The 144,179-nt window shown below is 41.6% G+C and overlaps 1 long non-coding RNA gene across 1 annotated transcript; it reads left to right on the top strand.

The window, feature by feature from the left end:
- Positions 1-53,771: 53,771 nt before the first annotated feature.
- On the top strand, positions 53,772-116,723 carry LOC142014424 (uncharacterized). The gene is made up of 3 exons (XR_012645937.1): positions 53,772-53,837; positions 59,785-59,824; positions 116,467-116,723. It is a non-coding gene; the product is annotated as an uncharacterized LOC142014424 (long non-coding RNA).
- The last annotated feature ends 27,456 nt before the right edge of the window (positions 116,724-144,179 follow it).

Here is a 144,179-nt window from a genome sequence, read left to right as displayed (position 1 = left end):
AAAAACCCAGAGAGAAGAGGTACTCGAGTAATACTGGTAAGGGTTTCTGTAGAGTCCAACAAGGATGTAAGAACTGATAGCTGAATGTTTAATTTTGGGCTTAGTCTGACTATTTCCCCTTCACAGAAAGTGGTTCATTGTAAGGCTACATCTACACTACAGCGATCTTTCAAAAGAAGCCCTTCCGGAAGATCTTGTCCGAAAGAATCTCTTTCAAAAGAGTTTATCCACACACAAAAGAGTGGCTCTGAAGAGTGATCTGCTCTTTTGAAAGAGAATGTCCACATAGCCTCTGCTTTTTTGTAAGAACGGCCCCGTATCGAAAAATCAGGCCCCTTGAGGACTGCTCTTTTGGGAAAGAAAAAAAAATAAATAAAGGCCCTGTGGAGCAATCTACACGTTTTCTTTCAAAGGAAGGCGCTCTTCTTGAAATGGGAGTGGAAGTGCACTTTTGAAAGAAGCACCACATTATATTGAAAATAATTTCAAAAGAACGCTTTTTGTGTGTAGATGCTCCGCTGGATAGTTCGAAAGAACCCCTTGTTTTTGAAAAATATTTAGAAAGAACTTGCTAGTGTAGACACGGCCTAAATGCCTTGGCCAGAGGGCTAAGTCACAGAATGCAAAGGACTAGCAGATGCAGCCAGAGAAAGCAACTGAGAGGTACCAGAGATGCTAATCTGTGTAGTACTAACTCCTGATAAAACAAAACGCTGAAACTGTGATAGTGTCTAGATATAGGCACCTGAATTTAGGAACATGTTTACTGATCAAGATATTTTTAAAATCTGAAACAACATGACCTTAAAATGGATTTTCTACACATAAAAATGTCTTACAGGAATTTAGAGAGAGTGTTTTTGGTCCTTCTAAAGTTACGAGGAAGTATTTTTCTGTCCCCTTTCAGTCATGTGGATCTCCTGTTTCTGGAGTTACAAAATAGTGAACCATAATCTGCCACTGGTGCAGGATATGGGCATCTGGCCAGTGTAACATTTTGGAGGGAAATTTCATATTTTGGGAAAGAAAGAAAACATTTTTGGCAGGCTGATTTTTCTGGGTGTATTTTTTTTCTTTTCCTTTTTTTTAAAGTCCCCAAAGCAGTGGTGGTTTGAAAGTGCTCAGAGGGTTGGAATGTTAGTAGTCCCAGGGGAAATGGGTTTGTTTCCAGAAAGAAGATGAAGTTCTCAAAGCCATATAAGTATAGTGCATCACATGGTTTTGCAATTCGCCACATGCCTAGCACTACTACATATGTAGAGTGTGTGCAAGAGTATATAAATGTTATGGAATTTAAAAGTGTGTGTACATTGTCATAGCTAGCAAGTGATGGAATCCTATTGGGACTATCCATATATCTAGAAAGGTATCAAAAAACTTTGTGGCTAACTGAAAATGTAAATTGCCAGTAAACTTCATTTGCTGAATCCCTTTTCAACAGGTTGTTCAAATTTCGTGCTCATGATGAAGAGTTGTGGTTTCTGAAATGAGCAATAAATGATGATATTTCTTACCATTGTGCAGTCCAGCAGGGCAGTGTCCTTGGCAGGCCTTCAGTGAATATTATTGGAAATACATTATTTCCATAAGCCTTAATTTGGAAATAGCTACAATAATACTAAGTACAAGCAGATTGAGAAAACACAATCTAACTGAAGCAATAGCAGGTCTGGACTGGACCTACGTCATCCTAGTTGTTTTTCATTTATGAATCTAAGCTGATGACCAACAGGTTTAGAAAAAGCTCTTGAACTTCCAAGCTAGGAGGATCTAGGAAAGGGAGGTTGCATGGACGGTTTGCAGTCTGCTGGTACATTCAGTTGGCCCACGCATACTATTTCAGTGAGAGTAGAGAAACAACATTCTGCATAAAGAAAAAATTCTTGCATCTGAGAGTCTCTTCATGGTGTCAGATGTGACGAATAGTCACAATGGGCACCTGAAACCAAATGGAATTCAGCAGGGTTCACATTTTATTACAAGTTGAAAACTCCTTTCTGGTTTGCTGAAAGTCTTGGGAAAGCTCAAAACTATTTTGAGCGAACTATGGCCAACTTATAATTTCACACTGGAACAGTATAAATCTGAAAAAAAAAAAAGTACAGGTTTGCCTGAGTTTCACCCTTATCATCTTTGGAATTCATCGGAACCTTGGACTCAAAGTGGGATGCAGCACATGTAATGTTATCTTGAGGGAAACAAAAAAGAGTATTTCTCCCAAAAACCAAAAATGCTTGAGTCTCTCACATTTCAGCACAATAGCCTGTCGTGCAAGTGGAATCCACTTCCTGTTGATAAACAGGGAGTGGGGAGAGGGTGACCATATTTCCCTGTGTTGAAAATAGGACATCTGGTAAAATTGGTTGTATTCAAGAGAGTTCAATGGCAATCTATCAGAACTATGCAAAGAGGAAGACTGCATAGCTGAAGTCTTTTTGTTTACTTTTTTTATTTTTAAGGTTTGCATGGTGAAAGGTCTCTCTCTCTCACTCACACACACATGCCTGTGCATCTTTCTCATGTGAGGATGGGGGTGTCCTACTGACTCCTCCCTGTACAGTACTTTCAATCCTGTATGCCTGGCTGAACCTCTGAGATGTGCACACCTCTCCTGGTACCTGGTGCCATGTCTTCTCAAGGCAGAATATTGGGGGTATACAGGGTCACAGGTCTCCCAATTTCTGTGAGGGTTGACACCAAAGCATGGTCAGCAGCAGCCTTTGGCACTGTGCAAGAAGGGTGCAGTGGGGTGGTTGGTGGGGACGACTTAACCTGTGTCTTTGCAGAGATCATCTCTTCCCTCCTCCCGCTGTGGCTAGAAGCTCATAGAAAGGCAGCTAACAGCTCTAAGTTGCTGCTGGCCACTAACGTATCCCAGCCATCTCCTGTCCCCAGACTACAGCATGGGCAGGAAGGCTATGGTTAGACTGCAGGTGCTGTTTCAGGATACAGAGGTATTCTGAAATAACAACCCCATGGCTTGTCTCTGCGTGTGAAATAGCAGCACTATTTTGAGCACAGTATTCTAGTTCTGCTACCCCTTGTTGTGAGATGGTGCCAAGTTCAGTATATGGACTTTTTAAATAAATTTTCACAATTTGTATTGCACAAAAGGCGTAAGTAATTTTGGAAAAAAGATGCAGTCTAAATGTAGCCAAAGGAGTTAAGCCCAAAGGATGTATTAAGCGCCACACCATTTTTAGAGGGGCTATTTCATTTTATTTGTGCTGCTATTCTACTAGTCATATATGAAAGACAGCTTAGAATAGAGGGGTTTCCTCCACGCTGTTCTCAAAATCTCTGTTAGAGGGGTGAGGAGTGGATTGGGAACAGTGCTTTTTCTGTGCTGGCACTTGCTGGTACCTTGGCAGCCCCACCCATGGCATGGGCTGGAGTTGGGGAGCAGGGAGCCAGCTGAGTCCCTGCTCCTCTTTTAACAAAAAGAAAAGAAAACAAAACAAAACCAAACACTGATAGGGAGAAAAATCTCTCTCAACTCAGTACAATTAATCATCTTATCTACATGGCTTGTCTACATGAGGGTTTAACCTGGATGAATTTGACATACATTATTTAATATATAAAATGCAAGCTGCATTAATACTGTGCACGTGCTATAGCTGCACCCCGTTTCAATTTGCATTGTAGTGTATGAATATTATTGGCTTGCTGGGTACCGAGAAAGGGGTTTCTTGGCACTACTGTAACACCAATAGCAAATAGTAAGGAATCAATTCACTGAATTAAAAATATAGCAATGAAATAAAGTGTACTTTCAGAGTGCATTAAGATCAGAAGAAGGACAAGCATCTGTGTCTTGCTAAAGGAGGATACTGATTGTCTTAAATGTGTTGAGTAGACATCAAGGAGTTGAAGATTATATTCATCAAGTGGGAAGTAAGAGAAATGCTAGGATGTTTTCCATGTGACAATCCATCCATCAGTAAATATTGGAGGGGTGAAGGTTCTTCAGATCTGGCACCAGGTGTCAAGGCTTTCCATCTCATTTTAAGAAAATTCTATAAGTAGAAATAACACTGTTTCTAATCAAATAGCAAATATCTGGTGTTGGCTACATAACTACTGCTTGTTAGCAACAAAGGATGAAGAGCATACACTAATCTTGCACATAAAAAAGGGTAGACACAAATGCATATTAAGATATACATCAGAAAATTCTATTGCAAGCTATCTAACCTAAGTAGAAAACCAATAATGTAAGAGCTAATGGGCATGGTCTAGAATAACATGGAAGCACAAACAAAATGAAACACTATCCGAGAAGCACCACTGAAAAAAACCCCTCATCCTCTACGACTAGCTTCATAAACTTTCCATAAATTCTATAAGCCCAACAAAAGCAGCTGACCGCTGTGGGCCCTATTAACAATACTAGTCACAGTGTGACCCATTCATCATTCTCCTGGCAGAAATCTGCTTACCCATGTGTTTTTATTGGTTACTTATTTGCTAGATATAATTCAGGTAGCAGCCGCATGTAGAATGCTTTAATGAGTTTTCCTGAAACATTTTTTAATCTGCTGTATCCAGCTGAGGTTGTTATTTTTATAAAGTTTTACTCAAGTTTCTTGAATCCCAAGAGGTGTCTCTCGGGCTTTGGATACATGAAGTTTTCCAAAGGAGAGTTCATGAGAGAGGAATTTGCAGCTCTTCAAAGAGGGTGCTCTAGAGAAGCAAATGCCTTGATTTGTATCCTCTCTCTCTCCCTCACACCCAGAAGTCCTTGAGATCTAAGTCACAGGGTGCTGTTTTCAGGGTTTGGCTGAATTTATAGAAGGCTGTGAAGCCTTTGCAGTAACTAGGGCAATCTGAGTAACTCCCTAGGGACTCAATGCTGCACTCAGTAGCAGCTTTTAGAACTCGCCTAATGGTAAGATTGTTATTTCTGATTTACATGTCATATGAAATCAGAGCCAGGGTCTGAGATTTTTGGATTCAAGGATGTTTCCTGCCTCAGAAATTGCACAATTCTTGAAGAGGGTGGGAAGGTGATGGATTAGGAAGCGGTGTTATTTGTTTATGCATGAGTGAATCACCAAGAATTACTATGTCTATTAGGAACTTGTCTCTGTTATGGTGAAATCTTGGTACTTACAGTTCAGATTTAGTTGGGGGCTGGCACATTTACAGAATACTGTGATGCTTTCTGACTAGCTACAGGTAACAGTTCCTGTAAGAGTTAGTAAATATGTCTGGCATTGCTGTTTTTTAAAACTATAAATTACTTTTTTAGAAAATGAAAGATTGGCCTCATGCTAAAAGTGCCTTGAAAGCTCTAGAAGTGCACCTTTTATTCAGTCATATTGCTCTTAGGGTGCGAATGCCTTTCTTTGCTTCCTGAGGCTCAGCCTCCCCACACCCACCTCCCTGGACAACACAAGCATTTCCTGCTAGGTCTATGCTGTCTTTCTACAGATGAGCAATAGTCACACTTCAGCCTCTGAGCATCCCTCTTAAGTGTCCGACACCCGATACACTGAACACAGATTATTTGCAAATTCATTGTTCCCAAAGGAGCAGTGCACACTGCCCACCTGTTCTACCTCAGGTCATTGCTTCACTGAATACTCAGCACTTAGATATGCAGGCCTGTCAACAAGGAGGAGGGGGAGTTGCCCCTGGCCCTGGCATTTCTAAGGGGCCCACGCTCCAGCTGTTGCCACTGCTGAAGCAGTAGCATTGGTGGCCAGAGCATGTGTATGTGTGGGCCCAGGACAGACTGACCTAAGCCCTACCCTTTCCACCATTGGCCCTGCCCCTTCGGGGGTGGGGAGCCAGCCCCCCTCCTACCTTGCTTTGCATCCACAGTGGCTGTCGGCGCCACAGTAAATACATTTATAGTGAAATCAAACCCAAGTTTATTTAATAAAGCTCGGCAATCAAGTAATAATAAGTAGAATCATTGGAAACAAATGATCACTTATGAAATAAAATCATAACACCCATTCTAGAGCCTCAGCTTAGTTGTCAAGGTACTTTCTTGTCCAGAATATTGCTCATCAGCGCTTTACAGCCAGGCCGGCTGTGACCCTCTTTACATGAGTCAATCATGCTGCCCGCTTGTCTCCTCAGGTTTTTATGCAATTACAGAGTATTGTTTCTTTCCTTCAGAGATCCCCTATTTAGGCACTCATCTGGGGGTTTCTTTGTCTTGGTAAATCCTTAGGCATACACTTGGCCCATGCAGTAAAAAATAGGCCGTCTGTCTAGACGTCTGTTGTTATAGATATACACTGCTTTGAGTTACTCCTGAGGCACACTTTGACTTAGGTGACAAGCTTTATTGCCACAGTTTTAGAACTAATATGGGATTTGTAGTTTGCGCTCCTCATGTCCCCATTTTCCTCTGTGGGCTCATGTTCAATAACCAGACTTCATCATGTCTGTAATATACTGTCACAGCAAAAGGGAAACCAATGTGCATCATAGGAGATGTGTTCTTGGCTTATCGGGCACCTAAATGACAACTGCCACCCAACCCAGTGGCAACATTTCCAAATAGAAATGTTTGTTCTTTAAAATGAAATTTTTCATCCAAGGTTAATTGGCTTTTTGATCCTTCATCAAAAGTACCCATGGCAAATGTCAGTGAAAAATGTTGGTTTCACTGAAATTTTCAATGAAGGGGAAAGTCTATTATCCAACCAACTCTAAAAAACACTAGAGAGGAGCTATAGCGTATAGCTATTTTAATTATTTCACCTTCTAGTAGCTAAAGCACAGGACTGGGACCTGTGGGCTGCAATTACACCTCTCTTGCTGTGACTAGGTGAGAATCAATTAAACTTTCTGTGCCTTATTTTCTTCCTCTGTAAATGGGTATAGCAATAATTCCTACTTCAGAAGAGTATTGGAAGGCTTATGTAAGTAATGAACTTAAAACACTTGATATTCTTGAATGAAAAGTGCTGTAAAAGTCCAAATGTGTAAATATCAGATCATATTTTAGCTCTAGCATGATCAAAAAAGTCAATTGCATATCAGTTTAAAATTCAGTATATCTTTTACAAAAATAACTCATTTATGGACATGTAAATACCAGTAGAATGTTCTCTAAAATATAGAATGTTGGCTGAGGTGGTTTCTACAAAATATTCTCAGGCAATAATGCTGCAATTTACTACAAGATAAAGGATGAAGTCAATTAAATACTTTGAGAATGTCTTGAACAGATTTTTTTGCTCTGTCCACAGAGAGAATGTTGAAGTCCTCACTTTCTCTCTGTCTAAAGTTGATGACCTTAATACCAAGTGATGCCTGATAAAACTATTTCCCAGGATTATTGTGATTTCTAAACATAGTAACTTGTGCTCTGCCACCATTTTCACATCAGGCCTACAACCCTTGTCCATATTTTTTCTCAGGGTGCGTGTGAAAACCCACTCCATTTATTGCTCTTATCAATGCCCATTTGATTAGGCTTGCCAAAAATGAATTATTTCCAGTGTGAAAAAGCCAGTCCTTGTCTTATCGTCTTTACAGGTAATTTCCTTACGTGGTATTGAGTAATATTTTTGTGTGAAATACATCCTTATGCTCAAGATCGTATTTTTTCCAGCTCACTGTGGATCATTTTGATATGCTAAAACCACGGATTCTTTCCAAGGCCAACATCAGTGTGTGTGGTTAATGGTTAATTTATGTTTGAGGAAATGGATGTCTCTTGGTTCCTATTAATATTATAAACACATTCTTCACTGGTGATTACACCCACAACCTTTTCTTTGACAACTTTTTACCCATCACTATTAACTATTCTTTTATTAAAATTTATTTCCTGAAAATGTAAAAGTGATACAGCTTCTCATTCATAAAGCCTAGAAAGGTTAATATTGAGGCTTTATATTGGGCTTGTCTACACTAGCCCCCTCATTTGAAGGGGGCATGTAAACAAGCCCAAGTTGTGAATAACAATGAGGTGCTGCACTGCATATGGGAGTAAGGAAACTTTGAAGTAGCGTGGGTACTTCGAAGTGCCAGCGGCTAGACTGCTTGCCGCTGCTTCAAAGTTAGCAACTATGAAGTTCGCGTGGCAAGAATTATGCTAACGATGTTCTGCATATGCAGTGCTGCACCTCATTGCTATTCACTGCTTGGGTTCGTTTACATGCCCCCTTCGAAGGAGGGGGCTAATGTAGACAAGCCTATTGTGTATTACATTAGGAATAGTACAGTAAGAGAATATGATCAAAGTTCAAGGACAAGCACTCAAAAAGGTAGGAAATGCCAACATTGTTTGCCTCTGCAGTCTCGTACATATCCAGTATGATACAGCCTTTAATTACATGGTCACATACAACTTTTTCTCCATAGAACCAGGGCTTCATTTGTGCGCACATAATGAAAAGCTAGTCAATATTACAGCTGGTCAGGAATTTTTGGACAGATTTTTTTGCAGACACTGGGCAGGGCAGGGAGACTAAACACAGAAATGCTTGAGAAACACTCATACTGACATGAATAATAAAATTGAGCTCTTGTAATGGTGAGCACATGAAGACTTCAGTAACTACCCTCGCAGGGAGACTTAAACAATGCTTAATAAATGGGGCATAGGACCATGCTGTGAATGAGGACCAGGAGAAACAAAATATTGACTGAGCGTGGGATCAAAACTTTTAGCAGTTATGTATTGGCTTTGACAAAAATGTTCATGCAGAAAGGTACTCAGGTTCAGGATGAAATGCCTGGTCAAAACTGGGATGTGAGAGAGGCGAGGGGAGAGAGTGGGACACTCACTTTGGGTGTGGAAATTCAGGTTTAGTCTACACTATAGCTTCTATTGGCAGAGGTTATGTTACTCAGGGGTGTGAATAAACCACCCTCAAATGACATCATATACATCAGCATAAGTGCCAGTGTGGACAGTGCTGTTAGTGAGAAAGCTTCTTCTGCTGATGTAGTTTCTCCCACTCAGAGGGCTGGTTTCACTATCTGCTGGGAGAGCATCAGATGCACTGCTGTGGCGCAGCTGCCCCTTTGCAGCATGTACATTTAGACTGTCCCACTGTTCAAAGCCTTGCATTACTTGGAGCTGAGCTCAGTCACAAACCTGGCTCTCCTACATCCTGAGCGAGGACCCTGATCACTGGGCCAGCGACTGTTCTGCGTGTTTGTCTCTAATATTTTTTTCACAAAGAGGGCTCTGAATTTCATGAAGAATGAAAATTAATGTCAAAACCTACTTTTTCCTCAAAATGCAATTCCAGTTTTCAAGCCACCTTTAGTCAATATTTTATTTCTTCTTGTCCTTGTTCACAGCGTGGTCCTATGCCGCCTTTATTAAACATTGTTTCAGTCTTGCTGTGAGGGTAGCTATTAAGGTCTTCATGTGCTCACCATTATAAGAGCTCACTTTTATTACTCATTTCAGTGTGAGTGCTTCACAAGCATTTCCATGTTTAGAGTCTTCCTCCCCTGCCCAGTGAGCTAAGTGGCATTATCCTCAAGTTACGGCTGAGAAACTGAGACACACAGCAATAAAGCATCCACGAGCAATGGTCACTCATTCTGAGACACATAGGATCTTATTTTTCAGAGTGCCTTCTTCAGAATTTCTTAGGAATTCTTCAGCTGAAGCAGGACTAAGATCCAACAATTTACAGCAGCATTCTAACCCTAACCCTAACCACAAACCTACTCTTTGTTTTCCTGTAATCCCTGCTTTGTTTATCATCCACCTCCCAGTTTTTGTAACTAATGTCACAACCATCCTACAAATGACTGTATTCCTTTATCATCCTGCTCTGGCCATAGTGCGGGTCCGGACTATGCACTCAGTGAGGCAGAGGGCCTGTGGGAAAAGTAGTGTGTGACTATGTAATCACAGACTGTATCATCATGCGTACAGATGGGCAATGTTAGTTCTGTCATTTAGGAACTTTTGAGTGCTAGATTTAGAAAAGATAAGCAAGTTGTTTTTCTCTTCTTTTTTTTAAAGAAACTTTAAAAATAAACTAGGAAATTACATGCAAACACACATGCAATGAAAAATGCCATTATATAGCCTCATATTGAAGAACCGTGTGGGTGTCAGGAGGACTGGTACCTTTACATGCACTGCACATTCCTCTGTCAATTGACTTCAGCTAACGGAAGAGTTGTGGCGGTCGAATCATAGAAGGTTAGGACTGAATGCCAGTGCCAGTAGTGGCTTTTCTGAGGTGGGTCCTTATGCCCTGAGTGAACTTTATGCACCTGTTAATTTCTCCTGTTTATTGCAACCCCCCATCACATAACTGCTGGTCATTACTGATGCAATCTGAAGATGCGCAAGTTAATTTAGAAGTGAAAGTCAAAGTATCACATTGTTTAAACCAGCAGCTTCCCACATCTTGAAGTACCTTCTTGTGTTTAGTTTTAGGCAGCGTGAGGTGCAGCCTCGCTCAAACCCAACAAAATTAAAATACCCCCTTTTTTAAATCCTATACCATTCATGGTTGTGTAAAATTGCTTGCTTTTATCTGATACTACATCTTTCTTTAAGTAGTTGCTCTTGTGTTAAGATGTTGTGTAACCTGATCTTTCAGCAGGTGATAAGACAATTGCTAAGTTACCATACTTTTGCATGAGTATAGACTTTTCTGGCAACCATAACTCCCAGAACCTATTGAAACAGCAAGAAAATAGCATTTTCTGCCTGGTTCCAACAATCACGTAAATAAATTTTTGATGTATAGCCTGTTCAGAGTAAAAGTCACATTAGCTGACATTCCTTTGCCTATGAGGTCTCCATAATTGCACATTTATACTTATTGATGACCCAGTAAACTGAGCCTTGGGAAATGGTGGTTTATTTGAGAAAAGGCCCCTGAATGCATGTGTATGTTGTTCTTTTTGAATAAGCCAGATTTAGAAGCTAAATTGCCTTTCTAAGTGGCTTGAGTTTCAAACATTTCTAGATTAGGCCTCAGTTAGTGAAACAAACTGTGTGGACTGTGCAACCTCCATGATTTTTTCAATCATTATTGTATCCCAGGATGTAGCATTCGCATGAAGGAGGAATACAGATACACTTCAGCATTGATAAAAATCAGCACATTTTAGGTAGTGGCATATGAAGTGAATAGGGTCTTTGCCCCATATAAGACACATGCTTCAGATACAGATGAACACCACTGACGGCTCAACAACTTTGCTAACACTTGGTTCTAACTTGATACAATGTAGACCAGTTGCTCAGAAATCATACTGGTTTAAATGAATTTTATCTTAGTTCAACGCAAAGTGAATCCAATGCTAAAATCTGTGTATTGTTATGGTGTATAATTGCATCATCACTTTATCTCCAACGTCATTACACAGAAAGAAGCGGGTAGGAGAATGGAAACAGGAATATTGACCAGTCACCGTTAGCAAGATTATTTCATTCCATGATGTTTGTATTTGGAACTCAAATCTAGACGGTGGGGTTTCTCTGTGCTGGTGGCCACATGGGACATGGCAGCAGTTATTTAAAGAAAATAACCGTTGATCATGACCACAGTCGTTTTAATATTTGCCCCTTTCTACTATACACTTTGGTCTCTGAGACCCTGCAGTTATTCCTTACTCTGTCTATACAGAAATAGGCTGTGTCTACACTACAAGATAAATTAGAATTTAATTCAGTTAGCGCGATTTTACTGCATGACTGTCTTCACTGTAAAGACCATTAGCTCAATTTTGGGTGCACTAATCTTGAGATTACAAAATCGCAGGTACTTGATGGGTATAGTGTCAAGCTCGAATTCAGAAGTTTGATTAAAGGCAAATGTAGAAGCGCCACGTTTTAAAATCAAATTTATTAGCCTCCAAAGGTGTCCCGTATGTAACCCACAATGCCCCTCTCACTGCTATGCTCTGGCTGCTGCTCTCCACTAACAGGAAGAGCCTGATTTTCCAAGTGGGAGCAGCGAGCCTTTAGCTGTGGCCTCATGTTAGCGTATGACAGCCTGAGAAATGGCTTCTTTCTTTCTATGATGTTAGTGGGGTGAATGCATCTGCTTGTTCAAATAGCCACGGAAGGGAGCTCGCAACTGTCTTTACACTTGCTATTATTTTCTGTGCTGCCTGACACCAGCTCCTACCCCACTGTCCCACGTGTCAACAAGGCTGTGCTGTGGATCGTGCTTTCATAATATGCTGAGAAACTTCTCAGTGGTTTACATTTGTGTGCAAAACCCCTTTCCTCCCTCACAGGGTGCCACAAATTCGGGTTTTTCCTGTGATCAGGCACATCATGTGGGTAGCTCCCAACCTGACCCAATAAAAGGATGTGCCTGCCGTTTGGTGCTGGCAATGCTGCCAGTCACATGAGAAAGGGAGGGCTTTGCTGCTGCTGTGGGGAAGTCTCCTCTGGCGGTTATAATACTGGGGGCTTTGCTGCTGCTATGGGGAAGTCGCCCCTAGCGGTTAAGATACCGGGGGGCTTTTCTGCCACCATGGGAAGTCTCGCCTGGTGGTTAAGATGCTGGGGGCTTTGCTGCTGCTGTGAGGGAGGAGCAGCTCAACTGGTCATCCAGCAACACTTCCTCTCCCGCCTTGGCCCATACCTAGGCTTGCTGCTGCTGCTGCTGCTGGGGAGAAGTCTCCCCCATCAGCTAAGGGGCTGGTGATGATGGTGGAGAATACTTCAACTGGTCATCCAGCAATACTGCCTCCCCCACACTTGGCCCATACCTGGGTTTGCTGCTGCTGGGGGAAAACCAACAATTCTTTTTTCTGTGATGATGGGAGGTGGGATGCATGGCCAGTTGAGAATACAGTTGCTGAACCTGTGTTGGCAATATAGTGTAGGGGGAAACCAAAAATTCTTTTCTCCTACATTCTTCTCAATCTAACACTCTGGGCCCCTGCATGATTTTCAGGGATCACATTTCAGCAATGATGGGAGGGGGCATGGATGGCCAGTTGAGAACACAGTCATTGCACAGAAGCCATATAGTGCACTGGAAAGCCAAAACCCCCCTTTCCATTAACAATAATGTGTGGGGAAACAACAAATTATTTCTTTCTTCCTACATTCTTCCCCCTGCACTATTGTCAGGGATCACATTTTGGCAATGATGGGAGGTGGGATGGATGGCCAGTTGAGAATACAATCGCTGCACCCATGTTGGCAGTGTAATGTGTAGGGAAACCAAAAATTCTTTCTTGCATTTTTGAGTGTCTTTTGCATTATTTCTAACAGATTGACATATTTTCAGGGATCAGGAGGGCAATGATGAAAATGCAATGGGAGAAGATGATGTCAAGACCAGTGAGTGTACCCAGAATGCTATGGGGATGAGGGAACTGTGGGATAGCTTCTCACAAGGCACTACTGCAACAGTCGATGTTAGCCAATATGTGTGTGACAGAAATGACTTGACTTTGTGGGGAGCAAGGTGTGAAGTGAGGATGGTCAAAATCACACTTATAAATTCCAAAAATAGAAAATCGATATAAATAAAGTCAAACTTATTTTGTAGTGTAGACACAGCCATAGTGTGGTAACTGGAGATAAATGATGACCAAAGTTTATATTCATTTCAGTTCTGTGTCATTCATAATGGCTCATGTTTTCACCTGTTTAGCTGTGCACAGATAGAATCATAGAATCACAGAACAATAGAGTTGGAAGAGACCTAAAAAAGCCATCGAGTCCAGCCCCCTGCTCTAAGCAGGACCAAACCCATCAGATCAGCCCCGCCAGGGCTTTGTCGAGCTGAGACTCAAACAGCTCCAGGGATGGAGACTCTACTACTTCCCTGGGTAGACCATTCCTATGATTCACCACCCTCCTAGTGAAAAAGTTTTTCCTAATGTTCAACCTGGACTTTTCCAACCGCAACTTGAGACCATTGTTCTGTGTTCTGCCATCCGTGACCACTGTGAACAGCCGCTGTCCAGCCTCCCTTCAGTAAGTTGAAGGCTGTTATCAAGTGCCCCCTCAGTCTCCTCTTCTGCAGACTAAACAGTCCCAATTCCCTCAACCTTTCTTTATAAGTCACATGCTCCAGCCCCCTAATTATTTTGGTCGCCCTCCACTGGACCCCCTCCAGTGTATCCACATCCTTCCTATAATTGGGGGCCCAGAACTGGACACAGTACTCCAGATGTGGTCTCATCAAAGCCGAATAAAGAGGAATAATCACTTCTCTGGATCTACTGGCAACGCTCCTCTTGATGCAACCTAATATGCCATAAGCTTTCTTGGCTACAATGGCACACTGTTGATTCATGTCCATCTTCTCGTCCACTACATCTCCAAGGTCCTCTTCTGCAAAACTACCACCGAGCCAGTCGGACCCCAGCCTGTAACAATGCTTGGGATTCTTCCGGCCCAAGTGCAGGACTCTGCACGTGTCCTATTGAACCTCATCAGATTTCTTGCCGCCCAGTCTTCCAATTTGTCTAAGTCAGTCTGGACCCTGTCCTTACCCTCCAGCGTATCTACCTCTCCCCCTAGTTTAGTGTCATCCGCAAACTTGCTGAGAGTGCAATCCAACCCCTCATCCAGGTCATGATAAATATGTTGAACAGAACAGGACTCAGAACTGAACCTTGGGGCACTCCACTAGAAACCGACTGCCATCCTTACATCGAGCCGTTGATCACTATGCTCAGGGCCCGACCTTCTAGCCAGCTTTCTATCCATCTTACCGTCCATTTATCCAATCCACATTCCTTTAACTTGCTGACAAGATTATTGTGGGAGACCGTATCAAAAGCTTTGCTAAAGTCAAGATAAATCACATCCATTGATTTTCCCCTATCCACAGATCCAGTTATCTCATCGTAGAAACTAATCAGGTTGGTCAGGCATGACTTGCCCATCATGAATCCATGCTGACTATTCCTGATCACTTTTCCCTCCTCCAAGTGCCTCAAAATGACTTCCTTGAGGAGCCCCTCCATGATTTTTCCAGGGACTGATGTAAGACTGACCGGCCTATAGTTCCCTGGATCATCCTTCTTCCTTTTTTTGTCCAAAGTCAAAGTCATATGGGCAATCTCCGTAGGATGTTTTCAAAGAGCCATCAGTTTTATGAATCCAGAAAGATCATTCTTTAATCTTTTTTATTAGTTCATTTTTCCCATTCAACTCATTCAGCTACCAGGAATCCTCATGTGTAAGCTGTAATGTTAGCTTTTAGTAAGCCAGGGATGAGTCACTGGGCAAATAATTATGTATGGTGAGTTGCACTTCCATAGTACTTTTTCATTTAAATGTCTTAAAATGCTTTAAAATTTATTTGGTTAGTTAAGCCTCAAATTATCCCTGGGAGGCACAGTAAGAGACAAGGTTGGTCTCTTACAGGGGGAAGTTACTGGATGACAAACTGGATCCAGGGTGTGGGACTTTCACTGTGCTATAGCAGTGTCCATGCAACAAGTTACTGCCTGACAAGCTGCTGGTTCACACTCTGGCTTCCCACGCAGTAGCTGACATGTAAACAAGCCCAGAGTGTAAGATATATAGGGATCACATTGCCTCCCTCCCCTCCCTAACACCAAAAAAGAGATTTTTTTTTAATTCCATTGCATGCTACTTGTCCTTGAGTGATGTGAAAAGCTTTATAAAAGTTCCTATTTTACATTCTCTGGGCTGTGAATTATTTTGGATGTCTGTAATACAATGGAGATGAATAAAAGTGAATATAGAAAATGACTTTTCCCAGTTTTTTTCAGCCTTCTCGTCTATGGAAGGAAGGAGTTTAAAGTGAACTCACCTTCCCTGTCTGATCACGCAGGGCAGGAGTATTGGAGTGGTTTCTTGGGAGCCAGAAGACAGAGAATGTCTCTGGAAATGCGAGGCTCTACCCACAGCATGGACGCATGAGAGGGTAAAATCCTTTCTGCCTCTCCGTTGGATCATATGTACTTTGTCATTGGCTCCAGCCTACTTCCTTCTGAAATATCTAAATTTCAGGAAGCTGAAGATAATTGCCCCAATTTATCCTGTAAGCGTAACTCTTGTAAAATTGGAGGTATAATTGGGATAAAGAAATGCCCTGAGTCTCAGTCTTTGCTCAGTAGTCTGAGCAAATTTGGCTTTTTTTGCTGACTCATCCTGCTGTTGCTGTAAAGTGGAGATGACACTGGTGGAAGAAGGGAACATATTAATCTTTACAGAGTAGCTATATACCCTGAGGCTATGGCTACAGTGCAGCCTTATTTTGAACTACAGCTAGGTCTGCACTACAAGATAAATTGGAATTTATTAAAATCCATTTTGTAACACTGGATTTTACAAATTCAGATTTGAGTGTCCTCACCTCTCCACATGCTCCCCACAAAGTCGCCTTACTGTGGCCATATTCAATCAGCATACATCGACTGCTGCAGCAGTGCATTGTGACTGCTATCCCTATCCCATAGTTCCCTCATCCCCGTAGCATTCTGGGTATTTTCGCTGGTATTTGACATCATCTTCCCACATTGCATTGCCCTCATGCCCCGCCTGTGGTAAGCAAATGGCCCTTTTTCCAGGAGGAAGAGAGTAAAAGTAGGGCATCAACAAAGATCGCGAAGTTAACAGAAATCTCTTTCTTTTGTAAGTGAATTGCTTTTTAAAACTGTAGCTGTAACTGAATTTTCAAGGATTTTATAAACATTCGGAAATGTGTGTGTCCACTCAACCGGCCCTCCTCTAACCGTTGCCCCTCCCTTGATTGCATCTGATCCCTGAAAATAATACGGGGACAATGAAAAAGCATGAAGAAAGAGTTGATAATAAAGTTTTTGAAAAAATTAGAGTTGCTGAGGGGAGAGTGTTTGGTTTCCCGGTCCGCTATGCAGCTTCTGTGCACAGTCTGTATTCTCAACTGGCCCTGCACCCACTCTTCCCTGCGTGATGGGGTCCAAAGTTAGAAGAAAGAGGATAGAAAAGGCTAGAGAAAAAAAAAGATTTTTATCTTCCTTCTTCACTACACAGTAAAGCTAGCACAGAGGATGGGGTTTGCCAAATTTCATTGCCATTGTGGGGCCATTTGGAAAGTTCAATGGCCAGTTGACATGGTCCCTGAAAATCATTTTTTGGCTTTGGGGTGTGGTGTCTGTGGCTCCAGGGCCACTGAAATTGTTTCCCCTGGCAGCAGCAACACCCCAAAAATCTTATCCCCTGGGGGAGACTTCCCCTGGTAGCAGCTAGCCCCCTGGGTCCTTGTTGGAGTGAGGGAACTCACTCCAACTCAGTGGCGGGGGGGCAGTTGAAGTGTTCTCCCCAGGTGGCTGAAAGACCCTGTAATTTGTAGCTGCTGGCGGAGACTTCCCCCGCAACAGCTGCAAACCCCCCAAAATCTTTCCTGCCCTTGAAGCCCTAACTGCATGCCAACCAGGTCATGGCAGAATGGCAGGCATGTCTTTTTATCGAGTCGGGGGCTACCCATGTGATTTGTCTGAGTGTTGGAAAGACCCCGACTGCATGGTGCCTGTGGGGGAGGGCAGGTGGGGCGCACATCAATGTAAATTGCTGAGAAGAAGTTTCTTGGCCTCTTACGCAAGCACGACTCCCAAAAGAGCCTTCCTGCTACGTGGTACGGAGTAAGTCTGCTGAATGTAACAACCGACAGTGATGATAGTCACTTTAAAATGACCCTTTCCCCAAAATACGTGTTTTTAATAGACTGTTTTGAAATAATAAATTTACTTTTGATTAAAATATTGTAAAACAAAATTCATTCAGAGAAACTCATCTCCTTTCATCCCACCTCACTGGTTCGACTTTGAAAAATGACTGTGAGAACTGTGCCAGTTTGTTGTGTGCCCGTGATTTCAAATGTGCTCAGTTTTCAAATGTGTTTTTTTCCTAAAAGAGGGTTGATTAATTATCAACTCTGAGGTCACAGCTAGACACGTTCAACTTTATGCACCATCCCCAGTAATAAAATACTCTTCAGCTTAACTTAGGAGTGACTCCTGTGAAAGCTGTGAAGACAGCAACCACAGAGTTTCCTGAAGTCATAGGCATTGGAGGTGGGTCTGAGCTCTCCTTGAAAGCAGCCATGCATGGGATGGACAAGTTGTCACTCACCAGCCCAGACAGAGCTTGGAGCCCCCTTTTGGGGTGCTGCTAGCAGCAGGCAGAGATCAGATTTCAGGTGGAAGGGCTTATTTCAAGGGCCATTGCATGTTGTCACAGCCATGAACCTTGGAAGGATTCTTATCATCCAAAATTCCAGCCTTCCCCTGGCTCAGGAGAAATTTTAGCTATGCTAATGATTAAAGGAAAAAATGTGTGGTTGAAAACTGTGCTCTGGGGCCTCATGCCAGTGGTTTCAAATGCTGCTCTTTTCTGAGGTTCTTAATATATTCAGAAGACTCACCAAGGAATTCTTTCATTTTAAACAATATTTTTCCAAAGGAAATATACATGGCTTATAAAGTCCCCTTGTACAACAGAAAAAAGGTCATTTGAAACCCAGCTTCCAAAGACCAAAGCACCTAAGCCATTGCTTCAGTGATACGGATTTAATAGAACTTAAGCACATGCTTAAGCCCACCTTAACAAGAGCCAAGATCTGAAGGCAGCACTGAAGTGAGGGTGGCAATCATGTGATCCCTCCTCCCCCACAACAAAGAGTTGTGATCCCTCCCAGATTCTCTCACTTAGGAGCAGCTCTGCTCAGCAAACCCTTTACATACCAGCATAAAGTGAAGAATGTGTTTAAGCATCTTCATCAAGACCCAAAAAGCATTTGGCATTTGAATCATCAGTATTGATTTTTCAGTATTATGCAACCACTTGAATTCAGTTCAATGTCCGGCCTAGAGGTTCTCAAGCTTCATTGCACCACAATCCCCTTCTGTCCTGAGCCCCACCACTTGAGGTGGGAGAAGAGCAGATCCCAAGCCCTGTCACCCAGTGTTGAAATCTCTGGTTCAGCTCCAACCAAGGGGCTCAGGCTTAGACTTGCTGGGGCCAGGCCCAAAGACCAGACCTGGCAACCACATTACAGTGGAGTCACGAACCCGCTTTGGGGTGCCGACCCAAGGTTTGAGAACCACTGGCCCAGACACAACCTGCAGTAGTGCTTAGAGTTCAAGGCTGCGACATGCTTTTGCTCTCAGGCAAGAGAGCAGATTTACTGTATCCCCTGGCATTTGTAATCACTTGAGCTGTGGTTCTCTTTAGTCTAGAATCCTTATTTTTAACTACACTTACAAAATAGACCGATCAGCTGCTTCGGAGCTGTGAAAAATTGTGTGCACTGAGCGCTGTAGTTAGTGTGCTCTAACCTTTGGTGTACACATAGGTAGGTCAATGGATGAATTCTTCTATCCACTTAGCTACCTGCTCTTGGAGAGATGAATTTAATGACACTGATGGAGAAAGTATCCACACTGCTATAACAGCAGTGTTGCTCTAGATAGCTATGCCCTTAGTCAGAGTCAGGGGACTGACAGATTTGCTGGTTCCCATCGCATACTGTGTGGAGGGGCACGGTGTCCACAGCAGGGGCAGTGCCTCAGGTGGCTCAGCCCTCAGCAGCACCTGGAACATACTGCATTGCTCTCCCCCACTCCCCTGCCAGTCCTGAGAGCTGCCCAGCGTGTGCTGTACAGCAGTCCAGTGGCAATTTAAAGGTCCAGGTGTTCTGGCTTCTGCCACTTTTGAATTACTGGGCCTAGGGGCCACTGCCCTCTTTGCCACCAACAGCAGACATGGTCATAGCCCTGTGTTCCTTCCTCACTCTTCCTCTATTGCCAAAAGGTGGTTCTTCCTCCTCTGTAAACCATGTGCATTTTACTAGGTGCTTGTGTTTGCTGTTATCCTTTTGTCAAAGGCCACTTTCATCAGAAATTTGCCTAATCTTGTGATTTTTTTCTTAAAGGCAAAATTCTTTTCTCTGTTTTCTCCTACAGAGCTTTGTTGCATGTTATACACTGGTGACATTTCATGGTGCCAGACGAGAGAATTTGCTGGACCATGGGATGTTGATATAGTCTAGTAGCATTACCACCACTTTCACTGCTTACTGGGCTCTTAGAAGACATTTGAGGTAAACAACAGCTAAATAGTACAGAACACTGAGAGCCAGGACTGATGGGTGTAAACAAACTTTATGGGACCATGGGAAACTTGGTCACTCCCATGATAAATTGTTGTCAGGCTAACTAAAATCATGCCAGATTACAGATGTTGCTGGATGAGAGAGTTACAGGTTAGAGAGGTTCAACCTGTACATTACATTACATAAGTGGCATAGAGTATAATGCAATTTAAGCCTTTCATGTAAAAGTACAGTCACACACAGTCCCGAGAACATAACCCAGCAGCTAAGGCTCTTTGTACTAATACCCTTTATGTCCTCCGTTCAGTGGCATTACTGCAGGATTATACCAGTGTAACTCAGAACAGAAAGTAAGACAGTAAACACAGTTATAAAAAAGAATTCCCTTTCAAATTGTGTTTTATTTAGATAAGCAGAACATATTTTAACTATCTGCTGCATAATAGCTGAAACATTAATTACAATGGGGAGATGTTTTCACTTCAATAAAGTGGCGTCGGCACTTTCAGCATATAAAAATGTTTTTAACTTCGTAACATGAATATACTATTCAGCTGAAAAACTGGTTCTGGCTTAAACTTGTCAAACATGATTAAATTTATTCTTCCATATTTCAGAAGAAGATCTGGTAAATAATTTTTAATGAAAATGATAGAAAGAATAATAGAAAGTTTGTGACTTGTGTTATTTTTGAAACAAACATGGGTTAGTGTTTTTATCAGAATAAAATGTTACAGGCAATTTGTGGGCTATTTATTCAGCTGCACAGTCATTACTTATATACTTGGGGAGTTATATCATGTTTTGTGCCTGCAACCTCAGGCGCCAATCTCACAAACTAAGCAGGTTTGGACATAAACTGTTATTTCAAGTCAGAAGATGTCAATTCTTATTTTTTTATAATCATGGATAAAATGATTAATGTGTCTCTGCATATAGTTGAAAAGTTTTTAAAACACCAAAGGGTCCTTAAGGATTACAGGATGCTTGTATTCACATACGTTGTTTTTAGTCATTATTGTTGTCCGTATTATCATGGATGAAGGGTTTATTTTAGAGAATGGCAAGTACTGCAAAAAAATCTGCAAGTGTTTTCTCAAATTTTAATAAGCTCAAGTTTTCAATTGTGCTCACTCTTCTATTTTGTACAGCTGCTCATATTCCTTTTGTATACTTTCTGTAGATATGCACGCTCCACATATGTGAATATTTTATACAATTGGGGTCAGATTGAGATTAAAAGGCAATAACTTTTGTGTTCCAAAATCACCTAGGTGTTTACGACAACCTCAGACTGGGTAATTTCCAGAGCCATATGATCCATGTATTTATCAGGCACTAACCTGTCTCTGCAGGACTTATTTTAATACTCCAACATATTGAGCAATTTCAAAAAACTGTCTTTAAAGAAAGTCCAGGAAGAAAACCATCTTGTTTAAAATTCTCCCCCAGAATAGATATGAGCGGTACCAAGAAAACAATAGAAAAAGTAATTTCATCACCAGATGATTGATCATGTGAACACTGATGATCTCTTTTTATTATACTGTGGTAGGTAGGAAGAAAGAAAGGAAAAACAAAAACAAGATGATGTTGTTAGGATAGTCCCAAATTCATTGTTGTGATATAATGCAGCCCATTCCCCCAGACAATGTATAATTTATTATGTATGCATTGGGAGAAGAGCGTGAAAATAGATAGGCTATTCCTGTCATTTGAACAATGACTCATGAACTTAGCCTGTCTTTTCGAGCCAGTTCCTTAACTGGCAATAGTTCAGGTAGTCATTTCTTGTTGCTTACCACAACTCACCAGCACAATGATTCTTTATACAGTATTGCAAAATTTTTTCTTTCTGAACAATGATCAGAAAGTACAAAAGCATTTTCTTCGGTCTGTTTTTAATAACACTCATAACAAGATATTTTCACTTCTTCTAATAAAAACAAACATGGAACAGCCCCTCCTGGAATCCTAAATCAGTCAGTATTTAATCTAAAATCCTAGTCTGATACTAACAAAATCACGATTTAACGGTAGTGCCGAGTACTGTGCCTACAAGTAACAAGTCACACAATGTCCTTACCTGCAATTGGTGTTCCAATTAGTTTGGCTGATAATCCTCTAAAGTGAAGTCCACTCCACTCACATAAAGATCAAGCAGATGGTGTTTCTGTGAATGGAGTAATGGTGGGTGGGTAGGAACCAAAGTGCTTACCATAACCTGGAGGTGAGGTACTGCTTTGTAGTACAGCTGTTGTGACTAGTATTCTGAATTATCTGAGAGAAGAGTAGCTACAGCTATTTCTCACCAGTGGCACAAGCTAATGAAGTTATGGGTAAACATGGATCTTGCTGCCATTACCTTGTCTTGCCAGCTCAATGTGCCTCAGCAGAGGCTGTAGTTGAGATCCTGTCCACAGAGCGCAAAGAATGAATGGCTGAGTCACCTGTTATTCCTCCTGAATACATGGGGTTTGTGTTGGTCATCTGAAGCCTGGGGGAAATTTACTCCCAAAGCATAAGATGGTTTGGTAAATATAGATTTTCCTAAAGCCTTTTAATGAAGACACAGAAATTTTGACTAGAGGCGACACAACAACTCACTGCAGATGCGTCAGGAGAAAGCAGATTTTTTTCTGCAGCCAAGTTTCGGAATCTTATAAAACTTGTGTTTCTCTTCTGTTGCTTTCAAGGGATCTGGAAAAGTTGGAGCACTGGGTATGACCTCAAATCTATCACCTCATCTGAATAAACTTTCAGAATGTTAATGGCATAGAAGGGGAAGCACAAGATTACTGCAGAATGAGGTAATTGCTCCACAGATAAACATCAAGCAGAGCTGTAAAATTATGGGGTGAATTTCTGGCTCTACTGAAGTCAATGGCAAAATTCCCATTGACTTCAACATAGCCAGGGTTTCATCCAAGGGTGCTTAGAAAAAATAAAAAATTGTTGCAGTTTACTGCTGCAATGCTTTTTCAGTGTATGATATCTTTGAAATGGCTTGTCATAGTGTCCTGTGGTTTAGATTTCTTTCATTCATGCGTGCAGGCACCTCTCAAGTGAAAGGCAGCACTCTCTGTGTGGAACTCCATGATCGTATAATCCCAAGACCTTGCTGACACCTGTAGCCCTGTGTAGGCTACCTGTGTAACCACACACCATGCTGAAAGGCAGTCTGCCCCACACTGCAGTTTGTAGCTGTACATGCCATGGAAAAGATGAGGAAATGAGGAAAAGCCCTGGAGTCTCTCACTGCAGCGAGGACAGGCTGAAGCAGCAGAATGCTACGCTGCTAAAAATAGCAGTGGAGATGAAGGAGTCATTGCTTGGGTATGTAGTGAGCCAAGCAGAATATATACCTGGAGTTCTGGTGTATCTCTATTCTACTCGCCTATGCAGTGCTTCACTGTCTCTGCTGCTATTTATGCCTTGTGTGTACCTGGGTGTGCAGTTGCTCTACTCTATATACCGTAAGCATAAATGTACCCTCTGAAGGGATCTCTGGGCTGTGGACCTCCTCTTAATCAACGCTGTTACCTTAACAGCATTTCTTGAGTTCGGCATCTTGAAGCCCTTTACCTCCAGGGACCTGTGACTGCAGAGGATTACAGTAACTCAAATCCAGTGTCTTCAGAACAAAGTAGCCTTTCTTTGCCCAAAGGGCAAGGAACACCATGTTTAGGAAAAGAGCTTAAAACAAGACATTGAGATATTTATGTCATTCAGATTGACCTATCTAGCCAGAGTGCAGGTAGATCCAGCTTATTGCAGCTCAGGGCTTGGAGGGAAGGCCTGTGCGTGCTGCAGGTCCTTTGTCTCTCTCTTTCTGCTAGCTGCTCATCTCCAGCTGCTGACATCTTGCTTTCTCCCACTCCTTACTCTGATCAACGTATGTAAGGTTTAGGATCCTGTCTGGTCCTTGGCATTCAGCCTTGTGAAGAGTAAAGCATTCAGTCTGGTAGGAGCAAAGCATGGGCAATCACAAATCAATAATTCTGCCTGCATTTTCACCTGAAGAAGCCAGGTTGTTCCCATTGTTTTGTTTCTTATTTGCTTTCCCTTTAACAACTTCCTTTGGTTTAACTCTAGGCCTTCAGGCAGGATAATATCACATAGGTAAATTGAGGTGTGCATTATATTTATAAAAAAGTAACACATAACTCATTCTGTTTACATGGGAATATCATTTATTTTGTGTAATTAGTGCTGCGGAGGGGAATTTACTGTTAGGATCATTGTACAGGTGTACTTGTTTGTTTTTACAAAAATAGTATGGATTGATTTAGTTTGTCATATGCAACACATTCATTATGGGATCATTTTTATTTTATGGGAGTGTAATACGATGCTCATATCGTCTGTTACTCTTGACTGAAAAATGACAATGCAAACGGTTATAGGGGATGGTGCCTTGTTTTGGTGTAAGATTACATAAAGTGTAAACGGTCTACATAATAACATCTATACAAATTATGCTAACAGAACATTAAGATTGCAAAAGAGAGCATGCAAACAGGAGGAAATGCCCTGGCAATCCTAATTTGGCCCCCCCATATGCATATGCTTTTTGCGATTGGAGATGGTCAGGAGATTGACTTCTGCTGGAAAAATGATGCCATTGAATCTGGCTGCTAAAAGGAGCAATTTGGGGGAAAGTCTGGTTCCGCACCCGCAGCCCATGTGTGCAGCATGATGAGACATGCTGTGGTGTTGGTATATACACAGTCTAGTCAAAACTTAGAAGCTGTGCTCAAGAGCTGCAAGAGTCTTCAGATAATTTAGCTGACAAATTTCTACAAATCTCTATGGAACGCATGAGCATGGAGATTTTCCAGAAGGTTATAACTTGGTCTAATTTATGCAGATTTTCACAGGAACTGTAATCCTACCTCCCTCAAACCTTCAACCTGAAGCAAACATCCCCAATGGAAAGCTTCAGCCCAAAGAGTTAAAGTTTTGCAAAGTTATAATCAACTGAAAACTAAGACTCGTAATAAGCATTTCTGGGCAACGTTGATAATTGGTGGCATTAGTGGCTCTGACAAAGCCAGCTACTTCATGTTAGGCCCAGAATGTAAATAACACACCACCACTTGTCATCACCGATAGCCCTCAGCTTAAACCCCACCAGTGCATTATTGGCAAACACAATCCATCACTCCCACAGGCCTTGGGTGACAGACCTATCCTTTGCTACAGCCACCTAACCACAAGGAAATGCTCACTAGCAGCCACACACTAACCCTGGAACTTATCCCTACAACAAACCCCTTTGCCAGCTTTGTCCATGTATCTATACTAGAGACACCATCTTTGACCTGACCATATCAGCCACGCCATTTTATACCAGGTTATACACCTGCACATCCACTAATGTGATAAATGCCATCATGTGCCAGCAATCTCCTTCTGCCACGTAAGAGGACAAACTGGACAGTCTCTGAGCCAAAGGATGAATGGCCATAAATCAGACATCAGGAACTGGAATACATATATACCTGTAGGAGAACACTTTAAACTCCCAGGACGTTCAGTAATGGATCTTAAAGTGGCCATCCTCTTACAAAAGAATTTTACCACAAGATTACAGAGGGAGACATCTGAACTGGAATGGATTTGCAAGTTTGACACATTTTAAGCTGTGGTTTAACAGAGAACTCAATTATCTTACGCATTACAATTTCCCCACCTTTGATATTGGCAGGAATGGCATCCATCCCACTTAACTTACTTCTTTCACATCTCCTATTAATGACAGGTAGCTCCCACCACTGCTACATCTACTTCCTTCCATCTCTGTCTCCTTGCTATATAAGCCCTGGATTCTTAATTTTGCTCCAGAATCTGATGAAGTGGGTCTTACTCATGAAAGCTCATTACCTAATAAATAAAATGTTTAGTCTTTAAGGTGCTACAGGACTGCTTATTTTCCATGATGCTACAGACTAACATGGCTACCTCTCTGAGACTATCTTTAAAAGTTATTCTAAAGTTTGTCTTATAAAAGCTCCAAAATGATTTGACCAAGAACCCCCGGATCTATTTTGTTATGTTGGCTGGGCTGAGAAGTGCCTTTTCCTATAAAGAGTTACTTTACAGTGTCTAAAAGCATAGTTTATAAATATTTATAGATATAAAAATGACCTCATTCTGACTCCAGCTTCTGGTTGAGCAAGAGGTTATGAGAGAGCATTGATTTACTGGTAGACAAACAGGGGAAAATGAAGGATAGCATTCTGAGGTGTGGAGTGGGGGCAAGAGAATGGTGGGAAACCAGGAGGCTCATAAGATAGTGGGCACAAGGAGAGGTTAAATGGAGTCTGGATTCCTGGTCCAAAAAACGAAGGAATGATGGGAGGGATAGAGTACTGGTCTTTTGTAGAGGAGTGCAAGGGATGTGTCTGTAGCCCTGTACTGCTCATTTCTAGCTTTTGAGGGCATGGTTAATATCACTGTAGAGATGATATATTTTCTGGGTGTTAAGTAGGCTTCACTGCTGCAAACTTTAAGTAGGAATCCATTGCTGCAACCCTGTTTCTTAAGAAAGTATTTTTAAATGCTTAAAATTGTAAAGATTGTTCAGGCTTTTCTCATTTCTCTGTCATATACGTATTCCTGGAAATATCGTGCCATTTTCTATCAGTGGATGTATAAACACAACATAATATTCTTACTAGTGGTTTAAAACCTGGTAAACCTGTTGTAAGATAGCGTTTTACTCCGTTATTATAAAATACATAACAAGCAGTTAGGCTTAATGTTAGGCCCAGAAGGTAACTAACACAACACCACTTGTCATCACCGATAGCCCTCAGCTTAAACCCCACCAGTGCATTATTGACAATCTACAACCTATACTGGAACACAAGCCTTGGGTGACAGACCTATCCTTTGCTACAGCCACCTAATGACAAGGAAATAGTTACTAGCAGCCACACACTAAAGCACCTTAAAGACTAACAAGTTTATTAGGTCATAAGCTTTCATGGGTAAGGCACACTTCCTCAGATACATAGGTAATCTCAGTATGGAGGGATTTAACTAATAGGAAAAAAGTTTCTTTAGGAAGGGCATTTTTCTTACTCTAGAACTCAAAATATGTCTTCAGCCAAATTCAAGGTGTATGGTGGGAAGGGGGGCTTAAATTCTGAAATTTGTGCTAAAAGTTTGAAGATATATCTAACCATAGAATTTCCTATTTAAGATTAAGTAACAGCACTGGATACCTGTCAGTATAGATCCATGCCACTCTTTGCAAGAGTAAAGATGTTCTCACCAGATTTCACTTAGGCATATCTGTGACTAAACTTTACATGTCTAAAATCCTTCCTGCTGTTTCAATGACATGCACCATATAAACTTGCTTTCTAAACTCCCTTTGCAATAGTTCTGAGGAAGTTTTTAGTTGTATGTCACATTCCACCTAGAAGTGGCTGCAGTTCGGTAGTGACGAAGTTACTCTTGTGATTGTGTGTGTGGCAGTGGGGATCTGGATCCTGCAGACCTTGTACAGGCAAAGCTGCCATTTGGCTAGATTACTGTCACCGCACTGAATTTACAGACACCTTGAAAATCAATGAGATTCATAACGTTTCCTACACAAGGAATGGAGGGAGATAGGTGGGCTCCACAAAATCCAGAACCCTTGATGGGGAGCCACCTAAATTAGCTAATGAGAAATGCCATAAAGAAAGATGCATTTTAAATCCTGCTTCCCTGAGGGAGTTTGGTACATTAGGTCTGGCCTGGAAGGAGAACCTACTTTCTGCTTGGGATTTTGCCTTTTGAACCCTCTCTTAGCGCTGCACATTTCTTGCAAGGGGGCAGAGAGAAGAGAAAGATAAGGACTTCACTCATAACTCTTAGACTGCTGATTAGGGTACTCACCTGGGATCAAGTTCAAGTTCCCTCACTGCTTCATGGGGTGAATGGATTTGAACAAGTATCTACCACCTCCTAGGAGAGTGCTTGAACCAAGGAGTTAGTCTGGAGCAGGAGGCTGGATCCTGGGTTTTCCACATTCTGAGTTGTACTGCAACCATCACACTACAGGCTCATTCTCATGCTCACACTCTTTTTCTCTGATCCCTTGACTTTTGTGTGGTGGTAGCATGTTCCGAGCACACCCAGCAGATTGGGCCCGGAACATGAGTTAGGTGAGCAGCGCCTATCTTGTTCCTATTTGTGAACTGCATTGAGTCTTTGCCATCCATAAATCTAGAGTGAGGCAGCAGTGCACATGCCCAGAGGCAGAAACATACATGTCTAGGGAACTTTTACAGCAAAAAAGCATAGCTTCTAAGTGAATTTAGGCAGAAGTTGGCCAGGGGGTTGTGAATAACAGAGGCATCTGCATCTGGGACTTAGGTGCCTAAAGGGGCAATTAGACACCAATGTCACTTTGTGACTCTAGTCTCTTGACTTTCATAGTCCTTTGTGCATAAGGACTTAAGAATGGTGTCCTGAGTAGTTCAATTCTTTGGGATGAAAGACTCTGTAGAAAATGTAAGCTAGTATTGTGATTATTCCTGAATCATAGAGCCATGTACTGCTGTGAATTTTTAAGCAGCAGCTTGGGTTGAAATCTACCATTGATTAAAACAAGAGTGCTGCTTTAAAAATTAGCGTGTGACCTGATCAACAAAAATGTAAAATACTTATTCAGAAGAACATTACCCTCTCCTTTCTGCAAGAAGACATTTCTGTACAATAAACCTAGTGTGAAGGAGTATCAGAAACATGGTATTACCTTCAATAATATGATTGCTTCAACTCTAATAATTACTTTGTTAGTAATATTAAAATTATTGTTTTTTTTCCTCCAGGACTCATCAGTAATGCACATAAGTACATGCACTCCTGCATTCACGTATCCAGAGCACTTGCCTCCAAATGCAGCTGTTGAAATGTGAACTATTTAAAAAAAAAAAAGAAATACTGTTTGAAAATGTTCTTGTCCAGATAGCACATTTTCAGACTAGTCTAAATAATTGCTTCTTTCAATCAGGGAAGGAGGGAAGGGGAATCATGGGAGTGTGGAAGAGAAGTTCAAATAAAACCCAAAGCTTTGCTCATCTTGATATTTTTTCCCTTACAAAAAGTTTACATTGGTGTGCCAAGAATTTTTAATGTGCTTTCAAAAGCGCTATGCATCTACTATAGTCTACAAAGTAAAATCAGATTTGTAACAGGATTAGCATTTTCTGGTGGTTTGTTTATTGTAACACAGCTGGGCTTCTAAAACAACAGCTGAAATTAACTGCAAGCACTGGAATAGCAATTGGCTTTTTAAACACATTAAGGTTTTTCACAGCAGCTTTTAAACTGCTTTGTTTACAGATCTTTATCTTGGTGTAGCTATGTCAGACAGGTAAATGTGTAATTATTTGCATGGGTGTCTTTTGGCACTTTCTACCCTTGCAGCTGTGGGCCTGGGTTATGAGGGTGAGTTGAAATGTGCTAGTTGGCCCAGTCAGCTTTAAACTAAACAACTGCCTTTTTTTTAAAAAAAAAGAGCTGTTTGAGTTCAGTTTGCATTCTGATGCAACCACATTTTCCCTCTTGCTGAGAGCAATATAAAATGGACCAAGAGGATAGTTGTTAAAACTGAACAAGTGTTGTATTGGACTTTTCTTTGAGGGTGAAAACAAGGTCAATATGTCTTAACAGTAGGTAGCTAAAATCATAATTAGGTATCTAAGTCAGTAGCCTGATTGCTTCTTTTTTTTCCTTTAAACCAATGCAATCTACAGTGACTTTGCATCTCGGAAAATTAGAATACCTTTTTTTGAATGTAAATGTGGATTTAGAGCCTGTATTTAGGTAGTCAAGTAAAGTCTGAATATTTTGGTCCTGGAATGTGGAAGATGATTGATTTCAGTGTTAGTTCAGCAATGGACTTGTGTTATCGTGGATAAACTCTCTTAACCTTTTTGTGGTTCTGATTTCACATGTTTAAAATACAGTGTGCTACTTACCTAATGCCTAAAATTGAATTAAGCTCCGTGCTTGAATAGTGCTAGATAGATGCTATTAAATACCCTTTTTGCAACAATAGTTTTTTTTACAGAAAGCTTATTTATTGCTTGTAGCAGTGACTTTAAGATGACTTGTTATCCATCTTGAAGCTGAATCAAGGACTATATTAGATTATAATGCTGAAATATGTCATTTTGTAGAGAAAGCAAGATCATAATGGTGTGCAAATGTAGTGGACTTTCTGACCAAGTCATGTGCATGATTCCCTTTATAAAGAATGGAAATTACTAAACTCAGACAACAATAGAAGTAACTGAATCTATGGCCCACATGTTTGGAAGACTTTCTTTAAGTAATGATGAACTAATGATATTTTCAGTATTTCTCAGTTAGCAAACTTTCAGAATACCCTCTAGTCCATGATAAAATCTTGCAAACAAAATCATATATATCAAGATGTTGGACAAAGCATGCTTTAATCCTTCCCCATCATGGTCAATTTATTTTTCAGGGTACACATCTGTTTTTTTTTATACCTGTACCAGACTGCTTGCTCTCTTTTTTCTTTGATTCCATAACGGTAAGCATCTCTGCACAAATTTTATATGTTTTTAAGCCTCCTCAGATATATTATTTTAGATCTTCTCACAGTAAGAAAACTCACTGTGATGGAGATATTAGTTTGTTATGGTTATATACTAATATTCATATAGTAAGACACATATATTGCAAAAGTAGCCCTTTGTTAATCCCGCATCCTTTGCTAATAAACCTCAGTAGAGGCTTGATCCAGAAAAGATGTGAGCTCTTGAGCTAGCAAAGCACTTAAGTACATACATGCTTAAATTTGCACAAGTGAGCAGTTCCAGTGAAGTCCAGAGAGCTACTGATACAAAGGTGAACACATAGTTCAGTACTTGGATGGACTGCAGTCTGAGTGCTAAGCACCCTACAAAATCGAGACCATGATTTTTCAGTCTTAACTGACTGTTTGTCCAGCATGACTTTTATATTGATTAATACAATCTGCTTGTGATCATCTCTTCTGTTTTCCTTGTAAGGTTCGATCGCATACAGACACAAGTGCATCAGTGCCACCTCCAAAGTAAATTAAGGGCCACCCAAGTGTTAAGCAAGTGAATGTGTTGACATGGACTTGGCACACAGATTAAACACACCACTTTTGGGAAAAAAAATTCATGGTGTGCACCATGTTTAAACACGCAAATGTCTGATGCCCAGCATGACTCATATTTACTTATTAATACATATCCAGAGATATTTGACAAGAACACACTTCTGTGCACACTGAAACTAAGAATGTGATATAACACTGGGAGTTTCAACCAGCCTTCTTTAAGTTTCACTGAAATCCTTTGGGGAAGGGAATTGAATGTCGGCTCTATTATAACCTAAAGGAAGCCAAACAATAAGATATTGTAGGCAGGCTGGCTGTGATACAAGACAGAAGGATTTAGTACATCAGGGGCCAGCTAAACTCTTGCAAGCTAAGGGCCTGTCAAATGGAAAATGCATGCTAACAAATATATTATGGATAGTCTATTTTATACTGTAGCTAAAACATGCAAAAGATGAAAAATTTTATAAGGGTAAATACAGGAGACTGGTAAGTGAGCCAGGCTGTCAATCTAATAACTGACACATACTTAGAGCTGGGCAGGAAATTCCTTTTCCATTTGACAGGAAATTCCACAAGTTTTGAATTGTTTTCCCATTTAGAGACAGAACAATACCAAAAAGTTTTAAAATTGCCTACAGAAGAATTTAAAAATTAAATTGCATGTCAATTAAAATGATTTGGTTTTAATAAAATCAAAGGCTTTCATTTTGCTTTTGATCTTTTAAACATTTCATTATAAAGTCTTTTTGAAAGAGAAATATATCATAACATTATTGTCTGAAAATGGTGAAATGGAGATGTTTCCACATTATCAAAAATATTTGGATTAGTGTTTTTCAGGAAAAATGACATCATTATTGGCACACTTGAAAAAATATTTAAGTTGGGTCTACATGACAAAGTTCTGTTGACAGCACTGTCGACAGAGTTTTGCTACCAGACCATCGGTCTACAGAACACATCAACACCTCATAGAGGCCCCCCGTCGACGCCCTCTGTTGATGGAGAGCAACCAGACTGCCCAGCCCTCTGTCAATAGAACATCCAACCGGAAGCTCTGCAAACAGGTGTCAGGTGAACTGGAAACTCTCTCTGTCAACACAACCCCTCCCCCTGGAGCCTCTACACTATTATTTTGTCTACAGAGGTGTTATGCCTCAAACTTTCGAGACATAACTCTGCCAATAAAAAGGTTGTGTTCTGTCAACAAATTCTAGACAGAACACATTTGTAGTGTGAATGCTCCTTAGTAGTGTTGACAGAAGGACTCCTCTGTCAACAAAACTTTGTAGTGTAGACACAGCTTTAGAGTTAAAGAACATCTCTTTTAGTCGAAAAACCGCCTCTAATTGTACTTTTTTATCCATTGAGCTCAAAATACTGAGGCAGCTCAGTGTTCTTATACCCATTTTTCAGAGTAGGAAACAGACAGAGAAATTAATGTGTTCATGGTGATAATACATTTTAGGGTAAGGAATGAGTAGGGTGCAGTGACAGACTGATAGACATATTTCCAGGCTTATGATTGATTTTAAGTTTTTGGAGCAACATTACTGACCAACTCTGGCCTAAATAGCAATTGGTGCAGGATTTTATTAATTAATATACAAGTAAAGGTGACATTTTTAATCTTTTTAATTCTGCTAAGACTTTCCCTGACAGATGAGTTCTATCCCTGAGCAATGTATTGATGATCTGTGACTGCTCACATGGGCCCCTCTTTCCCACTTCTTTGAGCAGAGTTGTAACCATCATTCTTCATTGCTAAGGTAAATTCTTTTACTTTAAATTGCACCATTTCACAGCGTTCTGTAGCCTGTTGCTTTCCGTGCTGTACTACTCTCCTTCCTCCATCCTCATGCATAAAAATGAGACTAGAAGAGCAACAGAAAGAACCTAGAATTATGAAGATAGAGAAACCACTGAGAATCTCTAGTATGGAGGCCTTTCCTTAACCAACAACCTACCTTCTGATTAACCCACTCCCCCACCCCACCTTGAGAGTTGTAGTACCTGTTAAAGAAACAACAAGAGAAATGTTGTATTCGCTAATGAGTATGTGATTGGAATACATTAAGAGCATTCTCATATTAGCCCTGTGCAACTTATTCCGCTGAATAGTTTGAAAGCTTCCCCTCCATTTACATATTGAAGAGAGAGAACTTGCAATTGATGGGGAGGTGTGAATAACAAGAGTGGTCCTTCCTGGACCCTCAGTAACAGATTTGAAAGTAGCCACAAAATCTTATGCCCAAATGAATCTGTTAGACTTTAAGGTGCCACAGGACTCTTCTTCTTTTGTGGATATAATTTTGGGCAAGGAAAAATGTCTGCTGTGTATTTGTTTCTACTGTGTTCAAACAAACAGGTCTTTGTGTGCATTTTGGGTAATAAACAATATTATACCAAGAAGATACCTGACTTGTTTCATCAATTTTTTGCCCTAATGCAGCGTTTCCTAAAGTGTGGTCCATGGCACAGAACTGGTCCTTGGAAAAAAAAATACTCGTCCTGAGATAATATGTACTATTATTATTGTGAGTAAATAATAAACAGTGAAAATGTATTAATTTTTCATTCTTTTTTTTATATACATTTATATTTTTGGGCCGCAAAAAAAGATACTGAAAAAGAAATGGGGCAAAAAAAGATACTGAAAAAAAAATGGGTCCCACCTATATAAAGTTTGGGAAACCCTGCCCTATAATGGAAACAACCCTCCCAACCACTTGGGCCACTGGGACACCAATAATAGTTGCCCTATTGACCTTGTTGTGATTAATGTTCCTTAATAGATAACCAAAGAGTGAAAGTTTTAGTGATTCTCCTCAGTCAGCTACCAGAGCTGGATTTAAAACATAGAACACCAATTCACAAACCTTTTAGATGAAAAACATTTTCTGCAAGTCGCTGCTTTAAGTGTGAAGCAGTGAGTATCCGCCTTGCCAAGAATGAGTCTGAGAGATATTGTGCTACTGGCAGATGCTGCTCTGTGCACATTCAGATTGAGAAATGGCACCTTGATCTGGTTGTTCTTTCACACATGGATTGGGCAATCTGCACCCACTTCCTCCTTTCTCCTCCCTGCTCTCGCTAACTCCCTTTGAATTCCCCTTACAGACAACTGCTCCTCTTAGGAGTAGGAACAAGCAGTCCATGCTTCCTGGCATGCCTGGATCACTTGTTCTTTTGTTTCTGCATGGTTGCTCAGGGATCCGACCGTCTAGCTGTGGGATGGGAAAAAGGAAGAAGAAAGAGATCACTGAATGTAGCAAAACAAGGACATCCTCAAGCACAGGAAGAAAAAGAGGAGGTAAATGGGGCAGGGAGCAGCCAAAAGCCCTGAAAACAGATGATAAGATGGATGAGATCCATAAAATTGAAAAGAAAGGTCAAAGAGAATTGCCAAGGGATGAAACTTTCAGAGATTAGTCCAAAAATGTGTATCATGGAACTCTCAGAGATTAGTCCAAAAATGTGTTGCCCATCTGAGGAAATTTGTTGTTGTTAGACAAATGTAACACGTTGCTCAGTTTTTCATATCTTTGCCATTTGGTTGCAAGCTTGTTCATGTTGATTGTGATCTAGTGTCAGCTGAAGGCTGGTTGGTGACTATGTGAAATTAATTTAATCTCCGCCTGATTCTTAGTGGACAGCTGTACAAACGGAAAAACAAAAAAACACTATTATAATTAGTATGTTTCTCAGCAGAAGAGTCCAGGACCGAATAGGCTCAGCTGTTGAACTAGTCTCTCATCCCTTATAGATCCATCCAGAATGGGGTGCGGGCATGGATGATGTAGCATACATGAAGCTTGCACTGTAATTTCCCATGCCAGAACTATACAGTAAACAGTAAACTATTCAGTAAACAGCATCCATTTCCACAGTTGCCCACTGGGTTACGTCTACACTAGAAACATCTGTCTACAGAAGTTACTGTTGTTAGAAGTGTTTTGTCGACAGATCACGTCTACACATGAAAGAGGATTGATTTTTTTATCCGCTCTGTTGAGAAAAAGGCCCCTGGCATGTTTACATGGCTTTTTTGTTGACAGTTTTTGTCAACAGAATGAATTTTGTGTGTAGACGCCCTGCAAGTTTTGCCTACAAAAACCCCAGTTTTGTCTACAAAGCACTCTAGTGTAGATGTAGCCATGGTGTTTTTTCCAGCCTAAATTTATTCTGATCAAGCATATCTGAAATGCTTAAATAGCTTCCTGAATCATTAACAAAACCCATTATCTTGGGGGAAAAAAGCACCAGGCATAAAACAAAACCTTGTAAAGGTTCATCACATCCGTCCAAACCTTTTAATGCCCAGGTTTGCAGGAATATTTATGTGCAAGTGTATTCCAATGGAGTAGAAATGCTGGGTGGAATACCTGAGTTTGAAAGGACAAAGGAATAGGATAAATGTGGACATAGAGACGTAGAGAGGCTGCTTCTTCAGGATCCAACAAAGAACAGGGCCGGGCTCAGCCACTGCACTCCGCTTGTTTTATCTGTACAATGTATCTGTGGGAAATGCATATGTAAATGACCAGGTAGACATATACTATAACTCAGCATGAAAATTAGGCACGGAGATACCTTCTGTACTTATACACATATTTTGATAAACTAAGGCATGATCTAATCTCATTTACACCAGTTTTGTACCAGTTTACATTCACTGACTTTTACGGAGTTACTCTAGATTTACATTGGCATAAGTGAGATCAGAAGTGGCCTTCTTGGTGTCCGATCTCTAGCTTTGCTTTGCCCTACTGCAGAAGTAGAACTAATCTGATTTGCTCGCTACTTCCTACTCAGTTTCTTTAATGAAAAAAGAGTAACAGATAATGAAAAGAAGTAGACTGCTTCCCCTGCTCTGCTTCTGCTATGAATTCCCTTCCTTGTTGGATTGCATACACGGTTCAGAAAGTCTGGCTCTCAAAATGCAGACTGTACTGTAGGAGAAAGCCAACTGTACCATAGCTTTTGAAATAGAAGAAACATCCGGTGTGTTTTTAAGTAGGCTTATAAAGAATGTGAACCCAAAGACATCCACTACAATTCATAAAGCAAGGTACGTTTAAAAATTATTTGTATTGATATGGGTGAGAAGTGCTGGAGCAATAAGCATCTCTTTAATGCACAATAACTAAAAGTGATGGAATTTTATAAATCCACTTTCTAATCCAACTGTCCTTTCTGAAGGTGATATGAATGTATAGTTTCTTTTAAAGGAAAATTTCCAAGGTCTTATAATACAGACTATATATGTAGTTCAACAGACATTAACAGTGGCATTTAATTAAAAATGCCCAATAGTAACAAAGTAAAATATACCTGTGACATTTTTCTACTTTTAGATACCTATGACCATGTTTTATAAACAGATGTATAGTGTGGGAAGCAGAAATATCTCTTACTTCTAGTATCATGTCTTTCTTCACACCTCTGTTTAAAATTCCACCAGGTGATATTCAACTTTCTTAAAACACACACACACACCCTAGAGACTTGGGAATAACAGAAATCTAGTCACATCCCCACCCAGAGGGACCCATCACTCTTTTGAAAATATACACATACATGCACATATGAAAACCATGGGCATAATTCTATCACTCTCAACACACTCAGTACTGCCAGCTCTCTTACAATTTTTCTCTTATGTCTTGAGATTAAGGCTTGTTAATAATTTTCAATTAAACCATTTTGATGGAAATTTGCCTTTCAGCTGAAAGAAAATTTTCATGAAAAGAGTCTATTTTTTTAAGAAAAATTTCATCAGAAAATGAAGAAACAAATTTCTGATTGCAACCAAATATAATTGCTTCGGGCCAAAAATTTAAGATTTTTGGCTTCAGCTTTGGGACTTTTGATTTTTTTTTTCCAGTGGAAAAATCAAGTTCTCTTTCAGACATTTTTCCCCTTCCCTCGTCCCTCGGTATATCCTGATCATCTCTACTCCTGATACTTGGTATTTTACTTAGAGCCTCAGGTTCTCCAATTCTTTGATTATTTGAGAATCTCCATATTCATAATTATTATAAAATAAGTATCTAGCCCTCAGAGCTTGAGAGACAAGCTTGAACATGACATGATCTATTTTGGCTTCAAAACTATAAGGTACATTTAAAGAAACTAAATTTTATTATTTTTGAAATTCCCATTCTTTTAAGATATAATTTTTGGAGACTCACTCGTGGTTGAATGACTAGAACCTGGGAATAATGCATGCTACATTTACAGTGCTACAGCTTCATTGATTTTTCTGGAGTTACATTTGATTTTACAGAGATAACAAATGAAATCAGACTCAGGGGGCTTGTCTACAATAGCTCCCTCCTTCAAAGGGAGAATGTAAATGAGCCAGATGAGAAAATAGCAATGAGGTGCTGTGCTGCATATGTAGAACCTCATTAGCATAATTCCCGCCATGTGAACTTCGAAGTGGCAGCAAACATTTTGGGATTAAGGGAACATTGAAGTTGTGTGGGTACTTTGAAGAGCCCACAGCTACACTGCTTGCCACCGCTTCCAAGTTAGCAACTTTGAAGTTCGCGGGGTGAGAATTATGCTAATGAGGTGCTGCATATGCAGTGCAACACCTCATTGCTATTCTCCGATCTGGCTCATTTGCACGCCCCCTTTGAAGGAGGGGACTAGTGCAGATGAGCCCATGGTGTAGTATATGGAAGTGAGAAAAAAAATAAAGATTGAAAAATATATAAGTTTTGCACAATTGCTTTTTCAAAAAGGTCAAGACATCCTATTTACTGCGCTGTCCTCAAAGGGCGATAAGCAGAAACATCTGTAAGTATAATCACAGATTATGAAACGCTCTTCTATTGAATCTGTCCAGAAAAAGTAAAATAAAAGGTCATTTGTTACGAAAGTTTTTGACGCATAAACATACGTAATCAAAGGAGGATCTAACAATTTTCCTTTTTTTGATTAGGATTGGCAATATATTTTAATCATGGCCAGTATAATATTTTGTTAATAATTTCCTGTCTTCTCGTCAGTGTCTCCCTCTTGCAAATAATTTTGAATTTCTTTGGCAGTTGTTACATCCCTTTGAAGAACTGAGTGGTGACGTGCACTTTAAGCAAATGTTTCAGAGCTTCTGGCATAAAGGGGCTCTCAAAAAATGGACTATGGTCAGATACTTAAGATAAAAAAGACAGCTGCAACCAATAGTTCCTCTTCTTCCAAACGTGGTAAAAAGATGAGAAGCTTATGAACACTTATGAAAACACTTATGAAAATTTTCTCCAAAAAATTGTTGTCAGACCAAAAAAATCCAAACTGCAACATGTACCACAAAAACAAAATTAAGTAATTTAATCATATATCATAGAAACGAAGAAGTAACCTTGTAGCCGGTTTTAAGAACAGAAAATAGTTACCATCAGTGTATTTTTCCAAACACTCATGGCACACCTGCAAGTTGTTCATGGAACAGAAGTGATCTGCAGAACACTGTTTTAAGAAACACTGATCTAGCATGAATGCCACTTCTTTTGCTGCTCATGAATTATCTGCGAACATACTGTAATTTTCTTGAATTTATTTATTATTCAAGATCAGTCGTTGAACCTTTCCCACCGCTGCCATCACCACCACCACCACTTTTTCTTATTCTACAGCTGGATCATGAACTGTTCTTCATGTACTGTCAATATTTGACGTTTGGGTTGTGTGGCAACAGCGCTGAATTGCTCAAATATCTGAAAACAATGCAGAAGGAATGATATGCATTAAGTTTAAAATTGTAGCTCACGTTCACAATAATATTTCTACACTGTTAGACTCTGACCATTAGCCTTCACTGCAACAACTAAATGAAAAATCATCTTTCTTGCAGTTACTGCATTAGGTTTGACTATTTTACATTTATGCAGTAAAATAACTTTGAATGATAACTTTATATCTTCCATCTTGTGATGCAGTAGTTCTGGGAAGCAAAGACCAAATGCATCACCAAATGCATCACCTGAATATTATTTTTATTCTGGGGTGTCCTTTGTTCATTTCAAAACTGGTATTGTAAAACTGTTTCAAGTGAATCGTGAGTTTTTTTTTTTTATTTGTTGCAGGTAAAACTGGGGTTTCTATGTAAAACAGGTATAAGTGGCCAAACTGAGCAAATTTCTATGTCCTAAATCACGTCAGCTTGGATCCTAAATTTATTGCAAATTTTTGGGTTTTCAGAAGTCTTTCTAATGACAATCATACCAAGTCAGGGAGTGTCCATAGTAAAATGCAGTGTATGGATTTCCTTGCATGAGTGAAAACCAACATACAACATACAAATAGTACGTAGTCTTAACATGAACACTACTTAAGGCATCTGATGCCGTAATAACAATAGTCTCAGTGAGCTGGAATTTCCAGCATAGTGAACACAGAGATCTTGAAATGTTGACGGGTTAAGTAAATTGATAAACCAGAGACTTCCTCTAAACACTTGTGAATGGACCACTTCCATGAGAGAATCTTATCTGGAAAATTAGGCTGTGATGACAGAAGACAACATTCATAGGGTAAGTTAATGGAGTAGGAGCTTCACAACACATTATGTGTTCAAATAAACTGTTTGAATTTGCAAAGCATTTTCCCCAGTGCATTTTCAATGCCTTTTCCCCCATGCATAATGTAACCGTTTCAATAACCCATAGCTAAATTTAACTTTTCATGGCAGGAAGTTGAAAAATTCATATCTGGGTACAAGCTGGGCTCCCTGCTCCAGAAAGGGGTGCGGCCAAGGGCATTCAGCCTTGGGACCCCCACTCACACAGAACCGCATGCGGGAACAGCAGTCCTATGCTTTGCAGCGTTTCAACGGGGCCTGGAGCTCTGGGCCCTTTTGAATACTGGGTCTGGGGGCAACGGCCACCTCTCCCAGCTGCCCCTGTCGGTGGACCTGCATATGCTTCACCAACTTACTTGTGAGAGTAAGGTCAGCTGGTTCAAGTCCTTGGTGTATGCAGAAGGTGGGAATGAGAGTTCTAAGCATAGCCACTAATTAGCAGGAAAAAAAAATCCTCATGTAACCATTCACTCTTATTTTTCAAAGTGTATGTCTGCATTCACAATGTAAAAATCACCTGTAAACTGTTGGATAAAAACAGTTTCCAGCATATGTATGGCAAAGTGTATGCTACAGTGTAACAGGAAATAGATAGGCACTTCATAATGGTCAGTTTATGAAACCAGGCTTGGGAAAGCCCAGCGGCAAAATATTTCAGTGTTTACGACACGGAAAATATACTGAAGTGTAATCAATTTTATTGAAATGAAACTATTTTCAGCAAGAGTTGTTAAAGGTTGTATAATAAAAGTATTTGCTTTGTATAATAACCCATTCCTATCTGAGAGTAACATTCCTGGAGCTGGCATCTCAAAAATCTGCTTTAATGGTGTTAGTTTGCCATAAATGGATACTTTTATTCTATCATAGGATAAACTCAATTATTTTTTATGTCCCAGACAGTGACACATTTTGAATGAGATGTAGCAAAGCCTTTATGTAATGCTATCTTCTGCATTTAAAAGGAGAGGGCTATAAAATTATATGGCATTCAAATGAGTTTGGGGGAAAAAAATCAGTGACACTAAATGCTGGTGCTGAAATCAGGAGATGCAGGGTTAAATTTTCAAAGGTGTGGTGGCTCTGTTTGGAGGTTCATTTTGGACCCCAAAATTCAGCTGTGGGTATAAATCTGAAGAGCTGCATTGTTAATGACTAGACTGCAAGTGAAAATTAAGTAGTGAGAGCTGTGAATATTCAAATTTGTGCATGCAGTCTGGGAGGTTGGGTCTGCATGTTACTGTAAGTACCCCTCACCCATGATGTGCGCTGAGGACACCATGCACAGAGCCCCGATAAAACAAAAAAACACATTGGCAAGCTCAATGAGCACAGTGGAAGAGCAGGAGAATCTTGGTTCCGAGTCAGGATTCATTCAATATAAAAAGCAAGAGAAGCAACAATCTGAGTGACTGCTTGTTCCCTTCTCTCCCTGCTAAAGTTAGAGCGTCTAGTGGTGATAGCCTGTGAGCTCTCAACACTCCCCTCGTGTGAGAGGCAAAAGAGACAGGAAGCTCCTTGTGACATTGCCCTTTACTATACGTCTGGGTGATTATGCTTACCCTCTGGATCCCAATCTGACCTGTAATGCATAGCAGTTGCTACAAAATTGAGACCATCCACCCACACAACCATCCAGAGCACTTCCAATTTAAATAATTCCTAAATTGCAATGAACCATTAGGGTGAGGAATTGTTTTTTTTCTTGTGAAATTTCATAGAGAATAATTGTCTTCTTATAGGATTATTGTTAGAAAAGTCTACAGAGTTCTACGGAAGGGATATACTTTTCTATGAAATTCCATAGGTGGCCAGAGTAATTTTTATAGAACACTATTATATTTCTTTTTAATCATGTTGGTTTTCTTCCTCTTGAATTCTGCCAGACTTTTCCATAAAAACTGAACAGTGCAGCCCTTTGGCCTTCATTTTTGTATTGCATCAGGCCCTTGGTAGTTGAGTGATACCAGTAAGCACTGTTTGTTGGATGATCCCTGCTGAAGTGTTTCTGAAAGCATCATGACAGATGGGACTTGAACAGGCTCTAACTTTAGTATCTTCCTCTACAGAAGCTTTAGGAGTTAAACTACTCCCTTATTTCTTTCACATATTTCCCCACTGAAGGTCAAACACAACTGATGTACAACCAGAGCCTATAGTTTTATTTCAGAATATTTTGTATTTCTTTTGATTTGTTTTTATATTGTAAATAGATTGCATCAAATAATCATATTGCTCTTACCAAATAGGACTCATTCAATTATGTCTGGATTAATATATGGTAGTCCAGCTACTTCCATGACACTGTGAGGAGAGATGGGAATAAGTAAGTTGGGGAGGAGACAGAATGGGATATAGGGTGAAGCATTGCCCCACTTGCTGAGGCTTAGCAGGAAATCTTCAGGAAAGTTGCTGCTCTTGGAGGTAATTTTTCTGTAACCTCCTCTTTTCCCAATACCAGAGAAGGCCTGGTAGTGTGGCTCTGATGAGGCCAGGCTGCCCAGGAGCAGGAGGTGAGATTAGAGGGCTGTCGATATACATTTTCAACTGAAACAATGTCTATAGCAAAGCAGAAGTTCAGACTTCTTCATGTATGTTATTACAGAACTTTACCTAGCTGTTGCCAAGCTTTTTCTAGTGATGTTCTCCTTGAGATGGATGAAAAAGTGGGCACCACTCTTGTATGTGCTCTCACATTATTCCAGGCTCATTTTCTTTCTTTCTTGCTTGCTTGTAGCTAGATCAATGCCGTGGGACCAAACGAAAGGTGTGTGGACTTTTGCTTGATGCTGAACCTCTACAACTGTGTTACCTTACCTTATAGCAAGAAGCAGCAGCCAAGGCTGGGAACCTTCAAGGAGTCACCTGCAGCTTTACCCATAGCTATAGGAGCACTTTTGCATTGAGGAGAGTAGTGGTTGATGTAATTTTGTGCACATCTCTAGTGCTTATTTGATAACCTGCAATCCCCTGGGAAACACCAACTCACCTATACGATCTTGGGCATACACACTCAGTGATGCAGAACTTAGATGAATTCTGCCCCATATGAGCAGCAGACGTGATCGTTAATTATCCTTAGCTAGGTGTGTTTTGAGGAAGACAGCCTAGTACCTTCCAAATGAATGCATCTCAGTTTGGTGGACTGTTCTGTGTGATATGGTGTCAGTATAAAACTTAGTTTGCTTCTGTTCTTTAGTATTTCAAAACTCTCTTGAACTGTTTTTCTGATGCAATCTAATGGCATAATTTCATGCATACTACCCTAAGCACGGCCACCTTGCAAATAAGTAAAATGTCTGTAATATTTCAAATCCAGTAATTGCAATACAGCTGGTCATTTTACATCTTCACATCTTGTTGAGGAAGATGAAATAGTAAGACAGACTATTTGTGTATTGAAAACACAAATACAAAAATGTAAATGATTTGCAGGTTGTATCATCATTAAATAACACACATTTATCAGGATATTAAATACAATTATGCAATTACTCCAGGGAAGAGGATACTATTGATGGTTAAGCTGTTTGTGCTATTCTGACAAACTATTGATTGATATAATGTGCCCAACAGGGTTCTTTTAAATTCTCAAACTCTCTGTCTTACTTTCTAAAATGATCTCTGGGCTGAGGTTTAAACCCTTTACAAAGGAATGAGTGAATGGCAATGCAACAGAAGTCTGTGCTTTTGTAACTAGATTATCCTTGTAGTTACAAGCAACTTGATGTTAAGCCAGCACTTAATAGCCACTCTTCTAGGTAATCCCAAACTATTTATATAAATGCCTCAAACACCAGCACTTTTAAAATGTAATTCAACTTCTAGGCCAGAAAGAATAGAGATAGAAACATAAAGCCAGTTTACCATTTTATAATTGGTTATTGTATGTTATAGACAACCGGTAAATCTTGATCTTAGAGATAGGAGCAGGTATTATTTCACAATAAGAAGTATGTCCAAAGATTGTGGTCAGGTTAGCAGCGTGGAGCCTACTCCAGAGATAGGACGCATAGCTCTGAAGATAAAGGGGAATGTCTTATATCCCTCTGTAATAATCACCTTCTCCAACTAATGGAGAAATAATATAATCAGGTTTGTGAAAGAGTGATGTTAACCATCCCAGCTCACAGATAAAACTGTCAAGTGATCCTTCATCTGTAGCAAAGAGAGAGGAAGAGGTTGAACTGTGAACCTCTATGACTGTGTAAATCACCACATAGGAGAGGCATTAATAGTGCAATGGGCTGATCTTCAATAGAAAGTGTTATGCCTTTCCCAAAAGAAAAGGGTCTTTCCATACCAGATGGGCTATAGTGGGACATTGCAACTGGAATTTCCCAATGTACCATCAACAAGAGGCCTAATGACATTGGCTGTTCTGCTCTCCTTCCCGTGAAGATTGTAAGTGGAATCATCTTGTCAGTTGAATTTGTAGCTCTGTTCACATGGCATGAGGTTAATTAAAACCACACAAAAAATTGGTATCTGTATGCTTCTGGGACTCTGATGGGCAAAGTGTTCCTAGGCATAAGCTAGAGATCCCCTGTTGCTTTTCCTGGATTAGCCCCAAAGATATGTAGAGCTTTCTCATTCTGCGATAGATCAGAGCACTTAAGGGGTGTGTATGATATGTTAATGCTGGTGTAGTGCCTGAAGAATTTATGCGTAATAATTGGTTGACAAAATTGAAGTAGAAAACTTTCAACTGCTTTGGCGTTTGCATCTTGCTTCCTAACAGTTTCCCTGAGGTTGGTACACATGCTCTTGAGCCATTGCAAATAGAATTAGTCATCATTTGATATTTATAGGAAACATTGTGTTTGAGTGAACGTAACAAGAGTGGTATGGCTACTAATGCATGGGATGGAGATCTGTAGATCGAATAATTAACCTCTTTATGAACCAAAATACTTCATGGACAGCAGTGTCAACGTGCAGCATAGTAATGCCAGGGAAATCAATAGAATTGCTGCAGATTTATATTGGTGTAGCTAATAGCAAAGTTTGGTTGTGTGTGATTTCATAAATACCGGAATTTTTCCAAAGACTTTTGCTTATAATAGTTTCAAGACTAATCAGACTTAATGTAGTGATACTGAATGACACAATGCTGAGAAGTTTGACTAAAAGATGTGTGGAATTTAAACTCTACCACTGTCTTGTCTGCTCTAAACTGATTCACTTTTAATGTTCCCTAGATCACACAATGTTTGCAGTGTTATGCTCCTCCGCTAAAAATTCCATACTTTTGAATCAGCCAAATGAATTATAAATTGAAATACAACTTGTATGTTATTGTAATTTATTACTTAAACTCCAGGAATTGCTGCAATAGCTTGAAACATCTAGCCCTGTCACACCATACTCATCACTGAACAAGAAGCATAAATTGAGACGGGTTCACATTAATGGAGTGGGATGTGAAAAGGCCATGAGATCACATTAAGACTCCACTGCACGGAGAACGCTTGCTTCCGTGCCCTAGGCCTTGTCATGAGAAGAATTCATGTTCAGCCATTGTTGGCTCTCAGATTTGACGTAGAATGAAGGTTCATTTAGCATTAGTTGTTTTGCCTAACTAAAGATGTAGGAGTGAAAGCCATCCTTGGGCAGAGGGCCAGTAAAAAGCCCATCTCTGAACTACATATGGCCCAGTTAAACCTTCAAAAGACAATGTAAGAGAGAGACCTTTCAGAGCCCTCTGAACAAAAGCAAAATTTGGTGCTAATGCATAGCTCAGCAGAGGTTGGTCATCTCCATGTATGGGAGGGGTTCAAATCTGTTCATTTCCTAAATCAAAAATATTTAAAATTCAACCAAATTAATACAATATTTTGATCTATTCTACAATTAGTTTTTATGAGAAAAATGTTTTATTTACTGGATTATATTTATATCTTTTATGGGCTCCTTATGTGTTTTGAAATTTATGATTTCTTCCAAATGGCTAACTAGTTTAGTAAGTCCCATATCGAAAAATTTACTTTAAGTAAATTCAGCATAATCAGTTAATAGCAGGTGAAGTATGAATATTTGAAAGTGTAGTGAACTCCATACCTTGGACAATTTAAGTCAGGTTAACAAAGGGAGTTGCTGTATCATCTTTGTTTAACTACATCCTATGCACTGATGATTGGTTTTGGGGAAACCAGCCATTAGTTCATCATTATGAATGAAATTTGCTTCTGGGCAAAGGATACACACAAAGCCAATACACCATTTAAATATCCTTATGTGTTTATTTTTGAGTCTTTAATTGGACTCAAGTCGTAAATAAGTTTTGTATGGGATTTGGCTTGGGATTTCAACAGCACATATGTGACCTGAGATCACAACTTCTATTGACTTTGAGGAACACTAATGTGTTGTTACTTCTCCTACTGTATGTTCTATAACTGCTAATTAACTTTCCTGTTAGCACATGATTTTCCAAGGCATGTGGTTAGGTGCACCAGCTTAGCTGAGCTGTGGGGACGATCAAGATATCAGTCTTAAAAAAAATCTGACTCCCCCCAGGTGTTCGTGTGCTAGGGTTGGAGGCACTAGTGCTTACCTCCCCTCTAGCCAGGGATTACTTGACCTATCCCTCCATTCCAAACCCTGCCCCCATGTTACCTTTCCCCACGGCCTTGCACCATCCCCATCTCTTCCTGCCTCTGCTTCATCCTACCCCACTCTACCTCTTCCCCAAGACCTCACTCCTGTTGCCACACACCTCCCTTCTTTACACCCCTTTTCTACTCTTCTTCTCTTTCCAGTAGCCTCCTGTCGGTTGTAAAATGGCTGTTCACAGTGGGCAGAAGGCTGTGGGAGGGAAGGTAAAGGAGTTGATTGGGGGGTCCCCAGTGGGTGAATGGTGCTGAGGGTAGAGGAGCATGGCTGCTGATGGATGCTGAGCACTCATTTGGCAGTGTAAACCTACCCATTAAGGACAGGTGCAGGAGAAATAGATTGAGATGGCTACTGAGAGTATCCCAAAGGACTTCTTGAAACCAGAGTTCTATTAAAGGCTTTTCAAATCCATCATTTCTTGTTCCTCACCAGTTGAGTCCAAGGACTGTCTGCACCTTGAAAGAATAAGTTAGAATCAATTTCTGTATCTTGACACAGCAATTCTTTTCAGCTAAGCTCAGCTCTCCCTCTTCCTCGTGGAATTCTCTGACAAAGCCAGCAGAGCCGTCAGACACCTATGACAGAAATTCTGCCCTGCCACATATTGGGCACAGTTTATATGCACCCATCAGAAACCACCCTTCATGCCCCAGTTAATAATATTGTTTTCCGTACTTTTCAAAAGCTAGAGGCAATTAACTGCCCTCCAGCAAGAAAAGGAGTAAAGTTAAACTTCCAAATTGCACAGTAGTGCCTACATTCAAAAAAGATATACTGTAGTTAAATTCTGAGGTGGGAATTAAACTCTGCAGAATTCCCTCTGCTCATGGATCTCCTTTCTCCTAGGTGGAATGGGTGAGAACTTCTGTGACACCTTCACCCCTTCTGGGGACTCTAGACAAAAGCCTTCTGGTAAGCCCCTCATTCTCTTCATGATAATGATGGGGTGGAGCGGGCAGGGAATCGAAGCCTAGTGTTATCTGTATTAAACCATAGAACTAATTTGCATGCTGGTGTACACAAGATTTCAAGTTGCAATGGCGTGAATGCAAGTCAGCATGGTTTTGGAATAGGTGTTTCCCAGGCAGCAGTGCAAATAATTTCAGTGTCATTCTATATTTGTGAAAAAAGCAATAGCATTCAGTGTATGGCACTTTTTGAGTTTGCTTGGGAAAGAAGCAGAATATAGAACCTCATGGATATTTTTGCTGCACTCCTCTCACAACACATCTCCTTACTCTGGCACTGAAGTGTGGTTCATAGTCTTTAGGGACCTCTGACCTTTGTTATTTTTATTTCATGTTATTTATCAAGAAATAATTTAGCAATCTAACCAGATCCCCTTCTACTTGCATCTGTATGAATAACACAGAACAGGCATACAGATTAGCTCAGTAGCCTACTGTATATGTATGAAATTCAGCCTGACCATTGATGCATACTTTCAGCTGTTCTGTGGCAGTCTCTTACAAGAAAGTCCAAAGGACTGAAGAGCAAAGGCTTTATTTTAATAAATGAGTATCTGTGCTGTCTCATGGCAGGCCTTATTATTTGTGGCCAAAGCCAGCTAAATCTTTATGTGAATACAGCACCGAGCTGGATTTACTCAAATATTGCATTAATGTAGGATGAACACCTGATGAAAGACTCTTGGCAAGAAATTCTGCTATTTGAAATAATTTTTCTTGCACATGGAATTTTAGGACTCTCTGCCATTATTTCTATCAGCTTTCGGAAGATTGTGTAAGGCAGGGGAGTCAATAGGTGGACTGCCAGACAAATATAGACTGCCAGATGCTTTTGAATGGATCCCAACATCTTTTTATTTACTTACCTTTATAATCGCAGAGGGATAGTTTTGTTAGTCTGTAGCATCACTAATAATAAGCAGCCCTGTAGTGTGTTCCAGACTCACACATTTATTAGATATTGAGCTTCCATGGTTAATAATCTAATCTTGAAAAAGTTGATAAATTTGTTAGTCTTGAAAGTGCTACAGGACTGTGTGTTATTGTCATTATTGTTGTTGTTATTCAGATGATTTTCTCTGTGTATGGACCTTGACTAAATCTTAATAAAAATAAGCGACAACCCCTGGAAGAGGGATCCATGGACTAAAACTTTGATGTGCAGAGCTTGGAAGACCTGACACTCCCAATCACTCCTGCAACGCACACAGTGTTTTCACCAAACAACACTGTCTCAGGAAGGACCACCCAACTTGGACAATCCAGACTGACTGCACCCTCTGGCTTTCTGCTTGATCCATGCTCATTGTGATGGGTTGGGTCACAGAGATTCCCTTGAGATTGTCACTCGATGGGCTGCTCTTACCACTGAGCATGCCCACCCTCTGGAGCACCTCACCACTCTGTCCTCCTGAGCTGGAACTTCTGGTCTCTCTGAGCAAGGCTCAGAACTGGGATAGCAGCCCACAGCAGAGTAACACAGGTGCTGATAACAGCTCAGCTCTGGAAAGGCTTAGTCACAAGGCCTTGACAGCATCCTATGCAAACCCCCAGATAAATGCAACTTACTCCATATAAAAATTTTAAACAGGGAAAGCTCATAAAGTTCACTCCCTTGATCAATGAAAGAGAGATATGCACAGCTGTTGTTCCATCCAGGTAACAAATATTTACACTGGTTTTGATAATAACCAAAAGTGATTTTATTAAGTATAAAAAGTAGGAGTTAAATGATTGCAAGTGATAACAGACAGATCAAAGTAAGTTATTAAACTAAAATAAAACAAAACATGCACTTAGAGAAATTGTTACAAGGCATAAATTCTCACCCTGGTTCTTATTTCAGGAAGAGTTCTTCTCAGGTCAGAGCTGATATTTTTTCTGACCTGGGTCTAGCTGTTTCTCCCACCATTATTAGTGTTCTTTACTTTCCAGATCTTTTCTCGTGTCCTCTTGTGGTGTGGAGCAGTCTGTGAAACCAGATGAAGACAGTCATTGTTTCCGATCTCTTGAACAGAATTTCCCCTGTTCAGGAAATCTTTATTCAATTCTCCCTACTTCTGTGGAAAAATACAAAATTCAAGATGGATTCCAGCACCAGATGGCATGGTCACATGTCTTTGTAGGACCACCCATAGTTTAGAGTTACAGGAAACCCAAGATTAGTTACAGATCATTACTTTGAGCACTGGGCCATTAAGTTCCTTGAATACCACTAATGGTTCATACTAGAAGACCTAGATTAATAAAGAGGTTTACACTTAAAAAGAGGAAGTGTTTGCTTCTGCTGTAAAGTAATTGAACTCTCAGCTGAAATAGCATTTATAACTTTAACTTTAGGCGTTTATCTGATAGAGACTGTAGCGTTGATCTAGTTGGATTTTGCAAGCTTGGCCTACTTTATGCACAGAAGCCTGATGCACTGTCTGATGTTCAAGCGGTGCTTTCAAAGTTCCATATTGTGAATGTGGAATAACTTTGATAACAAGAATCAGGTTTACTTATTTATTTTAAATGTAGAGACCATTTTGACATCTTCTATAGCACAGGCCATAGAACTTACCTATAAGCATTCTTATGGCACATTTTTTTAGAACAACATCTAATCTTGATTTTATAAAATGTTAGTGGTGGAGAGTCCACCACAACCCTCCATAGTTACTCTCGTCATTGAAGATGCCTTACTCCCTGTGTCAATTTTGCTAGCTTTGCTTTCCAGACACTCAGTAACATATCTCTCACTGCTAGACTAAAGAGTCCACTATTAAATATTTATCTCCCTTGTAGGTACTTATAGAATGTAATCAAGTCACCCTTACCCCTTTTGATTTAACTCACATAGATGGTGCTTCTCAATCTATTACTATAAGATGTGTTTCCTAAACTGTTCGTCATTCTCATGGCTCTTTTCTGAACCCAGTTGAATTTATCAACATCTTTCTTGAATTGGACTCAATATTCCATCATCAATCACCACATTGCCAGCTAGGAAGGTAAAATAGAGTTTCAACTCAGCTAGAGATACTTCTGTTTGTGTATCCAAAAATTCCATTTATTAATTTTTATAGCAGCTATTACATTGGTAGCCAGTTACTGTGAAATATTTGAAAAGCTTATAAGTAATAAAATGTTACCCTCTTTGGGCAACAACACAGAAGCTATTTTAAATGCTATAGGAGTAAATTCATCAAATGGCCACAAATGAAAACAAACTGAACAGGCTGATTTATGTTGTGTTCTGAAGATCAATAAAGTTGTGCTCTGGCCCCAAGCCCAGGATTGCAAATTCCAAAATGAGAGCTGCATATTGGGAAAGCTGTCACCCATCCGGCAGTGCTCAATTCTAGGAACGGACAATCAGAAACACCCATAGAGATATTAACTGCTTAATTGACCTTTGGCAATCAGCCCTAGAAAGTAATATACAGGCTCACTGGAGAAGGTTGGAAAAATGATTTTATGGCCCAGTCCAGCAAAAGAAAAAAATATTTACTATTTCTACACCACGTAATCATCCAAATATCTCTGGCCTCATTCTGTGAGAGGTCAATCAATCATAGGAGCTCCCAGTTCCAAACAAAGCCCTTCTCTGGCTAAGAGCTGTAGTGTCATCTGGGATGGGGGAAGCTAGTTTTCCATTTTCTGCAAGGCAACGCAAAGTTCAGATCTGCATTGTGCACCAATTGAGATAGTTCAGTTCATCTGCGAGTAAGGGATGCATGTGGGATGGGTTATCAGTCTGTCCTCCGACCTGTGTTTCAGTTGTTATGTTTGTTGGCTGATTCAACAGAGAGATCAAAGATTAAAGTTAGTCCAGAGACTGAACTACCTAAAGCCAGGTCTACACTAGATCTCAAAGCTGACTGTAAATACACAGCTGCAGCTATGGCAATTGCGTAGGTGGAATCAACTTATCTACAATTGATTTTCCTGGCCTTCCTCACAGAGGGAGGTGGATGGGAGAAACTCTCCTGTCCCCCTCCCTTACTCCTTGTGTTATTGAGGAGTATAGGGCTTGACTCTCGACCCCTGATAGTTTGATTTTGCACGACCCTACTAGGTGCATGAAATTGCACCTAGGAAGATTGATTCTGACTGGGTCGATCTTCAGGCTCGTGAAAACATACTCTAAGAGACTGCAAAGTAAAGAAGCACTGCCATTTCATGTGTATACCTGTTCCAGGGCTAAATAATGGCTGTAATTCTCCAGAACTGTCGCTCTACTAGTCACAAACAGAAACCCCTTTCCATGTCATTATTCTATTGAAAAAACAAAACAAACAGAACAGAGGCCAAAGATGGCAATTTTGAAAGGAGTCCAAGAGCATTGATCCTTTGAGGGACCTTTGCTATTTTTCAAGAACATCAGTGAAGTGTCACCTACTGACAAAAGAGCAAACAAGTTTATTTTGGCAAAATGGGATTCTGGAATAGTTTGTAGCTAAGAGTAACAAATAACAGCACGTTTATTAACTCCTACATTAAGCAGTTCACTTAGAAATACTGCAGATGCCAGCAGGAGTAGAGACAGTAATACAGCTCTTATTTTAAACTGGTTAAAAATAGGGGAAGCAGGAATCAGAACAGCTGAGTTTATGAGGAAGACTCAGTGTCTACCTTCCACGTCTGAATCTGATTTCTGAACAAAAGGAAACAGAAAAATGCTTTGGATAAGCAAGTTTAGCAAATCTCTCTGTTCAGATCTTACAATTCATGGGAAAATATCTCTGTGTCTCTCCAAATCTGTCAACGATAGACTCTACTACTGAAAAGAACCTATCTAAAGTTAACCTATCAGTTTCTCAGGGCAAGATGAGCAACTACATTTCATATGACATGTAGGGCTTGTCTGCATTTGCCCTCAGTTTCGATGGGAGAATGTTAAATCAGGGTGATGGGGCAGTACTAATGAAGTGTTGTGGTGAATACTTTGAAGTGCCTTTACTCCACACATCTTGAGGAGTAAAGGCACTTTGAAGTGCCCCCGGCTACACGCATGCCGGCACTTCGAAGTTTGACACTTCAAAATTGCTGCGGGGGAGAATTACCCTAAGGAAGTGCTGCATATTCACCACAGCACTTCGTTAGTAATCTCCCATCACCCTGATTAACATGCCCACTTCAAAGTTGGGGGCAAGTGTAGACAAGCCCATAGTGTTAACCAATGCTCTGAGAGCTGAGATTTTGCAAGAGAGTTGCTGAGAATGATGAAAGTGAAGTACTGCAGTTATAAATATTGCAAAATAGCTATTGATTTTCTCCATCTACATAAGAGAAATGGTGAAAGACAGTGTACTCCCAGGGTTAAGGCAATGAGCTGAAAGTCAAGAAGTGTGTGTTGTATTTTCATCTTTGCAGTTGGCTAGACAGATTGTGCTCTTCAGAATGTCAACCAGTCTTTCTGTGGGTCAGTTTACCTGTCTGTAAAATTAATGTGATACAAACAGTTGGGTTGACCTGTCACTGTGTAAGCATAGACATTCCTCACCCCTGCTCAAAGAGATCACTCATGCGTGTGAGGCCCCAGTTTCTGTCCCTGCAATTAGCAGGGGCCCTCCAACAGCCCCAGAAATGAGTAGAGGTCTCCTGGCTGTGATGTGCCATGCTCCCATGACAGCTGTGGGGGTGGCGGTGGAAGGAGGCATGAGAGACTGGAGAAGCCATCAAAGGTGGCACTGCCACCCCTTATGACATTTCATGCCTCCTCCCTTTGTGCACCCCTGCATGACGATGTCATGGGCATCACGGTTGCAGGGCTTGCACTGCAGGTAACTCTCCTAGGAGAGGCGGCACCCTGCCTAACTGAAGCAAGGAGTGAACACCTGGCCCTGCCTTTCCAAAGAATGGGCTGGCTGGAGTCCCCCCTATACCTCAACCCTGGGAGCCCAGGTCAGCTGAGCCAGGCCAGCCAAAGGTTTTCCATCCATGTGTAGACATTCACTTAGGGATTCATAGAACAACTTGCCTGAGTAATATGATGCATTTAAGCAGTTGTAGGATTAAAGAGCTATACAAATGCTAAATATTATTTGTTTATTATGAAAATGTGGGCTAATTGTTTAGTATATTTGCTGCCATTGTGACAGATAATGAGAAATGTATATCATTAAAATAACATTTGGGATAGCAATAATAGCTATAGAAATATTCTTATTCAACAATGTGTGAGCAATTAAGATGCCAGTGAAATCTTGAGAAGCCATGTGGTGGTTGCTACAACATATTGTGGCAGACCAGAAACAGCTGCCAGCAACGGTCTAATAGAGGCCAAACATTTTGGGAGCTAGAGGAATGCCTTTTTGTTCCCCTCCTAAATCCCCAGACGATGCAGACCTGCAGGCTGGATAGGCAGCTGGGGCTCGTTAGGAGTCAGCCAGCCACTGCTTGCAATCAAGCACCTGCCACCAGTTAAGGCCTCCAGGCTCCCTATAAAAGGCTGCCCCAGGCAGTAGGGAGAGAGCAGTGCCCAGAGAGAAGGAAGCTGGAGGGCTGAGAGAAGTATGGAGCTCAAGGACAGGCTGAGTGATGCAAATGGATGCCAGGTACCAGAGGGAAGTGGTGGGTGCAGAGGCCCAGGGAAGGGGTGTTGCTGTGGGGTGAAAGCCCTGCTAGCTCCGTTCCCTCCTAGGGCCCCTGGGCTGGAGTCCAGGGCAGTGGGTGGGACTGGACTCTGTCCACCCTTCCCCTGGAGGAGTTCATACTCTGCCCTCACTCAAGACTGGCCTGTGACGAAAATGGGTCGGTAAAGGGAGACCCTTGCCCTTGGGAAGCTCCAGGGCAACAAAAGGGCTTCTCTGAAGCACACATGGAGCTGCCTGGAAGTGCAGGACCACTAAAGGGACAGTTGTGGCTTTATCACAATATGCTTAGAAAATAATACTGAGACAGGATCAAAGATGGGAACAAGGAAAGTGGTGGGGTGGCTGGAGACTGAAATACAGAACTGATGATGGAATGACTAACTTCAGCATATTGTACACCTATGTATAGTCATTTCATGAAAGACTCATATGCTATGCATCCCAGATGTGCACTTCAAGTGTTTGTGGTAGTGGGAGGTGGAGAATAGTCCAGGTGTATCTGCACTTCCCTGTTAGTTTTGCTATGTTGTGCATTGATTGTCATTTTTTGGAGGAAAAAATACTGAACTAAAATAAAAATGCCTAAATATAAAGACATGTAGGAAGGAGAGAGGAAATAAGATTAATATTTGACACATACTAGTTAGCACATGCAAAAGAAATAACTGGAAAAACCAGGACAGTCAATGGGATGGAGAAATCGAGAAAGCAGACTTACATTAACACAGGTATGATAATGGATAACACTAAGTATGAGTTTGCAACTTGATAGAGTAACCAAGCCTTTACCTGCCCAAAATGCACATACAGAAGCATCATGTCTTTTTTGAGACTGCCCCTGAAATACTGCAGTCAACGACAAGGAGAAACTTGAGCAGCCTTGGAGAATAGCAAGAATAATGGGTGATAGATTTATATTGTGACACTCCCTTGACTTCTGCCAGGGCAAGGTCAGGCCCATAAAAAGAAGCAATTAAGGGAACCCAATTCTTTTTCCCTGTTGGATGTGGAAAAGTATTAATCTGTATTATGCTCTTAATCAGAGAAGCCTAAAACACCTCAAAGGGTTATTTTAAAATAATAAACTAACATCTGAAAAAGCAGTCCAGATCTATCTGTTTTTCTTGATTTGCAGCCATAGTTATTTGCATAGTTCAAGTCTGAGTCTGGGCTGACCATAGCAGTGACTTGCTGATGAAAATAGGCCATCACTCCTTTGTTTCAGATAGAATCTCCCCTGAGGCTATTTGGAAGGTTATGAGAAGACATTTGGACTCAATTAAAATTATCTTATTGAAAAGCTTACATATTTTTCTGTGTGATGCCTATATGCCTGAATAAAAGGGGGTTAAACTAGGTCCCTCTGCATTCAAAGGTTTATCTTTCAGATTGGACAGTAGAGAGCTGACACTAGTGTACAATATATTCTTTAGACCATTTATAATGAATGGGGTATATTAAAGAAGAGGCAATCAATGTGTTTATAAACAGATAATTAGTTGTGTTAAGAGAAAATTTAGGGCACACAGTTCTAGTAGTCTTTTTATAAAAGCATTTGTTTTAAGGATATAAAATATCCAAAAGCTAAAATGAAAAGTTTTAAAATTATTCATGAAGTTGTTTTTAGATTCTTAGATGTGGCCTGTCTCTCCATAAACAACTAATCCAATTTGTGGTAAGCATGTTTACAGATATCAGATCGAACGTCTGTAGAGCCCTTTACTAGAAAACTCTGTGAGAAACTTCTAAAGAGTTCCTGATGTAAACCACTCATCAGTTTACTTTGTGTAAGATTTAGAATCTGCTGTTGTGCTCAGGAAACAATGGCACTGCATATTGTTAAAAATAAGGAAGAAAATAGTACAAAATCTCTAACTGGTCTTACAGCTGAAAAAGTATGGATAGATGTTTGACTTCAGCTGCAGGATCTGGACTTATCTATGCTACATTTCTTGTAACATTAGGCCTAAGAATGTAAGAACAGCCATACTGGGTCAGACCAAAGGTCCATCCAGCCCAGTATCCTATCTGCTGACAGTGGCCAAATACCAGGTGCCCCAGAGGCGGTGAACTGAACAGATAATGATCAAGCAATCTCTCTCCTGTCATCCAGCTCCAGCTTCTGACCAACAGAGGCTGGGGACACCATTCCTCACCCATACTGGCTAATAGCTGTTAATGGGTGTAATGTCCACAAATTTATCTAGCTCTTTTAAAAACCCTGTTATAGTACTAGCCTTCACAGCCTCCTCTGGCAAGGAGTTCCACAGGTTGACTGTGTTCTGTGTGAACTTCCTCTTATTTCTTTTAAATATGCTGCCCATTAATTTCATTGGGTGTCCTAGTTCTGATATTATGAGAACAAGTAATTATTTTTCTTTGTTCACTTTTCCATGCCACTCCATTTTGTATACCTCTGTCATATCCCCCAGTAGCCTCCTCTTTTCTAAGATGAAAAGTTGTAGTCTCTCTTCATATGGGACCTTTTTCCAAACCCCTAATCATTTTAATTAACCTCTTTTGAACCTTTTCTAATGCCAATACATCTTTTTAAGAGGAAGTGACCACACCTGTACATGGTATTCAAGATGGGGGCATACCATGGTTTTATGCAAGGGCAATAAGATATTTTCCATCTTATTCTCTATCCTTCTTTTAATGACCCCTAACATCCTGTTTGCTTTTTGGACTGCCTCTGCACACTGCATGGCTGTTTTCAAAGAATTATCCATGATGATGCCAAGACCTTTCCTGATGATCTGTAGCTAAATTTGTCCATCATACTGTATGTACAGTTGGAGTTATTTTTTCCAATGTGCATTATCTTAAATTTATCAACATTAAATTTCACTTGCCATTTTGTTGCCCAATCACTCAGTTTTGTGAGATCCTTTTGAAGTTCTTCAGTCTGCTTTGATCTTAACTATACCGAGCAGTTTAGCATCATCTGCAAACTTTGCCACCTCAGTTTATCCCTTTCTGCAGAACATTTATGAATAAGTTGAATAGGATTGGACCTAGGACTGATTCTTGGGGAACATCACCCTTCTCCATTCTGAAAATTTGCCATTTATTCCTACCCTTTGTTTCCTGCCTTTTAACCAGTTCTCAATCCATGAAAAGATCTTCCTCCTTATCCCATGAAAACTTAATTTATGCAAAAGCCTTTGAGACCTTGACAAAGGCTTTCTGGAAATCCAAGTACACTATATCTACTGGATTGCCCCTTATCCACATGTTTGATCCCTTCAGAAAACAATAGATTAGTAAGACCTGCTTTTTCCCTTAACAGAAGCCATACTGACTTTTGCACTACAAATTATGTTCTTCTATGTGTCTGACAATTTAGCTCTTGACCATGGTTTCAACTAATTTACCAGTACTGATGTTACACTTACTTACCAACATTTGACTTAAAATAGATGGTCAATGGACCCTCAATGTAGAATTGAAGGTGACAATATTTCTCGAAGAAAACGCAAAAATAAGTTGTTGGATAATTACAGAAAGGCAGATGGAAATGATCTTGTCCAGTTCAAACTGTCATATCCTTGGGATTTGCAGGCATGTACACTGAAGTGGAGCATAAAGCCAACAGGAAAGGAAGTGAACATGTTAGATTTAGAGTACAATATTAGATTCAAATAAAGAAAATGTGTGATTTGTGATGTTCTCTGTATCACAATCTTTAGTTGCTTTAATGGCAGAATAGCTACCTAATCATTCCAGAGACTATTTTGGAATCCCTCCATGGACAAGTTAATTTAATGCAAGGAATATGAAAAACATGACAGCTTCAGTGAAAAGCCTTCCTCTCCAACCCAGGACACTGTTTTTATTGGAAAAGGTATTTACTGCTCACAAAATGAGAGTAAAGCAGGACTTTATTTTTCTTCCCAGAACAAATTGCTTTAAGTATGATAATGTGGTAGATAAGAATCAAAACTTCAAACAAATTCTAAAAGTAAAGTGTTTTGATATCCATTTATTTGTTACATCTGTATATTAATAGAAACATTTTAGGTATTTAGTTGACTGACTCACATTAACACTGAGATACATCATAGGCAGTAACAGTAGCAGGCACACACTTGGCATAAAATTGCCAGGATTGCATAATACTTCCTATTTCCTTCAATTTTAGCCTGATTTAAAATACTTTATCAAGCAAAAGCTCTTGCACTTTGTGCAGGAATGCTAAGTACACATCGGTATACCCACTTTCCAGATGCAGAACAGAAGATACAACAGCCTGAATTTTCAGGAGTCCCAAGTTTTCATAGCTACAGTGAAGTCAATGGGAGCTGCAAGTGCTCAGCATGTCTTAAACAGGAGATGAGTGATTGATTGTAAGTTCACACAGCAAGTCACTGTTACATGGGAGAAGAGAACTTAGGGGCACTAATGCTGAGACCTCTGTGCTAAGCACTGGACCACAGTGTACAGTATTGAATCAACAGAGATGCTAACACTCTTCAGAAACAAACATCACATTTACAATGAAATAACATTTCATTAGACTGCAGTCCACAGCTGTGGCACATGCCATTTGCATGGCTTTTCAATATACTGTGGCAGACTGCTGCCTGTAAGCTGCAGGACCCTGCTAGAAGGCAGATAGGCCGGTTCCTATTGAGGTAATCGAGGGAGTGGGTGAGTGTAGCCCACCCACAACTGAAAGGTCCCCCTTAAGAGGGGATCTATTAAAATGACAGTTCCCAAATAATCATGGGTGGTGGGGGGGCGGGCAACAACTAAAGAGAACAGGAATAGGTGTGTCGGTCAAAGGGCCAAAATAAGGGAGGCAGAGAGGGATACCGAGCACAGAGCCACAGACAATGCCCACTGCTCCTCAAAGGTGTCAAGGGAGCCAGTGGACACTGCCCAGAGGAACTCTGCCTGGATTCATGATCTGATGGTGGAACGGCTGTAGGCCCCACTGTTGTAGTCCCTTCTGTCGGCCAGCCTCCTCTCCCTGGTCTTATAGCTGGCCACCTGTGGGGACCTGATATGAGGCAGAGATGCTGGCTGGTGAGCTCATGCTTTTCTGTTCCCTGAGTAAGCCCAATTAGGGCAGGCAGCTGGAGCCTCATTAGGAGTCAGCCACAACTGTCTAATCAGCACCCATGGCCTGCTGAGGCCCCCTGGACTTCCTATTAAACTCCCTGCCTGGTAGCAGTGGGGAAGGAATTGGAAGGTACACAGGGAAGAAAGCTAGAGCAGGGCAGGGAAGTACAAAAAGGTACCATGGGGAAGCAGTGGGCGAAGGGGCCCAGGGTGAGGTTGCTATATTGGAGCAGGGGCAAAGGCCCTGCCAGCTGCCTCTTGTCCTCTTAGGGACCCTGAGCCAGAGTCCAGGGTAAAGAGTGGGCTCTGGACTCCTTCCCCAGAGAGTTACCTTGCTGGAGCAGGCAAAGGCCTGCAAGGGGGCTGGCTTTACCCCCATCCTCCCATTCTGGACTTGCCTATGATGAGAGCCTCACTAAATGGAGGCTCCTGCCTCTGGAAAGACCTGGGCAGTTAAGGGGCCACCATGAGTCCCTGAGGCACAACAGGGAACTGCCAGGGGCTAACAGGGGAAACGTCACAATATTCAATCTGACCCTTTGGAAAACATCCTTAATAAAAGTTTCAGCATCAGCGTTACCTCGAGGGTTTGTGTTAGTAACTGTTATAAGTAAATGACAAACATACAAGAGCAGAATATCTCCTTCCCACAGAAGTGGAATATGTCAGCCAGCAATTTGGCCTTTCTGTATTTAGTAGAATCAAAGTAAAATATAACCACTTAAACCTCATACAAGTTTATCAAATCATATAAGAAGCTCTCATTTATGAGAGGAAACTACATGCTGCCTAAAGGTAAATAGGGAGATTTGGAATTAATCAAGGTTTTTGTTGTCTACAGATTTGGCCTCTTGATCCAGGAATGAGTAATCTGACTAGCAGTAAGTATGGTTACAGATAACAACATATCAATTAAAACTTTGTAGCGTGCACTAGCAAATGGGCCTGGGAAAATCTGAAGATCTCCTAAACCATTTACTGAACAGGTTAAGATGAATCTTGTGTTAATGCTTTAGTGTGTTAATTGTCAGCTGCATTAGAACTGGGTGTTTTGCTTGTTGCTCTAAGATTATCTTTCATTTGTTCACTGAATTGTTTTTACCATCTGTTAGCCTGGCCACCCACTTGATCCATCACCAAAGAATAATGCGGTAAGAGTCTTCTCTAAAATACAGTCATGCTTGTAGTGCATACTCCCCCCCCCCCCCCCCCCCCCCCCCCCCAAAAAAAGCCATCCTTTCATCTTTTGAGGGTTTAATTCCCGCCATTTTTCTACTATAAAACATACTATGTCATACATAACATTCAGGATGAAGTTAATATTCAAAGAACATGGTTAAAGATTCTGGCTTGCTGGCTAGGGAGCCTTCTTCTGAGTACCATAAAAAGGGGTGACCACATTTCTAAACAGGTATCCTCTCGGTGTTTCTCTTGTATAACACTTGGCATGAAACCTTTCCATGGTAAGAACTGTCCATATTTTACTATACCACAGGCACAGAAGAGGAGCAGGGGTGGCATGTTACATTTTTCAGTGATGACGAATAAAGATTCTTGCTGGTAACAGTTGCGGGGGGGGGGGAAATTAAATTGTCATTCTATTTAAAATGTAAGTCCTTTACTGTGTCATTGAGCAAGCGGGCCAAGAGATCACCAGGAAGCTGACATCATGTCATATGATGAATCTCTTCAATAACTTTCTTCCAAACCATCTAGTTCTTGGACAGAACCACCATATGTGGCACATATGTTCCTATTTCCCTGCAACCTCTCAAATAGAAAGCCTCCATAGTTCCAATGATATCATGGATCGTTAATACTTTCTTGAAATCAGCTAAAGTCCAGAGTCTCCCCGCCCCACAAAAATATGTGAAACTAGACACAGCAGTGAGTGTGCTGAGCAAATACATAGATCAAAATGTAGAGTGGTGGGTGACAGATGGTGATAGAAATACAAATAAAAATGAAAAATATTCTTTTAAAATCACAGGAATTTCTAACAACTTTTTCATGATTCAGAGAAAGTGATGGGCTGGCATTAAAGAAAATTAGGAATAATTTGGTCTGAAATCTTGCTCTCCTGTTCCATTAGAGGGCTTGTCTGTCAAGTTAGCTGAAATGGTCCTCAAATAGGGTTCTGTGCAGGACTGGCAAAGGCATGTTCTGGCTACTTAGCTGGGTGGGGAGGGATCATGGTTCAGCCCATTTTTCTGTACATGGATTTTTATTTCAGGTTCCTATTTTTTAATCGCTGTGAAATATAGTAATATTCATCTTGCTTATTTTCTTTCATTTTATCTCGTTTTGTCTGTTCTTAGTTTTTATGTAAAAATGATGAGGAAAAATGCAGCCTGTGTTTTGTACTAGATGGTACCTTTCATTGTCCCATTTGAAGCTATTGCTGGAAGTAGTGTATATAAAGTAGAAACTGAAGGTTTTTGTGTAAATGTTTGGTTTTTTTAATTGGAAAGTGGGCAGATGGATAACGTAAATTATGAATGATTGTGGCTAAGGGAGTTAAATGAATCTTACTAATACATGCTACTAAATCTCCATGTTGTAGTAGTATTGCCATGTTAATCAGTTTTGCTAATGACTTGCAGAAAATTTTTAAAAATGCAGATTGTATTAATAGAAAGATCATGTTGTGGTAACTTGCTTACAATCAGAGTTCCATAACATATCAAGTATGTCATCAGAAATCTACTCCCTGCCTTGAAATACTTAAAATATAGTTCCTTTCACATAATCATTCTGGCTGTGTTTCTACACTGGTTTTCCTCAACTCTCTTTGGAGGGAAAACATTTGTCTCTTCATTTAAAGTGGGTTGACCAAGCATATGGGGACAACCTCTTCGATGACAGGTAACCAATGAAATAAGGGCACAAAAACACTGTTTGCTGTTGCTTCCCTGCAGGAGTGGGAGGAGAAAAGTGTGTACTGTGGGAGTTTGGCAGCATGAAGCCAGGACCACCTGCTGCACAGTTGTCCCATCAGACACTTATCAAGGGAGATGTTGGATAGTTACCAACAGTGAGTTGCTGGCAAAATCAAACATGTTCACCCTAGAGGGGATGCCCTCCATCAATTTCATGATCACAGTGGGGACATACACTTTTGACTCTAAAAAAAAAATGGGTGCTAAAAATAGACCATAATAAATTCAACCTAATCTCCTGATGTAGTCAGACCCTGTCCCATGTATCTAGATTAAGAATTTGGAATCCTGGGCCAAGTTCCAATCCAACAGTGAGTCCTGTGCGCTCCTCGTTCTCTTCTGCACCTACAAAGCTTTGCCCAACAACTTCCCCACTACCCTCTTCTGCTGCCCTCTGTAAATCCACAACCTCCTCATTAAACTAGCTACAACCTCCTGCCTTATTCCCAGTCATGAGCCCCAGTACTCATAGTCCCATACATTTCTGGTGACAACATTACCGAGTGCAGCTCCAGTTTGTCCTCTTGACACTGTACTTCTCCTGCCTCCCATCCTGGGAGACTTCTATTTGGCCACTCTGTCCCCGCTTAGCTTGGAGATGGTCCTCTGCAGCTCTGTTATGCAAGGGCCTCCTGCTTGCTGTGCACCCTCTTCTTTGGAGCTACAAACACACACACCCTGTCACTCACCCTTTCTCATCTCCCCTCCCTAGGGACCACCAGCCAGTCTTCTGCCTCAGAACCACAGAAGATGTGTGTTTAAAAAAAAAAAAGACTTTTTTATATACAATATTAATGGCGTTATCAAGTTACAATAGCACATTCCTGCCTCAGGAAGAGGTTTTAAATGGGCTATGCTCTCTAAACCCCAAGTGGGTTATTCTCTCAAACTCATAACCCTGTTACTCAAGTGGAATTGTCCCCTATTGTAGAGTGTTGGGTTCACCAGACAATGTAATTTTAACTAACTCAGATCATGGGGCTTTTATCTTAGGATATCCTAACTTCCTTTTATCCTGTTATTCCTCTTCTAAGCTAAGAGGAGAGTAACAAAAATGGTTGTCTAGAAAACATGACCTATGCAGCAAGATTGCGGGGGGGGTGGGGGGGGGGGAAATAAGTTTATTTAGCTTGGAAAAGACAAGACTAAGAGGTGACCTGATAACTGTTCTCAAGTACATAAAGTTGTTACAAGTAGGATAGAGACAAACTGTTCTCAACAGCTAAGTATGGGACAAGAAACAATGGACTTCAGTTGCAGCAAAGGAAACTTAGGTTGGCTATCAAGAAAAAAACTTTCTAACTATTCAAAGAATGGTAACTGAGATAGCTGTGTTAGTCTTCTATTGTTTCAAAACAAGAAAAGCAGTCATACAGCACTTTAAAGACTGAAAAATAACTTATTAGGTGATGAGCTTTCATGGGACAGACCCACTTCAGATCTATAGCCATACCAGAACAGACTCAATATATAAAGTACAGAGGTCCAAAAGTTATCAAGGTTGACAAATCAGAATGGTCTCTCTTAGAGACAACCTCCTAACCTTATGGGAATTCTCACTACCAACCACAGGCCATACCACAACACTAATCGTGGAACTTTTGCTTGCCAGAAGCCCTGTTGCCAACTTTGTCCACATCTATTCTGGAGATACCATCACTGGAGCTAACAATGTTAATTACAGAATCATGGGCACATGCTCCTGTTCCTTAGCTAACCTCATATAGGCAATCAGTGCCCACACATTGTATATTGAGCAAACTGCAAGCGCTCTGCTCTATGCCCATTCATTCTTTGGAGATTTTTTTGACATCTTCTCCAAATACACAAACCGTTAGCCAGCACTCTAATGGAGTGGGCCATTCTGTTAAAGACTCGAGTTTGTGTTCTGGAGAAAAGAGACTTTATGAACCATCTACAGAGAATGTTCGTAGCTAACATTCATATTCCAACTCGACACTAACACATGGTTTAAACAGGGACAGGAGTTACCTGACCCATTATAAGGACTCTTTCACATACTTTAACTTTTGACCTAACACGTACTTTCCCATCCTACACCCCTCCCCCATCTCTGCTCTTCTGATTTCCCAACTTCAATAACAATTTTTCTGATTTGTCAACCTTGATGATGATTTTGGATCTCTGTGCTTTATATATATCTTTTTATATATCTGAAGAAACAGGCCTGTTCTGTGAAAGCTCATCAGTAATAAATTATTTTGTTTTTAAAGTGCTATGACTGTTTTACTTTAGTCTATGAATGGAATGCATTGCCTATGGAATGTGTGGAATCTGCATCATTGGAGATTTTTAAGAGTGAGTTAGACAATGCCTGTCGGGATAGTCTAGATAATACTTAGTCCTGCCATAAGTTCAGGGGCCTGGACTAGATGACCTCTTGCGTTCCCTTCCAGTAATTTGATTCTGTGACGTGCAAAGTGCCTCCTTAGAGCTCTGAGTCAATGAAGGAGAGCGACCACTCATACAAAGGGTCAGAATTTTTCTCCCATGGTCAGCTCTGACATAAAGTTTATCCCAATCAAATAGACTCAGTATTTCTTTTAAATGAAAAACAGTCAAGTAGCACTTTAAAGGCTAGCAAAATAGTTTATTAGGTGAGCTTTCGTATGGTCTGAAGTGGGTCTGTCCCATGAAAGCTCACCTAACAAACTATTTTGGTAGCCTTTAAAGTGCTGCTTGACTGCTTTTTGTTTCTATAGTGTATAGACTAGCACAGCTTCCTCTCTGTTACCATTCTTTTAAATGGTTGATTTAATGCACAAAGTTGGCCTATCAAACCTGGGAAATACTCATCTTTGGCTGACCCCAGTATTGACCCAGTGTAATCAGAAGCTTGCCTTTGGAAACTCCCATGGAGTCACAGGGCTTCGCTAATTTACAACAGTGAATGGGTTATTAGATTGGGACTAGTATGGGGAAAAAAAACTTCTTGAGGCAAGAAGCTGATGTATGAGCAGCTCCACCCTATGTCTGTTTCACTCACTTTCCACACAGTCCTATGTGTTGCCAAATTCAGCCTTGAGTTGTTCATTAATCATACTGATTAATGGAAACAAGCCTGAAGGAGAGGGGGTTATGCTTCTGCGCTGACCTGCTACATGGCAATAGCTTACAGGTGCTGTGCTGTATGACTCGAGGCCTTGCGTGAGCTAAGATCAAGTATAATTCTGATTATAACTAGGGCATCATGTCTGCCACAAAGGTTATGGAAGCCACAGATTCCATCATAGCTAGGACTTCAGCAGCAGCCTGTGCAGCTGACCCCAAGGCCACCCAAGCAGCATGGCTGCAGGACCAGCTGCTCGGGTGTCCCCAGGGACAGCCACTCTGGCTGGAGCAGGTCTACAGCCAGCTGCTCAGGAAGCCATGCAACCAGCTATACCAATAGCTGCTGGAGAACAGCCTCAGGACCAGCCACATGAGTTGCTGCTTGGGCAGCCCTTGGCAGATGGCTCTGGGATTGCACTGGCTTCTGGGTTGATTCCCTGAGCAGCCATCCTGGAGGCAGTGGAAGCAACTGCTGCTGGCCCTGCTCCTCCCTCCCCCCTGAGCAGAGACCCTCTGCAGGTGTCTCCCAGCAGCCAGGATTTACCCCAGGGTATTTGTAGCATATGTCACAGACAGGTCACAGGCTGTGAATTTTTGCCTAGTCCCCATGACCTGTCTGACTTTTACTAAAAATACCCAGGACTAAACCAAAGCTTTAACTCTTCTCCAGCAGGCATGAGCACACAACTCATCCTTCAAATGTCTGTGGCAGCTGAGTCCCTTTTGTGTATTTCATGAAGGTCAGAGTTAGTTTAAATAATTCCATCCTCCACTAACTGTCTGTCTCTTGCACTGTGGTGTAGTGAGCAAACATCAGTGCCCGTGTAGAAACGGCCTTAGGGTATATCTACACTTTCATTCCTCCTTTGAAAGAGGCATGCAAATGAGATGCAAATGTCCCCCCACAAAGGAAGAAGGATTCTTTTGAAGATGAGGTTTACTTTTGAAAAAGCAGTGTCTACGCTGGTTTTCTTCTTTCAAAAGAAGATATTTTGAAATAAGAATGTGTAAATGAGTTGTCAGATGTAAATCTGCACCTCATTTGTATTTGATTTCCCTCATTTGCATGCCTCTTTCGAAAGAGGAATGCAAGTGTAGACACACCTTAATGAGTTCCAATGAGTATAACTGAGACAAATAACCTACTGTAATTCCCCTACAATAATCACTACTGTAATTTTAGCTTGATACATGTTTGTTTGGGTATCAATTCTTTGCTGTTTTTCAACTAAAAAAGCTCACACTATTGCATATTAATGACTCTCAATAAGGAGTAATACCTATACAGTCAAAGCTGTATATCCTAGAATGTGTATTAGCTAAAAATACTGATAGTGAATGTCTCCCTGGCTTAATTGTTAATCAGTATATATCATTCTAGCTTTATGAAGCTGAAATTTACAATAATTTCCATTTAGTGGCCAACAGAGCATGGTGCTTGATATACCACAGTATGCTTCTGTGCTTACAGACAGAGAGCTGCAGTCCTTTAGACAATATAGTAAGCGTTAGCAAATGTATAGATTCTCCCCTCAAGCAGCCTCATGCCACCTCCCTACAATCCTGTGGCTAGGTGCAGAGATGGAATTTGCCAGCTCATGTTAATGTGGTACAGGGCTCTACCAACAAAGACCACTAGTTCAGAAAGTGGATTGTGTTGACATGCAAAGGGACATGGCTGTAGGGTGCAGGAGGCACAAGACTTTTTCTGAGCTGTATTTTCTATCATTGCTCCTACATGCGCTTAAAGCCACCAACTCAGAAGTCCTGATGGAAGGTGGCAGTGTAGACACTACTGGTCCTTTAGCAACTCGATCTCACCTGCAGTGCAATCAATTGCCTCTCAATTCCAGCACGGTGGAATTAAGCACATATTGTAAATGTGTACAAATGGAGCTGCTCTGCTTTTAAACTAGAGCTGAATCTACAGTTTCATTTTGCCACAGTGTGTTTTTGTGCTGCTTTGATATAATGTGAACATATGCAATACCTTTTTATAGTCATTGGTGCTCTGTTTGATCAGCTGTTAGGTCCCCTGAATATATACTAGTATTAGGCTTCTCTGAATGAACCAAAATTGTATGATCTGCCACTTTACAGTTCATCTTTGTGATGGATCTGTTTTTTAACTCATAAATCAAATAGCAGCAGGGCCAGTTTTGGGGGGACTGCCTTCTCCTATCTTCCCATACCCACCTTTTCTGGACATCCATGAAAGATGAAATGTTCATCTGGAAAATGACATGTCATGGCAAACTAATTTTTCATTAATGTAGGGTGATTTAAATAAAGACACAGTTCCAGTGTCTGGAAGGTGAAGTGGTAACCGGCTGCCTGAGTATCAGTCTTCTACTTGGAGAACAGCAAGATTGGAGAGATGGGCTTGCTGACAATGACAGCTAGGGTTGCACAAGCTTACTGTAGAGAATACATTGATTAATATTACTGTATTCATTGTCGCTTGTGCCGGTCAGCTGATTGGGGGGGGGGGGGGCGGGGGGGAGTAGTGCAAGGTGGTAACTGTCTCTGGGCCCAGAATTTCAAAAGTTGCCTGGAGGTCCAGCTGCCGCTGCCACCAACATAGCAATGGTGGGAGCTTGGGGTCCCTTTGAAACACTGAGCACTGCGTTGCTGTTCCTCTCGCAGCTCTGAGGGAATGTGAGGTGGTTGGCCAGGCTGAGGCAGTCAGCCCTCCCCTCCACTTTCTCCAGGGTTCACAGCCATTGTTGGTGCCATTGCGCGCGCACGCTTGAGACGTCACTGAAAATTAACTGAATGGGCAGCATGAAAGCATGTATATTTGGCACTACCAAATTCATGGCCATAGAAAATGAATTATGGACCAGGAAATATGTTTGTTTCTCCCCATGAGATTTTTTTGTGTATTTTTACCTTCCATGAAAGCTAAAGAATGTAGGGTATCAGTTTCTCAAATTGCAAGGTTATTTTAAGAGGGTCATGGAGCTTCCATCTGTACTTCTGCACTGCTTTCAGAGCTGGGTGACCACAGAACATCAGCTGTTGCCTGGGCACCCAGCTCTGAAGGTAGCACTGTGCTTAGCAGTGCAGAAGTAAGACTGGCATTACCATACCATGCCACTGTTACTTCTGCAGAGCTGGTAAGTGGCAACTGCTGACTGAGGGTCCAGCTCTGCAGGCAGCAGCACAGAAGTAAGGGTGGCACTGGGCATCCCAAAATCTGAAACTCTTAAACTGCAGGAAAAAGTTTCTCATAATTTCACTTGCAATCTCAAGTACTTTCTGGCTTCAGCTTGGTGTAGTCTATTATGATACACTGTTTTCTTCCTGCTATCTGAGTGTTTCTAATTCTGGTGGAACTCATAGGTGGTCTGGGCATTCAAAGACTTTTTGAAATTGAGCAAACATTTAAAAATAACCCAAGTCTTTGTTCAAGTTTCAATGAAAAGTCAAGATGGTTCCTATTTAAGGACATCCATAGCTATCAGCACGATTCTCAAATGGAGTAAAGTAATATGGTGCTGCATTGATATATACCAACTGAGAATTTGTCCCTTAAACATCATCTTTGGCCCCTGTACACTTACTACACATTCTTCTGATCTACTTTATTTGCAACCATTAATTCTAGTTTCAACCTGTGTTTTGTTTGTGGTGATTCACTGTTTTAAAATAATTCATGTGGTTCAACCTTTCTACCAGAACTGTAAAAATTAATTAAAGAATTCTAAAGCCAGTGGCAGAAAAATACCATAATGAGTAACAATGATTATAATGCTAGATCCTTCCTTGGCAGAAACATATCTATTGAATTTCCAAGTAAATGCCTAAGGTAGAAAAAGCTGCCACAACTAACTGTTGGCAATCTAGTCTTTGCCTCACAGCATGGGAGGAATGCCAGATAGAATTTTTAAAACTTTGGGATTCAGAAGTTTACACTACATGTATATGTAAATCGAACCTATTGGAGCTCTAACAAATATTTTGTTATAGAAAGTTCAGGAAAAGGCAAGATTCTTTTCTCAATTAGGGGTTAAGATGGCAAAACTATCATTTGAAATGAAAACTGTCTAATGAATATTTATCGTTGTTCCCGCCTCAGCACACAAATTACTTTAGCATTCCTTGGCACCAGTCACCTCCCTTATTTTAAGAGATGATCTTACTCTAATGTCAAAACAACTTGAGAAAGAGGGAACAGTACGTCTCAAAGTGTGTCAAGCAGAACTGCAGTCAGCAATTCATTTGTGTTGACTTTATCTTATTGTTCTTAAAATAGGCTAGGGTGACTCCAAGCATGCAGACGAATGAGAAACTTATACCACAAGCAATTGCCTACCACAGATGGCTGGATTCTTTGGAATGTTTATCCACGTTGCTCCAGCCTGACCAAGTACCCCATCACTCATCTCTTACCTGTCCTGAGTTTGCCTAACAGTGGTTTCACCAGAGTGCAGCTAGTCCTGGAGCTTTCTTGAAACACTGTTGGCCATCATTTCAGCTACTGCTGATGATGTGCCTTCATCGTGATCAACTCTCATTGAAGTCAAAGACCAAACTTCCACTGAGTTTCTAAAAGAGCTTAGTCCATCAATCTCTATTGCTTCTTTAGGACTTTTTAACTGTTATGTAGTCTACTGATGATATCAGTCTGGTGGAGGTCAGCAATTAAAGGAGAAAATAGAGGGAGTAGCTCATGATCCCAGACATCACTAAGTGCTTTTAATGACTGTTTTGCTCCATCATATATTTTAACAAACCCCAGTTACTGTACATCTGAAGGGACCATGATCCTATATTTCATGTTGTTCATGTACCTGAGATCACCTCACTTGTGTAAAATGTCTGACGAACTGGAAGGGACCTTCTGAGTACTGACCTATAACAAACCTTGCTTCATGAGTGCCAGTAGGGCCACACTGCAGTCTGAAGCTTTCGTAAGTTATGCTCTAATATGAAAAAATTTGTGTCCATGATATTTCTTCACACTCAGTCAGGTGCATCATTTCAGGAAAATTTGGTGGGGAGACTCAAAGCTGTGTTAGAATCCCCGCTTCTGCCTCCTGAATCAAAATCGTGGGGCAGAGACTTCTGTTCTGTCCTGAGGGCTCTCCCCTACTCTGCCCCTCCCATGAGGCCCCCAACAGTTGCTCATGACTCTCTGCCCGCCTCTAGCTAACTAACATCTGATAGGCAGTGCTAGAGAATAGCCGTGGCTGGTGGGTGCTCAGCACCTGCTATTTTGCCCATGGGTGCTTGAGCCCTGGAGCATGTGTTGGTCAGAACCTATGGGATGGGCAATAGCCCCCTTGTTCCATAGCAAATGACACCCTGGTTTTCAATTATTCAATGTTAGATTTGGTTTATCTGCAAGTTGCACAATGATCTGGCTTTTTTACACCATCACTGGTGTAAAAAGTCTGTCAGTTGAAAGTAGCGGGCAGTGTTGATAGTGCATGAGTCAGCTCACTTTTCCTATAGCTGTATTGGCATTGGAGGGCAAACAAAAGTACACAGCTGCTTTAGGTAGTGAGGTGGGGATTATGCAAAGAGCACACAGGTAGCCTACATATTTTTCATAGCCACTAGCTTGCTCATAATTTTGCTTTAAACAGAGACAGTATTTACTCAAGCAAGTTATGCAATCATGTACATGTATACTGCCTAATTAGGGCTTATCAGACTCATCATCTTAAACCGTGATCCTTTTAACATTTAGGATTAAAAGCATTACCTTTGAGTAGAGATCACAAGTCCAGGATGAATTCTGGGAGAGCTGAAGACAGTTTCAACCAAACTGAACATTTTTGCAGAATTTTCTTGTTTACATTTGGTGTGAAAAATTCCACATTCTTACTTTATTTCCTTCCTATCTCCTTTTTCCAGTGATTAAATGGGGTCAGGGAAGAATTTTTTTAAAAAGTTGACTATTTTCCCATTTTAATTTTTTCACCCAAATTACAAACTATCAAATTATTTATGAATTTAGTTAGAAACATATTTTACAAAAATGTGATGTTTTATGTAATGGAATATAAATGTTTTAGTTTGTTTCAAAATATTACATATACTTGTTTTACAATGCTCACATAGTAGCTCTTGGCTGGTCTGTGTAAAAGAATTCAGTTCGCTTTCTGGAAGAAAATGTCTCCATCATAAAACCCACCATCACACTTGGCATTGACTTGCTAGGTTGCTGGCAGCCTCACCAGAGGGGGACTGAATTGTCCCTGGAAACTGAAATACTCTTTTGCCTTCTTCCATAATCCCATTTCTCCACTTCCTCAAACAAAAAATTCCCTCCCAAAATCCTGCCATCCCTGCCCAGCAACTAACAGTTACCTTTCTTGCCAGATGACTTATTTTCTCAAAATAACACACTTATATTTCACAGAACCAATTTATCAGTGTCCATGATGCAACACAAATAGGGTGAAAAGTTCATATATGTAAACTGCATTTCCCTGATCTTCTGAAAACTTCAGAACATAATGGTTGAAACAACAATGGCAAACTATTGGCAAAGAACAATGGCAGAAACAATACTACTATTTACATGGTGTAAGGTTCTCATCTCTTGTTTTTATAGAAATATAGTTAAACTTGTCCCGACTGCTTAACACTTTTTTTGAAGGCCAAGAACCATAGCAAAGTAAAAGCCAATTTAACCTAGAGGCAGAATGAAGTACAGTAGTATATGTTTTATTAGAAAGCTATGCTAATTATATAGGTGAAGACAGACATGAGCAGGAATTCAGGTGGCACTTTTTGTAAAAGGAATTACTATTACACCATCCCCCTAAAGCACTGAAGCTTTTTCTTTGGTCCTTTGAATGGTAGACTTGAATTGTAGAATGTCCTCACAGAGCTGCTTTACTGAAATATTTTATGTCATTATCCAGTATGCATAAAGAGTTTTTACTAGAGCTGAGCTAATAATGGATAGAAAAATATGGAACCCATTCATTCTCTTTTTCTGCTTGGAAATAGTCAGCAAATGGTTTCCACTTTTCTCAGGCAATTTTGAATAATGAATTTCTACCAGTTAATTTCAGTGAATGACTGACTTTTTTTTTTAGGTATGTCTATCTCATTTTTTCAGTAGAACATTGCAATTATTCAGTATTAAACATTAGAAATGTGGCCATTTATTTTAGTGGCTGCATAGGTCATGTGATAGTCTTGATTGAATGAGACTGGCTGTCTGAATCAGGTTTCTGGTGTGCACGGTCATGATTACGAACTTGAAATGAACTTTCCAGGAATATTCTGCAATAGTCTTTTTACAAACTACCATGTTGGTGAGCATTCCTGCCACTAACCTAGTTTGCTGCAATATTAGCAGCAAGAGGTTAAAAAAAATGTTTGAAGAAAATACGTTCAGTGTAAACCTTAAACAAGGCTTAATGTTACTAGAGATGGGCCTGAGGTTCCAGATTGGGACTGTAATCAACTTTTCCAAAGCTAGATGACTTAGATCTAAGGTTTTGGCTCAACCCATTGCAGAGATAAAAGCTGTTCATATAGGTCAGGCTCCTGATCTGCCTGACTTTCCCAGAAAATAAGGAGATCCCTACTTCCAGTAGGGGTTAGTAAATTACCCTAAGGAGAATACTGGGAATCATTCTGACTGAGAGAAATGGGACTTCCCACTAAAAGGGCAAAATGTGAGATTACAGAAAAACTAGCTACTAAAACAACGCAACAGGTCAGAACCAGTGTGGATTGATTATGCATCTAATTCTTCCTGACAGTTTTGGGATGACTTATATCCCCTACGGATGCTAACATGGACAGTCTCATTACTCACAACATGAGGACTACAGTTGTGGGCAGCCCTAATGCAGGGGAAATAAGGAATGGAAGACTCCATGAGTGCTCAGAAATCGACAAGAGTTTTGACCCATAGAGCATCCTAAAGACTGGGCTGTATTGCGTTTAGCTCTAACAGTGGAATTTAGTGTAGTTTTGCTTTTCAGATGCGTAGGCGATTTTTTGCAGTTGTGCAGCTCATTCCTTTAAATCATCCTTAATTCTTTTGTAAGGCTGTAGCAAAAGGTTTGAGAAAACAGCAACACACAAATGTTTATTCAGTTGCTGTTTATCCTTGCCATTTCTTGCGGAAGAAGAAAAGGACTATGATAGCACTTTGTAGCAGGAATGCATTGATATTTTGAGCTCCTTAGAGTTGTGCTTAGCAAGACCTCTGAGTTTTTTACATGTGTATGAGTTTCACTGGATTTGATCCCATCTTTTATCACTTGAGTTTTGCAGGAATGATACAGCCATAATCTAGTTCAATTGATATAGAAATCCAGGCTGTAAGACCTTATTTTGCTAGCTGAAAAACCCAGATGTGATACAACTGAGAGAGGGGGAAAAAAAATATTTCCACTATTAATGCCTGCTGTGTGTGCACCTTTCTGAAATTTTGAAGGGCCAAAAAGACAATTGATTCCTGAAATCTCAGACCTTGACATGTGGTATTTCTAGACTCATTCAGTGAGTCTCAGCACTGTATGACTCCTCAAATAAACCACTTCAAAAACTCCTTTCAGGTAGTATTTCACAATCACAGGTTGAAACCAGCCGTAGAATGACTCATATTGAACATATGGCACTAGGAGGAATTTGACTACAGTATAAATGTGAGAGTTAGAGCTGAGGTGGAGGACGATGCATGTGAAATTAAAAAATGATCTGCCATGGGCTCGGTAAAATCTGTTTTCTAGGTGGCACATTCTCTTCTTACTGCCAATAGTGACAGATGCAATGTTTGTAGTTAATGGACGTTATATTTACTCCTAAAATGCCCATAGGTACCACTGCTTTTAAAGCTGCAAATTCTAAAGTAGCCATACAGCGGGTAGCAGAAATGTAGCACTTATACAATGATTTATTGGTGATGCGCTTTTGTGGGACAAGCCCACTTCAGATCAATTTCACTTCTGATACAGACTGACATTTGTAAGTACAGAGGACCAAAAAAAAAAAAGTAAAAAAAGAAACTGACAAATCAAATGGGGTGAGAGGTGGGGGGATGTTAATTGTCCTGTCCTGTCCTGTCCTGTCCTGTCTGAGATGATTACAAGCATCTAAGGAAGGGAAGCAGTCCTTGTGATGTGTGAGGTAGTTAATATCTCTGTTCATATATGGGGGTGAAACTCATTCCTGTGTGTGGAGAGAGAGACCAAGGCCTATGCATCACCTAAATTCCATTATGACCTATTTCATGGGGTCACTAACCTTTTGCTCTTGGCCCTATTTTGAGGCCTTAAATAGAACAGCAGTGACACAGGGGCTTTGCACAGGCCTTCAGGCTACAGGCAAATTTCACCCTCAGAAGAGATTGCCTTATATATAGTTGTGTGGAAAATCATACACTGATTTTTATGGTGAAAAGCTGTGTTCCTTGGCTGGAATGAAAATGTTTCTATTTATTTTTCACCTATTTTCATGCTCAAATGAGTGCCGTGAACTCAAGTAAGTGAATGATTGATTGAATTTGAAACATCAGCTAGCTAGTGACACAGGATTTAGCAGAAAATGATGCTGTGACTTTGCCTTTGATGTGCTCTGAGATCTCCATGTTCCCTAGAGATTTATTCTGAGCTGAACATGTTTTAATTCATTTTTTTTCTTAGTCTTTTGAGTTTTCATTTGGTTCACAACTATCACATGCTGGAATTAATACTGTCGTCTTTGAGGAAGACAAAGGGAACTGGACTAATGATACTTTTGAAGCCAGTGGTGGTAATAGGACCTATGGGAAAGGAAGTCTTTAGCTCTCTGGGGAGATGTTTAGTCTTTACAGGAATAATCAGCAATATAGTTGTCCTGATATCCTTCAGGTTTAGATAATAAAGATACTTTCAGCCAGTTTCAATTCAACATTTAACTTTGTTTTGTGGCCAAATCCCAAAGTCTTTACTTGGGTATATGATGCTATATAAGTTTTAGGAAACACTCTCCTCTTTTCCTTCCATTATCAATGTCTCAGGCATGACTGCACCATACTGTAAACCCAGTTTAACATACAGTGCAATTAAAATGAAAATATAAATCAAATTTTTAATTAAAAAATTTCATATTTAAACAATGCATTCAAAAGAGGGAAAATTCTGCACAGAGGCTTGCAGTAATTTAAACTGAAAATACCCTTGAAAAAGTCATGCTTTGAAATTAGATTGAAGATGGGGGGGAGAGGCTGATTCAAGTGTCCCTAGAAAAGAAATCCCCCACCATCACCTTTTGCCTTAGCAGTAGTTGGTGAACCCAAAGTGTTCAAGAAACTCTACCTAAATCCCATTGTAGCTGAGGTCACAAAGCTAAGAAATAGTAGCAAGAACTATATCAGAGCAAATTGTCTCAAGAGGCGTACCACCTACAGATGACAAAATCACTTTTGCTCATGCCAAAGGAAGCAGTTGAATCCCAAAGCACCCCTCTATATGAATCTCTTAGACAAAAGGGGGAAGGGGCAAAGCCCATGTCAAGGGCACCTAGATACTATAACTGCCAGATGTATCTGACGTGGTTAAGTCACCCATTACTGTATTATCTAAATAGGGATGCTTTCCCATCTCTTTATCTTGTCTGGGTCAATCTTCAACAAGTTCATGAATTCTCATTCATGTCCCAATCTCAGGCAGGCATCAGAAGATCAAAGGCAACACATCATCAGGTCTCACTAGGAGAGACAGAGCTCTGTCATCCACAAACTCATAGCATGTCAGCCAAAGTCATCGCTGTCTCCCCTACGGCTATACAATATACATTGAACATGTAGGCTAAAGGAATAAATCTTTGTCGAAATCTACAAGACAACCCTTACAGCAAATTAACAATTGTCCAATAGTGTTGCCCACAACCTCACTAATATGAAGGATTAATTTAAGAATAATCCAGCTATGGTCCACAAGAGAGCCAGACTGTTTGGATCAATAGTATCAAAGAGTGCTGGCATATCTAAGAGCCAGCATGTACATTGCCAGATAGAAATAATCAACCAGTAAGGCTATTGTAGGAAGTCCTAGACCGCCCGGCCCTTGGCCTAGGGCGGTTGGCAACCAAAGAGAGGTTATAACACCGGCCCGCACTCAGTTGGGGGGCGGTCAGCAGTTCCCAGTGCAATACAATACAGGCCTCGGTCCAGGGTGGGGCAGCAGTTCACAATAGCAGTGCAATCCCAGCCCAGCCCTCAGTCCAGGGAGGGGCAGGAGTTCACAATGGCAGTACAAGCCCAGCCCAGCCCGCAGGGCAGGGCAGGGCAGGGCAGGAGTTCACAATAGTAATACAATTCCGGCCCAGCCCTCAGTCCAGGGTGGGCAGCAGTTCACAAGGGGTTAGCCCAGGCCAGCCCTCAGTCCAGGGCGGGGCAGCAGCACAAAGGTTTAAGCACAGGCCCAGCCCTCAGTTTGGGGCAGGGCACCAGCACAAGGGTTCAAGCACAGGCCCAGCCCTCAGTTTGGGGCGGGGCAGCAGTACAAGGAGGTTTAAGCACAGGCCCAGTGGAGGCTGGCCCTGTCAAGGAGGGGGTAGGGGGTCGCAGGCCCTCCCACTCCACTGTGACCTGGCCCGGGGCCCTGGGGGTCGCTCACACACGACCACGGCAGTGGGGATCCAGGCTGCAACACACTGCCATGGGTTTGGGAGTGTCGTTCCCCGGGTCACTTCCTACCTCCACTGGCGGAAGGTCCCAGTCCATCTGGTCAGGTGGTCCCCCTAGGTTGGGCTCCCCCAGGTCGGGCTCCTCCAGGTCATACACCTTTGGGGGCTCTGGCCAGTCACCCATCTCAATGTCATTGGGATAGTCGGGCGGCGGTAGCACAGGGGACCCGATGCAATCCTGGGCCTGAGGGCTGTAGGGGTCCCCCGGGACTCTGGGGCAGACCAGTCCCGGGGCTTCTTCCAAGGCAGGGAGCCTCTGCCGGTGTGAAGGTCCTGGCAGGTCTGGGAAGTCCGGGTAGTCCCCCTGGGGCATCTGGATCCGGGGTTGTTGGGAGCTGCTGGGGGCTTGCTCCTCCGGCCTGGCCAGGCGACGACAGGTCCTCTGCCCTTGGCGCCGGGGAGCTCGGGCAGGCGCGTCCTCCCTGCCTGGAGGCCCAGCCTTTAATGAGCCCTGCGCCCCGCCCTGGGCTCTTCTAGCCCTGGAATCCGCCCTCTGAGGGGCAGGCCTCTGGTATCCTAGCTCCGGGCCCGCCTACCAGGGCCTCTGCGCAGCTTCGTCTGCCTCTGAGTCTGCGGGAGGCCATACTGACTCACTACAGCTATAAAATTGTGTGTAGTCCAGATTCAGGTCAAGAAATCTGAGCACTTTAGCAACAAAGTTGTTTCATTTGAACACCCTTAATCAGAAAAGGAAGATTGGGGAAAAAAGGTGGTAACTACTGTTGCTGAGGGATGACTTTTTAAGGATAGGCTTAACTATCTCTCATTTGAGGATGGCCTGGCACCATAACCCTCCTGTAGAGAAACATGTGTGACAAAGTTTTTTAAATGGATCATTGTCCAGATGCCAACCCTACGAGGACTGTGTTGCTCTGGCTTGCCCAGAAATACGGTGCCTGATTGTCAGTTCTTTCTCTTTGATGATGTTTTCCCTTTCACTTCTCAGGAAAGTGAATGAGTAGCAAACATAATAAAGGTCCATTAATTCCAGATGACCTTTCAAACCAGTCAAAGAAAAATAGTATTTAAACAAAATTTGTAATTCTGAAATGAGTTACACATCCTCCCCTCTGCAGATATCCAGGAGTGCCCATCTGCATTGTTACATGGGCTTTTATAATACCACACTCACTTTTCATGTGTTGTGGGAGAGGTGTGGCCCCTACAGAGTTTTTGTGATTTTTTTTTCGTACATTAAAATCCAACACATTCATCAAGATTTCTTTGATGCCCAGTTCTCATTAGTTGCATCTGTCACCTGTGGAGGGTTGTGATGTCTGAGCTACATAAGTTTGCGATTGTTGAGAGAATCTCAGCATAACATCTATATATTTAGGTACAAAATCATTTTTGAAGTTCGAGATTTCTAAATCTTATCTCTGTTACAGTTGCCATATCTGGAGATGTAGATGTTTGGTATTCTTCCATGTTTGGAGTTCCAGAGCTGAATATTTACACTCTGATAGCTGAAAAGACTTACCGATTTGTGTATTATATTTGAGCCAATTCATTCTATTTTTTGCAATGCAGTTTGTTTATGTATTCCATGCCTACACTTCAAAATTCTTTTGTGCAAAACTTGTCCTTGTAGTGTGAACCAAAAGCACAACCTCTACTGAAATTAAGGCTGTTAAGCACAACCAAAGCAATTGGCTGATTGTGTTACTGCTCTTTCAGGCTACATCTACACAGCAAAGTTATTTTGGAATAACCTTGTGGGAATCAACATTATGCGTGAGCATATTTTTGAGATAAATTTGAAATAGCAGGCACATTATTTTGAGTTCTGTAAACCTTACTGCAGGAGGAATAATGCCTATTTCAAAATAGGTGCTGTTAAGACACTGAATAGCACTATTTTGAAATATGCCATAATGGCTTCCAATGGCACTATTTTGAAATAGGCACTATAGCTGTGTCTATGCTAAGCCTCTCCTTTCGGAAGGGGCGTGGCATTCAGGCAGTTTGGAAGATGCTAATGAGGTGCTGACATACATATGCAGCTTCATTAGCTTAGTGGTGGCTGTGTGTGATTCAACACCAAATAGGAAAAAGGGGTTTTCAATATCCGGAGGCTCCTTTTCAAAGGCTCCTATCTATACGGCCAGTATGCGTTCCAGAAGCAGCAATTTCGAATCATGCGTGGCTACCATTATGCCAATGAGGTGCTGCATATTCGTGTCAGTGCCTTTTTAACATCTTCTGAACTGCCTCATTATCATGCCCCTCCTGAAGGAAGGGGGCTAGTGTAGATGTAGCCTGTGTGTCCAGACATGCTATTGGAAAATAGCTGGGTGCTATTTCAAAATGCATTCTTGTGTGTTGCTGTGTTATTTCAAAATAAGATATTTTGGAATAGCTAAATGGGCTATTTTGAAATGACACTGATGCGTAGACATAGCATCAGTGTCCCAATTTCCAAGTAAACTCTGCAGTTTTCAGGCCTTGCTATTTGCTGTCAGTCAGTGGATCAAGCTCGGAACAGTAAAACTCACTCCTCTTTTCCAACTGTTGTACCAGACAGGAAGACCACAAATGACCTAATTTCCCCTTCTAACTTTTTGAAGTGCTGTGTACCCTTAGGCCAGAGTTGACTGCAGTCTTTGTGACCTTCCTTTTTACGGTCTAATTCAGCAAGGTACTTCAATTGGATTATGAACATGCTTAATATTATAAGCATGTTTAAGTACTCTGAATGCAACAGAAACCGAAATTAATCAAATCGTTTCTTTTCGGAGGACAACTTTGATGAACTGAAAGAAATGAGATTATGTGTATAAGTTCACATTTCATGAGCCTTCTGCTTTGTTCACCTACACCCATCCTGTTTATTATCAGAACTGGAGGAGGTGTTACTAGCTGTCTTAGATGAACCATATTTATTGACTTTGATTAAAATCCCTCCACCCCCTCCTGATCTGGTTGTATTAAGTACACATTTTTGTTTCTGTGTGCACAGTGCTGAAGGTGACATACATAATTTGGAATAAATAGTGACATGTAATTACTTAAATCATTGTCTGGAGATGGCCTCCTGTGGTGTGTTCTCGCTGTGTCACTTGAATTAAGCAAGTAAAGGCTGGACCATTTTTTTGAGTAAAAGCCCTCCAAAGAAAATCAGAGGTACTGGAGGGAGTGAGATGGTGTTTGATGAGGAAACATGCCTCCTTTCATATCATTGTTGAGCCAGCATGATAGCATTGTAAAAGGTGCTGTTTTTAGTATGGAAATTAAAACTGGGATACTTTTTGTTGTAAGCCATTTAAAAGTACACATCTGTTGAGAGGGTAGCAGTATGAATCCCAGATCTTTGGTTAAATATGTACCAAAATATTCGTAATTGGGCTATCTAGAATTTCTTAATTTCACTTTCAGTTGCAAAGTTGGCCATTATGGAACATTCACATTCTCTTATTCATCATCATGATGAATAACTGTGGGCTCAGCACCTGTTGGTGTCTGATGCCTCTCTCACTATTTCCTTCCATCTTTCCCTGTCCAGTGCAGAGTGGCTTAGATTCTGTAGACTAGCTCCACACCAATATACAATATCATCTATCTCTGTGGGGTCTGTCTCTCCTATTTGAACCGTCCATTAGGCTGAATACCAGGGTCTTGATTTTTTTGTTTGTCATTCATTCTGCACATATGCCCAGATTGTTGTAGTTTCCATTTTATGACCTTCTGCAGCAGGCTCTCTTGCGGCTGTAACTTTCTATATAATTCCTCATTGGTGACCTGCATCCATTTTATTCTCAATCTTTCTATAACAACTCCTTTTGAATGCCAATATTCTGCTCAAATCTTTCGTTATCACGCATGTCTCACATCCATGCAACATGCTGATGAACACACGTTTTCAAGATGCTCAGCTTTGTTCCTAAGCTTTGTTTTTACAGATCTTATCCATCACCTTCAAACTCACTTTTGCTTTTGCTATTCTAGTTGCCATTTCCTTAAAGTCCTAGATCATACGTTATGTTGCTCCCCAGATGTGAACTTCTCTACATTTTCTAGTTCAATACCATCGATATTTATCTTCCTTCCTATTTCCTTATCTCCAAATACCGTTTTTGTTTTATCAATGTTCATAATTGGTCCATACAGCTTCCCTTCTTCGTTTAGCACCTGCACCATTTTTGCTACCTTATCGAAACCTTCCTTAAGGATGATTATATCATCCGTGAACCTCAAGTTGTTAATTCTTTTCCCAGGCACAGATATCCCTTCTACCTCTTCTTGTCCGTTGCTCTCTCCAGAGCCGCGTCTACACTAGCCAGCTATTTCGAAGTAGGCGTGCCAACTTCAAAATAGCGCCCGCCATGTCTACACATGCCGAGCGCTATTTCGAAGTTGAAATCGACGTAAGACAGCGAGACATCGAAGTCGCTATCCTCATGAGTAGATGGCAATAGCGCCCTACTTCGACGCTGAACGTCAAAGTAGGGCATGTGTAGATGATCTGCATCCCACAACATTGAAATAGCGGGGTCCTCCATGGCAGCCATCAGCTGAGGGGTTGAGAGACGCTCTCTCCAGCCCCTGAGCTCTATGGTTGCCGCATGCAGCAGCCCCTTAAAGCTCCCCGCCCCCTTATGTCCTGTGCAGGAAGCTGAGAGCTCGTGCAGGCAGCAGCACAGCCATGTGCACAGCCTGAACGGACCTCAGCAGCACCAATCCAACACCCTGAACCCCATGGCATCCAGCCATCCCCCCAAGCACCCATAGGGCACCCCCCCAAGGGGGCCCAGGGCTCCCAGCCTGCCAGCCAACAGGGGAAGAGGCAGCGGGGCCCCTCCTGGACGGAGGCTGAGATCTGGGGCTCTGGGGCGAGGAGGAGGTGCTCCAGATAATGGGGAGCAAGAGGAGGAATGCAGATGCATTTGCTCAGCTGACCGAGGGCCTGGCTGCCTGGGGTCACCCTGCCCGCACTCCTGACCACATTAGGAGTAAGGTGAAGGAGCCGCAGCAGGGTTACTCCCGGGCCCGGGACGCGGCCAGCCGATCTGGGGCCGCCCTCACCACTTGCCCCTTTTACAGGGAGCTCAGGTCCATCCTGGGCCCCCGGCACACCTCCCCGCCCCCAGCCACTCTTGACACATCGGCTGACGAGCCCCAGCAGGCCCTGGAGATAGAGTCCGCCCCGGAGGCAAGCCCTGCACCCCAGGGCCCCCCCCAGGAGCCCACCCCGGGATGCCAGAGGAGGGGGAGTCCTCCAGTGATGGGGGGCTCCACATCACCCTCCCATCCCACAGCTCTAGCAGGGCGTCTGCCCAATGGGTGTCCCCCGAACATGGGAGCGGACCATCAGGTATGTACCCCTCCCCCCCCCCCCCGGTGCACACCCCTGGGGTTAAGGGGTGGGGACAAGAGACATGACCAGGGCCCTCCACACACCCAGATGACCATGGCCTCAAGGACAGCAGTGGCATGTCCCTCAGAGTGCATCAGCCCCTGCCCCCCAGCAGGACAGCGCCATGCCCCATCCCTGGGGATGGGGGGAGCGGAACCTAGGGTGCCCCGGGGCGGGGGCGGGGGGAACACCCATCAGCAGCAGCATCTCCAGGGGACGGGGATGGGGAACCAGCAGCAGAGGGGTGGGGGGACAAGGGCCACGGGTCACCGCCCACACTAACGGCTGTCTCCACTCTTGTTCCCCCCGTGTTCTGCAGCTGCACCATCGGAGGGCCCAGAGAGTGCCAGCGAGGTGTCTGTGGTCCCGGAGAGCCCACAGAGGCCATCCCAGCAGGCCAGCCCCTCGGTGGAGCACAGACCAGTTCCAGGACGAGGCCGACAGAAGGAGCCACCCGCGGATGGCCACGGACCCCCAGCTGCTCGGGACCCTCCGCCGTCAGCTGTGGGTGGAGGAGCGGCGGCTAGAGCTCCAGGAGCGAGCACTGGCCTGGTGCCAGGAGGCTTGGGGGGCCTTCATGCGCACATTCCAACAGATTGTGTAGCACCTGGCCCCCCTCCCCCCGCCACACCACCCGCAGCTCCACCTGCTGTCCCTCCACCGTCTGCCACCCTGGGGCCTACCGCCGAGGGGGACCATAGGCCTGCGGACACTGGCTGGCCCTATTTGCCGGTTCTCCCGGCCCCCACCCAGGCTCAACCAGGGCTCCGGCCGAGATGTGGGTCGCACCCCCCAACACCAGGCGCTGGACAATAGGGTGCAGGGCCGAGGACATTGCCCCCCCCTTTGTACATATTTCCCCCATTTTTGTAAATAGTTTTTGTTCTGCCCTCCCCATGTACGTAGTTCCCCCCTTCCTTCTGTTAATAATATTGCACTGTTTTGTTTCAAAAAACATTTCCATTTATTTCAAAGAAAAGTGTGGGGGGGGGGTGTGTGCTCTCGGGTGCTCTGTGGTGTGGGCATGGGGGCAGGGAGTGTTGTGGAGGATGGAAGGGTGCAGTGGGTGGCCAGCGTTCACCCCGCAGCCTGGTCAAAATGGGCCCGCAGGGCCTCCCGGACCCGGATCCCCTAGGGTCGACCTGGTGACTGGGGGCTGCGGGTGGCTGGGCGTCGGCCCTGCCAGCCTCCACAGCCCAGCCCTGGAAGAAGGCCTCTCCCTTGCTCTCCACCAGGTTGTAGAGTGTGCTGCACGCGCCCACAACCTGGGGGATGTTGGTGAGGCCTGCATCCAGGCGGGTGAGGAGACACCTCCAGCGCCCTTTGAGGTGGCTGAAAATCCGCTCGACCACCTGGTGTGCATCGTTCAGCACTTGCTGAACCGCTCCTGGCTGGCTGTGATGTGGCCCGTGTAGGGGTGCATGAGCCAGGGCCGGAGGGGGTATGCCATGTCTGCAACGACGCAGGGGGGCAGGGTGGTGTCACCCCCAGGGATCTCCCACTGGGGGATGTAGGTCCCTGCCTCCAGCCGGTGGCACAGGCCCGAATTTCTGAACACATGGGTGTCGTGGGTGTTGCCAGGCCAGCCGACACAAATGTACAAGAGGTGGCCCCGGCTGTCCACCAAGGCCTGCAGGACCACGGGATGGTATCCCTTCCTATTGAGGAAGCGTCCTCCGCTGTGCTCCGGGGCACGGATGGGGATATGGGTCCCACCCAGAGCCCCAAAGCAATTTGGGAAGCCCAGGCTGGCAAATTCCACGATGGCGGCATCCGGGTCCCCAAGCCACACGAGCCTGTGGAGGAGCAGGGCATTGATTGCGCGGATGACCTGCAGGGCAAGGACGTGAGAGAGCACCAGTGAGGGGTGTGCAGGGTGTGTCCAGCCCTCCCCTCCTCCCCCTGGGTCCTCTTACCTCCATGAGTACAGCTCTGACGGTGGCCTTGCCCATGCTGAACTGCTGCCCTACAGATCGGTAGCTGTCTGGAGTGGCCAGCTTCCAGACAGTGATGCCGACCCGTTTCCCTACTGTCAGGGCACGTCGCATGGGGGTGTCCTGGTGCCGTAAGGTAGGGGTGAGCCACTGGCAGAGCTCCAGGAATGTCTGCTGGCTCATCTGGAAGTTCCAGAGCCAGCAGTCGTTGTCCCACTCACTGAGCACCAGCCGCTCCCACCAGTCCGTGCTCGTGGGGTATCTCCACAGCCTGTGGCATGTGCGGTGGGGGGCGGGGCTGGGAGGGCAGCAAGTTCTGGGGCTGTTTCCTCATCCCCTGGGGGCAGCTCCTCTTCCACAAATAAAAGATGGTCAGCTGCCTCCTGGATAGCACTGAGCAGGGTAGCCACTGGTCCTCCAGGGGCGGGTGTGGAGGCCTCCAGCTGCTGCTGCTGCTGGGGGTCCATGCTGCTTACGTGGGGTGTGTGGGCTTGTGGCTCTGCAGACCGCGTGCTGTGCAGACTTAGTGTGTCTGGGAGGGGCCCTTTAAGGGAGCGGCTAGCTGTTGCCCTGGAAGTGCTAGTCCGCCCTGTGACCCTGTCTGCGGCTGTTCCTGGCACCCTTATTTCGATTTGGGCTGCTTTGGTGTGTAGACGCTTCCCTGCAGCGCCTACTTCGATGTAGTGCTGCCCAATGTTGACGTTGAATGTTGATGGCACCAGCCCTGGAGGATGTGTAGACGCTATTCATCGAAATAGCTTATTATTCGCTACAATAAGCTATTTCGATGTAGCGTCCCAGTGTAGACGTATCTCAGATGTGCAATGAAGGCACTTGGCAATATTGGATCTCCTTGTCTCATCCCTCAACTTGTTTTAAACCAATTTCCCAACTCCCCGCATGCTCTCACCAGTGCCTCCGCATCATCATTGATATCCTTCAACAACCGTATCTCTTATTACAGCTCTAATATTGAATGAAATAGGGCTACCTGGAACTTCTGCCTGACCAGGTGTGGTAATTGCTATGTACCTGTGTTTCTACTAATAAGTGAATTTTTATTTCCCTCTTCTGTATAGAGTTGTGGGTTTTTGGCAGGCAAACAGTACTGCCATGTCATCCTGACACATCCCCTCCCTCCCACCCACACACCTCTGCTGTAGCTGGCTACACTCTAAGTGATGTCAACGGCAGATTACTTTGTTCAGCCTGTAAAGCAATATGGGATCTCTCGCGTGAAAATCATCATATTAATACATAATTCATCTGTTACAGTATTAAATATGAAACAATGGAATCTCTCAAAGCTGACTGCAAAGTGTAAAAAGTAGTCTTGGATTTCATATTAAGATGACTTACATGCACACATGTAAATTTGCTCTGATCCAACTGACAGAGACCAAAAACTACAAGATCTTTACCAAATATTCATAAACCTGAATTACCCACCAGGAGAAGTAAAAAAACAAATCGACAGGGCCAGACGAATACCCAGAGACCAGCTACTCCAAGATCGGCCCAAAAAAGCCAAGAACAGACCACCACTGGTCATCACATACAGCCCCCAACTCGGACCACTGCAACAAATTATTAAAGACCTACAACCTATCCTTAATCAGGATGCCACACTCCAGAAGGCCCTAGGTGACAGGCCTGTTCTCTCCTACAGACAACCTCCCAACCTTATGAGGATCCTCACTAACAGCCACAGTCTATACCCCAGGAATACCAGTCCTGGAACTTTTCCTGCAACAAAGCCCGCTGCCAGCTTTGTCCACATATCTTCTCTGGAAATACCATCACTGGATCTAACCAGGTTACTCACAGAATCACGGGCACTTTCTCATGCTCCTCTACTAACATCATATATGCCATCATGTGCCAACAATGCCCAGATGCTTTGTATATTGGACAGACTTCTAACTACCTTAGACAAAGGGTTAATGGGCACAAAACAGACATCAAAACACTCCAGATCCACAAACCAGTTAGTCAATATTTTAATGGAATGGGGCATTCTATTAATGACCTAAAGGTATGTGTGTTACTGAAAAAGAACTTTTGCACCGTTCTTCAAAGGGAAGCAGCCGAGCTGGCTTTTATATTCAAATTCGGCACATTAACACATGGTTTAAACTGGGATGGGAACTTTCTGAGTCACTATAGGGGCTCGTCTGCATACTTGGCTTAATCTAATTCTTGACCCACCCACCCCCAACCCCTCCACTCTCTGATTTGCTCACCTTGATTATCTTTTTCTGATTTGTCCTCCTTGCTTACTGTTTTTGGTTCTCTGTGTCTTAAATATTGAGTCTGTTCTGGTCTGGCTATGGTCTGAAGAAGTGGGTCTGTCCCACGAAAGCTCACCTAATAAACTATTTTGCTAGTCTTTAAAGTGCTGCTTGACTGCTTTTTGTTTTGGTAGGTGCTTGTGTAATTTACATGGGCAAACTTGGGTCATTATTGACACACACATTCAATTTCTTTGCAGTGTTAAGAGCGCAGGGAAAAAGCTCCACAAATTTCTCTTGTTTTTTGAGTTCTTTCTCAGAAAAAATGTCCTCTTGAAAAGATTACACATTATTTGAATAGTAAGGCATTTAATTCAAAATTGATATGGAGAGGCTAAGTGCTACTTCACCAACCATATGCACCGTATTGAAATAAGGTTGAATGGAGAACTCCTGACATATGTGTGATGGAATAGAAAAATTTTGCATGGTAAATTGATGTGGAAGGATCATGGATTATTAAGTTAAGGATGTGGAAAATGCCCTGGCTTCTGTTTCCAGAAGTTTCAGCTAATCATATCAGTATGTTCTCTTTCTTATATTTTAAGATACTGCTTTTTCTCTGAATATGTGCTTTAAGACAATTGCACTCAATTCTAGGTACTGGAGAAAACTTTCAATCTGTCTTTAAATCACCTATTTTTGCTGTTGTATTTTTCTGGGTGCAAATACTTAGACACAATATTTTTCCTTCAAATATTTGTAGGTGCAGTCAAGGTCACCGCTGATGTCTAGTCGCCTGTTTTTTAGGCATGATTAGGTCCTTATATTTCAAAATGACATTAATTGCACTCAGATAATTGGGGTTTAAAATTTGGCTGATCATATGCCTCTTAACAGTAGTTGGATATCATGCATATACAAACAACACTATACTGCTAAGAGTAGTGCACATTTACTTCTATGTGAAATATATTTTGGTTTTAAGCACATGAATCTGGGAAAAAAATTGTATGGACACAGGGTATCAACCATTTCTTGATGTTTCTTATGCTGTTGAGAATTGAGAGTGGAGTGTTTCTCAGTCATCAGAGATTTCTCATCCTTTTACAGGCAATTAACTACTTGGCCAAAGATATCAACCGAGAAAAAAAATGTCTTTTGCTCTTACTCAAAATAGACTACATGCTGTAAAAGGCATTTTCAAAAACTCTTAAACTATTTCGTATATAGTGAGCCATCCATAAAGTTGTCTTAAACTATTCTGTATACAATAAGCTTTGAGCCAGGAATGTAATTTATCTCCAGAGTTGGATGTTTTGCATGTCAGCATAGGTTGTTTTCTCTTTGTAAATATTGTGGATACGATTCTATTGCAAAGCTCTGATGATAATAAAAGAATGATTGTGTCTGCTAAAATACTGTATTTATGCCCTGTCCTGTTTCAGGAAGAACACCACCTTTCGAAAAAAAATGTGTGTCGATGCTCCATGGGCCCCTTTTTCAAAAGAGCAGTCCTCATGGCACTGGATTTTTCAATCTTTGGCCCATTCTTTCAAAAGAGTGGAGGCTGTGTGGACACTCTGTTGAAAGAGGAGATTGATCTTTTGCTCTGTTTGGCTGTTTCTACACAGGCCACTTTCTTCGACAGTGGCATGGTAATACACAGCCCAAAATATGCTAATGAGGCGCGGATGCAAATTCCCCATGCCTCATTAGCATACGGTCATGTGATTTGGAGTCCTGGGCCGTGTCTACACGTGCCCCAAACTTCGAAATGGCCATGCAAATGGCCATTTCGAAGTTTACTAATGAAGCGCTGAAATGCATATTCAGCGCTTCATTAGCATGTGGGCGGCAGCGGCGCTTCAAAATTGACGCGACTTGCCGCCACGCGGCGCGTCCCAACGGGGCTCCTTTTCGAAAGGGCCCCACCTACTTCGAAGTCCCCTTATTCCCGGAATAAGGGGACTTCGAAGTAGGTGGCGTCCTTTCGAAAAGGAGCCCCGTCTGGACGCGCTGCGCGGCGGCAAGGTGCGTCAATTTCGAAGTGCCGCTGCCGCCCGCATGCTAATGAAGCGCTGAATATGCATTTCAGCGCTTCATTAGTAAACTTCGAAATGGCCATTTGCATGGCCATTTCGAAGTTTGGGGCACGTGTAGACGTAGCCCAGAAGACCATTCTTCCAGACTCCAAAACACCGTGTAGAAGAACGGTCTTCCGGACTCCAAATCAAATTACTGTATGCTAATGAGGCATGGGGAATTTGCATCCGCACCTCATTAGCATATTTTGGGCCGTGTCTTACCATGCCACTGTTGAAGAAAGTGGCCTGTGTAGAAATGGCCTTTGTGTGTGTGTGTGGATGTGCTCTCCAAAAGAAGATCTTCCTAAAAGCTATGTCCACACTACAGAGTTCTTTAAAAGAAGCTCTTTCAGAAGATCTCTTCCAAAAGAGCTTCTTTCAAAAGGGTGCTTCCACACACAAAAATGCAGATCAAAAGAGTGATCTGCTCTTTCAAAAGAGAGCATCCAAACAGCCCTCATTCTTTCGAAAAACAGGCCAGGGATTGAAAATAAAGACTGTTCTTTTGAGAGAAGGGCCCTGCGGAACATCTACACTTTTTCTTTTTGAAAAAAATTTTGAAAGGAGGTGCAGGAAAGGAAGAATGATTTTGAAAGAAGCACCAAATTCTTTCAATTTATTTTTGAAAGAATGCTTTTTGCATGAAGACACTCCATAGACTCTTTCAAAAGAGACCCCTTCTTTCGAAAAGTCTTTTGAAAGGACTTTGCTAGTGTAGCTGCAGCCATTGAGAGCTTCTTGAAGATCTTTTGAAAGATCGCTGTAGTGTAGACGCGGTCCAGAGTGTGGGGTTGCATTCCCGACTATCTTAACTTATAGCCATTGATAAGCCAAATCACCATTAACCAGTTCTTCTGTCTAATTCAGTTATAGTTTTGGCTTTCACAACATCCACTGGCAATGAGATCTACAGGCTGACTGCATGCTGTGTGAAAAATTACTTCCTTTGGCTTGTTTTAAATCTGCTGCCTGTACATTTAGTTGGATGACTTTTGTTCTGTTATGTGAAGCGGGAAATAGCACTTCCTTACAGTAAAAGTTCTATTATCTGGAACCCCTGAGGAAATGTGTTCATCTATGTATCTGATAACTTTATTTTATTATAGTTTCAATCAAGTTGCCTGGTACTAAAGTAAGGCTTTCCAGCCTGTAATTCCCAGGAATGCTTTTGGAGGGTGATTTTTTTTTAAATTAAAATTACATTCGCTATCCTCCCACCTTCTGGTACAGAACCTGATTTAGGTGGATAGGTTACAGTTAGTAGTTCTGCAATTTCATATTTGGGTTCTTTCAGAACCCTTCAGTAAATATCATCTGGTTCTGATGACTGATTAGTGTTTAAACTATCAGCTTGCCACAAAACCTCCTCTACTGGCAACTCAGTCTAGAACAGTTCCTCAGATTTGTCACTTAAGAGCATGGCTCGAGTGTGGGACTGTTCCCCTCACATCCACTGCATTGAAGATCAAGGCAAAGAATTCTTTTAGCTTCTCTGCTGTGGTCTTGTCTGTCTTGAGTGCTCCTTTGGCACCTTTATTGTCCATTGATCCAACTGATTATTTGGCAGTCCTCCTGCTTCTGACATGCTTACAAAATTTCTGTTCATTTTTGCCTCTCTTAATAATTGCTCTTCAGACTCTTTTTATGGTCTGCTTAATTATACTTGCCACAGTTGATTTTTCTATCTATTTTCTTTCAGAGGATTTGACTTCCAATATTTAAAGAATTTCTCTTGTCTCTAACCATTTCTTTTAGACATATTGGCATTTGTATTGATTTTCATAATTTTTTTTAAAATTCAGGGTCAAGATTTAATTCCAGCTTCTGGTACAGTGGTTTTTAAAAGTTTCTGTGCATCTTTCAGGCACTTCAATCTTGTGACCCCATGTTCACTGTAATACTCTGTGATGAATATAGCTTGCAAACAGGCTTTAAATATGTCAAAGGACATTCTAAATGAGATTGTAATCATTTGCTTTCATGTCCACTGAAGATAGAAATCAGCTTTGTTTGCAGTAAGGTGTCCAACATTAGAAAACTTGTCTAATGATACGAATAACTAAGCACCAGAGCAGGTTACCTAAAAAGACTGTGAAATCTTTATCACTGAAGGTTTTTAAGAACTGGTTAGATATACACCTGTTAGGGATCATCTAGGTTTACTTTAATTCTGAGTCAGTGTCGGAGGGGACTTTGACACTATCATATAAGAAAAAGGTGAAAATGGCTTAAATCTAGTCAACATGGCTAAGAAGGTCAGTGATAAGAAAATATTAGAGAGAAAGTAGACATAATAATCAATGACATGAAAGTAGGCACATACTTAAGAACTCTTCTAGGCTACCATTGGTTTATGCACAAAACTGCAAGAATAAAGGGGAAGTAGAATTATTTTTTATTAATTTTGTATTACATAAAAAAATACTGCTGCAATTTTCCTGAACTTTCTCCCTAATCACTTGCTTTGAATCAGCATAACACAAGAGTAACTGCAGTTTGTGTAAGGAAATACCTGAGCATTCACTCCAAAAATTCTAGATGATGTGCTTGCAGTCAACTTATTCCCCCACTCTCATAAATAGCTGCTGGAGGGTCCATTTTATGTAATATTACTTTTGTCTGATGTCCTACTTTGCCTTCAGTATAGGGGTTCTTTATTTTTATCAGGTACTGTTTTCTTTAGTCATTTTGGTGTGTGGCCACAATCTTTCGTTTTTTTTTCAGAAGAGATCTTCTGGAAGGATTCCTTTTGAAGGATCGCTGTAGTGTAGACATCATCCCAGTGAACAATAAAAGAAAAGCAACCAACAAATAATCTAACAAATATAAAGAAGACGTGTGCATGTTATAAGTGAAACCTCACTGGCTGTATTGGAAAGTTAATGGCAGATATAAATAGATTAGAGAGACCATATTTTGTCAGATTTGTACTCTTTCTATTGATGGATCATTAGGAAGGTAGGCAAGAAACTGACCCACATTAGCTATATTTCAGCGTTCTAGCTACAGCTGTGAGGGACCTTAGAAACAGCAGGTGTTGTATAAATATTGAAAAGCACAATACAGTAAATGACAGGAGATTGTTACCCTCTTACCTTTTTCTCTAAAGAACTTTTTCCCCAAAATGTTTTATCGAGTATGTACACAGGAATAGCTTCAACCACCACTGACATGAAACTTTTGGTGGAATTTCACAGTAGAGATCAGGACTTTGGAGGACCATTCAGAAGATGCTGGGAACAATACCATCAGTAGTTCAAACTGTGAGGAGGTTTTAGATTGGCAAAGTATAATTAACAGCAAAAGGAATAAAATGGTCATAAGGCTGGCCCAACATCTCTATTCCTACTCCCCGCTCAAAAGTGCCATGCAATTGGAATCCCCATTGGCTCTAAGGTGGAAGGAGGGCATCCAAAGTAAACTCACCAGATAAAAAGATTCTGTGAGCACCATGCTAAGACATAGAGGAAGCTCTAACTCTAGGGATGACTGCTATCTATTGCGTAACTCACCATCTCAAGGAGTGAGTATTCCTTAGAGGTCTCCCAATTCAACTGTGCTTAGTCTGAAATTGGACAAGATCAAAACTTGAGTTTATATGGCTTCAGGTTACACGTGAGTACCATATTTCATAGGAACAATCTAATGTCTTTTATTTTTGTCTGGCAGGGTTATACATTATCCAAGAATCTGAAATGGCCCAGGGTTATAAATGTGAATTATTTTTTCTTCAGTGAATGGCATACAACCTTAATTATGTTCGTAGCATATTAATTTTGGTACTGAGTACTAACCAGATTTCAAATGCGTTTTGCCTATGCTGTAAATCACATTGGGTGCATCTACGCTTGCATTCCTCTTTCAAAAGAGGCATGTAAATGAGGTAAACCAAAAATGCAAATGAGGCATACATTTGCACACTTGGTGCCTCATTTGCATATTCTAATTTCGTAAGAGCTTCTTTGGAAAGAAGAAAGCCAGTGTAGATGCTGCTCTTTTGAAAGTAAATCCTTCTTCCCATTAAATAAAGGGAAGAAAATCTTTCAAAGATGGGTTTACTTTTGAAATGCAGCATCTACATAGGCTCTCTTCTTTCCAAAGAAGCATTGTTAAAAGTAGACTAGGCAAATGAGGTGCCAAATATGCAAATTTATGCCTCATGTGCATGTTCGATTTACCTCATTTGCATACCTTTTTTGAAAGAGGGATGCAAGTGTAGACACACCCATTGCGTGTGTCTATATTTGCATTCCTCTTTTGAAAGAGGTATGCAAATGAGGTAAAATGAACATGCAAACTAGGAACATTTGCATAATTTGCACTTCATTTGCATATTCTAATTTCAAAAGAGCTTCTTTTGAAAGAAGAAAACCAGTATAGACGCTGCACTTTCGAAAGTATACTCCATCTTCAGAAGAATCCTCCTTCCAACTGAATAAAGGGAAGCAGGATTCTTTCGAAGATGGGCTTACTTTCGAAAGAGCAGCATCTGCACTGGCTTTCTTCCTTCCAAAGAAGCTCTTTCAGAATTAGAATGTGCAAATTTATACCTAATTTGCATGTTCAATTTACCTCATTTGCATACCTCTTTTGAAAGAGGAATGCAAGTGCAGGTGCAACCATACTAACTCATATGGCTTCTATGGCATGTTATGGAGCTGTTCTACTGATAAAATGCTATTGAATTTTCTAGATTAGCATTGTAATAGCTCTATAACATGAAATTTATGATTTTAAAAGTTAGTATGAAAAATGGCAGTCAACATATTTGAAGCAACCATTGTCTAACAAAAGGTTAGCTAGCTTAACACGATTAGTGTACACTTGAGCTAATGGTTTGAAAGTTCTTGTTAAAATCTATTTATTCAAGTTAAAATGGAATAATTAAAAACATCTAAGCCAGCCAAAACGTCTTTTATTCTTAACTAAAAGCAGCTCAACAACATTTTGTAAATTATATATTAAAAAAAATTCTTTGGAGAGAACTCACATAGTTTGTTTTATTCTAAAACAAATTTTTTTATAGTTAATCTCTCCAAGGGACTTTACATTGGAAACTCTGACTTAGCTTTATGTCAATGTGAATAGTGCCTCTATAAAAAAAGAGGCAACTGAAGATTTTTGTCCGTTCATAGGTACAGATGGCAAACTGATTTAGAAACACAATAGATATTTATTACCTTCAGGGTAGGAGATGAACAGAGGAGGGAATTGACTCAACTATCCTGTTACACTCCATTTCTTTTGTCTAGTATTGGACTCTATTTCTTTTCTTCAGAAAAAAAAAAACTACAGTAATATTAGAGATCTGCTGATCGTGTAAATATCACAGTAGCAAGCCACCTGCATTTACTACTGACATGACCTGCTTCTCACAAGTATCAGATTTACTAATTACTCTAAAAAAATCAGATCAGATATCTTCTACCTGCATTTCTTTCTTTACCAATATATGCAACTGTTGGGGTAGAGTTTTAGCAGGAAATTAACAAAATAATTGACAAATATTAGAAAAAATTAAAAAAAAAAACCTCCTAGCTCTGCTTGTAGAGTGCTTGAGCCTGTCAGTAATTGATAATCATTTTTGTTACAGCAGGATAGGGAGCAAATTAAAACCTGGTGAGAAGAAGAAACCCACAAAATACCATCATGTGAAAATAATTAAAATGTGATGATAAGTAAAACCACACAAATATGTGCAGCATCTCTACCTTCTGCTGTGCTGTTTCTATAGCTCAGATGGAAGACCCAAGTTTTGCATAAAACACATACTTCAGCTAATATATTGTAAGTGACCTAAAAGAAACAAAGAGAAAATAGGGCTACTGCCTTGAATCTAGCCCAGGTTATTTAGCAATCAAATTTATTGCCACTTGACAGCTGTTAGTATGGCCATGTGAAATGACTTGAGACAGAGTCTCCACACATTTCATATTGAACAAGTGCCCAGCATAAAAAAGTTGCCATCATATCTGGCCCTCTGTAGTGCTTTTATTGGGGGAATCTCCAAGGTGAGGAGAAGAAAGGGCATAAAGGTATCAATCCATATCAGGGATAACTAAGGCCTTATTTTGCAGAACTGTTGTTGTTGTTTACCATGCTGTGCCTTTGCTACAGATAAATAGATAAAGGTGCTCTCATAAGAGGATAGATGCCTTCAGCCTGGACATCCGTATTTTGATCTGTAAAATGACAGTAAGTGCAGCTCCCAAGCTCTGGCCACTTTCACATATGCTCTCATACTCAGCCCTCCTTTTGAAGTCACTCTTCCTCTCCTGTTTTAGGAAGAGTGCCCCCTTTTGAAAGCGTCTTTTGACAGAAAACGTGTAGACACTCTGCAGGCCATTTTTTTTCGAAGGAGCAGCCCTCGTGGGGCCTGATTTTTTTGATCCCTGGCTTGTTCTTTCAAAAGAGTGGGGCTGTGTGGATGCGCTCTTCTGAAAGAGCAGATCGCTCTTTTGACGTGCTTTTTCGTGTGTGGACACGCTCTTTTGAAAGCAGGTCTTTCAGAAGAGATCTTCCAGAAGGGCTTCTTTTGAAATATCTCTATAATATAGACATAGCCAAGGACTTCTCAGACTGTTTTTCTACTGACATTACACTTGCCCTGGAGGGAGGTGCAGTTGGGCTGTATGGAGAAATATATTTTCAGTAGAGGCTTTTAGAAATGAAACATGGACTATAGAGTGGTCTCCAAGGCCATGGCTATAGTAGCCCCCACCTTTCGAAAGGGGTATGCTAATGAGGTGCTGCTATGAATATGCAGCACCTCATTAGCATAATGGAGGCTGCACGTTTTGAAAGTGCCACTTTCGAAATGCACGTTGCTTGTGTAGATGGGGACCTTTGGAAAGGACTCCCTGATTTTGAAAGCCCCTTCTTCCCATTTGGTTTTAGGAAGAAGAGGCTTTCAAAATTTGGGTGGGGGGGGGTCCTTTCAAAAGGCCTCTGTCTACACCGGCGGTGCATGATTCAAAAGTGGCACTTTTGAAATGCACATAGCTTCCATTATGCTAATGAGGCACTGCATATTCATGGCAGTGCCTCATTAGCATCACCCTTTGAAAGATGGCGGCTACTGTAGCCGCGGCCTAAGGGTATGTCTACATGGCAGCCTCATTCCGGAATAGTTTATTTGAAATAACGCTGCTACACACAAGACTGCATTTCAAAATAGCAAAAGCAGCACTTTCGAATTGCACATGGCTGCCATTATGCTAATGAGACACTGCATATTCATGTCAGCCCCTCATTAGCACCTTCCAAACTGCCTCATTAAAATGGGAAGCTGTAAGTCTAAGTTGACTGGGCTGGTATGTTATCAGATCCAGTACAAACAAAGGAACCAGTAGGCTAGTTTCTGATAAGGTCCATCCTTGTTATGTTGTGTAGAAAGCCATACTTTGTTCTACATAGTAGGTGGGGCCTTGTTGCCTCTGCTTGTCTGCATACTTGTCATAATTCCCTTTTACCTTCTTAAGGTGACCCTTCACTTTCTCTTGGAGGTGGTGGCTCTGTGTTGTACTAGGCTTGAGGCCAATAGATCAGTGGATTATGTGAGTAGTCATGGGTGAAATCAGGGCTGGTACCACAGTTGATGGAGAAGGGTTTGTGGCCTGTGGATGCATGATCTTTATTACCATATGAGAACTTGGTGTATGGTAACAGCGAAGACTGGTCATTATAGTGATGGATGGTGTGGCATCATAAATATTGCTCTGGGATTTGGTTGAGAATGGGAGGCAGAGAACAGGGGTGTGTGACTGCCTAATAGATATATGACCTAATAGATATATGGTAGTAAATTGAGCCCCAGTTGCAGGTGAAATGATCCAGCATGAAAATGGACTAAGTTGTTTATCTATGGTGGGCTGTTTCCCCTGTGGAGGATAAACCTGTGTAGGGAATGAAGTAGACCTTTTGAAATCACTGGACTTCTTCTTTTGGGTGCATGCAAAGTCACCAGAAGTACCAGACTATTAATTGTCAGGTTTTAGATTGCCTCAAGTGTTGTGCTAATGTGGAGTTGTGGCACAGTTGAAGATCTTCCAGTCTCACAGATCCTGGGGGCACACAGATGTGATCTCTTATGAATGTGATCTACTCAACTGAGTTATCAGGAGGTCAGGAGCCAGGGACAAACTTGAACTCAGAACCATGAGTTGGAAACCAGAATCAGACTGGATCAGTAACAGAGAGAAAGCCATGCTAGTCTACATATTATCAAAACCAAAAAAAGCAGTAAATTAGCACTGTAAAGACTAACAAAATAATTTATTAGGTGAGCTTTCGTGGGACAGACCCACTTCTTCAGACCATAGCCAGACCAGAGCAGACTCAATATTTAAGGCACAGAGATCCAGACTGGATCAGGATGTCAGGAAATCAAATGGCAGATTTTTTAAACTGGGAATGGGCTTCATAAGTCCTAGATAAGCAGTTGTTAGAATGCTGCCAGGCAGAACGTTGGAGTGTGGCTGCTTCAGTGGACCTATGTTCAAGTCATGACATCCTCTGAAAATTCTTAGTATTTAAACTGAATATGAAAGGCCACACACTTAGACTGCTTGCAATTAATAGCTTAGATTAAAAAAAGGTACTTTCTGTTACAGATGGTACTCAGGTGTAACAAAAGCCCCTAACTTGTGTCACAGAGGCCGTGTCTACACTAGCCCCAAACTTCGAAATGGCCACGCAAATGGCCATTTCAAAGTTTACTAATGAAGCGCTGAAATGCATATTCAGCGATTCATTAGCATGCGGGCGGCCACAGCACTTCGAAATTGATGTGCCTCGCCGCCGCACGGCTCGTCCCGACGGGTCTCCTTTTCGAAAGGACCCCGCTTACTTCGAAGTCCCCTTATTCCCATGAGCTGATGGGAATAAGGGGACTTTGAAGTAGGCGGGGCCCTTTCGAAAAGGAGCCCCGTCGGGACGAGCCGCGCGGCGGCAAGACACGTCAATTTCAAAGTGCCGCAGCCACCCGCATGCTAATGAAGCGCTGAATATGCATTTCAGCGCTTCATTAGTAAACTTTGAAATGGCCATTTGCGTGGCCATTTCGAAGTTTGGGGCTAGTGTAGACGTAGCGAGACAGTGGTATTCTGTTTTACAGGGGTGTTGATATAATCATCACTAATTCTTAGTGTCAATTTCTTCTTCTGGAAACATCCTGGTAACGAGCAGCCTGGAAGATGCTAATGAGGCATGGGTGTAAATTTCCTGTGTCTTATTAGCATATGGCCATGTGATTTGGAGTCTGAAAGAAGCTCTTCTGGACCCCAAAATACACATGCAGATGCAGGGCCCATGGTGAACTTCTGGAAGGAAACCCTCCTTCTGGAAGCCCCATCTTCCTCAAAATTTCCTCAACAGAGCTTCCTCTGGACTCTGAATCACATGGCCATATGCTAATGAGGCATGGGAAATTTACATCCACGCCTCATTAGCATCTTCCATGCTGCTCCTTACCATGTGTTTCCTGAAGAAGCAGCATGTGTAGACTCAGCCTTAGTGGCCTCATATACCTATTATGCAGCAAGGCCGATGGAATGGAGAAGAATCATTGAGGACAACAGACAATTGTCCTGTGATTACTCTGTGTCCTCTCAAATGAGAGTAAAGCCAATTCAAAGCATATCCATCCTCTCCTGCTAAGAGCTATTTGTGAATAACACTAAGTGCTCAGTTATATCAAAGGAAAAGCATGCTGACATTACCTATTGTTTGAAGGAAATGATATGAAAACTCAGAGTTTCTTTCCCATGCCTGGGGTAAGAATCAGATTGACTAATGTTAGGAAATGCTGCACTGCAGACTATTTCATCCTCCATCATGTTTCATAAGCACTATGCTTCTCTAATTTTTAAAAATTTTCATAGGTGAAGAGATGAGTTTCTTGATATTTTTCAGAAAATATATGTAATTGACATTTTTAGTTTAGCCTTATCAGACAGCCAGAAGCTAATAATAAGCTTTTCCTTAGCGAGAGACATTTTGAAATCTAGGGTAAGCATTTTTAAACCCTCAACAAATCCATTCAGCAGTAGAATAATTCTCCTGTTATGGGTTTCCTCCATCTAAACCCTCACACACTGCTTTGGAATTTACCCCTTTCCAAACAATCTGACCAACGTCATGAAAATTTACTAGCTTTTTCAAAAGAAACCAAGGGGACAATGTAGCTCCTCACATTATATTCATCTATTAATATATTTTGGGATCAGAGTTCCCTGACTTCTTAACATTTCCTTTTTTGGTATAAATGAACAATCCTATATTTTTCTCTTTTACAATAAAAGCTATAGAAGTTTAGCCAACAAGAAAATATTTCCATGCTGACCTGTTTATGGACATCTTTCCAGCAGCATTTGATTTTAAAACTGCTAAACTCATTACCATTTTTAGGTGGATCAAAACCAAGGTCTCCAAAAATATAACTACTGCTTTCTTAATGCCTGTTTACCATGGAATCAGTGAGTCTGAGACGAACTCCTCCTAGGTCTCATAGCCAGTTTGGAGACACTCTGAGCCCATGTCCTTTGGTACCTTACAAAATGGAGAAGCCAAATTTGGAATTTGCTCTGAAAATATGTCTGGGACCTGAATACTTTCAGAGCTACTTAGAACATGAACTTGTGACATGTTTAAATGCCATATGGGAAACAGAATAATTCCCAAAGTAATAAGATGAGCAATGAATTAGACATGTCCCCTGGGCCATGAAGTGGACTTTAAATATTCTGTTCTTGCTAGACAAGATTGTTGTTTTTGTGATACCACTAGTATAAATCCTTTCATTTTTGTCAGGAGTTCCTTGCTCTTTATACCTTTTTGTCCTTTTGACAGTTCACTGATTTAAGTTTTAAATAGTTTGGTTTAATTCTAAGCCATAATTTAGTAGCAGTAGCCTTACTGTCCTCAATTTTAGCAATTTCCATCACACACTGGGTATAGCTTGAAGCATCCAGGAACAGACTGACTCACAGTCTCGGTATTTGGTAAAGGATCTACATCTTTCCTTTCATTTTTTTTCATTGCTTAGGTATGTGTGACCATTCTTCACATAGCTGTTATTGTGCAATAATACAATTATTCTTTATATATGTAATGTCAAACTAATAAATAAAGGACTAGCAGAAGGGGGAAAAACAATGTTTATATGAAATTTTTATGCATAAGATCAAACGGGTCTTTGTGTTAATGGACAAATTGTCCCTGGCCCTTCAAGGCAAGCAGTAAGATTATGTAGCAGTAATGTCCTATGCACATTTACAGAAAGGCAGTCCCTGCAATTTTTTCACTAACTGCTTTTCTGTTCACAGAAGGCTTTCTCTCTGGCTATGTCTACACTGGCCCCTCCCTTTCAAAAGGGGCATGTAAAAACGGCCAATCGAAATGCAAATGAGATGCCAATTTGCATATTTGGCACCTCATTTGCATAATGGCAGCCACTCACTGTTCTAGAAGTGCTGTTTTCGAAAGCCAGATCAGCCATGCATTTGCACGGCAGTGCCTCATTGATATTCTATGGTCCATGTCATTTCCATGCACCTTTGAAGAAGAGGGCTAGTGTAGACACGGCCATTGTGTGGTATCAAAATTAACACGATCGCATCTCATTTTGATTAAAACATTTTAGTGCCCCCATTTAAAGTCTTCCAAGTTGATCACAAGAGTTTGGATTTTAAAAAAGGCAATGTAATGGAAGCTTTAACATGCTCAGAAAGGGAGACCAAGAACACTTATGACTATTCTATTGTGAATAAACCCAAAGATCGTACTTTCTTATGTGTAGCTTGGCAAGGTATCTTCTCATAGGGTGTGTCTACACTTGCATTCCTCTTTCAAAAGAGGCATGCAAATGAAGAAATTTGAAATGCAAATGAGGTATAAATTTGCATTAAATAAAGGGAAGAAGGATTCTGTCAAAGATGGGTTTACTTTCGAAAGAGAAGCATCTACACTGGTTTTCTTCTTTCAAAAGACGCTCTTTTGAAATCAGAATATGCAAATTAGGTGCCAAATATGCATATTTTAACTAATTTGTGTACCTCTTTCGAAAGAGGAATGCAAGTGTAGATGCACTCATAGTCTGAAGTCGTATGGCTAGTTGTAAGAGTTCATTTGGTACCTAAAGTTAAGTAGAAACAAGGTTCAAGAGCTGAAGAAAGACAATGGGTCCCACAAATAATCAATATTCTTATATCACATAAGAATAGACAACAGGTTTTCAGGAAAAAAAATTAGCTGGCATCTCCAACAGCTGCCAGTGTGCACATTTTTCACTTTGAATACTCTGTCTGGTAAAGTTGGCATTATATTCTGTATCATATACCTTATCATCCCACACTGGTAAGCATCAATAGGATATATGTCCAATTCCAAGGCTCATTTCCTTTTTGACTCAGAATGATGCTTATGGATTGACCCACGTAATTTAATAAAATTTCTTAGCATGTCGGAAAAGTACAGTGGAGTGAACACAGGGGGGGAGGGAGGAATTACAGAAATGCATTCACTATTTTTTTTCTCTCTGGCACTCTCATTATCCACTCCTTATCTTAACAATGATCTGCTCTGTGAGGGCCCAGTGGAACTCTGCTGCCCAGCTCCCATTCAGTTGTGTGAACAGGAACATAATGGCTGGTGGGTACAGTGAAGATTGTTTTACTCTAAACCAAGCCCCAGTGGTGCAATCATAAGGCTGTGGCCTATAATTCCCTCTATTGGATTGAAGAGAGCCACCTGTTCTGTTGATGCTGTCTGGGAGTGTTTGGTGCAGTAAAACTCACAGAAATTAGTGGGGACCACTAACCTAGAAGACCAGTGTTTTAATCACTTCCTTAAGAATCTTTCACTAAATGCATAAGTCTCCACTGAGCTCCATGTGGTAGATTTAATCTCTGTTCTTGCACTTTTTGTACACACACATACCTTCCACTGATGTCAATATGTGATCTGTTCATGTAGAAAGCTCCAAATTTCAGAACAGAAATTTATCACATAGACCGGAAAGCAGACTTCTGTTTTTGGTCACAGATCTGTGAAACCAGGCCAAATGTCTCTGCTCATTTACACAAGAGCCATTCAAGTCTAATTGGTTGCACTGGTATAATTTACAAAAGGATTTGGTCCGTGGAGTGTATTTCTACTATGGAAACCATTTTTTTTCAAATATTCTCTATCTTTCTATCCAGGCATCTATGTCATGCTCATCATTCGCAAAGGGCAGTGCTTTAGAGAAGAGTTTTAGATTATTGTGGTAGTAAAGCTGCCAGATCTCTTTCTAGAGTGGACTTTAGAACTGACCAAAATTAATTTAAAATGGAATATATTCCTTTTGAAGGCAGCTGGATGGCACTTTCAACATCAGTGTAACTAAGGAACTATTTTTTGATTGATATAGAAATTACTCATCAGTTCCCTGGTGGAAAAGACTGTTGTTGATAAATGGTCCAAATTACATGTCATTGTTTTCAATTTAGTTGCATCAGTTGGATTTTCCAACAATTGCATTAACGTGTGTAAGAAAACTCTTCCTCGCTGTCTTGTATAGTAAACAAAGAAGAAAATCATCTGGGAGGCTGACAAAGACAGATACTAAACAGATGATAGGGTCTTGCAACAGAAGACCCTAAATTAGTAAAAATTCTAAATCCAGCTACATCAGATGTCTTATTATTCTACAGAGACAAAGCTGTGCTGCAGGTTAATAGTTCACCGTCAGTTTGAACATAACAAAATTAATTCCTCAATTGTACAGGAAAAATTAGAGGGAACATTGGTGATGAGTAAATGCTGTGCCATGTCTTTAGTACACGTATTATTTGGATTAGCTATCTTAAAGTGAGCATGGACACCTCTCTGTGCTACAAACACATTCACTTATCAGTGAACACATGCACATATCATTGAAAGTCAGCTAGACTTAAGCTTCTGAATACAGAAGCTTTTGCAAGTGGCTTCTCCCCTCTTCTTGCATGGGGCAAGAATGTGGTAGTTAGACCAACACATTTATAAACTGTGAGCTCAACTGGAATGAGTGTCACAATAACCTGAAAAAATGTTGATGGGGAAAAAGTATGAAACACAGAGGCTGTGTCTACACTTGCATTTCTCTTTCAAAAGAGGCAAGCAAATGAGGGAAATCAAAAATGCAAATGAGATGTGGATTTGCCTAGCTGGCACCTCATTTGCATATTCTTATTTTGAAATAGCTTCTTTTGAAAGAAGAAAGCCAGTGTGGACACTGCTCTTTTGAAAGTAAATGCCATCTTCGAAAGAATCCTTCCTCCCTTTTTTTATGGGGAGAAGGATTCTTTTGAAGATGGGGTTTACTTTCAAAAGAGCTGCATCTACTCTGCTTTTCTTTCGAAAGAAGCTATTTTGAAATAATAGGCAAATGAGGTGCCAGATATGTAAATCCACACCTCATTTGCTTTTTCAATTTCCCTCATTTGCATACGTCTTTCAAAAGAGGAATGCAAGTGTAGACACAGACAGAAAAACCAAATAAGGGCTACTGATATAACCTGCACTGAGACTTCATTACATGCACACAAATACACATACACCTTGTTCTTCCCATTCCCCACCTTTCTCTTCTTTATTCTTCCGTCTTACAGGTGTGTTACTTAGCTGGCCAATCTTGCATTTTGCAACATTGCTTATAAGTCTGTGACAACAAAAACAGATAAGAGCACTGCCCTAAACAGCCCAATTCGAAGACATTAGATGTGTCTCAAAGTGACCAATCAGGCAATGTGCTATGTCAGTGGTTCTTCAGCAGTGAGATTGTTTTAATAACATCCATTGTTCTGTTTCCTTTTAGCTGGAGAAAATCTTTAGGGGAAAAAAGGCAATCTTACTTGATAGTCTATTTGACTTTCCCCTTTTTGCAGAAAGAGAAGAAAATAATTGAAATGGGTCTTTGCTGTTGTTAAAATCTCATTCCATTTCCTAGACAAACACATGGGGAAGGAGCGAAAAGACAGTTAGGTTAGAAAATGCACAAACACCTCACTTTATACTTATAATTTCAAATGCTTTCACTGGCTTTTCCATATTCCTCATATCGTTAATAAAAAAAATTAGATGCTTAATCATGTGTTTGCCCTGGTACTATGCAGGCTGGGGTCTCTATAGGAAGCCCTGAACGTTGTTTAATATTGGACAGTAACAGGGTTATGCTCATTGACTCCTGGGCTCATATAGCTCAACTAAATTAGTACAGCAATTCAAGGGTTCTTTTTTCTGGTGACTGAGTTACTCCACCCAACTTTTGACTGTGCCTAAGACACAAGTGATGCTATCCTTTGGGAAAATGAATTATGCTGGTAATGGGCAAATGGTATAAAGTGCAGCACACAAGGGACAATGAAATACAGCAACATAAATGCCACAATGGAATGATACACTGAAAAATAACAGTGTTATAAAGGGGGATTTAAAGAAAACAGGAAAATAGTATTTGGGGAAGGAAAGCGAAAAGGTTAAGTACTAAACAATGACAAAACAATAATATCCCCCACCTCTCAACACTTACAGCTCTTCTCTTTGTTTCTGAGCATGAATTTGCTCCACTGAAGTAAATGAAAAGCTTTTCATCCTACAAGCTATCAGACGTATACTTGCCTTTTTCCCAATGATAAATCAAATTCTGACTGACTAAACTAAAATTTACAATGGCTACATAAACTATTTTAAAATAATCTACATATACAATATTTTGTGATCAGTGATAAACTATTCCTGATAAAAGCTCTCGTGATGTGCAATGCTTAAGAAATTTTGAACAGAACTATGATAAATAGAATGGTTTCTGCAGTCTGAAGCTGTGTCTACACGTGCATGCTACTTCGAAGTAGCGGCACTAACATCGAAATAGCGCCCGTCGTGGCTACACGCGTCGGGCGCTATTTCGAAGTTAACTTCGACGTTAGGTGGCGAGACGTTGAAGTCGCTAACCTCATGAGGGGATCGGAATAGCGCCCTACTTCGACGTTCAACGTCGAAGTAGGGACCGTGTAGACGATCCGCGTCTCGCAACGTCGAAATTGTGGGGTCCTCCATGGCAGCCATCAGCTGGGGGGTTGAGAGACGCTGTCTCTCCAGCCCGTGTGGGGCTCTATGGTCACCGTGTGCAGCAGCCCTTAGCCCAGGGCTTCTGGCTGCTGCTGCTGCAGCGGGGGATTCATGCTGCATGCACAGGGTCTGCAACTCGTTGTCAGCTCTGTGTATCTTGTGCTGTTTAGTGCAAGTGTGTCTGGGAGGGGCCCTTTAAGGGAGCAGCTGGCTGTTGAGTCTGCCCTGTGACCCTGTCTGCAGCTGTGCCTGGCACCCTTATTTTGATGTGTGCTACTGTGGCGTGTAGATGTTCCCTCGCTGCGCCTATTTCGATGTGGTGCTGCGCAACGTCGATGTTGAACATCGACGTTGCCAGCCCTGGAGGACGTGTAGACGTTATTCATCGAAATAGCCTATTTCGATGTCGCCACATCGAAATAGGCTACTTCGATGTAGGCTTCACTTGTAGACGTAGCCTGACTGTGTAATACAGTTTGTATTTCTCTGGAAATCCCATTATGTGCAAATTCATAACCATTCAAATACAATTCATATCAGTAAGTTTTTTTAAAGGCATAGTTTGGTTGTGTTCAAACCATGAATAGTCTGACATTACATTCTATTATTTATGAAAATGTTTATGATATAAATAGTACATAACTAGGATGTACTTTATGAAAGGCAACTCATGTAAGGTATCATTGGAAAGGTTATGATTTACTGAATATGATTATCCTATTTGTATGCATTAATCACTTTTGCTTCTGATGTTAGGAATATTGACTTACTTATCTGTAGTTCAACTGTGCTGCTTTGAGTGGTGCCAACAACAAACATTTCAGGTATTAAAATGGAAAAGCCACACAGGGCTGATGGCCCACCAGTAGTGATAGCCCATTGTCCCATCAGTGGACTGTGCAAAGGCTTTCATTTCCCATGGATGATTCATACTGTCACTGACTCATGGACACAGTGAATCTTCAGAGACAAGTGATCTGTTCACATGATACTAACCACCATTTTGGACTGTTGAACTATACTACTATGAGCTAGGGGAATCAAAGAAATGATTCGTACCTTATGGAAATTCTGTGTAAGGTGGGTGAGGAAAACAATGTCTTCAGTTTGCTTCACTTCTGCCTCCCCATCCAAAGAACTACTTGAAAATTGGCAACAAAAAGACTCACATTGAAAGGGATGGTAGAACTGCTAGATCCAGACTAACAGATATCTGGCCTGTGAAGGACTCTACCTAAACAATATCTAGGGTGAAGAATTATTGTTTGTAACCAATTTCTTTAGTGTACCCAGCTTAGTCTGCATGCTTTGTTTTATTTTTTGTCATCTGTTTTGTTTTGATTGATACTCACTTGACACACAACATTTTGTAGTTAATAAACTTATTTCTGGTTTATAACATAAACCCAATTCAAGTAGTTTCTACCTGCGAGGGGAGTTAGTTGTTGTGCAAAATTTTCTCCACATTGAGGGAGGAAGTGAATTTTACATAATTTTGGCTTTGTACTCCAGGGCAGGTGCTGTGAAAAGTTGTTATGCTGAGCCTTCCCAGCAGCTTCTCAGTGTCTATATAGTTCTGCAGTTGGGGGGCAACCATACTTGTGTGTTGCTGCAGGAGACTTTCAAAGCCAGGCTCAGTAGGACAGGATTAAAGAATACCCAGGCTGTCAGAAAAGATGGGCTCAATTATATCTTCTGCACATCTTCCCTACTCATCTCTAAAGCTGAGCCTCTCACTTTCCCCCTCACAAATCTTTCTACCTCTTTAAAGAAAAGTAAGTAGGATTCTCTGCAAAGATTCTTCACTTCCAACACAGCATTCCAACACCCACCTGGACAAAAAGTATGTTTTATCACAGAGCGTAGAGGTCTCATTCCATTTTCTAATGATACAGAAATAAAACAGCAGATTTTTCCAAAGAACTTGGCACCCACAAGCTTTCATTCAGGTACCTACTTTGAGAGGGCACATTGCAAAAACTGTTCAGCATGCAGCGGCTCCTATTGTGGACAATGGGAGCTTCTCATTGCTTTGTACATTTCAATATCTGGCACCACCATTCTGGAGTTGCATTTCTTACATTTTATGCTTGTTGGAATAGTATATTCCTCACATATCCCAATGGTGATAGCTTTGGCTGCATCATGAACCAACCTCAATATTTGGACCAATTTCCAACTTGCATGATTATTTATTCAGAACCTAAAAAATAGCAAGCAGCTAACTCCTGCAATGAAGTACCTAAACATATTTGTGGATCTTGTCTACTTCTCCTATTTAAAAATTTCCCCTATAGTATCAGCAATGTAAAATATTCATGTCCCTTCCTCCCTATATCACGCACAAAATATGGTGTTTGCTGCTCACTTTCCCCTCAGAAGTAGCAGTCTTTCAGCTGTGAGTAATAGTATGAAGAGTGCTTTAGGAGTCTTCAAGATGAATTATTTATTTTTCATGACTGCTGACTTTAAATTGTTATAAACATCAGATACTATACACATGATTTTACTTGGAAAACAATGAGACTAGATAATCATTCCACTTTGTTAGAGTTCAATATGTGTTTGATTATAAAAATGCTTAAATACTGCCAGGATTTAAGTTTTTATTTTTTATCTCCATGGGGTACATAAACAAGTGAATATTTTTTCCATTGTTCAGTTTGTTAGATCCCAAATGTCCATCTGCTCATACTGACACCTTTCCAGGGGCTAGATAGAAGCAATATAATCATGTCTTTAAAAAGAAACACTGAATTCATTAGAATTCAGTGGCCCAGTGGACCAGTTCCAGATGTTAAAGTGCAGTCGCTGTTGGGGTCACATAAATTATGGCAGTTTCTTGGCTAGTTCTCTATTTACGCTTGCTAAAGTGCTTCAGCAAATGCACCTAACCATGTCTTGGATGCTTGCTTCCACATGGGATTACAAAAGAATGACTCTCTGTGATGGTCTTTGTGTTGGTCTTTAATTCCTGAAAAAGTTCCAATGGCTTTTTCAAATGGCAATTATTCTTCCTCTGTAGAAAAAAGAACCACTTCTAGCTCAATAATCCTATTTGTTCTCTTCCAGTGTCTAACCTGCTTTTCCCAGCTAAAGTTTTTTTTGATGAAGTGAGGGCTTAGTTGTTCTTGGATAGCTTGGTGCAAAAGAAGGTATTGTATGTGACAAATCTCAGTGAGGCTATGAGTACTGAGTTACAGTGGTTCCATTTTGTAGAACCTTTTTTCCTAAAATGGTAGGCTGCGAGTCACCTCTTTGCAGAGTGGCAACGCAAAGTCTATGGCTATGGTTACACTGACACCAACAGCTGGCAGCAGTTTGCAAATGGCCGGTCTTAAAAATGCAAATGGATGCTCATTTGCATATTGGCTCACCAGCAGATACTGCCACCAGCACAAAAAAAGGTGTGTAAATCTGGTTCTCCTGTTGAAACACCCCTTCGACAGCCTTTTTGTCTGATCTTTTCCAGGCATAAGAGGCTGCTGACAAAGTGGGGGGTTTGCTGGTAGAACCACATTTACACAGCCTTTTTTGTGCCAGCGGCAGTGTCTGCCAGTGAGCAAATATGCAAATGAGTGGTCATTTGCATTTTCAAGACTGCCTATTTGCATAGTGCTACCAGCAGTTCGCATTAATGTAACCATAGCTTATAGGCATCACTTCAGTCTCACTAACTCCTCAAAAATAGGACCAAAATACAATGAAAGTAACTCATAAGCTTTGTGCCAGCCTGGTACATAGTTATGAATTTAACAGATAATTGGCAGTGCCTTCACTGGTACAAAGATTTTTGAAATCCATTTAGAACTCATGATTAGTGCAATTTATCAATGAGAAGGCCTACGTTTATTCTTCAGTCTTCGTTCTCTCTGCTGAGGATTGTTGCAGAAATAATATAGAAATTCCATGGGCAATTCAGATCCTGAATTTAGAGACATACTGAAATAGAAGGTTCACTCTATAATCTCTCATAGAGACCATTGTCTGAAAGAAATATGTTCTCTTATCTCACCGTGAGGTATATGTGTTGGTTGATGTTCTAATCATGTGAAAACCTTAGACTATTGTCCTTTACTTTATACTTGGATCACTTGATTACCTGGAACATAAAATTAAAAAAAATTCAAAACTGTTTCCAGACTACTTGCTGGTACTAAATGATCACAGTGCCTCTGACTAAATGTGTGCTCATGTTTGTCAAGGACATTTCATTTCCATTTAGTTTCATGTTTCAAAGTGTGTACAAGGGTGGAGTCATCTATTCTTAATTCTTTGTTTCTTTATAGACAAAAGCACACTTTTAGATTTGAATTCTCTGGCTTCCTGATCAAATCAGTTGGCAATAGCTTTAGTGCATTTCCCCGACATGCAAGTTGGCTTGAGAACTACTGTATAATGTTCCTCCTGATACCTGTGGGGGGCTGAGTCACCAACAAAGTTCAAAGTTTATTTACTCTAAGTGTCCTACTACAGCTAATCAGAGATCATTTGTATAAGACACTTAACGTACCTTTGCCCTAGTCTACATTTAGAAAGTCTTATTGGCATAGCTACTATGTTGGTTAGAGGTGTGATATTTATGCCAGTAAAGCACTAAGCTAAATGCAATTAAACCACTAAAAGGCACTTTATACAAATCTAGCCTATTTTTCTTTCTGAGTCAGAATACATTGTATTGGTATAAGCATTTTAATTGCAGAATTAGTGCATCTACATGAGAGTGGTTTTGCTGCTTTAATTTAACTGGCATAGTCAAAGAAGTAAGACTTCAAATGTGAACAAAGTATAAGTGCAATGTAAGGGAAATGTATATCCATCTTGGAATCGAAGCAAAGCCTTTCAAGCTTACTATAATGGACTAGCAGATTTACTCAGCATTGCTCAGGTCGTTAACGCAATGAATTTATTTTTAAAATGAAGGGAAAATGGACATTCTTTATTTAAATGATTTTTATTTTTGAAGTTAATTTTTAGATTGGATTTTTTAAAAAAGCTGGATTTTAGCCTATTAAATGTATCCCAGTAGGAATTTGATGAGTAATCCAGATCCTGAATTTAGTGACATACCGAAATGTAAGATTCACTTCGTACTATCTGATACAGGTCATTGGGACAGAAACACATTCTCTCATCTCACCATGAGGTGCAGGTGTTTGTTCATGTTTTAATCAAGTGAAAGGGGATGAATTTTTTTCCATTTAATTTTTTGTAGTATTTTAAGTGGTAATTCTATCAAATGTATTTTTTTCTTCATCCTTGTAAAGTCCTACCATGCACTATGTTTTAATAAAAAAGGGCTATAGTCAATTTGGTTTCCAATAACATTTTTGTCTAGTCTTCAAACCTTAAGCATTGAGTTAGCTGTGCCAAAACAAAGCACTACTCCAAATTTCTAAGTTTTCTGTCTTTTCTGTAAGGTTTATTGGGAAGCAATCCTAGTCCAGGTTTGTCCTATTTTTCTGGCTCATCTTGGTTCGGTCTCTTTCAACTCACTCGGTTATGTCAGTTCTGAGGACTGCACTTGGTTTGGTGGTTCTGTCTCTTTTCTCTTTGGTTTTATGAGAAGTAATCCCACGTCAGGCACACTACATTCTCCTGGCATGACTACACCCTTATGTTGCTTTAAGTCATTGCTGTTTTTTATGCCAGTACTAGTACCTCAGCATCACAACCATGGGATTGGCTGAAGAGGAAGGGTACTAGCACCTCTTATTTTTTACTTTATTTTACAAAAAAAGGCACTGCTTTAAGTTATGATAACAGGAAGCTGTATACCAAATTTGGTGGTCTTAGTTCTTACCATTTAGGAGGCATTCTTGACCAAGCAGACAAACTGTCTAAAATACATAGGAGACAGCTGGGCAGAAAGGGTCAATTTTTTCCCTTTTCCTCAACTGATACTGATTGTTGCTGGCAGGGAGCCCAACTTTGAAGTCTCTACTCCGTTCCTGGGAATGTAGTAGTGCCCTACTTCAAAGTTTAACTTTGAATTAGGGTATATGTAGACGCTCAACTTTGAAGTTGCTTATTTTGAAGTTGTACTTTGAAGTAAGCAAGTTCAAAGTTATTTTTGTAGTGTAGACACAGCCCCTGTTTTTTAAATAGTAGTCCAGTTGGAGTAGAAATTACAACTCAGTCATCAAACTGAATGGCAGCAGGATTTTCTCACCTGAAAAAGGTATCACATCATCTCAGAAGAGCTGTGGGAGAGGGAGGACAATGCCTACATCAATCACTCCTCTCCAATCCAGCATTTATCCATGAACAAACCTCCCTATTGACATAAGGGAGGCATTTATATGCAGAATCAAACTAGTAAAGAGTTCAAGTCTTGCAGGATATGCTGCAAAACCCATCTCTTTTTCCAGGCTTTTGTTGGTGGCGGTATGAGGGGGTGGGTGGGATATAGGAACCATTAGGACTGGGTATGGAGAAGAGGTTTGTTACAGGGGATGATGTAATCTGTGCAGTGGATCAGTTATGGTGACTGTAGAGAGCCCAGCACTCTGGATGGGTTCTTAAAACAAAAAAGTGATAATTACATCTCTGCCTTTTCTAAGAGAAGTGGCCAGAGAGATGAGTTGATTGATGCAATATAGGGACATTGAGTGAGAAGAAGTAAAAACTGATGATAAGGCTGGGAGGTTTGTCTTCTCCAGGAAAGCCTGAGGAGTAATTTTGACCTGAACACTACTGACTGTACAGGAGCAATAGCACTCTGATAACCACTCCAATAGAGATGACACATGTGCTGCTCTTCTTCGATCCTTTCAATGTAATTAACAAATGGAGGTTTAACTGAAGTACAGAAGGCGGGCAGTGGTGGTTAGAAATGACAGTCTAGATGTGTTTACATTAGCAGAAGCTATGCAAGGGGAGAGCAAACAGTAGTCTGCCTTCATTCATTAAAACAGACTTTGCAGATGATTTCTTCTTGGCCTCTGAGATTCACTTATTTTTTTTATTCTTGAAACGAACATATGTAATGCTCATTTTGTAATCTACATTGTACAACCATATATGGGACAGCAGAATTAGTCCTTTATTATTAGATTTACACTACTTATCTATAGAACTGGCTGAGACTATTTAAAAAAAACTTTTTATTGGAAAAACCTTTTGGAAGACCAGAAAATAAAGACACAATCAGTTGGGAATGACTTCTGCACCAAATACCATCTGAAAAGCAGCAATATAGGTTGAATTTATCTAGTCTGGCATCCTCTCGTCCAGCAACATCTATTATCTGGCATGATTTTAGTTAGCTTGATGATCACTTATGATGGATGTGTCCAAGTTTCCAGTGGTGCTATGAAGTTTGTTTATAGCTACCATTCCTGACTCTCAGCTGTCCGCGCTCTTATTTAGCTATAATTTACCTGTAAATGTCTTGAATGAGCCCTGTAAGCAGTGGAAATGTTGGTAATGCTGCGAGATAATATGGATCTCCTGTGGTTTGGCAAAGTCTCTCATCTGGCACTGGTCAGGTCCCAAGGGTGCCAGATTAGAGAGATTCAACCTGTACTTACATACTTTTGAGGATTGTTATTTTATGTTTTTTTCATTACTAGAAGAGCATGATTGTCATTTGACATTGGACTTCAAATATGCCACACCACATACACAGATTTTAAAAAAGATCCTGTAAATGTCTATGAATTCCCTTAAGTGGTAAAAAAGTCACGTGTTTTATTTTGAAACATGTATAATGTTTGCTGTAGCTATCTGTTTTATACCACAGCCTTTTAAAAGGTGAAGTAGGACTCTTTCAAAGCAGAAGCATTATCTACTGTGTTGTTCTCAATTTATTTTGGTCATTTTGGCTATCACTGTAACTTTTCTACTTTCATTGTCCTTCATACATCATAGTAATATAGCCTTATTTTCAGCCATATCACAGCTTCTCTACTAGGCCTGCCAATGAAGGTGCAGGGGGTGGGGTGGGGTGGAGGGCAACTGCTGCAGGTGCTGATTTAAAAAGGCCTGGGGCTTCTGATTGCTGCCCCCACTGATGAGAAAGCAGTGGCAGTTGCAGCCCTGGGCCCTTTAAATCACCACCAGAGCCACATATGGCATGTGCCGGGCAGTGCTTAAGGTTGGTTGGGGGCAGGGGGAGGGGTTGTGGCATATTCGAGGTGGCACTGAGGGCTGGTGGTCGCAGCCCAGCCTCCTCCACCTGAGGTCCTGCCCCTTCAGGGAGTGCAAAGCCCACTAGCAGGTGACCGGGGAGTTCCGTGTGGGATTGTCCAGGTGAAGGATGAGTGATTACAGGACCCTTGGGATGAAAGTCTGTTGTGTGTGTTTGTGTTTGGGGGGTAGTTGCTGGTTGCCTGAAAGATAACTGTTGGAAGTCAATGTGCTGAACTTAAAGCTGCCCCCAAACCTCACGCAAGGGCCTGGCAATTGTTGGCCACCCTGTTGTTTACACTCTGTGTGAAGGTTAAGTGGACCTGAGAGGACCCATAAATTGAACTGATACCCAGTTGAAGGCCTCTTTTAAAATGATGCAAAGGGACCTTAGGGAGACACAACAACTTTACACAGCGTTGAGAGTAAGTTAAAATGGCAAAGACAGACAAAATGAAAAAAAATTACATATAAATGGCAACCCCTGTCATCTGAAAAACAGAGGCTCAGGATACTGTTCCTACCCAGAAGCTGAAAATGGTAATGGGAGGGATCACTGGTTAATTACCTGTTCTGTTCATTACCTCTGAGGCGTCTGGCATTGGCCACTGTCAGAAGACAAGATTGTGGGCTACATGGACACTTGGTCTGACCTAGTACGGCTATTCTTATGCTCTTATGAGATGTAAAACTAGGGCCCTGACTTGTGATTGCTGAGAAGCCTATCCATAAGAACTGGTACTATTCACATCCTGACCTGAAAAGGGTCTATTCATGGAGCATCATGGGATCATTAACTTCCAGACAAGCAGACGTTACAGATCAGAGACGTCCAGTCCACAGGATGAAGTGGGGTGACTGCCCCAGGCCCTGTGCTTTTGGGAGCCCTGGCGTAGTTTCCCCAACTGCCCTGGACAGGAGGACCGGGGGATGGCCCTGTTACAGATAGTAGAAGGGAGCTCTGCTTAAAGTCTGATATGCAAAACAGTAGTCTTGGCTCTCCTCTCACTGATACTCGTAAAGATCAGAACTAAATCAGATGAAGTCTATGGGAAAACACTCACAAGTAAAAGGAGAATACAACTCAGCATACCTCACAGTGCAGCGCACACAACAGTGTGCTATCACAAAGGTCTAAACCTAAAGACAAATATAGAATTGGGCCTACAACTTCCTGACACAAAGCTGAGAGCGCTACTAATTCAGCTGCGTAGTAACAGAGGTAGCCATGTTAGTCTGTATTCTAACAAAACAAAAAAGCCAAAAATAATTAAGTGATGAGCTTTCATGGGGCAGAGTGCTATCTCCAGATCTGAAGAAGTGGGTCTGCCCCATGAAAGCTCATCACCTAATAAATTATTTTGTTAGACTTTAAAGTGCTACATGACTGCTTGTTTGTTTAATTCAGTGGTGGTGGTATAAATAGGCAGCCTATGATATACATACAATGCTCATTTTACAATCTGCATTGTACAACTGTGTAAGGGACAGCAGAATTTGTCCTTTAATATTAGATTTGCAATAATTATCTATAGAACTGGCTGGGACATTTTCAACAAGCTTTTTTTTTAACAAAACCAAAACTTTTTGGAGAAACTTATCAGCACTGACACCTTATAGACTAACAGAAATGTATGAGCATAAGCTTTCGTGGGTAAAGACCCACTTCATCAGATGCAGGTCTATAAGGTGCCACAGGACCCCTCATTGCTTTTGCAGATCCAGACTAACACGACTACCCCTCTGATACTTATCAGTACTTATCAGTATTGAGTAAACTTTCATCAGGAAGGTTTCTTGCGTCCAGGACAGGACGGGATAGAATTTCTGTTCAAAATGAGTAAAAGAGAGTGAGAGACAGAACAGGCAACAGCACTCATTGGTCTGTGGGTGGCTAGGTTCAAATTCCTGATCTCTCTTGTCTCACAGTGAAACACTACAGACTTTTAAAACCTTCTTCAATCTGTAGAACTAATTAATAAAATTGCAAAAGATCTATGATAAGTCACTTAATAAGCAGCAGTTAAAAACAATGTTATTCTTAAAAATGAAAAGTATTGATCAAACATCTGCCAGACCAGAGGTCATTCTATAGGGCTGAATCTACAATTCCCATAAAGTCAGCCATGTCTGGCCTCCGTGCTCTTTAGTGAAAAAATATTCCCTGAGCACACCTATTTGGGGAAATGAGTCCTGCAGATCCAGATAAATTACCCATGAGTTAATTCATTCCCTGTTCATATTACCATTCAAGTTTTAACCAAAACTCCATATGAGAATTTTCACAAACTTAGGGGAAATTCATAACTACATCCAAACTTTGCTGGCAGGGCCTGTTTCTTATAGACCTAATTACTGTTGGATAAAGTACCAGACTGGTATGTCAGTAGCTGGAACTGACTTTTTGGCAGCATTTTAGGATTGCCTGGTTTGGACAGTTTCCCCAAGGCATAAACTTCCTTGAGATATATTATCAAATATGAATGGCCATCTTCCACCCACCAATGGCCTAGCCCCTTTATCATCTCAAAGCTTTGCTTTCAGTCCCAGTTTATGAGTAAGCAAAAAAAAAAAAAAAAAGCACTCAACTCATTACTAAAAAGCATGCCTTTACTTTTTGCCAGCTCATAAACTGAGACAGGAGTTTATGAATTCCTATATTTGTTCAGCAGCCATTTTTTTTGTCATAAAGAGGTTCAAATTTAAATCCATATTCAAGCAATTTTTCTCATATTAGCTTCCCTTCAGACTGTCGTTCCTAAAACGACCCCATTTTAATAACTTTTCCATAGTTAAGTTATCCCATAATCTTTCTGTTATCAAGTAAACTTCAGTGCATTTCTGCAGGACTCTTTCAAAGCTTCCTACCTGCTAGGCTATTATGTTGCCATTCAGATTTGGTGACTTACTTTTTACCATTAATAACAGAGGTTGACATTTAAAGTCATAGTCTGGAAAAAATAAAATTTAGTTTTCTTTGTTTCCAGATCCAGTCTGAAACAAAAGATTAAAACCAACATAACTCTGCTCTGATGTCTGTTTCTCATTTTACATCAGACAACAATTTGTTCTGTGTACCAAGCAAATTAGAACATAAAAATACCAAAAACATATTACATTTTACAAAAAATTTGTGCAATAGAAATATGTCTGACCTTTTAATTGGTTATAAAAGTGGTGCAGAATAATTTCAGTTTAAAGAAATAATTTTTTCATTGGTTTAACTTAATTTATTCACTGTACCATACTATTTAACTACTAACTTCACATACTAGCCTTTGTTAATGAGCTTTCTTACTCCCAATTAGAGTAAGATCTCATAGATACAGGAGTGATTTAGTAGAAATCTATGGAACAGCTAATATTTTAGCTTACTTTCTAATTGTCAGATAAACTGATAAGTAATTAAAGTTAATCAAAAATGAGGGTGCAGGGAAGCCAGAACCACTACCACCCACAGCAACCAAACCTTTGAGAAAAGTTTCAAAATTGTTTCCATTTCACAGAGCTAAAACTGACCATTGAAAATTAAATAAATATTTAGTTCTCAAAAATCAGTTTTCCAGTTAATGGGTTAATTAAATAAAGCAGTTTTCAGTAAATTAAAATGTAGATTTTTGTAGCTATAAGATAAAGTACTTAATAACATGTTGATTAAAAAGTTAAGTTTTTCTTTTTAATAGAAATATTTTTATTACTAAAAATGAAATCAAATCTTTTTTTCATGCTAATTTTTTTACATTTGCTGTTTAAATGATATCACACCCTCCTATATGATGAGTGTCAATGGATGGAATAATGACAAAGAAAATTCCATTTCACTGTCCTTTTTTGGTTTTGCCTTAAAATTGTCAGGTCCTCTTGTGATAACTGGGCCTACAAATAGGCCCTAGCGTCAGCTCATCTGTAAAAAGATGTCACCATAAGCTGTAATAACAAATGTTAATGGAAAATGGTATAAAAGGAAGCTAAAGATTGAATTAGTCTCAACTAAAAGGCTTACTGACAGTGCCTTTTTTTTTTTTTTTTTTTGTTAAATAAGGAGTGCCAGTACTTCTGGATCCCTGCTGCAGTGCTGCCTGGGACCTCCTGGTAGAAGTTTGCCAGGTCACAGAGTGGCTGACAAGACCCGGTGCTAGGCTTGTGCTTTTCCATCACTAAAACTACAAATGAGTGTCAACACTAGAGAGAGGCTGCATTGTCTATTTTTCCTGTCTTTTCTCTCTAGCCTCTTGTGTGTATTCAGCCTGCTTTGTTTTTTAGGAAAATGATCAGACTTCTACAGGAACAGTAATAACATCTCCAATACATCTCAACTCACTTTTTCTCTTTCTCCTCTAAAAGGAAAGTTTCTACCAATCAAAGGCTGTCTAAAGAATCTTTCCATCTAAAGGGAACGGATACAAGAAATGTTAAAATGAAGGTCTTTCTTAATAGTCTGCATTTTAATGCTTTACTTGTTTGTCCCTCTTTTTTGTATCTTTAATAACATGTTAAAAGAATTTTGAAGGTGTGTTTGCTGTGATATTAAGTGTACAAGATCTGAAACGTCATTACTTATAAATCTGACATCAGGAATTACAATACACACAAACCTACACGGGAACGTTTTAACTTCCCTGCACATTCTACAAAGGATTTGAAAACAGCTGTTCTTCTACAAAAGGATTTTACCCCAAATTACACACTGTAATTCATTTGCAAGTTTGACACATTTAACGTTGGGCTTAACAGGCATCTCAATTATCTCACACATTACAAGGGCAATTTCCCCACCTTTGATATTCACAGGAATGACACCCATCACACTTAACTTAATTCACTTCTTCCACTAGTCCTGTTAATGACAGGTCACTCCCACCACGTTTTTTTCTTCTCTGCCTCTCTCCCACCTCCTCACTGCTGTGTAAATCCTGGATTCTTATTATCTGCTTCAAGCTGAAGAAGTGGGACTTACCCATAAAAGCTCATTACCTAATAAATAAATCTGTTAGTCTTTAAGGTGCTAAAGGACTTCTTGTTTTTTGCGAAGCTACAGACTAACACAGTTACCTCTCTGAAGGGGCGTTTACACTAGGAACTAACTTTGAAGTTAGGCACTACTTTGAAATAGCCTGCAGAGAGTCTACACACATTTTCCCTCACTTCACAGTCCTTACTCCATTCCTGGGAATGGAGTAGTGCCCTATTTCGAAGTTGAACTTCAAATTAGGGTGTGTGTAGGTGCTCAAACTTTGAAGTTGTACTTCGAACTAAGCAACTTCAAAGTTATTTTTGTGGTGTAGACACAGCCTGAGTTTGTCAATGCTCGTAAAGAGTGATGTCTGTTATATTACCACCTTTGACTCTTTGAGACTATATATATTTCATCTAAATTACTACATTAGGCATGTAAAATTTTCTGGTGGGTCTGTGAACCAGTCTGAGAACTTTCTGTGGTATGTGCTAGTGGATGCCCAGATACTGAAGTGGACTTGAAATGCAGTGACCTAGGACTGGTTGTATTTGGTCTCAAACCTCTAGTTTGAATTTATTCTCTGTTAATAACAAGCAGCACAACTATGACGCAGTCCAATTCAGCAACCTGAATAATGGCTATATGTGCAAGAGGCTTCAGTGTCTTCAGTCAGCCTTTAGAAATTGTGGATTTTTATGAAGTATCATTCAAACCAAGTAAAGCTTGTAATATTAAGCCCTGTGTGTTCTTACCTTACGTGGTCCATAAACCTTACTCCTTCATTAATGTACACCTCTGAGTGCCCAGGATCACAGGGATAAAATGCTATTCAGAGATTTCTTGTTAGATGATTGGTGAAAAGGCTTAGTTGTTTAGAGAATACAAAGCATCCTCATGTGGTTTGTGACGTTTTTGCTGAAATACTGAGTTGGGAAATGAGAAAGTGACATCCAAACTTCCACTCCAAAACTAGGCAGTGATGAAAACGGGTGGGGCGGGGGGAAGATGCCAGTGAATCGGGCATATGCATCCAGGGCCACATGCAATTTTAAAGTAGCTCCACTGGGATTCATGGATTAAATTCTTCAGTGACAAGTGCTACTCATTGGAGCAGGCAACTATGCCTGTAAATAATGTTGCCATGGCAGTAGGCGACATGCTGGGTACCCCACAGAAGAAATATCAGCAAATAATGTTTCATTTTCCAAGATGTGTATGGTAAAGTGGGCCTGGTAGTGAGGATGATAGCAGCACTTCAGAATGTCAAGAAAAAACAGCCCTGCTGACACCAGGGTGCAGTGCTTTTATTTTTCTTCCCTGCTGTTCTCTAGAGTGAATAAAAAATTACTCCCAGTCCAGGAGCAGTTTTTTGTTTGCTCCTGAATGTCTGCAGACTGATTTTAATACAGGTGTAATATGTAGGAGTGTAATAAAAGAAATTGGACGTTATTCCCCAGCCCCGGTTCCAGGACCTGGGTCAGGGTGACAAAGGGAAACATGACAGGAGTTTCAGCTTTACAATTCTCATAATTTCCTCTTTTATAAAATTGCTTAATCTAGGGCGAGAGCCAATCTCACAGAGTTTCTGCTATCCATGCAGGAAAACCCTCGCCATAGAGCCCTGCAAATCCATGCATATCCACTTTGTATTTGTGACTATGCTCATCTGTGCTTGTGGGTGTGGACACCCGCAGCTAATTTTTGGCAGATACAGGTGTGGATACAGATACAAATTTTGCACCTAGAACTCTGCAAATTTGTGGATAGAGCTCTGGAACAGAGCTCTCCCACCACCACTCAGGACCCCAAAGGCATTTTGGGTAGGAGAGGAGGAGTAGTTGGCCCCATTCTCACAAGAGGGTGGGGAGAGGTGGGAACAGAAGAAGCCTAACAATTTAGGGTGATCCTGTTCCATCTTGTGAAAAAGGGATCAGCCTGCTCACAGCTCTCCCCTCCCCGCTCACCCTCACCTTGTAATACCAGGCCCTGGAGCTGCAAGAGGAACAAAGGCAAGGCTGGAGGCCAAACACATGCGGGCTAGTTGCATAGACATTCTTTCGTGTTTGCATAATGAAACTGGTGAGCCGGGGTCTGGACAGATGTTGGAAGTAAGGGTACTCACAGCATGAATGTTAGAATTTTGGGAATTGGGGAGAAACTGGAAGCAGCAGATGATCAGTGAGAGCTCTTACAGTAGGGGGTCAAAATCACTGGAGACAATCGGTCTTGGAGCGCTGGAGACACTAATTGTCATGCACATAATTGGGATGAGCAAGAGAAATTCAAAATTAAGCCTGCTTAAAAAAAAGACAATGCAATCTTTTTTTTTAAAAAAAAGTTAAATTATTTTTGCGCCAATCTGATTACTTGGGTTTGTGTGTGTTTGAGACACTCGTGTTTTTTTAAACTTTGGGTGGGGGCAAAACTTGGCTGTGATATCCACACTAAGCTATTGTTAAATCTTCCTTCTTTGTTTAACAAGCAACATAAAATGCAATTAAAATATAACATGTAACACCAACGCGGCAGGGCAGGCAGGTAGGGGGGCTCTATGCTGCTCCAGAAGGGGTTGGGCCACGCACAGCCAGCTTTCAGACCATGGCCCTGCCCTCCCCCAGCCATTCCCTCACAGCTGTGTGCAGCCAGAGCAGTGCTGCTGCGGAACTTCAAAGGAACCCAGAGCTCTGGCCGCCTCTGCTGCTGCTGGGGCAATGGCAGCGGCCAGAGCTCCAGGCTCCTTTGAAATGCCAGGCCCCTGGGCAACATCCCCCTTTGCCCCCCCCATCAGTGGACCTGCACCAACAATGAACAATACTGTAGCTTGTAACAGAGTCAGGGCAGCAGACCCTGGGTGGAAGGCAGCCCAGAACCCAGGCAGGGCTAGGGAAAAGACAGAAGGAGTTAATTAAGCTCCCAGGTGGAGGCAATAGGGTGTGGCATGGTAATCAGTTAACAAGGTTCAGCTCAGCTGACTGCCGGAAGACTTAAAAGCAGTGAGGCAAACAGAGCACGGGGACAGGAGGCAGAGGAGCATGAGACACACTGTGAGGAAAGTAAAAATTAGCAAGAGTGGATCAGGAGGAGGAGACTGCAGACAGCAGGGCTGGGGAGGAAGAAGTGGGGGGCCTCCCCTCCCCAAGCCAGGGCAACAGATCTGTGAGGGCTAGAGGCCTGAGCCAAGGCAGCCGGGGAGGAGGGGGCATCTTGCCGTAAGCTACAGACCAATACATAATCTGAGTCTGAATCTCCGTGGCTTTCTGCTCAGATGGTTAACTTTCTGTTGTGCTGTTACTGCTGCCCTAGGCTGTTAAGCCACTGTGGTGGGACACTGGAGTACTATCCATGGTTGAGGCTCCCATCATCTCTCATTACCAGTTCACTCTGATCCAAAATCAGAATTCCTAATGCATGGAAAATTCTAAAATTTTAAAGTATTCTTCCATCCTAAATCAAACCAACAATAGAAATCTTGGAATTTTTGTGAAACAAAATATTCTGATATATTTTGCTTTTAAATGGTTCTGTGGGTATATTTATTCCAGGCAACCAAAAACTCCTCTGTTTGAAGTATATGAATACTTGGGGGACCTCACAAAGAGATCCTGCCTGACCAGACTGGTTGCAGAAATGCCTCTAGTGATTGCTTCTGGTGTCACGGTAGAAGACTGATGTCTCATAACATGAAGGACACTGAGACAAAAGGAGGGAAAATGACTTGACTAAGGTCATCCAGCAGGCCAGTGGCTGGGCTAGGACTAGAACCAGCATATTACCTATTCAGCTACTTCATGTCCCACACTAACATTTTTGAAATAATTTAGTTTTGATGAAAGTTACCCAAAAATTGAATTAATGGTCTGAGCTCACTTAAGCAACATTTCCAAATACGGTCATTTGGCTGGGTTGTGCTGTGCAGCTGTATGATAAGATTTCAGCATTATCACTGTTTGACAGTCACTTGGAAGCCAAGACTGCCTGTTGAATCAGTGAGAAGCGGTGGAAATAGCGACAAGTATGGTTAAGAGCTCTTTTGTTCAGAATGCCACTAAATTCAGTCACCTCTGGGATTAGTAGATTCACTGTTGTGGTCCTATTTATAAGATGACAGTCATTTTGACTCTGAGTTACACCTGTGCATGGTATGGGTCTTCAGCTACAGTTAGGCATCTATGCCATTCCCAAAGTCCTAGACCATTGAGATGTCACAGGTAATTCAGCCAATCACCATCCTTAAACTACAGCTAATTTGTATGCAGTAATGTCATTGGTTGTCTGAGGGAGACTACACAGATAATGGATTACTTATCCCAAATTCTGCAGGTTTTTTTTTCTCAAAACATCCAATTTTAGCATAGTTGAATGATCTTCACAGGAATGAAAACTTCTTGATGGGATCTACAGATGCAGCGTAGGAATATTTTCAAGTCCTGATACCGTGTTCACTGAGAGAGAGCAATGGGGAGCTAAACAATGGCTCTTGGAAAACACATGATGAAGAATAACTTCATTGACGCTCTTTGTCATTGACAACGATAAAGTACAATATCATTAAGGTTATATCAGTGTGGTATCGGCACCTGAATGTGACAGATAACAACAGCTTTTGAAGGGGGTTTCTCAGTTAATAGACAATGGACTCATTTTGGATTGATGATGGATCCACTTATTGTTACCAGGCCATGAAAAAACAGAGACAAAAGGCTGGGAATTTCTCTTATTAGGGCGCTATTGGGGCAGAATGTTGGCATTACTGTCTGAGCCTCCCTCAAATTTGCCCACAATTCACATAGGCTACTTATTTGCAGCCGGCATGAATGAAGTGCAAAGGTACTTGCCAAGGTGACCCGAGGTGATATCATCACTAACTCTTCCATTTACCACCCGTCTTCTCCAGCTAATTTAACTGCTGCAGTTCTATTGGTTTAAATAAGCTAGAGAAGTGAGATAGAATGTACATCTGTGTCAAACGGTCTTATCAATTCCATTATGTGGCAACCTGTTCACAAAGAAAGAGAACATTGGAATCACACCACATTTTACTGCTTTAAAAACATCTGTGGCTACATGCCTTGCCAACGACTCCTTCAGAGACACTTGTAATGAACTACTGGAGCTCTCTTCTGGGTAACTACTTCAAATCTGACATCCATCATTTGGGCTACGTCTACACGTGAAGCCTACATCGAAGTAGCCTATTTCGATGAATAACGTCTACACGTCCTCCAGGGCTGCCAATGTCGATGTTCAACATCGACGTTGTGCAGCTCCACATCGAAATAGGCGCAGCGAGGGAACGTCTACACGCCACAGTAGCACACATCGAAATAAGGGTGCCAGGCACAGCTGCAGACAGGGTCACAGGGCGGACTCAACAGCCAGCCGCTCCCTTAAAGGGCCCCTCCCAGACACACTTGCACTAAACAGCACAAGATACACAGAGCCGACAACGAGTTGCAGACCCTGTGCATGCAGCATGAATCCCCCACTGCAGCAGCAGCAGCCAGAAGCCCTGGGCTAAGGGCTGCTGCCCACGGTGACCATAGAGCCCCACACGGGCTGGAGAGACAGCGTCTCTCAACCCCCCAGCTGATGGCTGCCATGGAGGACCCCACAATTTCGACGTTGCGGGACGCGGATCGTCTACACGGGCCCTACTTCGACGTTGAACGTCGAAGTAGGGCGCTATTCTGATCCCCTCATGAGGTTAGCGACTTCGACGTCTTGCCGCCTAACATCGAAGTTAACTTCGAAATAGTGCCTGACGCATGTAGCTGCGACGGGCGCTATTTCGAAGTTAGTGCCGCTACTTTGAAGTAGCGTGCACGTGTAGACACAGCTTTCGTGAGTCAGGTGGTGAGTCAGAGAATGAGCGACAGAGAGGAAGCCCTGCAGGAAGAAGAAAGTGCAAACTGGGAAATGAGTGGTAGATAGAGCAGAGGGGGCTATCAAGGGAAAAAAAACAGTAAAAGAGTGAAGCAGAGATTAGGGGGATAGCTGGGAGGGAGCGTAGGACAGCAAATAGAAGATAAAGGTGCAATGTGGAGTTGGAGAGAATTATGTAGGTGGAAAGGGTGGAGAGAGTTGGAGAAAAAAGAGAAAAATGGGGTCTTATAATGGAAAATTGAAGCCAAAACAGGACAAAGGTTGGGAAAGGTGAAAAAAGGATTTGTGAAGGCATTGCAGATGTGCAGCAGAATAACACAAGGGAAACTGAGAAGAGAAAGAGGAAGCCAAATTATGGATTGAGATAACAGGGAAGGGCAGAGGGTAGAATTTCAGTGTGAGAAGAAGCAGGGGAAGAATTGTGCTCTATTCATATGCGCCTCACCATCTAATACTGCCTCAACAGCTGCAGACATAATCCTCTCCATCTGTTGCACTTGGCAGATGCAGGACCAGCTCATACTAAATCAAGTGTTACTTTCATGGGAATCAAGATTCTATGATGGCTGGAGGCAGAGAAAAACTGGGATGTAGGAAGATACTCCAGATTTGGCTGAGGGGTATAGGTTAGTCTCAGCCGATGCTCATTCTGAGGAAGGTGGTTTTAGAGTGTGTTGGGTTTTTCTCTTTTGCCACTTTGTGACCTGCTGTTTCTGCCTCAAAAGACTAAGGACTTCTGCTGTGGTTGATCATTTGAGAGGCCTGGCGAGGTTCTGTTGCTATAGTCACAGGGCATAGTGAACGGGAATGATTTTATTTGTATGCTAAGGACAATATATTTTGGTTTTGCTTTCCCCAAAAGGAGGTTAATGGTTGAAAGGTGAAAGTTAGTTTTGGTTTTTTTTAAAGACACCTGTGTCCTTTTTGTTTGAATTCAAGGTGTTCTAGCAGTGGGTTTTTTCTTTTTCTTTTTCTTTTTTTTTTTTAAAGGAATCAAGTTATCATGTTGGCATGTTTTGATTAATTACATAGGGTTCGTTGAAAGCAGAAAAGATTTGCTCCAAGTCTGGGACATATATTTTAGTTCACATAATAAATGGTCCAGCAGGATTAGGCATAATAATTTGCACCTCTCATCTGCACTTTTTTATGGTGGCCTCTCATTCTCCCACATCTTGTCTTCTAACCTTGTGTTAGTTCTCTTCACAGGCCTGAATGTACATGTTTGTACAAGTATTTTTCTGTAATTTAAGGCACCGGGAGGCCATTTAATTCCTTTGATCTGTAGGTAGAGTCCCTGAACAGTGCGTAGAAGGTCAGAGATGTAGAATTCACCTTTCTCAGGTTTTATTTAGGAACGGATTCCTATTGCATACACAAGTTACTAGTAACTTTTTGTCAGTAGTCTCTCTCTACCAATTCCTTTCGTTTTTTTTCTCTCAGGAAATACATAATCATGTATTGGCAGCTGCCAGTTTTTCCTTGATTAAGAAGATGGGATGTGGGAGGCTGATAAGGTTTTTCAGATGTGTTAAGGAGTGTTATCGTTTTCCATGCCCGGGGAAGAAAGTAATTGGCTTCATCTACACCCTGAGAGATTTTAAGTGAGATATTAGGAAAAGTTTTCTAACTGTAAGGATAGTGCTGGGATAGGCTTTTGGAGGATGTGGTGGAATCTCCATGACTGGAGGTTTTAAAAGCCAGGTTAGACCAGCATCTGCCAAGTATGACATAGATCCTGCCTCAGCACAGGCGACTAGACTAGGTGACCTCTTAAGGACCCTTCATTTTTAGGATACCATTGTAATGAGCTGGCAATGCCAACCCAAAACACACTACTATGTTAGCTTTCCCCACAAGGGAAATATTAGCGAAGTGTTTTGCTGGATCACAACAGCACTTGTCTTCTTATATCACCTAGAGGTAAGTAAAAATTAAATGAAGAGAGAAAGAGAGTGAATGGGGCAGGAGTGCAGCTCTTCTATCATTGTTTAAAGCAGAGTAAGAGAGCTATTTATCCTCCTTCTGACCTAAGTGAATAAGGATCACTTCCCCATAGCTTCTCTTTTTTCTAGGGGCAGGGGGTTGGCATGGCAAGTGCTCCCCATTCCTGTTGCAATTTGTTTTAACCACTGAGATAAGGAAGATATAACCAAGTGTTTAGAAAAAAGCAGCTGGGTATGGGCTAGTTACTCTGGAGGTAGGAACCCTAGGGGCAGCCAAGCCTGGAAGAAAGGTCTTACCTGAACTTAGTTTACTTCAATTCTACTAAAATCCAGGAAGGTGAAAAATATTTATGCTGGTGTATGTGCTTTGGGAGCAGTTTGAAAAGGCACCTGCTTACAAGGGTAGTATAACAATTCTATTTAAAATGGTAACAACCCTCATGTAACTCTACCCCTTTTAGAGTCTTACATTAAGAATGGGAATACTTTGTGGTGTTATTAATAAGGATATTCATTTTCCATAACAATTTTACACATATCCTGAGGGCAATGAAAAGCCCTTCCTTTTGAAACATTTGACGTTTTAAAAACAAAATTCTTCAAATTCCTGCTTAATTAGCACTTTTTTGAAGTTTATTTTAATCTTTTTGCATCTACTTCTGTCATCTGAGTAAACTGAAAAACATCTAATGGGTTTCCACATAGTCCCTCTAATTTTAACATTTGGTGAAACACTTCCTGTTCTTGGGAACTGTGTTTATTAATACAATGACTCCTTTCCTTTTGGAGAGAGAGAGAGTATTTGGGCAAAAAAGAATTTGAAAATGGATCCAAACACCTGGCCTGTGGAACTTTGCATTGGCTACTTAAAGTATAAAACTCTAAATCTTTTTCAGTCTACAGTAGCAATTGGATACTGCTCAGCAGTGCTTTTTTGTGCTGATACTTGCTGGTATTGAGTACTGGCACCTCAGCAGCTCCAGACATGGGATTGTTGGGGGGGTGGGCGGTGGAGAGGTGGGGAACCAGCTGAGCGCTAGCTGTTCTCTTTTTTTTTTTTTAATACAAAAAAGGCACTGCTGCTCAGACATGATCTTTGTTTATTTATGAGTATTGCATGCTTCTGGATTGGCATTGATCTTCCACTTAGTTCATATGGTTGGTGTGTGTGTTTACGATTGTTATAGAAAATAAAAACAAAAACTCCCCATAAAATATTACACTTCAGTGAGCTAAGAGTATCACTGTATGTTTGTTGTCAAACCGTACTGCAACTTACAGAACAAAGAACACTCGTGTTTATTTCTTTGCTAGAACATGTGTATGCTTTCTGGGAGGTATCAGGAAGATATGCAAAGAGAGACTGCCCAGTTTAGATAGCACAGTTCATATTGTTTATCCGGAGGGAGGATCACTTTTGAATTAGGTAGAGCTGTTAGCTTTGGACCACAAAGGTCTTAATTTGAATCTCCGTAGTAGTTAATATCTAGGAACTGCACAGGCTATAAACTGGCAGATTTGACAGGGCCTTGCGGGCTCAAAGGCAAGTTATATGACCAAGGCTCCCTGCTGGCTCACAATATATTATTTTTATTTTAACAATATATTTTCAGAAATATCAGAGCTGTTATTTTTGCCTTTTTGTTCAATAGTCTTGAAACTCTAGTAAAACCATGGGATGGGGTTCTGGGGTCCCCCAAGCTCTGCACCCTGTCCGCAGGCAGGAGAGTCTCTCACTCAGCAGAAAAACAGCAGGTTTATTAGCCGACAGGACACAGCATCGTACAGAGGAGTCAGTACAGCAGGCAGAGACAGCCAGTCCAATCCATGTTGGGGAAAGGAGGCCCCAAGGGGCCCCCAAAGCTGGGGCCTTGCCCCCTCCTTTGTCTCTCTCTCTTTCCCAGCCCAGACTAACTGCTTCCAACTCCCAGTTCCAATTCAAACCCCTCAGGCTCCACCTCCTCCTTTGTCTGCAGTACAAAGGTGTTACCTGGTTGTCAGGGTTACCCTCAGCAGGAGCCCCCCACCCTCTGTAAGCCACACACACACACACGCAGGTATCCCCCACTCCATCACATCATCACCTGGAGGTATATTCCTTTAAAATTGAATGGCTGCTGTCTTTTTTTCAAGATGTAACTCAACAAAGTCAAGAGGACATCCAAGGAATTTGTATTACTTTAGTCTCCTTTCTGCAGAAAGGATGCACTGTAGTATCATCTTGGCAGACACAGGATACAATGTAAGGCAGGTTAACAATGGTTGTGGGCCAATTTTTATGAAAGGACTTCTATTTCTTTAATAAAAAAACATTTGTCTGTGCACAGCTTGTAGATCTGTGTGCAAGTCTAGTTTCAGAGCTCAGGGTTGTACCCATTCACCAAGATTTTATATAATTTGCCAAGATTTAACTGGAAATTTCAGCACCGCATGCACTATATGTATTCCTCCTAGCTCACCCTGACAGTGACATTTTCTCTGGACACACTCAGCCTGCACAGCCCGCGGTCTGCACAGCCACAGGCACGCACACCCCGTGTAAGCAGCATGAACCCCCAGCAGCAGCAGCAGCCACTGCCAGAGGCCCCCACACCCGCCCCTGGAGCAGTGGCCACCCTGCGCAGTGCCATGGAGGAGGCTAAATCAAAATAATCTATTTCGATGTAGTGTCCCAGTGTAGACGTAGCTTATGTTTGCTAATGGATTTTAGATGAGAATCTGAAAGCAAAGTTTTCAATGTTGTTCCAATAACAGATTCTTTTGGGGGTCATCTAGGCATGCAGAGGCAAGGAGGGTTTAACACTGGAAGCTCAGTGGAACAGTGAGCAGGTTCCCTCCTGTGGTTTGTTTCTTTCAACCAGCCTTAGAAAAAAAAGAAACAACTCCAGCCACTAATACAGTGGAACTTGGCTGTTTCCCCCCGCATATTTCATCTAGTACAATATGAGTACCTTCTGTGAGATGAGACAGAGATGTACTGTACGGCCTGACCTTTTCAATTTCTTATGGCTCATACAGTTTGTGAAAGGGATGGAGTCTCCATTTTGGGCTTCAAAGTTTGGAAAATACATGGCAACACATCAAATGCCTCTTTCACTTAGAAAATGAACGTCTGCGAAAATAGACAGCACTCCCTGCTCTATATTCTGTATTGCTGTGAAGTAGAGCAGTCTCTGCAGATTTTCACAGGCATGCATTTCCCTCCATTACTTCTGCGCTGATTTGCAGATTAATCACTTCTTTTGCAGTACCTGTAAAGAGAATATGCAAATGCACATGCTCTGAAAGACACTATTAGCCAGCCATAAGTCAGAGAATTTCATAATCATGTTATGGTTGTTTCTGAATTATTCTAATGTAAGTATGAAAATTTCTCTAATTGAATGCCTATAAACCTTCTGTGTGCACAATTATCAAGATTTTTCTTCTTGCCAAAAAACAAGATGCTGACTGAGCTTCCCATTTTTTCAATTGAAAAACGTCAATATTTACATAAAGTCCAACAACAAAAGCCATCAGGAACAGAGAAAAAAAAAGGGGGCTATGAAACAGCAGAAAGATAATGTTTTAAAAACAATTGTTAAAAAAAAAGCAAAGTAAAAAGTCTGTCTTTCCTTGCCCCTTCAGTTCTCTTTCATCCTTTTAAGTCAGCAGGGCTCTTGTTCTGACTCGTCTCTCCTTCCCCTGTGCCAGTTATTCAGGTCACTGAACACTTCCCATTATAAGACCCTCTTTGCTTATAGCTTTGCTGGACTTTCAGTGTTTGAGCTGAAAATGTTCATACTGAATGTGCACAGGCAATTTTTATTCTGGCAGTCATGACCAAGCTAGGAAATCCACTACATTTGCCACATTTTCCTTGGAATGAGACCACACACCCATTTTACATTGGACCATTAAGGTCTATTTGACTAAAATAGGCATAGAAGGCACACAGATAAAAAATAAATTCTTTAGACAGATGTTGCATCTAAAATACCCATTTATGAAAAGCTGCACAGAACACCATAGCTACGTCTACACGGGGATGATACATCGAAATAGCTTATTTCGATGTAGCAAAATTGAAATAAGCTATTTTGATGAATAGCATCTACACGTCCTCCAGGGCTGCTGCCGTCGACATTCAACATCGATGTTGGGCAGCACTACATCGAAGTAGGCGCTGCAGGGGAGCGTCTACATGCCAAAGTGGCCCACATCGAAATAAGGGTGCCAGGTACAGCTGCAGACAGGATCACAGGGCGGACTAGCACTTCCTGGGCAACAGCAAGCCTCTCCCTTAAAGGACACCTCCCAGACACACTTGCACTAAACAGCACAAGATCCACAGAGCTGACAACTGGTTGCAGACCCTGTGCATGCAGCATGGATCCCCAGTTGCAGCAGCAGCAGCCAGAAGCCCCGGGCTAAGGGCTGCTGCACACGGTGACCATAGAGCCACGCAGGGGCTGGAGAGAGCGTCTCTCAACCCCTCAGCTGATGGCCGCCATGGCGGACCCCACTATTTCGATGTTGCAGGACGCGGATCGTCTACACGTGCCCTACTTCGACGTTCAACATCGAAGTAGGGCGCTATTCCCATCTCCTGTTGGGGACAGTGACTTCGATGTCTCACCGCCTTATGTCGATTTCAACTTCGAAATAGCGCTCGCCATGTGTAGACGTGGCGGGCGCTATTTCGAAGTTGGCACGGCTACTTTGAAGTAGCTGGCTCGTGTAGATGCGGCTCATATCTCCACTGTGGAAGATTGGAGCATTGGGTCAGTCTTGTCAGAAGTTGAACCAAGGTTCCCTGAACTCTAGCTGACCCTTGTGACTTGGTGGGATAGGAGAGTTATCTGTAGACAATATCAATAAATTACTAAATTAGGCCAGATTTTCAAAAGCAGATCACAAGCAATCAACCCATAAGGATATAGAGAAATGTGTTTTTGTTCATACAAGAACCTCAGACATATATGTAGGAAAATGAATATTTGTGCATGCAAATCTAGTCATGTTCCTATCTGTTTGTATGTGAGTAACGGGTTTGTGGAGGCACAATCCTAAGTACCCTTTATCTTCCAATAATCAGGGTCAAACGAATAAATAGATAATGGTAGACACTTTGTTTTACATGACAACAATTTTAAGGTTCACATCCACATTCTTGTAATAGAAGCCTTCTCTTTATACAGGGTTATTTATTACTCCTTTATTTGGCAAAAGGTTTCCTAAAACTGTTTTATATTTGTTGTAACAGATTTATTTCTTTCATGAGCATTGCCCTTTGTATGCATTTTGTATCTGTTGTAGTTTGCAATGTGAAAAAAACACTAGCTGTGTTTTGATAATTTCACACCATTTCACATTTCATACCTTCTGCAACAGATTAGGAATTTGTATGTTAGAGTCTGTCTTTACCAGTTTGTCTCCCCTTGGCTGACCTTTCAGAAACATTATGAGTATGTTTTCAGGTAGAAGGACACAAAAGTATACCTTTGAGAGTAATGAAGCAGTAGTTACTCGCAAACGTGAATGTTTAGAATGAAAGGAAGTGAAAATAACAGCTTGGTTTTACCTGGGACAGAATCATCCTGGCTATGTCTACACTACAGCGATCTGTCGACAGACGTTACTGTTGGAAGGTATCTTCCATCAAAACTTCTGTCAACAGTGTGTGGCCAGACTGCCTGGCCATTCTCTCAACAGAATGGCCAACCAGAAGAACAGCAGACAGGCTGCCTGGTGACCTGAAAGCCCTGTCTATCAACAGCAGGCCACCCCCGGGGCATCCACACTTGCTTTCTGTCTACAGATTCTGTCAACAAAAGTGGAGCATTCTGCTGATTTACAGAATGCCTTGGGAATGTGGATGCTCTGCACGTTTTGTTGACAAAAAGCCAGTTTTCTTGCCAAAACTCTCAAGGGGAGATGTAGCCTCTGTGATTGTCTCTGTGTTGTGTGGTTATGCAGGTAAGCATATAAGAGAGAGCAGCCAAATAGTTCTGATTATTTTCATTTACTGCATTGAAGCACATGTAATGCCAATTAACAAGCCCTCATGTTGACTGTATTTTATAATACACCTTATTATAAATAGCATTTTTCAGAATTCAGGTTAAACAGCCTGCTGACAAAAAACACCTTTACAGCCATGTGAAACGCCTAGCAATAAATATATAAGAACAAATTGTAACTGTTACGCAGCCAAATAAAAGTTTAGGTTTGCTGAGCTGTTGGCTAAGGATAGGTTTGTCCATTTCCATTATAGCACAACATTTGAAGAACACATAGTAATTGCCTTTCTGCTAAAGGTAGCATTTGGTTTCAAAATAGATTTATAGGTCTAATCTCTATACACAAGCAACTGAATTTTCCCCATAATATGTGCAAACAGATTATCCTCAGATAAATTATCCTCAGATAAGTGCAATGTGATTTTAGTGTACACAGGTAAAATCAAAACTACACAAGTAAGCTCTTAATATTGCACTTTACTTCCCAGACTTCACCCTCAAAGAATTTAAACCGATTGGATTCAAAAGTAGTCTTGCCTGCCTGAATCAAGGTTTGAATTGTGAATTCATTTGGCTTGCCTATATAAGCCACAGGGTGCAGCCGCATTCCCTAGCTACATTATTGTAACTCATAAAAATCTGGTTTCTGATGTGAATATTCAAGGATTACAAACTCAGAATGCATGTTTTCTGAACACTTGCTCTTATCACTTTAAATCCTCTTTTTCTTCACATATTCCTGCCAGTAAAGTGGTTCATGATATTAGCTGTAGAAAGTGGTCACCAGCAGGGAGAAAACACAATGAACACAATTGATTTTAGAGATTTAGTGAGTACTCACAGAATGCTGTACTGGTAAGGACTGTTTGCAGTAGGGGAGGAACCCAGATGCAGGCAGTAGCTAACATCAGATACGCGCCTCACTTTTTATTAAACAACAACAGCAACAAACCAACATAGTATCTGCAAAAATATGTAACTTTTTCAAACACTAGACTATATCTTGAAAACATGGGGTTACCCTGCAACCAAATATCTCATCCTCAGAGAAGAGAGAATTCAGCTCCTTGCCCAAATTTATCTTTCTCTAAGGCTACATGTATACTATGAGATAAATGTGAGTTGATTAAAATTGATTTGGTAGCAGTGGGTTTTATAAATTTGAATTTGAGTATCTTCCCCTCCCCACAGGTTCCCCACAAAGTCGACTCATTGCTGCCACACTCAATCGCCAAACATTGACTGCTGCAGCAGTGCTTTGTGGGAACCTATCCCACAGTTCCCTCATCCCTGAAGCATTCTGGGTATTTTTGCTGGTACAGCATGGGAAAAAATGCCCCGCAAATGATTGTGGGTATCTGATGTCATCTTCCCACATTGCATTGCCCTCATTCCCCTCCCATGGTAAGCAAACAGCCATTTTTCCAGGAGGAAGGAAGGAAAAGTAGGGCATCAACAAAGATCACTAAATTATCTGAATTCTCTTGCTTCTACAACTGAATTGCTTTTTATAACTGTAGCTGTAACTGAATCATCAAAGATTTTACAAGAAGCAGCCAGTGTCAGATTTCTCCAGTGGCCCTCTAGCCACTGTACACCCGGCTCCCTTGATTACATATGATCCCTGAAAATAATACAGGCACAATGCAAAGCTTAAAGGAAGAGTAGGATAATAAAGCTTTTGAAAAGAGATTTTGTGAGGCAGGGTTTTTGGCTTCCCAATTCATTACACAGCTTCTGTGCCCTGGGATCACCCAGCACTCTGTCTTCTCAACTGGCCCTCTGCCCACTCTTCCCTGTGTTAAGGGAGCCATAGCTCGAAGAAGGATGATAGAAAAGGTTAGAGAAAAGATTCTGGGCTTCCAAAATATGATGGGGCTGAAATCTCTTATTTTCATAACTTAAATATCAAAGATTTTACAAAAAGCAGCAGGTGTCTGCAACGGGCCTCTGGTGCAGCAAGGTGTCTGTGTCTGTGTCTTCTCAGCTGGCCCCCTACCTTAATCTTCCCTGTGGTAAGTGGACCAAAGCGTAAATAAAGAGGATAGAAAAGGGTAGGGAAAAGATTTTGGGCTTCCCACTGCACTAAACAGAGCTGTCCAACCTGGGGGATGGGGCTCACCAAATTTTAATAAGCAGTGTTGCACAGGTGCTGGGGGCCAGCATCGACTGACAGTCAGGGTAGTGGACCCTCTTATCCCCTGATGGGGGCTGAGTGCATTGGAGGATGATGGGCCAGGTGAAATTGTTCCATGAAAATCCTTTTGTGGGGGAGGGCTGTGGGGCCCATGGCTGCAAAGTCAGGTGAAATAGCTTCCCCCCAGTGGCAGTGAGCTCTCAAAAATATTTTTGGTGGGGATGGGGGTTCAGCTGAAGCAGTCCCTTCCCTGGTGGCAGCAAGCCCCTGAAAATCTTAGACGCTGGGGGAGACGTCCCCTCCCACCCCCGGCAGCAGCAAGCCCCTGAAAATATTTTGGAGGGGGTGGGAAGCCAGTTAAAGCAGTCCCCCAGGTGTCCTCAAGCCCTGAAAATATTTTTGGCAGGGGAGCAGTGAAAGCTGTGCCCCCCACAGCAGCATCAAGCCCCCCAAAAACTTAGCTGCTGGGCTAGACTTCCCCCTGGAGGCAGCAAGTCCTTGAAAATCTTTCCTGCCCTTGGAGCTCTCACTGAATGCAAGCTAAGACATGGTGCTGCCTGGCAGCATGGTCCACATTGAGCAGCAAGCATGTGCTTTTATTGGGTCAGGCGCTAGCCGTGTGATGTGGTTGGGTGTGGGAAAGACCCCAAAGACATGGCACCTGTGTGTGTGGGGGGGAGGATAAGGGTGCGTGTGTGTGCTCAAATGTATACTGCAGAAAAGAAATTTCTCATCCTCTGTTTTATGCATGACTCTCCCAACAGCCTAGCTCCACTTAGTGCAGCAGGGCAGGTGCTGGCGCCAGCACTGAAAGAAAAATCCAAGCGCTCAGCCTGCAGAGGAAGAGACAGAACCGTGAACTCTCTGTTGGGGCTATTTTGAATGGGTAGATGCGCTCACAGCGCTGATAGCGAAGAGAGAATACAAACATGGCCCCACAGCCACAGGGTTCCTCGCAAATTAAAATTTACGGGCTTCCTGTTACCTAATTCCTGCACACGTGAGCTGTGTCTACACGTGCACGCTACTTCGAAGTAGCGGCACTAACTTCGAAATAGCGCCCGTCGTGGCTACACGTGTCAGGCGCTATTTCGAAGTTAACTTTGACGTTAGGTGGCGAGACGTTGAAGTCGCTAACCTCATGAGGGGATCAGAATAGCGCCCTACTTCGACGTTCAACGTCGAAGTAGGGACCGTGTAGACGATCCGCGTCCCGCAACGTCGAAATTGCCGGGTCCTCCATGGCGGCCATCAGCTGGGGGGTTGAGAGATGCTCTCTCTCCAGCCCCTGCGGGGCTCTATGGTCACCGTGGGCAGCAGCCCTTAGCCCAGGGCTTCTGGCTGCTGCTGCGGCAGCTGGGGATCCATGCTGCAGGCACAGGGTCTGCAACCAGTTGTCAGCTCTGTGTATCTTGTGTTGTTTAGTGCAACTGTGTCTGGGAGGGGCCCTTTAAGGGAGCGGCTTGCTGTTGAGTCCGCCCTGTGACCCTGTCTGCAGCTGTGCCTGGCACCCTTATTTCGATGTGTGCTACTTTGGCGTGTAGACGTACCCTCGCAGCGCCTATTTCGACGTGGTGCCGCGCAACGTCGAAGTTGAACATCGACGTTGCCAGCCCTGGAGGACGTGTAGACGTTATTTATCAAAATAGCCTATTTCGATGTTGGCTTCACGTGTAGACATAGCCCTGGAGAGCCATGGAGATGGAAGTGACCAGAGTGGAGCACTGTAGGGCGTTGGGGGATACATACGGGACACCTCTGCAGGCTAATGAATTCAATTTTAAGGTGTGGCGCTTCCACTCTGGCCTGCATTCAGACTTTTAAATTCGAATTTGACACTACACCCAGCTGGTTTCGATGATGTTAGGATATCAGTATTAGTGCTCCCTTAATCAAGCTAATGGTATTTACAGTGAAGACAATGATTATGTAAAAATCAAGTGTACTGCCGTAAATTTGAATTTATCTCATAGTGTAGATGTAGCCTTAGATTGTTCGCTACTCACTGCAGAAACTTTCATTGCAGAATCACTCTTTTATAGGAGTCTTTCCCAACATGTGTTTCTCAAAGCTGGTTCTTTAAATTTCTCCCAGACAAGTAGTTCCAGCCCCAGTCAGTCATTTGAGGGTCAAATACTACATCACTCTTCCGTCTAGCTGGGAATTTTCCTATAGTATTTCCCTTTTCTTTTAGTACTGAAGTGATAACATATCCTTACAGGAACATGTGCCCACTGAGGACTGGGCTGTGATCTCTGAACTCATTTTACAGAGGCTAACAAATTCTCATATAGTATCAACATTTTTTGGTATCTAATTGATGTACATTTGACATCAATGGTATATTTGATGTACCATTAACATACTGGTGCCAGGCTCACACAATAATACCAATCCCATGAACTAGCCACTTGACGTCAAATTCTTGGAATTCAGATTTGCTCAGTTCTTCTAATTATTATTAATTATAAGGTGAAAATGATTTAACTTCCAGATAGAAGGCCTCTGTGGCAAATTTCACTGTAGAGCAAATTTTTATGACCAAGTTACAAACTTCCCACTGCTCACATGAGGATTTTATCCAGCAGGCATTACTCCAGGGAATTGTCTATGAACAATCATGCCAGACGTTTTGTCCTTTTACTGACAGGCTCTGGTCAAATTTCTAGTAGACATACCAGAAAAAGTAAAGGAAGGTTATTTGAGACAAATGCAGACTGATTTACCTGAAAAGATTTTTTTCTTCTGCAGTAGATAGCACATCTAATATGGAATGACACGACTGCTGAGTCATTTAGCTGATGTATCAGTTCAGTACAGTCTCTTATTGATGCTGTAACACCATTTCTACTAAACTGATCTTTTTGGATACCTTGAGAATTTAACACACTTGTAAGCTGCATTTTTTACATTCCATGTGTATTCAGAACTGTTCTGATTCACAATGTGCTTTACACATTAGCTTTTGGCTGCAGACACAAACTCACTATTGCATTCTTTTGAACTGAATAGATGCTTTTATTCAGGTACATTTTAAATGTGCCCTTATCTAGTTCATTGGGGTTACTTGTACACAGCCAAAAAACTGCATTTAGCAGTAAGAGGTGATTTTATTTCACCTTGAATGACATTTCTTTTTATTTTGAATTTTCTCTCTCATTAGTAGAGAGCTGAAGGATACAGTAGAGGGCGAGGAATAAATTGCCTTTTCACCATGAATACTCACGTATATTCATTTTCTCTCTCCGTGGCTATGTCTACACTAGAGGGTTTTGCTGACAAAACCACTGGCATGTCCACATTACCAAGGGGACAGTAAATCGATAGAATGCAGCAATTCTGTTGACAGAAATCTATCGACAGAAAGCCAGTCTGGACATTCTAGGGGAACGTCTGTCAACAGACAGGGTTTCTGGGACCCAGGGCAGCCTTGTCTGCTGTGCTTCCGGTTGGTTGTTTTGTTGTTAGAGCGGCTGGGCATTTTGGCTGCTCTGTCGACAGAGTGGATTGCTCTTTCAATCCCCTTTGCGTTCTGGCCATGATCTGTCAACAGAAGTTTTGTCAAAAGTCATCTTCCATCAACAGCTTCTGTCGACACATTACTCTGGTGTAGACATAGCCCTTGATGTGGGTACTTAGCTCTCTGAAATATGATCAGTCCAGGGCATCAGGCTTTCCAATAATACCTTTTGAGTCTAATTCTGGAATTTTAAAAATATTTTAATGAAATATTTTAATATTTAATATCTTAATAGTGAATATATCCCATCTTTCATCAAGAATGATCTTAATAGGATTTGCAGTCTTGTTTGTACAATCTAACTTAATTATCTGTTCTAATGCAGCTACTTCTGATGTGGAACACAGCAACCAATCTGCTCCATTAATACTATCAAGTTTTGGGAGGAAACTTAATTCCAAAACTAAAACTGCAGGAACTATTTAGATTGATTGTAATTGTCTGACATGGAATTTGCCCATGACCGGATTTACGATCCTGCTACTGAGTAAAGGTCCATGGAATCCTTAACTGCAATCATCCAGATACATGGCTTCATGCATCCTTAGACACCGGGCAACTCCAGCAATGCACAATACAGTAAAAGCCTTTTTAAAAACAAAGCATCATATTTCATATGGGGCTCAGGATAATAACAAATAAAAAGCCTTTGTGCATGCTTAATACATGCTTGAAAGTTCCCCTCCCTCTGCTAACTCTGCCTCTGACAGAGAATAGCAGTCTGCCCCAGGGTTGTTCCTACCTCTCTCCCACCTTGTGCCTGTTGGCTATTCACTGACACACTCAGGGCAGCCTTTCCTTGCCACCCCCTTCTTTTTCTGAGGGTTTTTGAGGTTTAGGATCCCCCTTGGTCATTGGTTATAGCCTTGGGAGGAGCATTCCATAGCCGGGTTGGAGCCAGATAAGCAGTACTTCCAACAATTTTTTCACAGTTTTCTGTGCCTTTGTTTTACCTTTCCTGGTTGTCTTTTCTAACAATCCATTTTGAGCTAATCCCATAGCATCATGACCAGACACAGAGTGAGGGCTCATGGGGTGCCTAGGACTGTGAGTAACATTGAAAGGATTCCTTCCTGTTGTAACTGGAGGTTAGTTCCTCAAAACTACCAGCCTTTCAGCCACTCAGGGACTCTTCTTCAGCCAGTGCTAACCTGTCTTTGCCTTGAAGGTTAACATCCCAGTCTCCAAGTTCCCTGTCATACTGAGCCCTAATGCTGGCTACTCACAGAAATCCTAGATCCTTGGCTCCCAAAGGAACAGAGTATCTCATTTTACTTCTTTTGTCTTAAGTCAACACTCCTGTAGAATGCACAGCACTTACAATAAAGCCAAAAGTTTACTTAAGAAAGAATGGAGAATCCATTAGAGAGTGACAGAAACCAATGGTTTAAATACAGAACAAAAATCATAAAATGTGAACGAGAGCTCACATTTATGGATAGTTACCTTTCCAATCAATATAGCAGGTTCAATAACCTCCATCCTAACATTCAGTCTGTTGCAGAGCTAGCTGGCTTCTCAGGAATCAGGATCCTTTCTTTTCTGGAACACGCCCATTCAATAAACTGTCTCCTCAGTGGAAGGCTGCAGAGTGTCTCTCTGCACCCTGGGATATCCTGAATCAGTCCTTTTGTTTTCATTGGCAGCCTAGTGATCCCTGGTCTGTTATAATGTTCCATTTTTACCTCCAAGTCGTTTTAAATGTTTGCAGTTGTCTTTGGTGATTTTCCATTAACCGTTCTGTAATGAAGTGAGGGCATTACACCATCAGCTCACCAGAGAGAATTAAAAATTCACTGACAGTTGATTGGACTGTCACAGACATATGGCTTCCTGGCGCTCAACTTTTACTCCAAGACTGTTAGTTTTCAATATATTGTTCTTTAATTCTTAGCCATACCCCCATCACAATGATTATAATTATCAATAAGTTAGAAGCTTTCAGCCAAGACCTCACATGCGCCCCTTCATGTATAAATTCTGTGAAAGTGGTATATTAGCTGTAGCGAGTCTGTCAGGTCTGATATAGAAGTTGCTTATAAATTAGAGTGAATCCTTTGCCTAATGGAACAGACAGTTACAACAAACCACAGCATATTCATAAAAATAATGCAGATATTTTCCTATTTCCAACAATATTTTTGATAAACCTCCATGATTTATGTGCCACCTTTTCAGTAGATATTACAGAGCAAATTCTTTTCTCAGTGAAACCAGGATAAACCTGGTATAATTCAGTGGTGTTCATTGGAGTTTTGTATTTACACTGGTGTAACTCAAACAGAACTGAGCTCTCTAACACTTGGGTTGGTTTCTATGCAGTATTACGAGTCAAAACAATTACACCTCCCTAAACTTTGTACCAGGCTGCCAGAGAATCTCATCTTTAATCATAGCCTAACATGAGGGAGATGAACTACATTTAGATGTGCCTGTTGCAAATGGTCAGCCAAAACCTTTAGGCTGTAGTTGTGAAATGCAATCGGGGATAATATACTGAAGCTGTGGCTATGTTACAATTTAACTTAGATAATATCACTCTGGGATGTGAATTAGCCACCTCCTGAGCAACATAAGGCTGATATAAGCACTGGTGCAGACAGGGCCGTGTCCACAGAAGAGCATTTCCTTCTGACATAGCTATCTCTGCTTGCTGTTGCTGGAGTACTAAAGCCAAAAAGAGACCACTTTCCCATCAGTTTGCCACACCTACGCAGGCTGCTTACAGTGGCCCACCTTCATTGGTGCAGTTGCACTGCAGTAAACTCTCTACTGTAGCCCTAGCCTCAGACCTGCGAAGTAGAGTAGGAGACTTCAGCATTTTGGGTGCATGCCCCTCTTGCGTTAACTCTTTATACTGTAGTGTATATCTGGGAAACTGAGGCTTTAGCTAGAAAAACTAGAAAATACTTTAGTATGGCACTTTGTGCATTTTTTCTGGAATTAACACTACATCAATGTTTTAATTTGCGATTTTTAAAGTAAATGTAGTCTTAGTATGAAAATACTCTGGGATGAAGCCCTCTATCCAGGGAACAGAGACAGGCACAGATGGGAATAGTGTTATTGCATGAGAAAGAATAGTGTGACCTGGTGTGACCTGATTACCCTTCCAGAGCAGCCTTCTGGCCATTTTGCACGGCATCTGTAGCATAAGGTAGGGGAGCAGAAGGTTGTACCCTGACTCTCCAGGGTTGCAGGAGGTGGGTATTTGCTGAGGAAATAAGTTAGCTGTAACTTGATGAAGGCCTAGTTATGTAGAACAATGGCTCTATGTTGTCAGCTACACAGGCTACATCAGTGTAGTCTACTCAGAAGGGACCTTTCGTTTTACTTGGCTTGTGTTGCCATTATTTTCAAAACAGTCAGCTTAAAAAAGCCTCATTAATCTAGTTTCGTTTGGTAGGTTTCAACATGCTATAACATGGGATGCCTGATAAAATCATTAGGGTTATTTATTTCCCAAAAGTCTTAGTGCCTTTATAGGAGTAAATGGCACAAAGCCAGCATTCTACTCAGACCGCTCGTGTTTCAGTGTGTGCAGTCAGGAAAACATATTAGGTAGGGTAGACATTTGTTTAATGTAAGTACTATGCATTGGAGTATAGGTGGTCAGCACTCTTATGGAAGCCAACTTCACCTCAAAGTGGAAGAGAAGTCACATAGGGTTTCAATTCATATATTCAGAAAAAGGTACTACCTGCATTTAAAACAAGCAATTAGGAAAAAAAGAAAACCCAAATGTTTAGTTTTTACACTCTCCACAGGTGGTGTTGCCGTTTATGAATTCCCCATTTCAATCCAGAAGAGAGAGCAATAATTTTTAAAAAGAATATATGTTGGAGGAAGGGCTCAAGGTCCAAACCAAACTACGCATGTTCACAAAACGTGCTCTGTTACTGCAAATACTCAATCCAACTGTAGTGTGCAGCTGATCTATTCAATAGCAGTTGTGCAGTCTGTAATCCACCATTCTTTTTGCTTGCTTGTCTTTGTGGGCCTGTTTGAGCTACCCATGCACACACAGGCTACGTCTACACGTGAAGCCAACATCGAAATAGGCTATTTCGATGAATAACGTCTACACGTCCTCCAGGGCTGGCAATGTCGATGTTCAACTTCGACGTTGCGCGGCACCACATCGAAATAGGCGCTGCGAGGGAACGTCTACACGCCAAAGTAGCACACATCGAAATAAGGGTGCCAGGCACAGCTGCAGACAGGGTCACAGGGCGGACTCAACAGCAAGCCGCTCCCTTAAAGGGCCCCTCCCAGACACAGTTGCACTAAACAACACAAGATACACAGAGTCGACAACTGGTTGCAGACCCTGTGCCTGCAGCATGGATCCCCAGCTGCTGCAGCAGCAGCCAGAAGCCCTGGGCTAAGGGCTGCTGCCCACGGTGACCATAGAGCCCCGCAGGGGCTGGAGAGAGAGCATCTCTCAACCCCCCAGCTGATGGCCGCCATGGAGGACCCGGCAATTTCGACATTGCGGGACGCAGATCGTCTACACGGTCCCTACTTCGATGTTGAACGTCGAAGTAGGGCGCTCTGCCGATCCCCTCATGAGGTTAGCGACTTCGACGTCTCACCGCCTAACGTCGAAGTTAACTTCGAAATAGCACCCGACGTGTGTAGCCGCGACGGGCGCTATTTCGAAGTTAGTGCCGCTACTTCGAAGTAGCGTGCACGTGTAGACACAGCTACAGAGTGATAACGTGTTCCTCAGGGTCTATTGCTGACTTAATTAAAACTATGGGTGGACTATTCAGAATGACTAAAGGAATCAGAGTCTGAGCCTGCATTTTGTATTGGGCAGCTTGTATTTAAAAGGTAACTGAGGCATTCTCTCAGCTTACAGTTTAATAGCTATTTTTCTGAGCTAAATAAACACTGAGACCAAAGGCTGAGGTTTTATATGAAATAAATCCTGTAACTGAAGGCCCAGGAGCTGAGAAGCCCAGAATACAAAAAACAGCTGTCACTGAGTTACCAGGAAATATTTTCAAGATGTTGTTACAGTACAGAAGATGCACTCTTCCTCCTTTTGCCTCTGTGATCTGCTGTTGCTACTATAACTCTTTGTGCTCTGAGAGATTAACCCTCAAAACGCCTAAGCCAAATGATCACCAAAACCAGACTCATCTCAGTTTGTAAACTCAATCTTGTAATGCTGTTTTCAAATCCCTGTGCTCCAAATCATTGCACAAAAGCCATAATAAACGCAGCTCAGTGTGATCATTTCATTTTTTGGATCTTAAGGGAGTGTTTTGGCAAGTAATACAAAGTCTGGTATTGGCTGCTCAGATCTAACGGCAATCTGTTTCCTGTATAAAATTATACTACCTGATTCTGCAAGGTACTAAGTGTTTTTTGTGAGGTACAGTGTACCTTTAACTAGTAGTGATTTCAGTACCTTGCAGCTTCGGGCTCTGTAAGTTTCTGATACTTTAAAGCATGATTGTGCTTTTAAAAAATAACTGTGAAAAGGCATTGTAAATTGGATTATCTCACACTGATCTGCAGACCAATAGCACGCCATTTACAGGATTTTTTTTCTAACTACCAGCTCTGAAAAGTAAATTTATGATTTGACAATCAAGCTGGATTTTCCTTTTTCTGTGCCAGGCCTGGTGTTGACAGTGGCTAAGGTGACATGCCTGTGATGAAACCAGTGCAGGGCCATTGCTTCAGTGGGTTGAGGGATAGCTCAGTGGGTTGCGCAGTGGCCTGCCAAACCCAGGGGGTTGTAAGCTCAGTCCTTGAGGAGGCTATTTAGGAATCTGTTGCACATAGATTAAAAAAAAATCTGTCAGGGATGATGCTTGGTCCTGCTAAGAGGGAGGGAGCTAGACTCAATGACCTCCTGAGGTCTCTTCCAGCTCTATGAGATGCATGGCTCCATTTATTATTATTGGGTTTGAACAGGTGTAAAGAATTTGTCCTAAAACTGGACTATTGGAAACATTTCTGGCAATTAGGTTGTCACGAGATGAATTATTCCTGAGTCCCCATTCGAGAGGGGAGTCCTAAGTTGACAGGCACCTCACTCTAGGTCTGATCAGATGGTTCAGACATCAGGAATCTGATCAGCTGTTTCACTCTGGGGGGCCTGTGATCATGGGTTGGTTACAGAGACTCAAACACAACCTTTTAAAAGAAAGCATTATTTACTTATTCCTTCTTATTTGAACAAGGTGAGAAAGAAAGAGGAAATGTAAATCCCTTGGCCCAACTAAGCTCAAGCTCTGTGAGGAATATGCTCTCCTGCTTGCAACATCCTTTTGGAAGGGGCATGTTAATGAGCGGGATCGAAATATGTTAATGAGGTGCTCCATGAATATGCAGCACCTCATTAGCATAATGGCAGCCATGGTGATTCGAAAGAGCGGCTTTTCGAATTGCGCACTGCCCGTGGAGATGGGGACCTTCTGAAAGGACCCCCCAGTTTTCAAAAGCCTCACTTCCAAATTGCTGCGGCCACCATTATGCTAATGAGGTGCTGCATATTCATTACAGTGCCTCATTAGCATGTTTCAAACCCGCTCATTAACATGCCCCTTTTGAAAGTAAGGGGCATGTGTAGACAGAGGGAGGGTGTGTGATTCCTTACCAGCCTTTCAGCCCTGGTTGACACCCCGGGCAGGCTCTGACCACTCAGTCAACCTCCACTCTTTTCCATTTCTGGAAGTCCTGTAATGCATTTGTGTTTCCTTTGATTTCTCTCTCTTCTGTGCTTTGGCCAAATAGCTAGGCAGGAACTCTGGAACAGCTTGGTGGTGGTGCTGAAAGCCATTTAACAAAACTGCAAATATGATGGCAGTAGGCATTTAGTTTTTATTATTCAAGCCAAGGAATGCTGCCATACCCTCAAACTCCTAGTTCCACTGTTCTTGGATGTAGGTGTTACCTCTTCACAGCTCTTAAATCTGGCTCTTTTGTTTGAGTGTTCTTGGGATGCTCCTGCTGGCTTTGTGTGGTGACATTTCAGAGCAGAGATGCACTTAAAGCAATAATTTTTTTCACCCATAGGATACTGAGTAAACCAACAGAAAGGTCACTATGGGAATACAATGAACATCATGCTAAGAGGATTAGTCGCTGTACATTGTCCTTTCTTTCACATCCGTACCCTATGGTTTGCCCACTATCTATGCATGTATAATGTGGAGATAGCTATGTGTCTGGGTTTTGATTGTATTCTTCTTGTGTTGCTTTGGTGGAAGTGAATAATCCCTGTCAATGTTCCTTATTCAAGTGAATGGGCTGGATTGCCTCCTAATTTTTGTTTTAGCTGGAGATGTACC

The sequence above is a fragment of the Carettochelys insculpta genome, chromosome 6 (assembly GCF_033958435.1).
Source record: "Carettochelys insculpta isolate YL-2023 chromosome 6, ASM3395843v1, whole genome shotgun sequence".
Taxonomy (NCBI): domain Eukaryota; kingdom Metazoa; phylum Chordata; order Testudines; family Carettochelyidae; genus Carettochelys; species Carettochelys insculpta.
The sequence above is the reverse complement of the archived record's forward strand: the minus strand, read 5'-3'. Positions and strand labels throughout refer to the sequence as shown.